This window comes from Ranitomeya imitator, chromosome 7 (assembly GCF_032444005.1).
Source record: "Ranitomeya imitator isolate aRanImi1 chromosome 7, aRanImi1.pri, whole genome shotgun sequence".
In the NCBI taxonomy this organism is placed as follows: domain Eukaryota; kingdom Metazoa; phylum Chordata; class Amphibia; order Anura; family Dendrobatidae; genus Ranitomeya; species Ranitomeya imitator.
The window spans coordinates 202,593,381-202,737,559 of record NC_091288.1 but is presented as its reverse complement, the minus strand read 5'-3'; the positions used below and the strand labels follow the sequence as shown (position 1 = coordinate 202,737,559).

Here is a 144,179-nt window from a genome sequence, read left to right as displayed (position 1 = left end):
CTTGTTACATTGGTCCCAGCTCTCTGCAGTTCATTCACTAGGTCCCCCCGCGTGGTTCTGGGATTTTTGCTCACCGTTCTTGTGATCATTCTGACCCCACGGGGTGGGATTTTGCGTGGAGCCCCAGATCGAGGGAGATTATCAGTGGTCTTGTATGTCTTCCATTTTCTAATTATTGCTCCCACTGTTGATTTCTTCACTCCAAGCTGGTTGGCTATTGCAGATTCAGTCTTCCCAGCCTGGTGCAGGGCTACAATTTTGTTTCTGGTGTCCTTTGACAGCTCTTTGGTCTTCACCATAGTGGAGTTTGGAGTCAGACTGTTTGAGGGTGTGCACAGGTGTCTTTTTATACTGATAACAAGTTTAAACAGGTGCCATTACTACAGGTAATGAGTGGAGGAAAGAGGAGACTCTTAAAGAAGAAGTTACAGGTCTGTGAGAGCCAGAAATCTTGATTGTTTGTTTCTGACCAAATACTTATTTTCCACCATAATATGCAAATAAAATGATAATAAAACAGACAATGTGATTTTCTGGATTTTTTTTTCTCAGTTTGTCTCCCATAGTTGAGGTCTACCTATGATGTAAATTACAGACGCCTCTCATCTTTTTAAGTGGTGGAACTTGCACTATTGCTGACTGACTAAATACTTTTTTGCCCCACTGTATACCACCCTCAGCACACATTTCACCACACATACACCAACCTCGCCACATAAAAGTCGAAACACAAAAGTCGCCACTCAAAACTCGCCACACGCAAAACTCGCCACATGCAAAAACTAGGCTCACGCAAAACTCGCCACAAGTGCAAAACTCACCTCATGGAAAACTCGCCACACGCAAAACTTGCACACGCGGAAAAATTGCCACATGCACAAAAGTTGCAACACATGCAAAAGTTGCCTCACACAAAACTTGCACATACTCAAAAGGCACCACACATAAAACTCGCCATGCGCAAAATTCGCCATGTGCAAAACTTGCTGCACACAACTTGCTACACTAACCTGTCACATGCAACTCGACACACAAAAAGTTGCTACACGCATGTTGCCACACAAAACTCATCTCACAAAAGTCGCTACATGCATGTCGCCACACGCAACTCAACACACACAACTTGACAAACGAAACTCGCCCTAAAACACACAAAAGTCTGGTATTATCTTTAAAAAAAAAAAATCTGATTAATAAGCAGACAAACTACAAGAGCAACAAATGTACCATATAGGAAATACGGCAGCTGTCAGTCACATGACCTGTCTATTATGTGTATGTGTGAGCTAATATATACTGCCAGGGGGAGGGCTTCCTGTTGGCTGGGGATTTATCAGGCTGCCAATTTAGCTTACAAATACTGAGGTAAAAATACTGAGCAAATAACGTGTGAAAGAGGTCTAATACAGGAGGAGATGACACACAGGTATATACTATATACAGGAGGAGATGACACACAGATATATACTATATACAGGAGAGATGACACAGGTATATACTATATAGAGGAGGAGATGACATACAGGTACATACTATATACAGGAGGAGATGACATACAGGTATAAACTATATACAGGAGGAGATGACACACAGGTATATACTATATACAGGAGCAGATGACCTACAAGTATGTACTATATACAGGAGGAGATGACATACAGGTATATGCTATATATAGAAGATGACATACAGGTATATACTATATACAGGATGAGATGACACAGATATATACTATATACAGGAGAAGATGACATACAGGTATATACTATATATAGAAGATGACAACATACAGGTATATACTATATATAGAAGATGACATACAGGTATATACTATATACAGGGGAGATGACACACAGCAGGTATATACTATATATAGGGGAGATGACACAGGTATATACTATATACAGGAGATGACATACAGGTGTATACTATATATAAGGGAGATGCAAACATGTATATACTGAGGTGAAAATGAGGGGTGTGAGGTGAAAATGAAAAGGTGTGAGTGCAAAATGAGAGGAGCGAGGGAAAATAGTGGAGTGATCGGAAAATGACAGATGTGAGGTCGAAATGACAAGTGTTAGTTAGGGGGAATGAGAGGAGTGAGGGAGAAAATGAGAGGTGTGAGGGAGAAAATGAGAGATGTGAGGGGGAAAATGAAAGATGTGATTGGGAAAATGAGAGGCGTGATGGGAAAATAAGAGAAGTGAGGTGCTATAACTAACCACAGATATTTACTATGCCCAGGCAACGCCGGGCTCTTCAGCTAGTAGATATATATATACCATGTAATCTACAAACGGACTTGTAGAGCCTATCACCAACTACTACATAGACAACAATATAAAGGATGATCAAAAGGCCATAATTAGATAATAAAACCACAATTTTTATTGAACAACATCATTAAAAACATATAACCAAGGTGTACATAAAAGAGAGACAGAGCAATCCATAAATCACAATCACCCATAAACACGCACAGCCACGGGTAATATTTGGCTTAAGATAAAAATCTCAACCGCCTCAAAATCAGATATATAATTGTTGTAATCAGATATATTAATATCTATTTGTACATTTCTCAGTTGACCTTGGGAAACAATTATTAATAAGAGTCAGTCACCTATATAATCATTCCCATATAAGAGCATTGCATATGAAACTATAATTAGCCAGGACTATATGTCCTAGGATAAATGCTTCCTATATGGTACACTCTATAATATATGTCCCAGGTGTAAGCACACTCGCCACACACAGTATTATGCTTGACCAAGAAGCCACATATTATTAGGCAAACATATCCATAATTACCTTGGTACAAGTGTGGAGAGTGTGCCTCTAGTACCCGTAGCCGCGCGTGCGCCCCGACGCGCGTTTCGGACTCCTTTTTCAAGGGGCCTGGCTAATTATAGTTTCATATGCAATGAAGGTGCATTCTACTCTAAGGGTACCGTCACACAGTGAAATTTTGATCGCTACGACGGCACGATTCGTGACGTTCGAGCGATATATCTGTGACGTTCGAGCGATATTGCAATGTCTGACACGCTCCTGCGATCAGGGACCCCGCTGAGAATCGTACGTCGTAGCAGATCGTTTGAAACTTTCTTTCGTCGTCTAGTGTCCCGCTGTGGCGGCATGATTGCATGGTGTAACATATATCGTATACGATGTGCGCATAGTAACCAACGGCTTCTACATCGCACATACGTCATGAAATTATCGCTCCAGCGTCGTAGATTGCAAAGTGTGACAGCAGTCTACGACGCTGGAGCGATATTGTTACGACGCTGCAGCGTCACGGATCGTACCGTCGTAGCGATGAAAATTGCACTGTGTGACGGTACCCTTAGATTAGCTTGATAACTCAATGAGGTGTACAGTGTAGTGTGAAAAATAATGCAATTGTGGAAATAACCCTTTTAATTGATAAGATACCTCAATTTCCCAAACATGTATACAAGGACTAAGGATTATAGTCCACAAAGGAAGTTACTTTAGGGTGCTGCAAGCATTCAATCTCTGTTACTTACATATAAACCTGGAAAACTCAGCAAGAGATCCAACAACAACCGTCCCTTTTTCTGATGAGGCGCATTCTGGGAGAACCATCAGTCAACCACAAAGAGAGATACACAATGTCCAAGGGAAATTGGTATTTTTGCATGGAGCCCTCCCACTCCTTTTCACATACACTGGGAAGAACAGTTGAAAGGCTGATAAGCTGATTATAATAGATCGCTCTTTATCAACTGAATTGAAGTGGCCACTTCACAGGTGATAAAAGCCCCGAGAAAAGGCATAAAGTCAACACTTGAATGTTTATCTGTCCACTCCTGTGACGCCTTCATTTTATCTCGTTCTTGCTACTCTTTAATGTTGATCTGATTGAGATAAAGCAAGATCACCGAGAAAATTTAGTTTGAATTTGGATTGATAAAGGCTAGGTTCCCATTGCGTTAATGGGACCGCGCTAACGGACAGCGTTGCACGGCGAAATTAACGCCGTGCAACGCGTCCGTTAGCGTGCCCATTAACAGCAATGGGGACGCGCATCACTAGCGTGTGCCATTTTCGGCATGCGCTAGCGATGTGCCGGTGTTTTGTGGCGCGTCGCAGACGCTGCTTGCAGCGTCCGAGGCGCGCCCGCGGTCCATTCCCCACTCTCGCAGATCGGAGATTTGCGAGAGCGGGGACGTTTAACGCGACCCCTTTACAACACATTGCGTTAGCGCAATCCGCTAGCGCTAGGCGCTAAACGGATTTCACTAACACAATCTGAACCTAGCCAAAGAGTTTTAATTGTGGCCGTACACAGAAGACGAATGTCAACTGAGCCCAATGATGGTTGCCTAACTGGATGATAACCTGATGTGGATGGAGATGTCCTGACCTTTCCCCGATGGCAGATGGAGGAAAGAAGGATCAGCATGTTGGATTACAACATGCCCAATCATTTCCTTTTCATCGGAGATAAGTCACCACTGGAGATGTGTGGCTATGGATTACTTCCTTTTCCCAAAGGAGAAGACATGAATTCTCTACCGATCCTAGTGTGCATGTGTATGGTGGCTATTGGGTGAAATAGCTGTTGGACAAATGAGCATTTGGTAAACCGATGTATAACGGTGTCCATATATCTTACTTGGTGCCAATATACCTTACACACATACAGTGGGGGGAAAAAGTATATAGTCAGCCACCAATTGTGCAAGTTCTCCCACTTAAAAAGATGAGAGAGGCCTGTAATTAACATCATAGGTAGACCACAATTATGAGAGTCAAAATGAGAAAACAAATCCAGAAAATCCCCTAGTCTGATTTGGCTAAATTTATTTTGCAAATTATGGTGGAAAATAAGTATTTGGTCATTAACAAAAGTTCATCTCAATATTTTGTTATATATCCTTTGGCTACTTTCACACTGGCGTTTTTTGCCAGACGTCGCAAAGCGTCGTTTATGGCAAAAAACGCATCCTGCAAAGTTGTTTGCAGGATGCGTTTTTGCCCCATAGATTAACATTAGCGACGCATTGCGACGCTTTGCCACACGTCGCTACCGTCGTGCGACGGTTGCGCCGTGTTGTGGCGGACAGCCAGGAGCAAAAAACGTTAAATGTAACGTTTTTTTGTTCCTGACGGACCGCTTTTTCCGACTGCGCATGCGCGGCCGGAACTCCGCCCCCACTTCCCCGCACCTTACAATGGGGCAGCGGATGCGCCGGAGAAATGCATCCGCTGCACCCGTTGTGCAGTGCATCAAATGCTAGCGTCGGAATCTCTGCCCGACGCATTGCGACGGGGAGATTCCGACGCTAGTGTGAAAGTAGCCTTTGTTGGCAATGACAGAGGTCAAACGTTTTCTGTAAGTCTTCACAAGGTTGGCACACGCTGTTGGTGGTATGTTGTCCCATTCCTCCATGCAGATCTCCACTAGAGCAGTGATGTTTTGGGCCGGTCGCTGGGAAACACGAACTTACAACTCCCTCCAAAGGTTTTCTATGGGGTTGAGATCTGGAGACTGGCTAGTCCACTCCAGGACCTTTGCATGCTTCTTACGAAGCCACTCCTTCGCTGCCCTGGCGGTGTGCTTGGGATCATTATCATGCTGAAAGACCGATTAACTTTTCATCTTCAATGGCATTGCTGATGGAAGGAGGTTTGTAATCAAAATCTCACGATACATGGTCCCATTCATTCTTTCATGTACAGGGATCAGTCGTCCTGGTCCCTTTGCAGAGAAACAGCCCCAAAGCATGATGTTGCCACCCCCATGATTCTCAGTAGGTATGGTGTTCTTTGGATGCAACTCAGCATTCTGTCTCCTCCAAACATGACGAGTTTTGTTTCTACCAAACAATTCTACTTTGGCTTCATCAGACCATATGACATTCTCCCAATATTCTTATAGATAATCCAAATGCTATCTAGCAAACTTCAGACGGGCCTGGACATGTACTGTCTTAAGCAGGGGGACACGTCTGGCACTGCAGGATCTGAGTCCCTGGTGGCGTAGTGTGTTACTGATGGTAGACTTTGTTACAGTGTTCCTAACTCTTTGCAGGTCATTCACTAGGTTCCCCCATGTGGTTCTGAGATTTTTGCTCACCGTTCTTGTGATTATTTTGACCCCACAGGGTGAGATTTTGCATGGAGCCCTAGATTGAGGGAGATTATCAGTGGTCTTGTATGTCTTCCATTTTGTTATTATTGCTCCCACAGTTGATTTCATCATACTAAGCTGCTTGCCTATTGCAGTTTCAGTCTTCCCAGCCTGGAGCAGGGCTACTATTTTGTTTCTGGTGTCCTTTGACAGCTCTCTGGTCTTCACCATTGTGGGGTTTGGAGTGTGACTGTTTGAGGTTGTGGACAGGTGTCTTTTATACTGATAACAAGTTCAAACAGGAGCCATTATTACAGGTAATGAGTGGATGACAGAGGAGCCTCTTAAAGAATAAGTTATAGGTCTGTGAGAGACAGAAATCTTGCATGTTTTTAGGTGACCAAATACTTATCTTCCACCAGAATTTTCCAAAATAAATCTTGCCAGATCAGAAAAGGTGATTTTCTGGATTTGTTTTCTCATTTTGACTCTCATAATTGTAGTCTACCTATTACAGGCCTCGCGCATCTTTTTAAGTGGGAGAACTTGCACAATTGGTGGCTGACTAAATACTTTTTTTTCCCCACTGTACTTGGTGCCCATACATCTTAGATACTTGGTGTCCATACACCTCACATACTTGGTGCCCATGCACCTTACATACTTGGTGCAAGCAACTTTGTAATATATCGTATTAGAGAAATCTTCTTCTTTCTCCTTCTAGAGTGGTCTTTTATTCTCAATTCACAGGTAAAATCTGTATTCAGTGAAGACAGATGTTCCGAATATGGAAATAGGAGATGAGAGTTGGTGCTTATAAGAGTCCATGAAGAGGGGAAGAGATAGAAGAATTCACAGGCATTCTGTGGCAAGTTCTGAAACGACAGTTAGATTTCTCCATAGAACTTTATGAGCACCAACTATAATCTATCTCAATAATGGAAGGTCTGTATTTACTGAAGACGCATTTTACCCCTTCATGACATCCACCGTAGATATACGGCGCATGTCGGAAGCGGGTGTATGGAGCGGGCTGACGCAGCAAGCCAGCCCCATACTCAGCAGGTGATGGCTGTGTATTACAAGCTGACAGTGGCATCATTACTTCTGCCCATCGGCGCGCCCGTGACGTGATCAGGTGTCACCGATGGTTTGCCATGACATCCGGGGGTCTGCTGATGATGCCGTGCTTCTCATTATGGAGCTCCTTTGAAACCCCTCAAAAAAGACTGTGATTTCTGCAATATGTAGTAATGCTGAGGCAATCGCATCTTCAAGTCCGTTAAGGGGGCTAACAAGATCAGTAAAAAGTAAAAAAAAAAAAACAAAACAAAAAAAAACCTAAAAGTTCAAATCATCCAAGTTTTCCAACATTGAAAATAAAGATATTACATTTTTTTAAAATCTACACATATGTGGTATCACCGCATCCAGAAAAGTCAGATTTATAAAAATATAAAAACAATTAACCCAATCTGTGAACACCACAAGCAGAAAAAATTCAAGAACGTCCAAATTACGCTTTTTGGTTGCCGCAGTTCCCCCAAAAATGCTGTAACAAGCGATGAAAAAGTGACATACAGTACAGAACAAAAGTTTGGACACACCTTCTCATTTAAAGATTTTTCTGTATTTTCATGACTATGAAAATAGTAAATTCACACTGAAGGCATCAAAACTATGAATTAACACATGTGGAATTATATACTTAACAAAAAAGTGTGAAACAACTGAAATTATGTCTTCTATTCTAGGTTCTTCAAAGTAGCCACCTTTTGCTTTGATGACTGCTTTGCACACTCTTGGCATTCTCTTGATGAGCTTCAAGAGGTAGTCACCAGGAATGGTTTTCACTTCACAGGTGTGCCCTGTCAGATTTAATAAGTGGGATTTCTTGCCTTATAAATGGGGTTGGGACCATCAGTTGTGTTGTGCAGGAGTCTGGTGGATACACAGCTGATAGTCCTACTGAATAGACTGTTAGAATTTGTATTATGGCAAGAAAAAAGCAGCTAAGTAAAGAAAAACGAGAGGCCATCATTACTTTAAGAAATGAAGGTCAGTCAGTCCGAAAAATTGGGAAAACTTTGAAAGTGTCCCCAAGTGCAGTGGCAAAAACCATCAAGCACTACAAAGAAACTGGCTCACATGAGGACCGCCCCAGGAAAGGAAGACCAAGAGTCACCTCTGCTTCTGAGGATAAGTTTATCCGAGTCACCAGCCTCAGAAATCGCAGGTTAACAGCAGCTCAGATTAGAGACCAGGTCAATGCCACACAGAGTTCTAGCAGCAGACACATCTATACAACAACTGTTAAGAGGCGACTTTGTGCAGCAGGCCTTCATGGTAAAATAGCTGCTTGGAAACCACTGCTAAGGACAGGCAACAAGCCGAAGAGACTTGTTTGGGATAAAGAACACAAGGAATGGACATTAGACCAGTGGAAATCTGTGCTTTGGTCTGATGAGTCCAAATTTGAGATCTTTGGTTCCAACCACTGTGTTTTTGTGCGACGCAGAAAAGGTGAACGGATGGACTCTACATGCCTGGTTCCCACCGTGAAGCATGGAGGAGGAGGTGTGATGGTGTGGGGGTGCTTTGCTGGTGACACTGTTGGGGATTTATTCAAAATTGAAGGCATACTGAACCAGCATGGCTACCACAGCATCTTGCAGCAACATGCTATGCCATCCGGTTTGTGTTTAGTTGGACCATCATTTATTTTTCAACAGGACAATGACCCCAAACACACCTCCCGGCTGTGTAAGGGCTATTTGACCAAGAAGGAGAGTGATGGGGTGCTACGCCAGATGACCTGGCCTCACAGTCACCAGACCTGAACCCAATCAGGATGGTTTGGAGTGAGCTGGACCGCAGAGTGAAGGCAAAAGGGCCAACAAGTGCTAAGCATCTCTGGGAACTCCTTCAAGATTGGTGGAAGACGATTCCCGGTGACTACCTCTTGAAGCTCATCAAGAGAATGCCAAGAGTGTGCAAAGCAGTCATCAAAGCAAAAGATGGCTACTTTGAAGAACCTAGAATATAAGACATATTTTCAGTTGGTTTACACTTTTTTGTTAAGTATATAATTCCACATGTGTTAATTCATAGATTTGATGCCTTCAGTGTGAATGTGCAATTTTCATAGTCATGAAAATACAGAAAAATCTTTAAAATGAGGTGTGTCCAAACTTTTGCTCTGTACTACAAGATGGTACTAAGAAAAACATCGTCTAGCTCTGCACAAAATAAGTTATCACACAGCTACAGCAGCATAAAAATAAAAATGTTACGGGTCTCGAAAAAATGGGGACAATTCCAACATTTTTTTTTTTTTTTTGCAGACTTCTGATATTTTTTAACCACTAAAATAATTAAAAACTGGACATGTTTGATATCGCTGTAATTGTATTGACCAGGAGAATCATATGGCATGGTCATCTTTATCAATAAATGTACACCGCAAAAAAAGCTATTTCCAAACAACAATGTATGTCAGAATTTTGGGTTTTTTTTTTCACAATTTCACCGCAGTTGGAATTTTTTCACTTTTTTCGAAAACACTACCTGGTAAAATGAATGGTGTTATTCAAAAGTACAACTCGTCCTGCAAAAAACAAGCCCTCATACGAGTATGTGAAAAGAAACAAATGGAAATGCAAAAACGGAAATTGGCTGCAGTGCGAAGGGGTCAACTGAGTTTTTTTTTTTTTTTTTTTTTTAGAATGAATGATCAGTGCAGAAGAACGATGCAGAAGATTACAGAAATGCAAAAAAGACTACAAAAACTGGACCAAAAATGGATCCCGAACAATGAAAAAAAAACAAACCACAGACCGCTTTTCACCTATGAGAAGAAAAAACCTGATGTGACGATATTGAGCACTTACTACAAGGTTTCTCTGATAATTTTATGGTATTAGCAATTTTACAGAGGTTTTTCTAACCAAAAGGGATTCTTTAAAGTAATCTGCCCCTTCAATAAAAGTTTCGGGCTTTACCAAATTGCTAAACATCATCACATAACAGAATCAATCTGTCTTTCTGTGATAGAAGTGAATATTTCATGGGCGAGCCGTTTGGCTACTTTACTGGTTAGTAACATGTAAATAATCCTAATTATCACAATTACGGGCATCGCCTCCTTTGGATGAAAGTCGCCTCTTCTGCACCTCAGTCTGACTGTGAAGCCACCCACTTGTTTATGGAATCCATGCCTGGAATTCTTCTGCAGGTTTCACCATTCCCAGAAAAGTCGGCTAGTTCAAGAACGCTTATGTTATACACATCCTGGAGTCGGAGACATGGTTTATTGAGTCACCAAACCAAGCAGGGAAATTTGCTGAAAGGTAAAGGAATGCAATGAAAAATGAGTTCAATGATAGAGGAGCGGGGAGGGCTTGTTCCGTAGGTCAGATTCTTCTCCAGCTTGTCGGAGTCATCCAGTGATGTAGAAGAATCACCCATTTATCTACAACGGTAATAAAGACCACCAGTGGGTTTGGAGAGTAAACATTCATGAAACCAAAGTACTCAGTCAGATAAACTCCAATATACTGACCTCCAGCACATGTTGGGTAAATCCAGCACTACTACCCCCTCCCAAAGCATGTCTCCATTTGGTGGTATCTACGCACGTGTTGTGCTCTCATCTTTGGTGTCCATCCACCAAATGGAGACATACTTTTTTGTAAGAGGCAGGTGCAACGTTGTGTACTAGAGCATTACCGTAGTGGACCTCCACATAGAGAACAATGCAATATCTTTAATTTCAGAAATCAGTTGCTTTCTACCCCCCATCTACTTTGCATAAAGGAATACTTGACTTAATGAGGGTCCTCTCAGGTTGATAAATGGATAAAAGTGCGAAGTGTATGTAAAAACGAACAAATTTACCACCTATTAAAAATTCTCTTAATTCTCAAGAACTAAAGGATTTTTTATTTTATAGTTTACAGATCATTGGCTAGATTACCGAGGATCCTGCAGTCTCAGCCTGACTGCTTACCAAGCAGGTGTCTCAAGCAGGCTCTACGCTATAAAGTCTTCACGCCCCTCTCTGAAGCTGGTCGGATCAGTCCAGCCTCAGTCCCCCTGATCTCCTCCCATGCTGCAGAGGTAACGTTGCCTCTGCTAGCAGCCTGGCAGACAGCACAGTTTGGTCCAGCGGCATGACCATGCTGTTGGTCTGAACTGTCAATCTTCAGGAACGTACCAACCCTTGCAATGTAGAAATCCGGGGACTGGGAGCAGTGCGCTCCTGAAGACACAACTTGGCCAATCCTTTAATGTAGCAGATCTTTCACCTAATCTGCCCTCAGACATTAGACTAACATCCGCCAAATCTGCCGATTATGGGACCATTTGTGTTACTTCTCTTTTCTGAAAGAAAAAAAAAAAAATCAGACATGTTGGATTACAACTAGAAATGAGCGAATATGTTCATCTTCCTCCTTATTCGGCAGCTATAGCGCTTACTGGAGATCTGCAGCGGGAACCTGGCTACCTGGGTCGCTCCGATAATCAGGTGTCCGGCGCCGCAGTTGCATGTGTCGCAGCTCTGTGATAGTCACAACACATGTATGGAGACAATGCCTGCTCTGACAATATGTGGGGAACTACAGCATCTACTGTCACAGTAACAAGAGGGGACTAAAGAGAGATATTTAGAGAGATGCAAACATAAAAATTAATAGGAGGTGACAAAAAAGCAAAAAAAAAAAAAAAAGATATTTAGAGAAATGTAGATCCAGAGCTAAATATGAGGAGCAAGAAATAAACAGAAGGAAAAGAAAGAAAAAGCAAAAAAGAGAAAAAGAACAAAATAAAAAAAAAAAAAAAAGAAAGAAAGAACAAAAAAGCAAGGTAGCAATCGCATGGTCCAATAAAGACCAGCACCTTTTTTTTTTAATGCATCCCTTTTTTTGGCGGTCTGGGGAGGACGACAGTAAGTAGAGGAATTAGCAGTTAGCTGGGAAATTCATGAACGACTAGTTGCTCCTGACCCAAAGGAAGAGAAGAGACCAAAATTGTAAAGGAGTGAATAAAAAGGCGGAAATTACATTAGGGAGTGGGGTTGTTTGTTTGCATTGATATGGTTAAATTAATTATTTTGATCACTCCAGAGATGGATTCATTTCTTTTTTTTTTAATTTGTTGTAATAACCCTCTTTAAGTGAGATAAGCCACTGCCAGAGATTCCTGGCAGAGGCTTATTCCCCTTTCCCTATTTAAAACACATGGCCGCCACAGACCATACTCATCCTTACATCTACTGTACAGAGCGATAACCACACACCACATGTACTAGACCTTTACTCTATTAACCATTCTGATTATAAGTCAGAGTTCGGGGGTGATTAATCATAATACAACTATAGAGGGGAGCTCTGTTTCACCTGAAAAATGACACATGTCCGCCTGCCTGCAGACACCACTAGGGGGAGCTCACTACATACGGATTTATAAAAGCGGCATTGAACTGGATGAGTGCTGCAGAACTCTGTCTGCAGTGGGCGCTCCCTACAAGCGGAGATCGCCATTGGTAGAGTGCAAGACTGATGTTATAGGAAAGATGTCCTCATTTAAAACACCCTGTCCAACTGGCTTATGATTATATTGACCCTGTGCTCGTTGGTGTGCCAGCATTAGTGACACACACTGTTTCTCCAGGATGGGATGTGAATAAACACAGTGTCCTATGTACAAGTACAGCAAATCAATAATACAGGTATATCCTCCTAATAGGTGACTGTCGTCCGACCGCGCTGTGCAGGACGGGGAATGACATTTGCGATGGCTGCGAGACGTTGCTCCAGAGCTGTCAGCAGTCGTCACTCCTTGCGCTTACACTGCACTCATACTAGGATCAGTTGCCGGAAAATAAGAGGGAGACGTCTAAATTTAGATCCCTCTGACTCACTTTCGACCACACAAACTGATTTTTGCATTAAATCTTACGGCCGAGAGATGTGTCAACGTCACACCTGTTCATGAGACGGACAGTCCGAGTGACCGCGAAGTTAATGCAATGCAAAAAAAAAAAAAGTAAAAAAGAACTGTCGGAGGAGGCGAGATGGACCATGCAGAGAGTGTGCCGCTGGGACTTTTTGGTCCTTAATTGGGAGCGGGAAAGATATATATCTTGGTACCGTGTGAGCCAGTAGATAGAAAAATATTTAGAATTGAGAGTCCTCAGTGGTTGATACCTTTTAATGGCTAACTGAAAAGATGGTAACAAATTGCAAGCTTTCGAGACTACACAGGTCTCTTCATCAGGAAAAGTCTTAGCCTGATGAAGAGACCTGTGTAGTCTTGAAAGCTTGCAATTTGTTACCATCTTTTCAGTTAGCCATTAAAAGGTATCAACCACTGAGGACTCTCAATTCTAAATATTTTTCTAATTGGGAGTGAGCGTTTGTAAAGTTAAAGAAATGAATGTTTACTGAGAAGACAGAAAGAAGAGGCCAGCTCGTGAAATCCGCTGGGGATCCCCGTATCATGTCTGCCCTCAGATCAGTACAGGTGGCCAGGTCTTGTTACGCACGCAGCCGTGCCGCGCTGAGAGATGTGTGCCGCCCTTTTACTAACGAGCCATTGGGCATAACGCTGGCAGTCAAGGGGCAGAGGTATACTCAATTTATTGCCACACATGGAGCAGATGCAAATACAAAGGAGCCACCGCAGGCCCCAATGTGAACGCCCTGGTAATTGATGCCCTTCTCCTTTTGTCTCGGAAGGGTCTCTGAGATTTTATCTAAAACTACGAATCGGGAATCGCTCCAAATTACCAATATATCACCCAGGGAGGTTAAAGGGAGTCTATCCCTTAATTACATCAATGTTTAATGAGCAAAGTGCTCGTAATTTTCTGCTTTTGTTGGGAGGATATTTTGGGCATCATCGCGGCCAGAAAGAGGATGAATATGTGGCTACCATGGGGCCCAGCAACGGCTGGTCTCAGCCCTTTTGACTTCTCTCTCAAAAGAACTTGGAATAAAAGAATTGGCCTGGAAAAGGGCATGTAATGGAAGAAAAAAGCCCACCAGACCCTTCTGTCCATACCATACGGGGGGCTGATTTCAATGCTTGCTACGTATGGCACTGATGTGTAGAAGCGCTTACGCATGGTACAAGGACTCTCAGGCTAAGAGTCCGATTCATTATTTGTATTTTTTTTATTTGTCTCTTATTTGTCTTATGATATGCTGCACCGTATTTTTAGCGCCAAAATCTTCAAGCAGGTTCATGAATTTTGCACAAAATCAAAAATGCTCTTTATTTTTGTCTTTAACTTATTTTTTTAGCCTTTGTAGAGAAAAATGTTCAATGATCCATTAAAATGATTTGTGCATTACATTAAAAAAAAATCCCTCCAAGGGGTGAGAGGACTGGAGTACATTTGGGCAAAAAAAACCTGTGACTTTTTAAAAAGTCTCAAATAATGAAACAGCTGCAAACATATGGGTTACAAAAACCATATCCACAGAGGTGAGCTGAAACAAAACAAAAACAAAAACAGGCAAAATAGATCAGAGAGGTTGTCCAGGTTTGGGGTGTAAGTCTGCGGATACTCCGTATGACTGAAGAATTGTGAATACTCACAGAGTACAGTGTGCGTGCTGTCAGGATTGTCCAGGAGCGGGATTTGCATGCATGCGGTCACATTTCGACCAGAGGTGGACAGCTGGACACGTCTAGTTGGAATGTGGCTGGAAGTATGCAAATCGCATACTTGTGTTCACGCGTCCGCCCGCTCCTGGAGAATCCTGACAGCACACACACTACGCTCTGTGACAATTCACAAGTCTTCAGTCACATTTTCCATGCATTAAATTTCAAGGTTTTATTTTTATTATTTATTACTGGAGGTAAAATGTTTCCTCCTTCTATCCCTAATTTGCACATCATAAGTGAAAACATATAAAAGTTAATAAAAATTCTTTGCTTATGATGATCTGGCATTACAATGACAAACGGCTGACTTTATTAAGTACTATGTAATGCCCGATTTCCCCTCTGGGGGTGCTGCATGGAAATTGAACACTTGCAGGAAGGTTTCTTCCACAGATTACCACTGATCAAAGGGGGTTCTAAGCTGCTAGACGCCCTTTGATCAGGACCGGACTGGCCATTGGGCAATTCTGGCAAATGCCAGAAGGGCCTTTCTGGTCATGGGCTGCCTTGTATGCTATGTTGTTAGCAGAATCAGTGTTCTCAAGACTCCCATACTGTTAACAATTGTGATGGAGCACAAAGTCACTGACTCCGTCACTTACCCCAGCGGGCCACAGGTATCATTAGAAATATTGCTCTTGTAAATCTTGCTTTCCTCCATCCACGATAATGTTAATAACATATCCCCATCTGTTGCTTGGAAATAGGACAACATGGGCCTGTGTGATTGCAAATGCCAGGGCTGAATTTCAGTCCCAGTCCGTACCTGCCTTTGATCTGCTTTTTTTCTAGGGGACCTTAACTAAAAATAGTAAAATGAAGACAATTCCGTTAATGGAGACTGCGGAAATAAAACTCCTGTCACCATATTAGTGGTGGTCTTATCTATCAGGCTCTACCATTAGACATTTAGAGCATAGCTATAGGAAAATTTTTGGTAGTGTAAAAAAATTTAAAGGGAATCTACCATCAGAAAATGACATATTGCTTAAAGGGGTTGTCCAGCAATTCAGCTGCTCAACATCTACAGAACAGATCTCTCCCTTCCGTTCTGCTGACAGGGTGTGATGACGATGTCAGTTAGGCAGTGGAGAACCAGCTGTCAATCAGCATGATGCCGGCAGTCACACCCCATCAACAGAGCAGAAGAGAAGTCTCTGCTCTGGGGAAGCTGCAGGAGATCGGTGCTGAACATCAAAGGCAGGTAGGTATTGACTTCTACTGACTGTTAGTTTTTGGGCTCATAGTAAAAAAAAAAAGTCCTGGATAGCCCCTTTAAACAAGGCTTTTGTGTTACATGTATTAACAAAATGGCAATTTTGTTTTCATAAAATCTTTGTTAGAAAAAAAAGAACAACATTAGAAGTTGTGCAATGTTTACACTGGCAATTAGGAGTATTTTAGCCTTATACTTCCTGTCCTTTCTGGAAGTTGTCAGCAGTCTCCATATCAGGGCCGGCTTCACCACCCAACGCACCCAGGTAGGTGATGGGCCCTGGAAAAACGGGGGCCCAATCAGTGGCGTACCGCCAATGGCGCCAGACTACGCGGATGCTATGGAGCCAGGGAGTTGGGGGGGGGGCTTCATCCTACATTCCACTATTTCCCATAGATTGTAAGTCCGCAAGGACAGGGTCCTCTCCCCTCTGTACCAGTCCGTCATTGTAAATTTGTTTACTGTAAACGATATCTACGATATGTACGTAACCCCTTATCATGTACAGCACCATGGAATTAATGGTGCTATATAAATAAATAATAATAATAATAAGTTCAGCATCATGGATGAAAATAATGCTGATGCTCCATCTCCCATTATTACCCCTCTGTGTCTGAGCTCTGCGATGTTTCAGTGCAGAGGGCGCAATTACATCACTACAGCGCGTCCTCTGTGCCGAGCAGAAAACCAGAGACAGCGGTGGAACGGGGAGAGATGACATTTTGTTTATTCATTTTTAAAGTATGGAGAAATACATGGGGCCCATAATACTGTATGGAACACTATATGGGGCCCACAATACTGTATGGAGCGCTATGCTGTGCCCATAATACTGTATAGAGCAATACATGGGGCCCATTATTTTGTACTAGATGGTAGCCCGATTCTAACGCATCGGGTATTCTAGAATATGTATGTATATAGCAGCCACATAGTATATAGCACAGGCCACATAGTATACAACACAGCCCACACAGTATATAACACAGCCCTGGGCTGTGTTACATACTGTGTGGGCTGTATTATATACTGTGTGGGCTGTGTTATATACTGCGTGGGATGTGTTATATACTGCGTGGGCTGTGTTATATACTACGTGGCTGTGTTATATATTGCGTGTCTGCTATATACTGCATGGCTCCTACTGTATATACTACGTGGCCTGTGTTATATATTATGTGGCTGCTATATACAGTGGGGCAAAAAAGTATTTAGTCAGTCAACAATAGTGCAAGTTCCACCACTTAAAAAAATGAGAGGCGTCTGTAATTTACATCATAGGTAGACCTTAACTATGGGAGACAAACTGAGAAAAAAAATCCAGAAAATCACATTGTCTGTTTTTTTTAACATTTTATTTGCATATTATGGTGGAAAATAAGTATTTGGTCAGAAACAAAATTTCATCTCAATACTTTGTAATATATCCTTTGTTGGCAATGACAGAGGTCAAACGTTTTCTGTAAGTCTTCACAAGGTTGCCACACACTGTTGTTGGTATGTTGGCCCATTCCTCCATGCAGATCTCCTCTAGAGCAGTGATGTTTTTGGCTTTTCGCTTGGCAACACGGACTTTCAACTCCCTCCAAAGGTTTTCTATAGGGTTGAGATCTGGAGACTGGCTAGGCCACTCCAGGACCTTGAAATGCTTCTTACGAAGCCACTCCTTCGTTGCCCTGGCGGTGTGCTTTGGATCATTGTCATGTTGAAAGACCCAGCCACGTTTCATCTTCAATGCCCTTGCTGATGGAAGGAGGTTTGCACTCAAAATCTCACGATACATGGCCCCATTCATTCTTTCATGTACCCGGATCAGTCGTCCTGGCCTCTTTGCAGAGAAACAGCCCCAAAGCATGATGTTTCCACCACCATGCTTTACAGTAGGTATGGTGTTTGATGGATGCAACTCAGTATTCTTTTTCCTCCAAACACGACAAGTTGTGTTTCTACCAAACAGTTCCAGTTTGGTTTCATCAGACCATAGGACATTCTCCCAAAACTCCTCTGGATCATCCAAATGCTCTCTAGCAAACTTCAGATGGGCCCGGACATGTACTGGCTTAAGCAGTGGGACACGTCTGGCACTGCAGGATCTGAGTCCATGGTGGCGTAGTGTGTTACTTATGGTAGGCCTTGTTACATTGGTCCCAGCTCTCTGCAGTTCATTCACTAGGTCCCCCCGCGTGGTTCTGGGATTTTTGCTCACCGTTCTTGTGATCATTCTAACCCCACGGGGTGGGATTTTGCGTGGAGCCCCAGATCGAGGGAGATTATCAGTGGTCTTGTATGTCTTCCATTTTCTAATTATTGCTCCCACTGTTGATTTCTTCACTCCAAGCTGGTTGGCTATTGCAGATTCAGTCTTCCCAGCCTGGTGCAGGGCTACAATTTTGTTTCTGGTGTCCTTTGACAGCTCTTTGGTCTTCACCATAGTGGAGTTTGGAGTCAGACTGTTTGAGGGTGTGCACAGGTGTCTTTTTATACTGATAACAAGTTTAAACAGGTGCAATTACTATGGGTAATGAGTGGAGGAAAGAGGAGACTCTTAAAGAAGAAGTTACAGGTCTGTGAGAGCCAGAAATCTTGATTGTTTGTTTCTGACCAAATACTTATTTTCCACCATAATATGCAAATAAAATGATAAAAAAAAACAGACAATGTGATTTTCTGTTTTTTTTTCTTCTCAGTTTGTCTCCCATAGTTGAGGTCTACCTATGATGTAAATTACAAACGCCTCTCATCTTTTTAAGTGGTGGAACTTGCACTGTTGCTGACTGACTAAATACTTTTTTGCCCCACTGTACATACATATTCTAGAATACCCGATGCGTTAATACAGGCCACACAGTATATAATACAGCCCACACAGTATATAACACAGCCCACGCAGTATATAACACTGCCCACGCAGTATATAACACTGCCCACGCAGTGTATAACACTGCCCACGCAGTGTATAACACTGCCCACGCAGTGTATAACACTGACCACATAGTATATAACACAACCCACGTAGTATATAGCACAGCCCATGTAGTATATAACACAGGCCACGTAGTATATAGCAGCCACACAGTATATAACACAGCCCACACAGTATATAACACTGCCCATGTAGTATATAACACTGCCCACGCAGTATATAACACTGCCCACGCAGTATATAACACTGCCCACGCAGTATATAACACTGCCCACATAATATATAGCACAGCCCACGCAGTATATAACAGCCCACATAGTATATAACACAGTCCATGCAGGATACAACACTGGCCACGTAGTATATAGCAGCCACGCAGTATATAACACAGCCCACATAGTATATAGCAGTGTAGGCACCATATCCCTGTTACAAAAAATAATTAAAATAAAAAATAGCTATATACTCACCCGCAGGCGTCCAGTGAAGCTGTCCCGAGACCGCTATGTCTTCTGGGTAATTTCGCAATGCATCTCTGGGAACGGAAGCTGGTGGCAGCCGCGCGCGCATCGGCAGACGACGGAAGGTGAGAATAGCATGTTTTTTGTTTTTTTATTATTTTTAACATTAGATCTTTTTACTATTGATGCTGCATAGGCAGCATCAATAGTAAAAAGTTGGTCATACACGGTTAATGGCAACGTTAACGGAGTGCGGTACCCACAGCATAACGCGGTCCATTAACGCTGCCATTAACCCTGTGTGAGCGCTGACTGGAGGGGAGTATGGAGCGGGCGCCGGGCACTGACTGGACGGAAGTAGGGAGGGCTAATTCTCGGCCGGACTCTGCCCGTCGCTGATTTATTGGATGTTTTCCTTTATTGGATGCTGCCCTTCTCTTGGTTGTTCCTTCCCGGGGAAAGGCCTGGCTATTCACTGCCTGCGTTGAGAAACACGTGATGGTGTCTCCGCAGCTCCTCTACATGCATTTGCATATTTGGGGGCAGTGTTCTGGATCACTGCATTGAGAAACACATGATGGTGTCTCCGCGGTGTTGGATGTTTTGGTCTCCACGAGATCAATCATCCGTACCTTTATAGACGTCGCTGATTGGTGGCGGCCGCCAGGACAGGCAGCTGGCGAGACCAATCAGCGACAATTTCCGTTACAGACAGACAATTATATATATAGATGGAAGACTATGTGGTGCCCATAATACAGTATGGAGGACTAGGTGTTGCCCATAATACTGTATTACTGTATGGAGGACTATTTGGTGCATATAATACTATATGGAGGACTATGTGGTGCCCATAATACAGTATGGAGGACTATGTGTTGCCCATAATACTGTTACTGTATGGAGGACTATGTGGTGCATATAATACTGTATGGAGCACTATGTGGCGCCCATAATACCGTATGGAGGACTAGGTGTTGCCCATAATACTGTATTACTGTATGGAGCACTATGTGGCGCCCATAATACCGTATGGAGGACTATGTAGTGCCCATACCAATGTATTTACTACTATATAGGAGGAAAAGGGTATACTGCTGAGGACAGTTTCTACGGATAATGTGTGCACAACTGTAAAGTGCTGAGGAATATGTTAGCGCTATATAAAAAATAAAGATTCTTATTATTACTGGTAGAGTATATGTATGAACATCCAGTTTACCTCTAATACCACAGGTACTGAAACCCTTAAACTTGTGGACCCTTTATCACCTGAATCCCCTCTGCTGGTATTGTAGAATTTACAATAGATATCACTCATGTAATGTAAGAAGTAAGTGAAATATTTGGCATTGTAATATACCTACGGTATATTTCTCTGCTGTATCTGTGTACCATAAATCCGGGTATGTGTTAAAATGGCCCAATGCGACTCTTTCTCCCGGGGCAAACGAAAACCTGGAGTTGGCCCTGCTCCGTAACATCACAGGCAAGATTACAATGACGACAAGTATCACCTCTATATACAACTGATTCCTCAGGATTCAACAATCACAATAAATAATGTCACAGCTGACCTTCCACTCTTCACAGTGACTTTTTAACAAGCACATTAGATGCTTCAATACAGCAGATAAAATACAGAAGATGGGGTCGGGGTCAGATTCATTGCTGCTAATGTACATGTGTTGTTTCCTGAAACAACGGGAAGTTAGGGTCTAAAAAAGCCCCCAGAGGACGGTGTGAGAATTGCAAGTTATATATTTTTAATACAAATCTTGATATGGAGAGAAATACATTATAAAAAATAAACATTTAACACAAACACCTGATTTAAACAATAGATCATTTTTTGGTGATCGTTTCCCTTTAATTTGCCGTAGACTGTAACCCTATTCTCCTATGCAGAACTCATTAGTCTTTGCTAATCAGACATACTTCCCTTCCTAACGCTTCTTTTAAATGCCTATAATCTCTTTGGTTCTCACCTGCAAATACCTTAACTACTCCAACCTGTCAGTCTTTACATGCACTAATTCCTTGTTTAATATGGAAATCCTTCTCCAATAGTGCAACAGAATGAGCAATTGCCCATTAACACCTCTTACAAAGGACTCCACATTACAGTATTCATGGCCCTGGCAGGAGGCGGCACTGGACACAATAAGTTTCGCCTCAATGAAGGATGGACTCATTTGCTGGGGAAATCATCCCACCATTTGTGTACTAGAAGTGTGTATTGAGAGGGGGGATAGCTCAGACACACATTTTCTGTATAACTGGGACTACTATATACTGGCCCGCTCATCCTCATCACAGCCATTAGGAAGAATCACTAGTCAAATGTTGTCAGCGAGGCCGTAGAAAATGGAATCAAACTGGACAACAATCGCATCTGTCATATAAAGGTGTCCGAGCACATCAGAGCAAAGGTTTGGGCTACTCTTCAGAAGGATCAGGAATGCTGAACTTCAATGCTCCATCCTTTTCTTCTTAGGAGGGGAGGTCCCCATTGTAAACATATGCACATTCGGCTGTATCGAGAGTGCATGTGTACAAAGTATAACCTTCCCAAAAAAGCTGGTATAGGGATGCGGTCACCTTAATGCTTAATGTCTGTTGTTGAATGGATCCATGGGACAGCAGCCATAAAAATCTACAGGCCCATTAGTGTCCACAATGCTAGTATGTAGGGGTCAATTCCAAACTTTATTTGATCATAATTAAAAATTCCACATGACTCATAGAAAAGTGGGGGGGGGGGGGGGGGGGGGGAGCGATAAATTTCAAACACAATCCAGCATTTTTTTTTGTCTGAGCTAGGATAAATGATAATTTCTAGATTGGTGGAGGTCCCACTGTTGGGACCCTCACTGGTCGACAGAACAGGGCAGAAAGGGGAGTCAGTGCGAATGTCCAAATACCGCCACATTCATTTTACATGGGGACTGCCGGAAAAAGCCGAATACAGCACTATGGCAGTCCCATAGAGAATGAAGAGAGCAGCGGTCAGGAATGCCGCTCGATTTCCTGTTCCAAAAAATAGTGTTTGTCCCAGCGGTCGGATCCCCACCGATCTAAAAATTATCACCTGTTGATAAGTGAGAACTTCTACCTACCGGAAGAAACCTTTAAAAAGGAAAAGAGATGAGAAAAATGATGGCCTCCGTAATAGGAGTGATTAGGGGCCACAGTTCCTACAGTACAGGCTATGTGAACAAGGCTTTGTTGTAGCCATGAGGAAGATGGGTAGCCTCATGAAGACAACCACTTTAAGGATGAAACCCGGTTAATTTTCGCATGTTCAACTTTTCTAATCCACATCTGTCAGTCGGCAATCTATTTCTCATCAAATGAATGATCAATGCAGATCAAGGAGAAAAACTACAAGGGGCAATATCACTGGTCTGACACCAATGTAAGTATTCTCTCAAAAGAAAAAGTAATGTTAATGCACTGATGTAGTCGACCAACGTACTTTTAATCCTTTTATCTTCACACTTGTTTTGTGCAAAACTGCTACTTTCAGAGATCCCGGATAGCCACATTTAGGAAAAAAGTATAATTTACTCTTCCAGACCCGTTGGGGCTTGATTACATTGCACGAACTGTGGTCAAAAATGACAGCTAATTAGCCACATGTTTGCCCAGTCGTTGAGTAACCTGTTTCGACACCAGCAGAGCTTCTGATGTGCACAGAGAAATCATTAACGGGATTGCCTGGCCTTGGGGTACAAGTCTGCAGTCATTTTATATGACTGCAGACTTGTGAATCCTCACAGCGAGGGCACGGCACACTGTCAGGATTATCTGGTATTGGGAGCAGGCGGTCATGTGACCACAAGTATGCAATTTGCATACTTCCAGTCACAATCCAACTAGACTTGCATTGAGCGAGAATGTGCACGTCTATTCGGCATGTGACAGCAAGAATGCAAATCGCACACTCACAGTCACTGTTCCCAGCATGGGCACTGGAGAATACTGACAGCACGCAGTGCACAAGCTGTGAGGATTCACAGGTCTGCAGTCACACAGTGACTGCTGACTTGTAGCCTAAGGCTGCTCAACCCCTTTAATAGATTGCTCTGTGGGAGTGGACTGCGAATGACCTCGGCAGAATATGATTACACAGAACAATGTCTTATTGAGAATGATGATTCCTAGGTAACCTTAAAAATCATTGCACCCGACAAATGAGCTTCGCTGGGTGATTGGATTGTCGGGTGATTGGCAGCCTGTTTACACTGCTCCATAATTGAGAGATATGCGTTCCTATCAAAGCTTGTTCCCAAAAATCAGGCAGTGGAAATGCACCTTTACAATGGTGTTTGCAAAAAAAATAAATAAATAAAAGATTTAAAGGTGTAAGTAACTGAAAGCAATTAAACAGCTGCGAGCATTTACGCCTTCGTAAAATAAATCAACAGACGGGGGTGTTATATTGTGTTCGGAGAAAGCATTTGGCCTTGTATATAGATTTATATAGCACTTTACTACTCTCCATTAGGAAATATATTTTTAGCTGTGGGATCAATAATGGAATTCACTCACAGACGTCTGTACAAAGTGAGATAGTGGCCATAAAATGGTAAGATCCTTGTAATTGAAAATCCAACGTTTTCTCCTCTCGTAGACTGGATACACTCGGTTACTGGAGTACGGTGCTCGTATAGACAGTCACTGAAAGTCAAGAGAGCGCCTGATAGTCATCAGGATTTGTGATAGAAGTTAAAAGCAAATTTTTCAAAATTTGGTTCCGATTACGATCGGTGGCGAATATTAGTGCTGACATCTGGGTAGAGACGAGCTGCTAATCCACCACATACATAGAGGTCAAGGTGGATTTCTTCTCATGCTCTGTACTACCGCCATGTAGTATGGGGTCGTAATATGGCACCCTTAGGCTTCTACGTGGCCATTCTGTACCTCCGTATGTCTCATGTGTCATCTAGTTTTTCATTTGGACTTTGTATGAATCCTACCAATGAGAAATCCAAAAACATGCTCCATCGGATCCCATAAGCTTGAGAAACAGGAGGCATCAACTGGTAATTTGGCACTGTACGGAGCACCATTTAGTGGCACATGGAGTCCACCTGGGGCCATATATTGTGTTTTTAGTTAAGATTTTTTCCAACTGTGAGCAAAGCTTAACTGGATCAAGCCTGTGCAAACTGACCTGTGCGGAGGTACGGGAGTGACGACAAGGCACAACACAATTTAGGTTTAGGCTGTGTTCACATCTGCATTGAAGTGTTCGTCGTAGAATATACAGAATTCACCGGACACAAAGTGTTTTTGCTTTTTTTTTGTCCAGTGAAATGTCGGATACCATAATAAAAACCTAAAATACGTTAGGTTACACATCTTCCAATGACAGTCAATGTGCACAGAACGATCTTTTACCAATCGTTCTGTGCACATGGGAAGAGCTGTCGTCCTGTCTATCCAAACTACTAAATGGCCACCGAGAAAAAAGCAATTGATATCAGAGAGGCCAAAAGGGCTACTCTGCCTTGGCGAGGGTATATACAATGGTTGCAATGTGATAGCACAATACTTTACATGATAAGTGCTCAATGTGGCAGCCTCGTAAAAGGTTTATGACCATAGAAGCCAGCTATCACCTATCCACTTATGAGGGTGGAAATAACAGGGGACTGCAAATTCTACCTCATGTGAAGCTCAGGGAGAATGCTGGTTTTCATTGAAGAAACCAAACCTAGTCAGACTTCTTTACAAGGCAGTTCTCCATTGAAAACAAATATTAAAGTAACTCGTAACCAGAGGTTTATCTGTAGATAGCACTGTTTGGGGGTTTTTACCCCTCATCAGCACAGAATACCAGCCAAACCTGCTGATATCGACAGGTTTGGATGACAGTCTAATGAGTTTGGGGTTACTGACAGATTACTGTAGGGGGAAATAAGAATCTGGCATGTCTGATTATGGACTGACGATCCTTTTTCTGCCTAGAGATAAGGTGCCGCCAGGGGAGTCTGGCAGCGGCTGTCTCGGAGAGAAGACAGAATCAGCAGAGAATCAGCAGAAAACACGGCGAGTGACCTGACGAACATGCATATTAATTGAAAATTGGCCTATTAACAATTGTTAATCGATCAGTCCATGGCCCAAAATACATTACAGACCAGATCCAACAATATTAGATTTTTTTTCAGCCAGATCTGACCAGGTAAAATCCAACGCGCCAACCATTGTTTTCAATGGTTACGAATGTTCATCGAATCAACCATCGATCGTTATGGTTGGAATTGACCATTTTGACCAACTTTAACCTAAGGTGTATGGGCTCGCTTAAGCATCTTATTCAGCCAACCAGTACCTTGCTCTGTACTGATGAGGGGCAAAAACTCAGGAACAGTGCTCTCTTCAGATTCGGATGGGTCTATGGTTTGGCTGATAAGAGCTACCTGGCATATCCCACATGAAGAATAGCCTTGCTATTCCTCTGCCCATGCTACATATGTTTTTGTCTTACACAGTAGGAGTCTTTTACCCACCAATATTATCCATATTGCAAAACCCTAATCTGCTATATCCTAAATGACGGCTGATGCAAAGTGACGTCAAATACCAGAGACCACAAGAACAGACTGAAGAGAATTAGGGAAAAAAAATGAAAAAAAAAAAAAAAAAAAAATCACAATGCAGCAGCGGAATAAAATAGAATGGAAAATTTGGAATTCCCGTCCCTCCGTAATGACTTCATTCTGGTGTTGTTTCCTCATCACTTGCTCTCTCTTCATCAGTAGTGTCGGAGACACACGCGCACACACATTACTTGCTGGGACCCCCCTCCTTTCACACCGGAGAGCCTCGGAAGGAGTGATACTTAGAAGTGGGAGGGGGAGGAATAGCCAAAGCAAAGTGTATTGCCTTGAAGTGGTAGAGGAGAGGAAGCACACTGCTCCAGTATGTAGCACATCTCAGCCTGCTCTCCACAGCACCAACCACCAGACGGATCCTCTCCTACCTTAAGGACATTCCTGAAACTTCAGCATTATTCTTCATTTTGCATCCTCTTTTTCTTTCCCCCCCCCCCCCCATTTTTTATTTACACCCCACCACCCAAAATCTTTTCTCCTCATTTGAAGGCTGCAATCTTACTGGGAGAAATTCAACTTGTAAAATCCAATAAGAACCTTGTATTTCCGTGACTTTTCTTAGAAATCGCTAATGGAAATGGTCGGTGCGATAACGTGCGGATACTAACCCCAGATCGGAACAGAAGATTTGGTATCCGGAATATTCCCGCTGTCTCAAAATTGTAAGTTCCTGACTAATCGCAATCCAATCTCTTATCTTGCACAATATTACCTAGACTGTAAGATCCAGGGAAAGAATCATCCGTGTTACATTCATATGTAGCCTTTTTGTTGCTTTTTTATTTTTATGTTTTCTTACTTTTTTTTGTTTAGTTTTTATATTAAGACCCAAGAGAAACTGCTGCTTTCCTCATTAAACTTGCAGAATTCTTATCATTCTTCTCAGACAAGTGTTGCTGGACTTTTTATCTCATAATTTACTTTAAATCACTTGGAATTGTATATATTATTTTTTTTTCATGGGCCGTGAGCCAAGTTCTTCCGTAATGAATGGTGTCTAGAGATGGGATCTTATCGTCACGCAATATCTACTGGGGAATCCAAAGAGGAGACCTGAGATTTGACAATAGTGCTGTTTGTCTATCTATCTATTATCTATCTATCTATCATCTATTATCTATCTATCATCTATTATCTATCTATCATCTATTATCTATCACCTATCTATTATCTATCTATCATCTATTATCTATCTATCATCTATTATCTATCATCTATCTATTATCTATCTATCATCTATTATCTATCATCTAACTATTATCTATCTATCATCTATCTATCTATTATCTATCTATCATCTATCTACTATCTTTTATTATCTATCAATCTATGTATCTATCTATCATCTATTATCCATCTATTATCTATCTATCATCTAACTATTATATATCATCTATCTATCTATCCATCTATCTATCATCTAACTATTATATATCATCTATCTATCTATCATCTATTATTTATTATCTATCAATCTATTTATCTATCTATCTATCCATCTATCTACTCTGCTTGGGCTCTAGCATTTGTATTAGAAAATGAAATGAGTGTTTGACATTAATTTTATTAATTATTATAATAATAATAATATAACTTCAGTTTTATTTCCTCCTATTAGGATGATCATATATAATTGATGGTGTATCTAAATTGGGGTTGATAAACATTGAAATATGTTAACTAAATCGTGAAGCAAAATTGAAATTATTTTGTAGTTTGTAGGAGACTGGAGAATTTTTCTAAGGGCGGAGGAAATTTTTTACAAGTTGAAAAGGTCAATTCCACATAGATATATAGATAGATTGATATATATCAGATAGATAGATTGATAATAGGTAGATGATAGATAGATAATAGAGAGATAGATAATACCGTAGATAGATAATACAGTAGATAGAGATAATAGATGGGTGATAGATAGATAGATTGATATAGGAGATAGATTGATAATAGATAGATAGATAGATAGATAGATAGATAGATAGATAGATAGATAGATAGATAGATTCTGGAGCTCTACTCTATAATCAGTCTTATGATCTCATTCATCTAGAATTGTATTTAAAAGGTCCCAAAGAGACAGAGAGATGTGGGATAAGATAAGATGATAGATGAATGTTTTGGTATGTGTAGAAGTAATTGTTTTTAGCTCGGCTAATTCAAAGCAAATATCAGCACCTGTAATAATAACCATACGCATGCAAAGATCTAATTGCCTTACATGTTCATGTGCAAAAAGTAGACAAAAAAAAATAAAGGAAAAAAAAAAACGACTGCATATTAATATTAATACCATCTACAGGCAATTACATCTTCTATACTGATTACATGGCAATGCTAATTTGGCTTGTTACAGTATGTGTGTACGCTGCTTGTCATTTTCCATTTACTTCACAGCAGCTGAAATACTACTGTGCAGACTCCAGCACCTGTCCGAAGTCTATTTTACAGGCCGTGATTTGTGCGTTTTACCTTGGACTGGCGCTGCCACTTTTCCTATCCCTTTATTAAGGATTATTATGTTATTTGTATTCTTGTATTTTACTACGCCTTCACTATACTAGTCCTAGTTGGACATTGATAAGTATACTAAGCATGTACCTGTGAAGAGACTTGCAATTCTTCCACTGACAGATTGACCAGATTCTAGTTACTGTCTGTCTGCCTATCTATCTAATCTATCTATTAATTATCTATCTATCTATCTATTTATCTATCACCCTCTGCCTCACATCCATCCAATTGCTCATATAAGAATTTTTTTTAATAAATATAAATTTTCAAGAGTTTTAGTAGCGTAATAAAACTGTTATACAATGTCAGATACAATCCCCTGTATGCTCATACTGACATATGCATCCATATAGATCCGTGCAGTATGGATTTGTGCTCATACGCGGCTAAAGGTCCTTTTTGTACCTTTTCGTGTCCCTGATTTTTTTGCTACTGCTTCAAGTGCTTCCTTAGCTGGTGGGAACACCTGTTCTAGTGTGCACATTTCCATTCCCCCTGTTGACCACTGCATTATTAACCTATTGTGATGCCGCTTACGTCTTCACGTGGCCACATAACCCCTGTGTGAACGCGTCTCCGGTGTTTCCCAGGCTGCTTTCTCTGTACATGTATGCCCAGTACATACCAGTTTGCACCACTGACATGGACTGAGCTGTAATTGACGGTGATTGTCTGAATCTATAGGTGGATCCTAGAGTTGTACTATAGGTTGTGCGGACAGAGGCTTTCCCATCATCTACACACAGAAATATAATAAGACAGGAGGTGCAGGGCTAAGAAAATGGAAAGTGTCCACCAGGGGGAGCTGCTTCCTAGCTGCAGCTTCTCCTCCTACTTTCGGAGCGGAGCATTATGCCTCATGTAGAAGGACAGGTCAGGTACATTTAGTGATTTTTTAATACTTTTTTTTTCTTTTGCCTCCTTGCTACTGTCATAATATTTCGGAAACGCTCCACATCAAAGGTCTTTTGGGGTGAGGACGACATTCACTCATTATTACAAAACCTGAAGACTCTGTAAATTATGGTGCAGTGGATATTTATACAATTCAGTATGAACCCAATTAATAAGGACGGATAAACTCCCTTGATTGACATTAACTGCTTTTTGCATGTGTAGAGAGTACAGTATTCGGGACAGAAGAGGATGCAAAACCTTTGATAGGAGTTTATCTGATCGCTTTGCAAATGAAAGCCGCAATTATCGATACGGAGTCCGATCCCGTTCAAGTATTTTCTGCCACCAGTAAGATGGAATGACTGAGTGTCCGGCTATACCTCACCAGTGTGTGTTGTGCCTCTTATGGCCACAAAAAAATTACCAAAAGTCATCAAAGGGGCTGTCTGGCACTGCTGACGTCTGCATTGAGAGGTGAGCGGCGCTCGTCACGTCGGCACATATCTGCTGGGATATGCAGAATCGTCGGGTCGTGCACCTATCGTAATGAATATGACAGACCTGCCGATCATGTACGTGTCCTGGAAAGTATGTGCAGACACAGCGCCACGGACGCCACTCACCTCCGGGTGCAAAAGTGATGCAAACGTTTTACCTGTTGCATGTAAGGGGGTGGGGGCCAAGATCCAGAGCACTAAAACACACTATAATATCAGAACTAAACCCCTGCATGTCTCTATGTCCAGTCATGTATGCATCTTAAAGGGAATCTGTCAGCAGTTTTTGCCATGTAAACTGAGAGCAGCATGATGTAGAGGCACAGACCCTGATTCCAGTGATGCGTCACTTGAAGGGCTGCTTTCTGTCATTTTGATACAATCACAGTTTTTTTTGCTGCAGAGCTCGGAATGCTGAGCTCTGAATTCAGGTAATTACCCCGCCCACATCACTGATTGTCAGATTTCTGTGTACACTGCGCACAGGCAGAGATCTGCCAATCAGTGGTGGGGGCGGGGCTGCATCAGCAGTGATAATCTTTTGCTGATAAAACAATGATTTTATTGATAAAGCAGCACACAGCTGGAATCAGAGGATATTGGAGCGTTAGAACTAGATCGCTCTAATGATGAGGTTAGAAAAATTGCTTTTGTTTAGCTTAGAAAACAGACAGCTCCGAGGCGCTCTCACTTATGTATAAGTACCGTACATGTGTGATTACTAAAAAGGGACTGGCACATCATTTATTCCTTCCAATTAATGGAAGAAAGTAAAATCGTCCAAGGACCAGGAGACAGCTAAAGGAAATGTGATTCCTGGAACTAAACAGGAAAGGATTCTTTACAGTTAGAGCAGTCAGACTGTGAAATGCCCGACCACAAGAGGCAGTAACGGCAGGCACTATATCAGTACTTAAAAAAGGGCTGGATGCTTTCTCACAACAAATGATTGGAGAAAGGTTAGACTTGACAGACCTGTGTCTTTTTTCAACCCATGTAAAAATGAAAAATCTAGGTGGGATTTAAATCCCAGTCTTCTGAATTGGTGTCCCATGTTGCTACTTTGAATAGTTTCTCTACTAAGGTTTTTCAGACTATTTCGCTTAAGTTTTCAAAAATCTGCTCCATTCTCATTCGTGATCTGTGGCGGTTTGAGGTTGGGATGCAATACCAGATACAACCCAAAGACAAGAGTGGCGCTGTTTCAGGATTAAAAACAATAAAATAAAAGCAAGTTCTTTTTTTATTAATCTCATATAACCTGTGGAAATTATAACAGAAAACCTTCAAAATCAATATGAGGTATTACTCTGAATATTCAGACCTCAAGTTGTCCTTTGGCATTTTGGAAGAGGGGGTTACTCTTTGCTAGAGGCGATTGATGAAGACCTAAACATTTTGGGCATAGGTCATATTCCAGCTTTTCAGTCAAGAACTTGGTGACCCACTCTTAAAGTTTAAAGGAAAGTTTCATGGCGGCCTACCTGAAGTTCCTGAAATGTTTGGATTGGGCTCTTTGAATGCAGATGTTTGAGGAGGGAAACCTGGACCCCATCTCATTAAGGAGCACATGCACCGGTGGGGTCAGGAGCACGACACTCTGCCCTGCAAGAACAGAATTAACAATTGATCTCAGAGAAAAAAATAAATTACTTACAACACTGACAGTCCTGAAAAATACACCTAAAGAGTACATGTAAAAAAAAAACTCTATATGAGGCACAAACCCGGGAGCGGTTAAGAACGCAACATTCACAAACGTTGTTATTGTTAAGGCTGCCTTCAGGCTAAATCCGGCATATTTGCCATAAAACGGATCCAGCGTAAATTGTGAAAAACTGATGCACCGGATCCGTTTTTTTTTTTTTTGAGAGAGAGAGAGAGAAATTTTAGCGCTGTTTTTGTGCATGGGGAGTATTAATTAGCCCTATTTTGAGCATTTTTTCCAAGAAATGCCTTAAGAACTGATGTGTTGCTTCTTTTCCTTGTGAAAAAACAGCAACATGTGCATTTTAGGATTGATTTCCCATTGAAATAAGTAGGATGCAGACTCAAAGAGTATTAGAAACTTTTTTCCACATGGATTTTGGAGCAGAATTGGCTCCAAAATGTAGTTATTTACACACTGACTGCACCACTATAGTGAGCGCAGCTCTGGGGTATAATACAGGAGGTAACTCAGGATCAGTAATGTAATGTATGTACACAGTGACTGCACCAGCAGAATAGTGAGTGCAGCTCTGGAGTATAATACAGGATATAACTCAGGATCAGTAATGTAATGTATGTACACAGTGACTGCACCAGCAGAATAGTGAGTGCAGCTCTGGAGTATAATACAGGAGGTAACTCAGCATCAGTAATGTAATGTATGCACACAGTGACTGCACCAGCAGAATAGTGAGTGCAGCTCTGGAGTATAATACAGGATGTAACTCAGGATCAGTAATGTAATGTATGTACACAGTGACTGCACCAGCAGAATAGTGAGTGCAGCTCTGGAGTATAATACAGGATGTAACTCAGGTTCAGTAATGTAATTTATGTACATAGTGACTGCACCAGCAGAATAGTGAGTGCAGCTCTGGAGCATAATACAGGGTGTAACTCAGGATCAGTAATGTAATGTATGTACACAGTGACTCCACCAGCAGAATAGTGAGTGCAGCTCTGGAGTATAATACAGGATGTAACTCAGGATCAGTAATGTAATGTATGTACATAGTGACTCCACCAGCAGAATAGTGAGTGCAGCTCTGGAGTATAATACAGGATGTAACTCAGGATCAGTAATGTAATGTATGTACATAGTGACTGCACCAGCAGTATAGTGAGTGCAGCTCTGGAGCATAATACAGGATGTAACTCAGGATCAGTAATGTAATGTATGTACACAGTGACTGCACCAGCAGAATAGTGAGTGCAGCTCTGGAGTATAATACAGGATGTAACTCAGGATCAGTATTGTAATTTATGTACATAGTGACTGCACCAGCAGTATAGTGAGTGCAGCTCTGGGGTATAATACAGGATGTAACTCAGGATCAGTATTGTAATTTATGTACACAGTGACTGCACCAGCAGAATACTGAGTGCAGCTCTGGGGTATAATACAGGATGTAACTCAGGATCAGTAATGTAATGTATGTACACAGTGACTGCACCAGCAGAATACTGAGTGCAGCTCTGGGGTATAATACAGGAAGTAACTCAGGATCAGTAATGTAATGTATGTACACAGTGACTGCACCAGCAGAATAGTGAGTGCAGCTCTGGAGTATAATACAGGATGTAACTCAGGATCAGTAATGTAATGTATGTACACAGTGACTGCACCAGCAGAATAGTGAGTGCAGCTCTGGGGTATAATACAGGATGTAACTCAGGATCAGTAATGTAATGTATGTACACAGTGACTGCACCAGCAGAATACTGAGTGCAGCTCTGGGGTATAATACAGGATGTAACTCAGGATCAGTAATGTAATGTATGTACACAGTGACTGCACCAGCAGAATAGTGAGGGCAGCTCTGGGGTATAATACAGGATGTAACTCAGGATCAGTATTTAATGCATTAAAGTATTTTCACGAGGTGAAAAGTGGGCAATCGTTGTTCTCGTTTTATTCCCGCTGTTTCCATGAGTATTCCATTTTTTTATTTTGTTTTATTTAAAATTTTCCATACAGTTCTTTTAAGGGCCTTTTTATTTAGTCAAAATTTAATGGCTCAAAATATTCTTTGTGGGCGTGTATTTAGGCAGCTCTGCATAAATCCCATTTTAGTACTTCCCCTTGGTAAAAGCCATAAAAATCATCACTAAATAAAGAGGAGCACATCTCTGAAACCGTATGGCGGGTTTAAAAAAAATATGTAAGAAAAAAATGGGAGTACTCAGAGGAGAAGCATCTTTCCATTTTTTTTTTTTTTTTTTGTACCTAATTACAGATTCTCTTTAAATGAGTTGTCCAGTCTTAGAAGTCTGACAAATCAGGACAGTGCACATTGTTGTGACTCCCATTTTCTCCATCCGGGTAGATGGTCATGTGACTGCATGGATAAGATTTCTGTACTTCTGGTCCCATGTAGACTAGTCTCATATGGCTTCTCTCAATAGAAAAGAATTAAGAGAAGTGAAGAAGTCTAGTCGGCAAGTGACCGCAATTATGCAAATCTGATACATGTGGTGAAGGGCATTACAGAAGGGAGTTGTGACAGTGTGCACATCACACACTGCCACTATTTGATGTCCTACAGTCACGTACAGTGACAGTAGACTACATCTCTACCCCTAGACCGGTAATCTGGTTTAATGTAGATTATTAGAAAAGAACTGTAATCTACTATTTAAATTTCAATTACACTTTTTGGATCTTGCACTCATTACTCTGCACACTGACTGCAATGAACAAACTAGCAGTCTAGCAATTGCCTGCACAGAGCAACCGTCTCCACCTGCACTTGTGGAAAGGCCATAAGTCAGCCCCATTCCTGGCATTTGCTGGAATTAGCCCACGTAGCACAGCTTTAATGGAAACTAGGACTTTAGTCTGGTGCTTTTCTATCAAAAACGGCAAAAAAAGGATTTTGGAGCTTTAATGCAGCAATTAAACTTAAGTTTACTGGGTCTGTATGTTCGCTTACATTTTTATGTGGTGGTCTCCATTAAAACAAATTTAAGGGTACGGGCCAGACAGATGTTTTTGTGACAAACCAGCAACCTACATACAACTGACACAATGTAGATGTACAGCGCTTAGGCTACTTTCACACTAGAGTCGGAATCTCCCCGTCACAATGCGTCGGGCAGAGATTCCGACGCTAGCATTTGACGCACTGCACAACGGGTGCTCCGGCGCATCCGCTGCCTCATTGTAAGGTGCGGGGAGGTGGGGGCGGAGTTCCGGCCGTGCATGCGCGGTCGGAAAAAGCGGTCCGTCAGGAGCAAAAAACGTTACACGTAACGTTTTTTGCTCCCGGCGGTCCGCCACAACACGGCGCAACCGTCGCACGACGGTTGCGACGTGTGGCAAAGCGTCGCAATGCGTCGCTAATGTTAATCTATGGGGCAAAAACGCATCCTGCAAACAACTTTGCAGGATGCGTTTTTTGCCATAAACGACGCATTGCGACGTCTGGCAAAAAACGCCAGTGAAAGTAGCCTAAGTTGTGGGCTTTAACACTGCCCCATTGCAAATGCACAAAACAGTGTTAAAGCTCCTGCAATTAGCAGGAGCAGGTCCGGTCGCCAGCTCAGCCGCAGACTCTGGGCAGAAAACAGAAGTGATTTATCACGGTTTCTGTCTTTTCTTTTGCCGGCTACTTAGCGCTTAGTGAGCACTATGTAGTGAGAAGAAGCATCAGCAGCGCTCACTTCTGTAGAACCTGGCAATCATGTTAGCAAGGTCTCTCCCTGGCATAACAGAGCCTAGCAGATCCAGATCACCTCTGTCTGTATCTTTCATCGCTGCTTTATAAATGTTTTTCCCTGTAACTGGGGCATCTATGTGCCCCCCCAAAAAGATATAATCCCCAGAGATCTTTTATGATCTCTTGAGGGACAAATTATCTAAGAAAACAAAATCTTTGTGTTTATAAAGCATGAAAAAAAAATGAACAAAAAAAATAAAAAGATTACATCACAAAAATGTAGGACAAAATCAAATTTTGATCATGTAAAATTTTATCACAAACATACAAAAAAAAACTACACATATCAGGTATCTAGTTCTACAGTAGGACAGTAAAAACATATATTAAAAAATTGCTTTCTTATCTATTTGCATGGCAAAAGAAATACAGCACTGCAAAGTTTTAGGTAAGTTTGGAAAAAATGTAAGACTTTTAAAAAAAAAAATAGAAGAGTTTGCCGTTAATGTTATCAATTAACAAGTGCAATTAAGGGAATTAACCTTCGTCCGGCTGAGTAGGTACAATTGTAACTATTCCGTTTTAAAATTGCAATAACTTTTTTTTTTTTTCGAAAAGCCGTAGAGGGCTGAAAGTTCGTGACATCTCTGCAAGTTTTGGTCCAGAATATATTGGCCAAATTTCAATAAAATATATATGAAGGTACAATTGTACCTCTGCAGCCTGTTAACGTTATAAAAATTTGTTATGCAGCCTGACGAAGGTTAATAAAATCTGAAATCAAATCAATATTCCATCAGTTCTTCTAGGTACCATCAGCTCAGAACACCTGCTGCCATTTTCCAATGTTTGCATGCATAGTTGTGACACTTGCCCTTGTTTCCATGTCAAAATTATGAGTTTGTAACTGCAATTCTTCCATAAAAACCACTGCTAGCCAGAATTCTCTAAACAGTAGACTGGTCAAGCTATGCCCCACTAGTGACTGACAGTTCTGAGCTGATGGCACTGCTGGACATCTTCCAATTTCGTACAATGTCTTTTATCTGCTGCAGTAAGTTGCTTTAGCCAACTAGTGTGTCTACAATCCTCTTTGCTGCCCATTTTTGGCTGCTTCTTCAAAAAATCTTGTACAGCACATCTTGAAACCCCAGTCTGCTGTAAAATCTTGGGAGTGACTTTGCTGATGCAGTATAACTACCTTGTGTCTTGTTGCTCTCTTTTGCCATGGTGGATAACCGGTAACTTGGAATTGTCTTCCACAACCTAATTTTTATAGCACAGCTTATCTGTTCCTCACCCAGTTTTAGGCCTCCTACATGTCACGCTCACGCCCTGACTGGTGGGCGTGAGCTCGGGGGGTTTGTGGCCCCACTGTGCCACAAACCAGACTACCCTGGAAGGGGCGTGACTATGACAGCTGCCTGGGTTTTCACTGGAGCCTCTGATGGTGAGGACAGGCTTGTGCAGCAGGCAGCTGCCAGGTGCTACTCCAGGGTGGTGTCTGGCTGTGGCTGCTGATCCCACTTGGGAGACAGGAACACCAGGATTGGTGCGGGCATCAGGCAGGACTGGCAGAAGAGCACGGCTGGAACACAGACGAGTAGGCTGGCACGGCTGAGACAGGGCTGGCAGAGACACGGCAGAGAACTCAGGGCTGGCAGAGACACAGCAGGAAACAGGAGTGGCTAGGACAGCAGGAACACAGGACTGGAAGGAACACAGGATTGGGAGGCACTGCAGAGAACACAGGACTGGAAGGCAGGGCAGGAACGGCAGGAGTGGCAGGAACACAGGATACACAGGACTGGTTGATGTGGTGTATGAATCAGGCTGCGCTCAGATGACACCTGAGTGCAGTCCTATTGTGAGTGTGATGAAGGAACAGGTAGGGACCTGTACACACAGAAGATGCAGGTACGGAAACAAGCCAGAAGGAAAGGAGAATGAAGGAACAGGTAGGGACCTGTTCACACAGGAGGACCAAGTAACAAGTAGAAGGTGGAACTAAGAAAAGAGAAGGAGAAGGCAGAGCCAAGAGCGGAGACGCTGGAGGCGGAGCCAAGAGCGGAGACGCTGGAGGCAGAGCCAAGAGCGGAGACGCTGGAGGCGGAGCCAAGAGCGGATACGCTGGAGGCGGAGCCAAGAGTGGAGACGCTGGAGGCGGAGCCAAGAGTGGAGACGCTGGAGGCGGAGCCAAGAGCGGAGATGCTGGAGGCGGAGCCAGATAGTACCGCAAAGAGCGGAGCCAGATAGAACCGCAAAGAGCGGAGCCACAGAGCAAAGCCAGAGAGTGCGAAGCAAAGTCTGAGTGCAGAGCCGCAAGAGTGCGGAGTGTAAACAAACAGAAAACACAAGGAAAGAAAGCAGGGAAGAAAGCCACAGACAAGGAGACCGAGAAAAGACAAAGTACAGACAAGGCAATAGAACAAGACACAGGGACAAAGACACAGGGACCAGGATATTCTGCCTCCTGGAGGGCGGACTACAAGAACAAGGCAAAAGCACAGAGAAAAGCTCAGAGGGAGTAACTCAGAGCAAGGCCAGGCAAACTCAGCAGCTAAACACTAACTGAGCTAACACATTGCACAGGCCCAGACCACAGGGTGGAGCTGCACTATATACAGGAGGCCTCTTGGTAATTGGTCAGGAACTGATTAGACAGATGCAGCTGATTCCTATAAGAACCAGAGAGTTCAGGCGCCGGCCCCCTATACACATAGCCATGAGGCATGCAGAGAGCAGAGACACAGAACATGGAGCTGGCATTAAAGAGAAAGCACATCATGGCCTGGAGCAGTGGGTAAGATTGTGTGAGAGATGTGAGGCCATGCTGTGATGCCAGCAGAGTTGTTACACTACATAGCTGTTTCTGCTTCAGTTATTGACTGTGTTTCATTGTACATATGAAAATAATGATCATTATCACCTATTGGGTATAACTGGCTACTCAGACATCTAACTATAATCCTGCAAGTTTCCTGACTGTGCAAGTGTACCTCGAGGAATTAATGCTGTTCTGAAGGCAAAGCGCGGTCACGCCAAATATTGATTTGAGTTACATTTCCTTTTTTGTTGTTTTATTTTTTTTCATTTACCTTGCATTTTGTTAATTAATTCAAATAAATTTACAATTTCTATTTTTGAATGGAAAAAAGTATGGCTACTAAAAATAGGAGAGGTAAAAATTAAGGGAAAAAAATGTTTTCTCATTAAAGCCCTTTTATGCCTAGTCACTATGGAGTTAAAGGCGTTGTCCAGGATTAGTGACATTTAATAGGGTTTTTTTTTCTTAAATTTTACAACATTTGAAATGGACAAAACATGGATACAAGAAGAATGGCATCTGCGTGCTGTCCATTTGAAATATGGATCCTATCATTAAAATTGATGAGTTTGGCTGGCAAATCGGACCAAATTTGGACATGTTTATGTTTTTTTACTAATCCACAAAAAAGGGGACAAGTTGAAAAGGCCCACAGACTTTACTTCCAATTTAGGAAGTTTTCCCACCTACAAAGAATGGAGAGGTCTATAATTTTTATCGTAGGCACACTTCACCTGTGAGACAGAATCTAAAAATAAAATCGAGAAAATCACATTGTATGATTTTTACATCATTAAATTGCATTTTATTGCATGAAATAATTATTTGATAACATACCATGAAGCAAGAATTCTGGCTCTCACAGAGCTGTTAAGTTTTTCTTTAGAAGCCTCCTACTCTGCACTCATTACCTGTATTAATTGCACCTCTTTGAACTCATTACCTGTATAAAAGACACCTGTCCTCACACTCAATCACACTCCAACCTCTCCACCATGGCCAGGACCAAAGAGCTGTCCAAGGAAATCAGTGACAAAATTGTAGACCTGCACAAGGCCGGGATGGGCTACAGGACAATAGGCAAGCAGATTGGTGAGAAGGCAACAATTATTAAAAAATGGAAGAAACACATTGGTACAATGACGATACACCAGGCCAGCTAGTTAAAAAAAAGCGTCACAGATACCAGGAAGTTAGAGGCAGTTCTCAGGTCTCGGCTGCAGGACTAGGTCCAGCAAATTGATTTGCATCAACTCTAATAAACAGATGGCGAGACAGATAAATAGACAGAAAGGTTGACAGATGGATGGATAGATAGACGGATCCATAGATAGATAGATGGTAGATAGATTGATAAATAGACAGAAAGCGTTTTGATCTGCATTATGTTGCGTATTTGGTGAGCAAAATACGCATTTTACAGTACCAGCATAGTCAATGATTTCTGAAATCTTTTGCGTATGCCTAATTTTTTTCCCCCGCTAGTACTGTGAGTCCTGCTTCATTTTTGCCAAGTGTACGCCGCTTGTCAATTCTTTCAGCGATTTTGCATGGTTTTTCACCCATATATTTGAATGCAAGTAAAAATGCCGCAAAAAACAAAACAAAAGACAGTCAAAAATGCAGTATTTTTCCTGCCAACACACTGATGCAGAAAAAAAAAATACTGCAAAAACGACATGTGTGCGCCCACCTTTAAAGTCATGAATCTTTATACTACTGGGTATAGGCGACGCTGTGTACACCCCCGATAATAAAACATGCACTAACACCCGCCTGGATGGTAGTGAGGTGTTAAATGGATGGTGATGTGGGTGGCTTTACCTACCGCTAACTAAACCGCCACCCTGGCACTAGCACTTGCGGAGTGTATCCCATGTCTCCCTCCCCCTCTCATCTCCAATCCCTTGGTCTTTTGAGAATTCCCCTTCTCAACTGTCTGTGCATCACTTCACGCTAAGCCCTCATCTCCTGCCCCTCCTTCTAATTACAGATGCAGAAGGCACATAATTCCCAATTGTACCCCTATAAACACAAGACGGAAGGGTCTGTGTCAGCTCCCGTGGAAGACTGATCCTTGGATTTCAAACCACAAAGAGGAGGAGGGAGTCGAGGCAGAGAGAGAAATATATATACTGTTCAGGACAATGGATCTCTGTGGAGGAGTTAGGATCCTGGAGATTCTAGGAGAGCACGCGAGCTGCTCTTTTGACCTTCCTGCCCTACAGCAGGTGCACAAGTATTTGTCCCTTTATGTTAGCAGAATGCCGTCATTGCCGGACAGAATTCCCATTGCTTGCCCCGTACCTGAATTTGTTGGGGCCTCCTTCAATAGTCTCTCATTCAGATAATAGTCTAAACGGCCTGACGGCACTTATTATATGAGCTGACAAGTGAAGACGCTTGGCAGACAAGACCCATGACGTTGCCAATGTCACCATAAGGCCTGCTTCTAGCTGCGTCACATTCACATGCAAATTCTATAAGTAATTACCTCAATTATAGGAGGTTTTTCACCTGTTCAATATTGGGGCCTTAAAGGGTTTGTCTGCTTTGGGCAATTAACTTTGGTTAGAAGAATACCCAAAAGAAGCTGATTAATACTGAAATCCTACGCAATCAGCTGCAAACTATGGGAGAAGCTGGTGTTCTGTTTTTCTGCAGTGCCTCCGCAGGACAAATTAAGTACAGGGTGGAGCGCGGTAATTTGCTGATTTGGGAATGAAATAAAAAAATTATGATCATTAGAAAAATTTATTTTATATTTTAATTATACTGAACAGTAGTGGAATTTTTAAATTACATGGTTTTAAATAGTGTTTCTGGCAAATGTCGACCTTCGCTATCCACACACTGCTGCATACGTTTTCTGAAGTTTTCATGAACTCTAACAAGCATGTCCACTGGTATTCTGCCAATTTCAGCTTCAATATTGTTCCTTAGGTCTTCCAAGGTGTTGGGACGGTTGATATACACCTTAAACTTCAGGTAACCCCAAAGGAAAAAATCGCATGGGGCTAAATCTGGTGAGCGTGCTGGCCAGTTCACATTTCCCCTCAAAGAGATAAGCCGTCCAGGAAACATTTGCCTCAAACAATTCATGGTAACCCTCGCTGTGTGTGCAGTGGCACCATCCTGTTGCAACCATGTATCCTCTAGTTCCATTGCCTCAAGAGCCGGCTGAAAATAATCCTGTATCATAGACAAGTACCGTTCGGAGTTCACAGTTATGGCACGACCATTATCCTGAAAAAAGTAAGGACCAATGATGCCTACTCGTGATATGGCGCACCACACAGTGACGCGGTCCGAATGCAGAGGTCTCTCGTGAACTTCTCTGGGGTTTGTTTCACTCCAGTAACGCATATTTTGTTTGTTTACACACCCACTGAGGTGAAAATGTGCCTCATCAGAAAAAAAACACAATTGCGTCACGGGGTATCGTTGCTAACATGTCTTCACAAGAGGTCCGCCGTGTCAAATAGTCCCATGCTGACAAATGTTGGACCACGCACATTTTATACGGGTGAAAATTCAGTTCATCATGAAGAATCCGGTGGAGAGAACGTCTTGAAATGCCAAGAGCAAATGATTGCTTCCGAGCAGAGCGTTTCGGAGATTGCAGTACTGCTGCTCTAACTCTCTCGATGTTTTGTGGTGTTGTAATCCTTCTCTCAGGTCCCCTTCGTACACATGACACATTCCCTGCTGTTCTGAATGCATTCACCCAATTTACAATTGATTGCCGTCCAGGAACACGTCTGCGTGGAGGAACAGCGAATTGTAAACGAAAAGCACGCTGCACTGCAATGATCGAGTGGGCATTTGAAAAATACGCTTCAACACAAAATGACCTCTCCTCACGTGTCCACTGCATGATGGCAACTGAAAGGCAGAGGAATACAAATCTCCCATCAACCACTGTAAGCCACACCCACTCTCCCCTCTCTTCGACCGACAGTGCCGCCACAGCATGCAGTGCAAAAAAGCAAATTACCGCGCTCCACCCTGTATTACATGAGGTGCACAGAAATCAGACATTACTGAAACAACCATAGGTTATGTCATAAATATGTAATAGCCGGGTACGGCTCCTCAGCGGGGTTCTCTGGCCACTATTCTGCAAGCCAAGATGATCAATGGTAGCCAAGTTATGGAAAAATCCAAACAATCAAGCTTCCTATTTCTGTCAATTCCTTAGACTTCAATAGAGAGTTCATTTTACACGTGTGCCTCCTCTAGGACCTTATTTATAATTGGAACAGGGCTCTCTCTTGCCCTTTTTCTGAAAGCCTGATTTTTTATTTACCGGCTTCCTCAATAGATCAAGGTCCAAAAGTTTGTACCCCTATATATTATTACACATTCTGGCATCATCTCATTAAACTGTTTCTTAGTTATAGTGTACGTCTTTTCTACAAACCTGGAAGACTTCCGATATAACATGGCATGTATGTTATGCAACAAATATAATAGCACTATGTAGCGCTGTATCATGAAGACATGAAATATCTGAAAATTCAATTGCATTATTGCTCTAGAAAATTAGAAAAATTGAGAATACTTAGTGCATAAATTGGCCAATTCATGTATACCCAGCAGCCACGATAAGGCGATTTTTTTTGCTGGGAACCTGCCTGTGTGAATCCTCTCTTGGGCTAAAGCCTACATTTTTATGGGAAGGTAGAATCCTGCTGTAATAACATTTTTCTAATATTTAGCCCAATAGAGGATTCACACAGGCAGACTCTTAGCTACGAAAATCGCCTTATCATGGCTGCCAGGTACACATGAGTTGGCCAATTTATGGGCTAAGAATTCTCAATTTTTCTAATGTTCTAGAGCAGTAAAAAAGAAGTCTAAAAACGTTATAAAAAGAAAGTTATTTTCTATATATTGTAAAAAGAAAAAGTGGAATATATAACTAAGAAACAATCATGTGAATCTATAGGCCCACCATTCTGGTGACTTCAGGTTCCCTTCCAATTTCCGACATGTGCAGACTTTTTACGGAAACTTTGTGTGGATTCAAACCACCAATTATACTGCTTAATGACTATTGTTGAAGAGGACCTGTCACCAGTTAAAAGTGGTCAGTCTTTAGTCTTATTTGCACCCCTGAGTATGACATTTTTATGGTCTTGGACAAAGGGGCGTTGTTCATTGGTTTCTCAGAGACTAGTCCAGGGGTCCCCAACTCCAGGCCTCGAGGGCCGCCAACAGTGCAGGTTTTCAGGATTTCTTTAGTATTGCATCGGTGGTAATGTGATCATCTGCACAGGAGATGATTCCAACCCCTGTGCAATACTAAGGAAATCCTGAAAACCTACACTGTTGGCAGCCCTCGAGGCCTGGAGTTGGGGACCACTGGACTAGTCCATGTGTGCCACACCCCCTTGATAAAGACTTAGCAGCAAATAAAAAGGCCCATATCTCTGGGACCGTTTGGTGGATTTACAAAAGAAACCAAAGAACGGCGCCAAACCTAGCCACTTACCTGGAGACAAGTCCCCTTCAAAGGTTTATTCTTGATTCTTCTTCAGGAGCGCCCTGCTCCCCTACCTCCTGGCTCCCTGCATGCTGGGGAGCAGTGCGCTTCTGAATGGTTGACAGTTCAGGCAAACAGATGCCGCTTTGCTTATGCAGTATCAGACGAGCGCAGGAACACTGAAGCAGGCCGGACGTAGCAAATCAGTCACCACCTTTGATCAGCACTTGCAAACTCTATAGCAAAGAGTTTCCAAGCCCTGTGCTCCTTGCCTAAGAGACCGGCCACACCTGATACGCTACAGCAGTGGCTGGTAAGCTAGGCAATAAGCAGTAAAAAAAAATCAAATTGCATTTGATCCATTCTTGAGAACAGGAAGGATTTTTTTGTTAACCAGCAAATTGCTAACTTGTTTGTTTTTACAAGAGCTTGGCAATTTTATACCCTTTTATGAAAGTGAGAAAAACCCCTTTAGGAGCCACTGTATGATGTTTTTATGGTGACTGTTTAAGGAACTTTTTTCTGACGCGCTGTTTATTTATGGTGGTACCTCAGAAAAAGATTGCAGTGCTCTAGTTTGTAGGGACTCAATGCCCAGACTGCTACTAACAGCTCTGGCCATCAGGCACTAATCAATGGTTTGGTTTAGTCTTTCACTGTGGGGATACAGATCTGGCATTCTGCATGAACAGCACAGAAAAACAACCAAAGAAAATCCAACACGGTAGCTTAACCTTTTAACGGGTTCCTGCTTTGGTCGGCATCTATCATGCTCATCTGTCCATACAAATAAATGTAACAAATGTGTATATGGATAATATACAGTTTTCAGATACTGTCCACACAAGAGCTTGCAATCTTTTTTTTTTTTTAAATAATTCTTCATAAGAAATGGAAATGAAGTGTCGTTCAAGGTCACCAATAGTTAGATGCATGGAGTAATGTTAGAGCCTCTAGTGTTTCTTTGGTTCACAGCCAGCGCTTTTAACCACTGAGCCAGCTTTTTTTCTCGCCATTGTAAATGATACCTGTTTATAAGAAGTTCCTGCAGTTCTGGTGTGTATCTGTCTGTGTGGGGCTTTTAGGAATGGATCTGGGGTCTATCTGTCTTTCGGGAGCTGTGATGAATAGACCTGGGGTGTATCTGTCTTTGAGGGGCTGTTTCCAGCAGTTCTGGGGTGTATCAGTCTGTAACTAGAAGTTTTGGCACAATGATCACATCATATTCCGTGTATATAACTATGTTTAGTTTTGCACTGGAAGTATTTTGACTGTTATTTTTTTAATCTCTGCTGGGCAACCTTTCAACTATGTGCTCTTAAAAGTAAGAGCGAGAGACGTCTGGCGCGTTTAACCCTCTCTCTGCAAAGGGATATGTTTCCTTACACGAATAATCCTGGCAATGCAAATGTGGAGTGCAACCCCCGAAGTGCTCCTCTGGCTTGAACCTACAAGTCTAAGTGGCAATAGATATCAGATATGCCTTGGCGGACGTGCAATGTTTGCAGGGTCTGCTGACAATCTAATGTCTAGTGTACCTTAAAGGGGTTGGAAAAAAAAATCAGTATCTGGTACTGAAGGATTCGCGTGAATGGGACTAAGCTGCAATATTAGGCACGGCCAAGGAACAAGAGTAAACGAGGGCCATCTTGACTAGAGTTTTTGACCATCAAGATCAGTGTTTCCAAAACTTCAGTCCTCACGTCACCCAACAGGTCATGTTTTCAGGGTTTGTCTAGTATTGCACAAGTGATGAAAGTATCATCAAGGCATGAGGAATTCTCTCACCTGTTCAATACCTTGGAAATCCTGAAAACATGACCTGTGGGGGAACATGAGGGCTGCAGCGTGGGAAACACTGGTCTGGAATGTATTGGGGAAAAGAAGAGACAGCATGTTAGATTTTAGCACACCCAATCCTAAATCCATAATGGCATTTCCTTAGGATCGTACATTATTTATATATGATACTTGCTCTACAGACTGTCCCCATTGGGGTTCACAATCTAAATTTCCCTATCTGTATGTCTTTGGAGTGCGGGAGGAAACCGGAGAACCTGGGGGAGAACCTACTCCATGCAGATGTTGTCCTTAGAGGGACTTGAATCCAAGACCCCAGAACTGCAGGCTACAGTGCTCATCACTGAGCTGCTGTTTTGCCCATTAAAATTAGAGCAGCAGAGTCCCAATTCTGAATACCCTGCCAATTAGATGTTTGACGGAGCCGTGACACTCATCCAACTGCACATTGCACACGTAGCAGAGGCCATGATTGATTTATCAGCAATGCCCCATTCACTATGGCCAAACCCAACAGCTGATCAGAGAGTGCCAAGAGTTAGACATCACTCATCTAATATCGATGGCCAATCTGGGGGCGCCAAGAGTCGGACCCTACAGATCTTAAAAATAAGACATCAATATTATGATCCCTTTACATGTACGGGACTTTTTGGTTATCTTCATAAAACCAGGTGTACAATGCTATTCCAATAGTCTTTTCATCTGTGAATGTGTGTAAGGATTTCACTTAAACAATTGTTGAGCTTTCAGCGATACTTGATATTTATGGGGGGATTCTTCTGGTTTTGGAGGGAAATGTCACATTAAAATATGAAGCCAGACTGACTCTTTCATGTCCAACGACTCTGAATAGTTCAGAGAAGCAGGTTGAAGTTAGCCTCCATTCACACATTCATGTGACAGTCCATGTGCTGTCCGTTTTTTTTCTATAGAGTTAAATTGATCCATACACTCATCCGTTTTATAAAAGGGTCCAGGAGACTCAGATTATGTCCTATTCTGATCCCATTTTGGCCATTAAGTTTATGTGGGGTTGGTATAAAACTGATGAAACACAAAAGACCGACTTTATGCACGTCAGCGTTCCTTCCAAGTTTCGCTGTTAAGAGTCAATAGATAAAAAAAAAAAAGTTCAAACTGGATGGTTACACTCACACGGATGTGTGAACACAAGTCTTATTTACACATCTTTGTATCATGGGCCAAGCATGGTCTCCTAACCAGAACCTGACATCCTCATATATGTCTATGACACATGGATGTATGATTGCGGCACTAGGGTTGGAGTCCACGACCTTATTCAGTTTTGTTTTAAGTAGATGTATAGATAAAAATACAAACATGATCTGATATACTAATAAACCTTTCATTTTCTTGCTGTAGGCTGCTGTGACTTCTTCTGAAGATGCTTCATCTGTTATTCGTTTTTTCCTCTTTTCCTGTGCTGCTTCATTCGGTGGCGGCACCTTTTTCTGGACAGCAGCAGCATCCAATCCCAGATCCCTGCTATGATGAGCATGGCCTTCCCCGTCGATGTGTGCCAGAGTTTGTTAACGCAGCTTTTGGAAAAGAAGTCCAAGCCTCCAGCACTTGTGGACGTCCGGCCACCCGCATGTGTGATGTTTCTGATCCGAAGAAGGCTCACCCGGCCACCCATCTAACTGACCTCAACTCAGCTGGGAACATGACATGCTGGAGGTCAGAGAGTTTCCCACGTCATTCACCACAAAATGTCAGCCTAACCCTTTCACTGGGAAAGAAGTTTGAAGTGACTTATGTCAGTCTCCAATTCTGTTCTCCTCGTCCCGAGTCTGTGGCTATTTTCAAGTCTATGGATTATGGTAAGACTTGGGTTCCTTACCAGTATTATTCGTCCCAGTGTCGTCGGCTTTATGGGAAACCAAGTCGTGCTAGTGTCACCAAGCAAAACGAGCAAGAGGCACTGTGCACAGACGGGCACACAGATCTTTATCCACTCACTGGGGGACTTATCGCATTTAGCACCTTAGATGGAAGACCCTCAGCTCAAGATTTTGACAACAGTCCTGTGCTCCAGGACTGGGTGACTGCTACTGATATCCGTGTGGTCTTCAGCCGTCCTCACCTCCAAGGGAACAGGGATTCGGAGTTATCAGAGGACGGTCCGGGTTTCTTCTACTCAGTTGGAGAGTTTCAAGTGGGAGGCAGGTGCAAGTGCAATGGACATGCCTCTCGCTGCGGCAAAGACAAAGAAGGACGGTTAACTTGTGACTGCAAGCACAATACAGAAGGCCCGGAATGTGATCGATGCAAGGCTTTCCATTATGATCGACCATGGCAGAGGGCCAATGCCCGTGAAGCCAACGAGTGCATGGGTAAGTGTCTGACAGAAATGCAAATACACATTCCTTTTTTTCACCAAATCCTTTTGTTTTTTTTTTCACTTCGCTCCCCCAAGATCTGTCTCGAATATTTGAGTTACGCAGATAGAAAACTTTAAAAAGGTCAACATTTTATAAGACACGAGAAGATAAATATTGCCATGAAGGGAATAATGGATTTATGAATCATGGTTTACAAAAACTGTAATTACAGATATCAAGACTACATTTCGTCCACTCGTTCATCACTTAGAAGCCAAGCCTTGGTCTTCGAAAAAGTAATTTAATTTGTTAACATGAGTTTACAAGCTACGATTTATAAATCCTCACCCCAAACATCTTTAATCTTTGGTTGCCCATACTTAAGCTCTTCTGGATTATTACCATATAGCCAGTGTCACTTTCCAATTATTTTGTGATAGTTTATTAGTGCACTCATTTATCCTCTATCATTGTTCACAAAAGAATGGCACAGAGGTCAGAAGTCATACGTGGCATCAGTCTGGTGTCAGCTGGTGACATCGACAAACACAACCGGGGCATCACAAAATTACTAAACCCTCAGCACCAGGGTTACGATTCTATCTCCTATCAGGAGAAATGATCGGCTTTTACTTACTTCACCTGCCAAATTGAGCTGTTGGCAAAGTGGCCCACAATAATTAGCTAGCTGACCTGGAGGCTCATAAATTAAAGGGGTTTTCTGTGATGAAACAACGGTCTTAACAGTAAGGTAGAAGTAACTTTACAGGACGAGCATTTGATATACTAGGCGTGACACTATTTTTTAGATTTGACAGTAGCGTGTGAGCTGGAAAAGGTGTAGGACAGCCGCTATTTTATGGCGCATCTCATCTTCGGCTCTGGATCTCATTCATCTTCTCTGTATTCTCTGGTCTGTTTCTCTTCTCTGTCTCTTCTGAGACTTTTTTCCCCCTTTCATCCATAAAGCATGTGACTCTTCCCAAGCCTTTGTCCTTTCACTGTATATCGCTCGCCGTCTGCATCTTTTCTCCTTGACTTTTCGCAGCATGTGTTTCATCACCAACCTTTCCTTATACCAGTCCATATTAATTTATTCCTTGCAGTCTCTCTTTTTTTTTTTTTTTTTTGCTTCTGCGTCCATTCATTTCTTTTTTGCATAAGTCGTTTTTCTTATTCTCTGCGATCCTTCACGGAAATTCAATATATCTCATCTCAACCCTCGCAACCCTCAACCTACTGTCTCCTTCCCCATAATCCTGTAGAATGTAAGCCCGCAAGGGCAGGGTCCTCGCCCCTCTGTATCAGTCCGTCATTGTTAGTTTGTTTACTGTATGTGATATTTGTAACTTGTATGTAACCCCTTCTTATGTACAGCACCATGGAATCAATGATGCTATATAAATAAATAATAATAATAATCTCATCTATATCGGGCAGATCGTTGCCACCTCTACTTTGCTGCCACCTCACACGCAATCCTTTTTATCATGTTACATCTTACACTTCTTCTTTTACAGCTTTTTATTATCTTTTCTCAGTCTTCTCCCTTCCCATTGCTTGTACCCCTCCTCCTGCCCTTTCACTCTCTGCAATTTTTTTTTTTTAACAATGACACCTCATCCGCTTTTCCTGAACAGATGCTCTAATTAGCAGCAATTAAAGGAATCCTCTCTAGTCTTAGCGGGAGGTCTTCTTGCAAGGAGTCTCTCCCCATGTCTCTACTCAGTGGAAAAAGGGACCATCTGTGTAGGCGGCATCAAAAAGTTGCCAGGAAAAAAAAAAAAAAAAAAAGTACCAGTGATACTGTGCCAATATCAGGAAACTCTACACCTGAGAAACTTGTGAGTCATACATACAGACCTCGAAGAGGCATTTTCTGACATTGTGGAGTGTAACGTTAATTGGTTTATTATCTGTTAATTGCAGAAATTCCCAAACTCTTGCCATTGGCAACCAATGAAAAACGCAAAGGAATCTTAATGACGCGGTAATTGTTGCCATCACTGATTGCAAACTTGCCCAGTAGAGAAACGAGAGTTGTTTTACATCAAGGAATTGGTACGGTGATCTCTACAATTATATGATTTACACCATTGCCGCTCGTTATTTCCATTGATCGATTGGACCTGTGTAGGGGATGTTCACACCATTTTATTTGCTGCGGAAAGTTGTGCGACTTTCACGTTCATCTAAAACGACTCCATTCAGATAAACGGAAGGGATTTTCAGTGGCAATTAAAATGACAGCGTGAGAATTCACCCCTAGGCTTTGTTTACACGCAGCGTTTTGGGGGTTTATTTTGCAGCTTTATTTAATGAAAAAACAGCTGCATTATACAGCACCCAAGCATGTTTTTATCTCCGTTTGAAGTTGAGAACTGCACTGTATTTTTTCAGTGTTTTTGCACCATTTTTCCCCCCTGAGTAGCAATGACAAAGAGCAAAAACATAGCAAAAAAACACTGCAAACAAGTTTTGCTGTGTTTTTTGCAGTGTTTTTAGTGAATAAGAGCTCATTCAGATGTCTGATTTTCTTGCGCGAGTTCTATCTGTAGCTTTCACAGATGGCACTTTGACCTGTGGTAGTCTATGGGGCTGTGCATATTTCTGCAGAAAGTCACAACAACATGTCCAATTTTGGTCCAATTTCACGGGACTGTCAGAAAGAAGAAAGTAAAGAATTTTTTTTATTTCTCGAAGTACGAGAAAACTAACGAAACTCGGACAACACTCTGATAAAAAATAATACACTGAGTAAACTGGACATCTAAATGAGCCCTAAAACTAACTTTAGTAAACATTTACTGTAGACAATGCACACATGTAATCCACACAAAAAAACGCAGCTAAAAATTACTGCAAAAAAAAAGTTGCGGAAATGCAGCAAAACTTGGGTTCTGAACACAGTGTATTAACTGCCAAGAGAGCAGGTTTTGGCTGCAGGCAAAAATACTGAGTGTGAACATAGCCTTACAGTCCAACTTTTGAGTGTTCCATTGTTCTGCCGGGCTGTAGAGCCAGTAATGAATCAAGACGATCTTACGAAATTGGAAAATTTGCCTTTAAACCACACGACTGTGGAAATCTAGGGGACATTTGCTTTGTGTTAGTAGGATTCCCTACATGACATAAATTTGGAGTATAAAGCTGGACGTACGTATAGACCCTCACACTATGGCCTTTTATTTGACATATACGTCAGACAACGTTCCTAATGTATCAGTACGGTAGAAGACTGCAACATAACCCACTGCATAGGCCAAAAGTACAGAAAAAAAAATATATATACACTACCAATGTTTTTTATTGTACACTTTACTTTGGAAAATCGCAGTCTACTGCAAAAATCTAAAGCTTTTCTCTGGATCATAACCTGGCCAATAAGACACTTTTTGGGCCTCTATCAGATGAATGGGGTCCATTAGATGCTTAGTGGGAACTCTAAGAAGAGAGTTATCATTCCCTATATGCCAGTTTTTTTGTTTTAAAAAACTCAAAAAAATTAGGGGTAAGGCGTTCTTGTACTAAAATAGTAAAACCATCTTTTTTTTCCCTTTTTCGTCAGTCCTGTCACATAAAAAAGGGTGCACTTGGCAAAGTACAGACAAGAAAAGAGATATAAAATCTAAAATATTTGTATTAAACTTGTACTTTTTGATAAGTTTATCGCATCTTACTCCAGCGGCCTTTTTGTTCAAAAGTTTGCAAATGCCAAGTGTTTTCCAATGACTCCTTGGCTAAAAGAGGGTGTTACCGGAAGTGGTAGGATATTACGGAGATGGACATGGCGTAAAAATCCTCAGAAATGTTGACAACTATGCACACCAGTCTTGAAAAATTCCCACCTAGATGTACAGCAGAAGTGTAATATAAATAGAGCGTAAAGTGGTGGTCTGATACCTGAAATGTCCGTTATAAATATCTATTTTACACTCTACACTTCTACTTAATCCCTTTTTTCTTACTTGACTTCCTATGATGTTTCGTTTGAGGGACATCACAGGATGCTGGGGCTGCACCCACTTCCCCGTAGTGTCTAACCCTCCTGTAAAAGGATGTCCTCAAGGGGTGTCGCTGCAATCACTTATCACAGCTTCTTTCAAAGCTAACCTCTGAAGGTGTCCTGAACACCTGATGCTGACAGAAGCTATGGGAGAAATGACCGATGTGATGGAACTCAGCTTCTGTCTCCGCCTCCGCAGTTTCTTACTGTGAAACAACAAATCATCAGGGGTCGTAATAGAAGAAGGGTGAGTGACATCAGCAGCACCTTACGAACCATCATCAGGGGACAGTGCTTGGGTCACTCACCCTGCTTCTATCTCCGCACCCTGAAGTCTCTTTCACAGTAAGAAGCTGCGGTGCCAGAGACAGAAACAGAGCGGAAGCTGTGGGGAAGTGATTGCAGCCCCAGCTTCCTGTGACATCCTGTTCGAGACTCCCCTCAAACTAAATATTACAATAAGTGAAGTAAAAAAGCACATTTACGGACAATCCCTTAAGTCCTTCGCATACTCTTATGTGTATAGGGACGACAACAGAAGACGTCTGGGGAAATAAGGATGGAGTAGTTGCAATTTCAAATTTTTTTTTTTTAGGTCGGCTTTCTCCTCTGTCCCAGTAGGAAACACATGAATGCTCGACCAAGCTGAGCACTCAGATATATGGAGAAGTCGGGAGAAATAGCGGGCTCCTGAACACCGTTCTGTTGACAGCTGTCTTGCCAGCTTTAATCATTTGGCATCACTGATCTTACAGATCTCAAGTCAAACTATCTGAATGCCTACTGCCATTTAATAAAATATGATTTTCAGATAGAAGACTAATCAGTAACTGCAAACATTAAGTACTATAGCTAAATATAGGAATTGTTGTAATCTGTCCACTTTCACCTTCAAGGTGACGATCTGCAGATTTTAGGGGAAAGCCTTCTTACATGAAAGGAATATGCCAACCGAGGTCCAATATCAAGGTCAGACAAAGGTCCGCGGCTACGGATTAATGTCTGCCATTACCATGTCCTTGAATGATCTCTTAAAAGCAATGGGCAACCCCAACAAGGTTAGGAAAACATTACCAATGAGGTTGCTGATAATTGCTTTAATTAACCCAGTGCCACTGTTGGAACGAGACTCCAGCTGTCTTGCACAAAACATTGTGTGTGTTCTCCGGGCTAGTGTGGATTAAGCGCCTAAAAATTGTTTGGGATGACTTGTGCCTCAGCAGCTGCTGAGGAACTACAACCACCAGCAGGGACTGCCTGCGAGAAGTGGAGTAGCACACGTTGCCCACATCTGATTTATATCATCGATTGCTGCTACTTTTTATAGGAAGCAAATGTGTTCAGAATATCTGCAGAGCATTTATGTTCATTTAAGTAGCAAACCGCAAAACACCTATTTTATGACATCTCCGAGACTTGTAGCGCCCCAGGAAAAAATAATAATATTGCTATGTTGAATAAGTCACATGGGACTGGGAGTTATATGTACATACTACGTAATGAGAATAACTATCTATCATGCCTAAGGCCGGTTTCACACGTCCTCTTGAATATCTGGACCAGTCACGGGCTGAGTGACCAGATCACAGCAGCCCCATAGGTATTTGTAAGATCAGATTGAGACGGGCATATTTCACGATCCATATGGGGACTGCAATGTCCGGACTGACAGCGGGTCTTCCTGCCTGAACTTACAGTTTTAGGTAAAATTTTACGTTCGGGACAGGAAACCCGCGGTCAGTCCGGGCATTGTAGTCTATGTGCGATATCTGTCCCTCTGCAGAATTTGGGTCAAGAGATTCACGTCCGGTCCAGACATTGTGGTCCATACTCAGACCGTGATTGTTGGATGTGTGAACCCAGCCATTAATGCTATCATAGCCCAGGTTTCCTTCACTTGGGTTATAAAATATGCAAATTATGTCTCCTCTTACTCTCTAAAGGGGCATTTTGCATAGTAATTTCCCACAGGAGCATGCATGGCTTATAAGTCTCCTCACTCTGACATGCCAAGGATGGCTTGTCACCCTCCATAAGAAGAAATGTTACCCCTTAGACTTCACTTGGGGCAAAGATTCAGTTATCTCTTAGTCCTGTGACTTTCTAGGGCAGTCATAGCTGTATATACCACAGAGTCGGACAATGGGGCTGCTGGGTATCTAGGTGGGTTTACTCTTAAACATTTCTGTCCAAAGTGAGCTCATGTTGATGACATAAGAAGTCGATTTGCGCTCGTTTGAAGGCCCTTTTACAAGGGCTGATGCCAGCTGTATGGGAAATTATTATTAATATAATAGTTCCATTACCATAGACATGTGCTGCCGACAACTATGATTTTGACAGGTGGGCTTACATGGTCAGATTTCGGCACATAAAGAGCAGTGATTGATGAAACGACTAGTCGGATAGAACTTAATTAAAGTCTCTTATTCATGATCCAATGCAAACTGTATGGGGGCTGAAGGATCATGAATATGATCGTTAAATCCCCATACAGTTGCTATATTGTCGGCAGCACATCTTCTATTTACAGACACTCTTGTAAAACTGGTTATCGGCCACTGTAAAGCCGCGGAGGTGTGGCTGGGCCGATCTCCTTTCTTACGGGATTGTGATAATTTTTTGAAGGATGATTAGGCACGTGGAATTAGACCATGGGTCAGGAAGAAGGAAACGCCAAGGGACAAGTTTGCTCCTGAAATGTCTTATGAAACTTTTTGAAAAGTCGTAAAAGTTTTGGGCAACTTATAGCACTGGAAAAGTTGGGGAACTTTTGGTGTTTTTACGCTACGCTTAGTGCATTTTGCTCCAGTCCACTCAATCAAAACTGGTGCATAAAATACTAGTCTTGGGAAATCGGTCTTGGTGGTAAAACCCAGCAACATTATGGGAGTCCAAGTTTCTTTTTAAGAAGTGGCGCTCTACGGACACCACACAACAGAGCACAGCGTTTATTTGCAACCCATCTCCTGGCTAGCAGCACACATATTCTGCAACCCCCCACCTACCCCCGATTTATCTGTCACTGTATGATAGGACTGTAGAGCAGTGACTGAAGGTTTTCTTAATTCATACTCTTTTTGTGGATCTGTTTTTAGGAGCCCATCTGCAAAAAGCAGATACGATTTTTATGTATTGCTCTCTGACACCTCTAAGCGCCGTACAGTCATTTGTCTTTCCTAATGTTTCCGCTGGGTTTTGATAGAGATAAAATATGAGCCATTTTCAAACCCCTTTTAAAAATTCCTAACGCTGCATGTGATTTATGCTCTCCTGTAGGAAAATGGTGACTTCTCTCTGAATATGTTAAATGCTTGTCATAAGGGCATTAATCCTACTGGGTTATTACAGTCAGTGCCATTAACTATGGAGCTAAATCAAAGCTCTCAGCCTGGAAACATCAATTATGATTTTTAACCCGTTCGTTTTTGCCTTGAGTCAATGGGTCGTTAACACCCCAAGAACATATTCTACTGGGAAAAATATATAACACGGCATCTGGAGACATTAATTTGTTTTCTTTTGCATATGAAATTAAATGATGACTTTTCTCTAAATCAATAGCACAAGCAAATATAAGAAACTTTGTAATATATATTATCATAGAAATTTGTTTTTTCCTCCCATTTATCAGCCACTTGTTCCACTTCCTTCTAAAAACATAGTGCTAAAATCCCTCTTAGTCAAAGTAAGTCAAACTGACAGGTAACTGAGAGATCAGATTACAGCTCTCTAATAAAATCGAGTGAGGAAATGGAGAGCATATAAAGACATACACATAGGGTGGCAGTAAGTAAGTGAATTAGCTCACCCAGAGCTGGATTCACAGTTAGTCTGCTCAGTACTGAGGAATAGTAGCCTCCTTGCTGTTGCTGATTCTGAATATCTGCTAAATAGAGAAATCAGGAATCACTCATATCTGGGTGTGCTGTGAATGGGAGACACCAAAGCAGTTGGTCTCCACCCACTAGCTCAGTGACAACTGAAAATTAGAAATAGATCCTTCAGAAGGGACAACTACTAAATAAGTGCATGATACAAGTCATATAATAACCTAGCATGCCGGTAGCTTGCATGCCTTCTCAGCAGCATCCTACTCACTGTATTCACGGCTCTGCTCCCCCCAGTGTCAAGACAATGTTGATCTGCCTCTTGCAGCATTCCCAGTGCTGCTACATTCTCCTGTTGCTGCTCTCTCCTGGTTCTCCTCCTAGCTTTCTGACCACTCCTTCAGTGTTTTGTTTGCTGGCTCCACTTCATCTCCTCTTCCTCTCGCTGTCGGGGTACCTCAGGGCTCAGTCCTTGGTCCCCTTCTCTTCTCTCTCTACACGGCCCCAATTGGATGGACCATCAGCAGATTTGGCTTTCAGTATCATCTTTATGCTGATGACACACAACTATACACATCATCCCCTGACCTTACCCCCGCTGTACTACAGAACGCCACTGACTGTCTGTCCGCAGTCTCCAACATCATGTCCGCTCTCTATCTGAAACTCAACCTCTCCAAAACTGAACTTCTTCTGCTCCCGCCTTCTACTAACCTCCCTAAATCTGAAATGTCCCTCTCCGTGGGTGGCACCATAATAACACCCCGGCAGCAGGCGCGCTATCTGTGTGTTATGTTTGAGCCCGATCTCTCCTTCACATCCCATATACAATCTCTTGCTGCTTACACCTAAAGAACATCTCTAGAATTCACCACAACAAAAACCCTCACTGTCGCCCTGATCCACTCCCGCCTGGACTACTGTAACGCTCTATTAATTGGCCTCCTCGTTACTCGACTTTCCCCTCTCCAGTCCATCCTTAATGCAGCAGCCAGGGTCGTCCATCTAGCTAATCGGTATTCAGACGCGTCCGCTCTTCGCCAGTCGTTACACTGGCTGCCCATTCATTACAGGATACAATTCAAAGTACTTGTTCTCACTTACAAAACTCTCCACAGTGCGGCACCCCCTTACATCTCCTCCCTCATTTCTGTCTATCGGCCTAGCCGATCGCTGCGCTCTGCAAACGACTTTCGACTAACCTCTGCACTAATCCGTACCTCCCACTCCCGACTCCAAGACTTCTCCCGCACTGCGTCAATCCTATGGAATGCTCTACCCCAAGATATTAGGACCATCCACAATTTGCATAGTTTTAGGTGCTCGCTCAAAACACATTAGTTCAGAGCGGCCTATCACGTTCCCTAATCAAAGTCATTTTATGTGTAAGTGTGTGTGTGTGTGTGTGTGTGTAACCCATTCACTACTTCCATCTATCCCCCACCCCCTGAAGATGGCTGGACCATCATTGTAAATCCATCATTGTAAATACACACCTGTACTTTGTATCTCCCCCGCCTCATTGTAGATTGTAAGCTCTCATGAGTAGGGGCGGCTTATTTTGCTTTAATTATTGTATTGTTAACGTTGTTACTTATGACTGTTGTGTTTGAAACTGTTAAACTGTAAATCGCTGCGGAATATGTTGGCGCTATATAAATGGCACGGGCTATAGAGAGGCACAGGCAGTCTCTACAGGAATTTAATATGCTGTGTCCGAAGGAGTTTTGCTTCCCTGGTCTATCCCCTGCCAGCATCTTGACTGAACTTAGGTTCTGTCCAGTTAGTCTCCAGTTTCCTCTATTGGTGCATTCTTGTTTTGACTCTTCTGTTACAGACCCGGCTTGCTTACCCTTTTGTCTGATCTCTCCGTTCCTGACCACCGCTTCATCTGTGCTGCACGCCCAGATCTCGGACTGTCTAATCAAGCCTCTATCTTTGTCATTTGACCCTTGCATTTCTGCCTTGACCCATTGATCAGCTGCTGCTGATCTGGGCACTGTCCTGGAGAGGCAGCTTGTGACTACCCAACTCACAGAAAAATCCCCAAAAGGCAATTTCCAAAATAACCATAAAATATAACCTTTATTTAATATATTAAAAACATACGTGTGCACTTGACAAAAACCATCACCAGTAAATACAAGCCTACTATAGGAAAGCTAAAATAAACAAACTTTATTGAGAAAATATAAAAACATGAAAAATCAAGAGCTCCATGAAGACAACACCATGACCTGCGTGAGTTTGGCTACGCGTTTCGACCGGAAAGGTCTTTGTCAAAGCAACTATCTGCCGTTATAATATTTAAGCTGGCTAGAAATGATATATGAAGTGAGCGAAGGGACACAGATTACCAAGCCAGTTTAGAACCCTAGATTTAGCTAGTTAGTTATACTGACATATTTATGTCCTTTCAAGTTATCCACATTTTACATTGTACGTGTGATATATTTCTCCCCCTGTCCTATTAGGGCGTTGTAGGGATAGCAGGGATAGCCGGCGTTGAGCGGAGGCGCCACGGCGTAGGCAAATAGGGTGCCAACCTCCGCAGGCAGGTAGGGGACACATAGAGAACGTAGGACTTGGCACTATTCCGGCCTTTCCTATAGTACGCTTGTATTTACTGGTGATGGTTTTTGTCAAGTGCACACGTATGTTTTTAATATATTAAATAAAGGTTATATTTTATGGTTATTTTGGAAATTGCCTTTTGGGGATTTTTCTGTGAGTTGAGTTTAAGCTACCCTAAGCGTTTATATTATAGACTGTGAGAGATCAGCTTGTGACTACCCCAACGGCCCAAGCCTATCCTCACCATCAGAGGCTGTATTGAAGACCACATAGCCACTTAGTCAAGCCCAGCCAGTGGCGCAGTGGGTCAACACTCACCGCCGCCACATTCCTCATTAACGCACTACAGCGGATTAGAGGGGAAACTGAAAACAATTTTAGTGGAAAGGCAATAGCTTGTAAAACGGCATAAAAACAAATTCTGCTCTGTGCATATCATTAGGTTATTTCTAATGAAAGTTTACTATAGAGAATAATTACAAGGGCTGTAAAAATAGTAAAAAGTGCTGCAGGGTTAGGTGTACATACAAATAGATTTGCAAGAAAAGTGTCTTCTTTCCAGAGTGTGAATGAGCGAAGAAGTGACCGGCCCCCCACTCACCCATTAGGTGGGAGTCCTAAAAAGAGAAAACGGGTTGTGAACTGCTGTTAGACCAGCAGGGTGCTCCATTCTTGGTTTATGGCACTGTCGCTGTACTTCGCTATGACAAGTAGTCCCACAGACAATGTTGTAGCTCTCTTTTATAAAGGAAAATTTCAGAGCCCTGTTCTTGAAACCAAGACCCTCAGTGATCAGCAACTTATTCTCTTTCCTGTGGAGCGGTAACATCTTGCTGATGTAGGACTACGCCTTTAAGATGGAAAGATTCTGTATGAAGCATCATATGTAGAAGGCTGAATGCAGACCCTGTGTCTCCGCACGATAGGCCTGTGGGATTACTCTTCAACCTGTGCTATATTACCCTCCATACCGCACCGTATTACCTTGCATGTAGCACCATGTTATCCTCCATACCACACTATTGTTCTCCATACAGCACTCTTACCTTCTATATTATGCCCCTCCATTCCAAGACACACTACCCACCATACCATTTTACCCTTCATGCCGTGCAGTATTGCTCTGCAAACAGCGCCATATCACCCACTTTATTAACCTCCATGTAGCACCATACTACCCTTCATATTGTGACATATTACCCTCCATAAGGTGACGTTTTACCTTCCATATTATGCCATATCACTTCCCATACAGTGCCATATTACTTTCCATATGGTGAATTATTACCCTCCATACAATGACTTAGTACCCTCCATACAGCACCATATAACCCTCGATATGGTGATTTATTACCCCCCATTCCAAGCCGTATTACCATCCATATTGCAACTTATTACCCTCCATAAAGCGCCATATCACCTCCCATACTGTACTGTATTACCCTCCATGTCGCGACTTATTACCATCCATACAGCACCATTGTATCCTTTATACCACGCCGTATTACCTTCCATACAGAGGCATATCACCTTCCTTACTGTGTTGTATTACCTTCCATATTGTAACTTATTACCTACCCTCCATACAGTGCCATTTTAACCTTCACACCAGGCCATATTACCTTCTATACAGCCTTATTTAATCTTTCATACCGCATCGTATTACCATCCACCAAGAATCATTTTACCCTTCATACCGCACCGTATTACCCTCCATACAACTTAATTTCACAATTCATACCACACCCTATTACCTTCCATAGAGTGCAATTTCACCGTTCATACTTCACCGTATTACGCAGTGCCATTTTACCCTTCATACTGCTCCGTGTTACCTTCCATACAGCATTATGTTACTCTTCATACGGCACCATTTTACCCTTCATACCACGCCATATTACCTTCTATGCAGTGTAATTTTATCCTTTGTACCACGCTGTATTACCTTCCATACATCGTTTTTCCCATCATACTGCGCCGTATTAACTTTCAAACAGCGCAATTATACCCTTCATACTGTGCAGTATTACCTTCCATACAGCGCCATTTTACCCTTCATATCGCGACATATTACCTTCCATAGAGTGCCATTTTATTGTTTATGCCATGCCATATTACCTTCCATACAATGTCAATTAACCCATCATACCATGCCATATTACCTTCCATAAAGGGCCATTTTATCCTTCATCCCGCGCTGTATTACCTTACATAAAACATAATTTTACCTTTCATACCGCGCCATATTTTTACGTACAGCACCATTTTATCCTTTATACTGTGTCATATTACCTTCCATACAATGCCATTTTACCATTCATACTGCGCCATATTACCTTCCAGAAAGCCCCATTTTATCCTTAATACCGCACCGTCTTACCTTCCATACAGCGCTGTATTACCTTCATATAGCACCCTTTTACTCTTCATACCCTGCTATTTTACCCTTCATACTGCGCCAAATTATCTTCCATAAAGTGCCATTTTCCCCTTTATACTGTGCTGCACTACCTTCCATACAGCGCCATCTCAGCCTTCATACCGCACTGTAGTACCTTCCATATAGCGCCCTTTTACCCTTCATATCGCGCCATTTTAAATTTCATACCGCACTGTATTACCTTCCATATAGCACCATTTTACCCTTCAAACCGTGCCGTATTACCTTCCATAGAGCGCCTTTTTACACTTCATACCGCACCATATTAGCTTCCATACAGCGCCATTTTATCCTTCATGCTGCTCCGCAGCACCTTCCATACAGTGCCATTTTATCCTTCATGCTGCGCCGCAGCACCTTCCATATAGTGCCATTTTATCCTTCATGCTGCGCCGCAGTACCTTCCATACGGCGCCATTTTATCCTTCATACTGCGCCGTAGCACCTTCCATACAGTGCCATTTTATCCTTCATGCTGCGCCGTAGCACCTTCCATACAGTGCCATTTTATCCTTCATGCTGCGCCGTAGCACCTTCCATACAGTGCCATTTTATCCTTCATGCTGCGCCGCAGCACCTTCCATACGGCGCCATTTTATCCTTCATACTGCGCCATAGTACCTTCCATACGGCGCCATTTTATCCTTCATACTGTGCCGTAGCACCTTCCATACAGCACCATTTTATCCATGCTGCGCCATAGTACCTTCCATACAGCGCCATTTTCCAGACTTACTTTTTTGTAGACGCAATGGCATGATTGCACTTGGTAACCAAGGTCCTAGGTACAGTAAGGCCCCACAGACGCCTTCATAAATGTGCAGGGTTATATGATAAGTCATTACTGGCTGGAAATGATGCACTGATGAAGCAATGATGAAGACCACCCAGCTTCAATCCTGTGAAGTAATACTAATAATGTCACTTTAGCCGCCCGCTTTATATTTTCTTCCTGTCACCCCCGGTTGTGCCGCGCTCTCGCAGTGGTGGACCTCATGACTGGACGGAGCGCCCCCTCTCCTTAATAAATTGCTCCTCTCTCAGGATGCTGTATTATTTCTCTGACATGTTAATGAATTTCACAGCATGTCTGGAAAAACTCGCACCTTTAGCTGAAGGTTTTCAGGAAGGTGGGGGAAGAGGGAAAGGGTGGGGGGCCTTGCAAGCTGAAGAAAATCTTGTTTTCATTATACCCTGCCCTAAAAAAAAAAAAAGTTAGCGAGGTGGAGATGGTCTGCAGAGTTTGGGCGGAGGGGGAGGTGTGGGCCCTCGCTGTTGGGTTTTATAAAGCACATGTGGCCTATGAAGCCATCAGGCCCCCAACAGCTGTAAAATGGTCTGAAATTAGAAATTACTTTCACAGGGCATGATAGATATAACAGCCTTGGCATACAATCTGGGCGAGCCACGTTGGGCCGGAGCGAGCCGCTGAGGTGCCACCCTGATCCTCAAAGGCCAGCCACCGACTCGGAACATTATTTTTTCCACGTCTTCCTATGTGCCCCCCTTCTTATTAATTCCACCGTGTCCTTAATGTCTAACATTGTGACCTCGGCAGCACCTGGCTCTGTGGGGTAGTGAGAACACCCAGCATCTGGAGTACAGATTGTTCCCGAAACCTGCAGCAGACTCCATATACAAACAGCCATTTACACCGGAGCAATACACAGACATGTATTATATGGCCCAATGAAAGCAAATCATTAGCAAGGAACATGCGTCTCTGCCTGGTACATATTATATCAGCGTTACCTGAACTGTGGATTTCCAATTATTGGAATATTACAACATCAATCAAGCCGGAGGTTGTAATTTTGCAATAGCTGGAGGATCAGACGATAGGAAACACTCTCCTATATTTTATCTGCTTTTTCAGTGTTTTACTTTGGTGATTTTTATTTGGGGAAACCGTAATCTGATTTTTTTTGTTGTTGTTGTTGAATTTTCTGGGGGAGTCTTTGCAAAAAAATTGCAAATTATCCCCTATTCCCTGGCTGATCGCTGCTGGGGCTTTCAAGGATCCTGAGAAGTGAGCTCAGTCTTGAAAGGAGGAGAGGTGAGCTTGGATCTCTGCTCCATTTTTTGTCTATGGGACATTCGGAGAAAGCCATGGCTATTTCCAGCCAGTCCCATTGACTTCCCCTAGAGATTGATGAAGACCAACCTCCATTAGGTCTGGCTTAGGAGCTGGAGTTTTGCTCCTGGTAGTGACCGGATAATGGGAAATCATTTTTAGGCATTTAATTGATGTATTTTAAAAATGTCATAATTTCAAGTATTTTTTATTTTTTTTTACAAGGGTTTTCTCAAAAGTTCAGGAAATTACTCTCTGATCGATGGGGGTGTCACTGATGGGACCCCAAAAGATCTGGAGCCTTGTCTCGAAGGGCGTGACAGTGCCCATGCTAGACCTCGGCTTCATTGAATGTAAATGGGACTGCTGGAAATCGGCGATCTTGGCATTTTATCAGCAGTCTCATTGACAATGAATGGAGTGGAGTTTGAGCATGCACAGCACACCTCACCTCTGTTCATGATCACTGTGTGCTCCAGTGGAAGGACCCCCAGCGATCAGTAATTTATCCCCTATCCTTTTGATGAGGAATAACTTACGATTTTGGAAATAAACCTTAAAACAGTAAATTATTGGGAACCTGAAGAATTATCATAGGTAGCTGCTGATAATAGGTTATGCTTAAAAATATAAATACATTGGGACCCATATCTGAGTTGAAAATGGGGCTCAAGCATCTCTCCATCCACTTTTGTAGGGTTCCCAAAAATTAAAAGTGTAAAAGTGATTAGCAATTTTTCACCATCCTACAGAAGTGAATGGAGAGAGCAGCACATGCGCAGCCATCTCTCTTCCCATCCCTGGCATACACAGAGTGCCCATGAAACCGGAGAACGCACACCAGGCTCACTTTGCAGAGGTTTGCAAAGAGCCGGCGGTGAAGCAGCTCTTGCAAATCATACTATCATTAATCAGGTCCCTGTGGGTGTGAGTAAGTCCTACAGAGACACAGATGCGCTTTGCATCCACCTTAACAGGAATCTGTCAGCAGGTTTTTGCTACATAATCTGAGAGCAGAATGATGTAAGGGCAGAGACACTTATTCCAGCGATCTGTCACTTACTGGGCTGTGTGCTGTTGTTTTAATGCAATCAGTGTTTTATTAGCAGGAAATTATCACTAGAAGACTAGGAGTCATGTGCCAGGCAGTCCAGCTAATCTGTGGAGCCACATATCAGGATTTGACTGGCGGAACGGAGATATAAAGCGTATTAGAAAATCGATCAGTTGGAAGGATTATATCTACACCGTGTGCAGAATTATTAGGCAAGTTGTATTTTAGAGGATTATTTTTATTATTGATCAACAACTATGTTCTCAATCAACCCAAAAGACTCAAATATCAAAGCTTAATATTTTTTGGAAGAAGGAGTGGTTTTTCTTTTAGATTTGGTTCTTAGGAGCATATCTGTTTGTGCAGGTAACTATTACTGTGCAGAATTATTAGGCAACTTAATAAAAACCAAATATATTCCCATCTCACTTGTTTATTTTCACCAGGTAAACCAATATAACTGCACAAAATTTAGAAATAAACATTTCTGGCATGCAAAAACAAAACCCCGAAAAATTAGTGACCAATATAGCCAGCATTCTTTATGATGACACTCAGCCGCCTCCATCCATAGATTCTGTCAGTTGCTTGATCTGTTTACGACCAACATTGTGTGCAGCAGCCACCACAGCCTCCAGACACTGCTCCGAGAGGTGGACTGTTTTCCCTCCCTGTAGATCTCACATTTTATGAGGGACCACAGGTTCTCTATGGGGTTCAGATCAGATCAGGCGAACAAGGGGCCATGTCATTATTTGTTCTTCTTTGAGACCTTTACTGGCCAGCCACACTGTGGAGTAGTTGGAGGCATGTGATGGAGCATTGTCCTGCATGGAAATCATGTTTTTCTTGAACGATGCCGACTTCTTCCTGCACCATTGCTTGAAGAAACTGTCTTCCAGAAACTAGCAGTAGGTCTGGGAGTTGAGCTTCACTCCATCCTCAACCCGAAAAGGTCCCACAAGTCCATCTTTGATGATCCCAGCCCATACCAGTCCCCATCTCCACCTTGCTGGCGTCTGAGTCGGAGTGGAGCTCTCTGCCCTTTACTGATCCAGCCTCTGTCCCATCCATCTGGCCCATCAAGAGTCACTGTCATTTCATCAGTCCATAAAACCTTTGAAAAGTCAGTCTTAAGATATTTCTTGGCCCAGTCTTGACGTTTTATCTTATGTTTCTTGTTCAGAGGTGGTCGTTTTTCAGCCTTCCTTACCTTGGCCGTGTCCCTGAGTATCGCACACCTTCTGCTTTTTGTTACTCCAGTAACATTGCAGCTCTGCAATATGGCAAAACTGGTGGCAAATGGCATCTTGGCAGCTTCACGCTTGATTTTCCTCAATTCATGGGCAGTTATTTTGCGCCTTTTTGCCCAACACGCTTCTTGCGACGCTGTTGGCTATTTGCCATGAAACGCTTGATTGTTCGGTGATCACGCTTCAAAAGTTTGGCAATTTCAAGACTGCTGCAACCCTCTGCAAGACATCTCACAATTTTGGACTTTTCAGAGCCGTCAAATCTCTCTTCTGACCCATTTTTCCAAAGGAAAGGAAGTTGCCTAATAATTATGCACACCTTATATAGGGGTTCTGATGTCATTAGCCAACACCCGTCCTCATTACAGAGATGCAAATCACCTGATTTACTTAATTGGTAGTTGGCTCTCAAGCCTGAACAGATTGGAGTAGGACAACATGTATAAAAAGTATCATGGGATCAAAAATACAACTTGCCTAATAATTCTGCACGCTGTGTAGTGGGAGATAATTTATCCTACATTTTATTTAAGGAAGGGGATGAGAATGGTAAAACTGGAAAGTGCACAATTATTTGCTGGGATTTCTGCACTGGGGCAGCAGGGTGGCACAGTGGTTAGCACAGCAGCCTTGCAGCACTGGGGTCCTGGGTTCATATCCCACCAAGGACAACATCTGCAAGGAGTTTGTATGTTCTCCCCGTGTTTGCGTGGGTTTCCTCCGGGTTCTCCGGTTTCCTCCCACATTCCAAAGACATACTGATAGGGAATCTAGATTGTGAGCCCCATCGGGGACAGTGATGATAATGTGTACAAAATGTAAAGCGCTGAGGAATAAGATAGCGCTATATAAGCAAAGCATAAGGGATGTTGTAAATCAACAAAACTATTGTTTGTGTGAATCATGTACACTAGTACAAAGAACATTAATAAATAGGGCCATAAATGAAGCAATATAATATATTTGCTGAACTAAGAAATTATTCATTGTTACTGAAGTTGTATCCTAAAATATCACCCTGTCCATATGGTGACCTGGTGGCTGCAGGCTGTAACAAAATAACAACAGCGACACCTGCTGGTTATATCGGGCCAGGAACACAAATACAGGGAGGGGTGCATGGATGGATGATAAATAAATAGACACATCAAAAGCTAGATATATATTTAGATGATAGAAAAATAGATTGTTGGGTAGGTAGAAGATAGATAAAATGTAAATAGATAAATCACTAGATAATGCGATAGTGGATTAAATACCGTAGATAATAATATAGTAGACAGATAAATAACGAGATAAATAGAAAGACAGATTTAGATAGATAATTAAATAGAGACAAAAATCAATGGACAATTAGATGATAAATAGACAAATATAAAGATAGATAATAGACAGAATCGATTGAGAGATAGATAGATAGATAGATAGATAGATAGATAGATAGATAGATAGATAGATAGATAGATAGAAAAAAAGAGTAAAAAGCAGCACCAGTAAGTATAGAGTGCAGGGCCTCATAGGCACATAGGTGGCTTAAGAAAGGTCCACACTTTTGTACCGAAATGTCACCACATGGGCTAATAAATAGAACATAGATTATATCTTTATATGGTGTGCTGCCTCAATTATTTGGGATAGATAGATAGATAGATAGATAGATAGATAGATAGATAGATAGATAGATAGATAGATAGATAGATAGATAGATAGATACACAGATAGAATTACAGATGGATACTGCACTTTTATTTGTCTGTAATGTTCTCAATTCTAATTTTCTCCCAATGACTTTATTTGGAGCACACACAATCCCAGAGGAAACTTTACTTGCAATAACATTGTGCAATGTGATTCAGCCCATAAATTTGCAGACACAGATCGCCCTCCGCACTGGAGGGGATACAGAGAAGGGCCCATGTTCCATATTTAGACCTTGGACAGAGATGCAGCTTGTTATCCTCCATCCGCATATAGACAGATAAAGGCTGTGTACACATGAATGGCAGCGCTCACAGCCACACACGCAGAAAGACATTTACACAGAGACAGGCGCACACAAACACAGGTGGACTGTGCCAAACACACACACGGACACACAGTCAGCGACAGGCTTGGCCATACACGCAGGGTGAGCTCTGACAGCTGTGTGTGAGTGATGGCCATACCTGCTGCCTGCACAAATATACTGCTGTGACAGATTTGTAGTGGACCTTTTGCAGCTAGGGAGAATTTAGAGACACATTTATGGCAGGAAAGGGGTTAACATGATCCTGTAAAAAAATCTTCAGGAGATAAAAAGCATTGCAGGTTTTTTGTAGTCCCTCTGCTACAAAGAAAACAGCTATGGCTACTAAATTTAACCAATGGCTACCTAAAGGTGGTCGCACACAAGATGAATGTTGGCTAAACTGGACGATACCAGAGGGACTGGCCACCTAGTATGTGTGTAGCGATGTCCTGACTTCTCCCCTACAACCCTGATGTTGGCTGGAAAGAAGGATCAGGCATGGGGAGTTTGGATGATGGATGAAGGACTGTGATCCCCTTTTTTAGGAATTAGTGAGGATAGTTGGAGAATACAACAGCCGTAGACTTATGTTGTGGGATCTCATGCGGACAGCAGATAGTTTGAAGATATGTATGGTAGTTCCTGTATAGACCATACATGTAAAACTATGGCCCGCGGGTCAAATCTGGCCCACAAGGTGATTAGTTTTGGCCCACGACGACGGCACCATCCCCCATTATACTGTATGGAGAACTATGTGGAGGCCATTATATTGTATGGAGAACTATGTGTGGTCTATTATTCTATGCAGGACTATGTGAGGCCCATTAAACTGTATGGAGGACCGTGTGGGGCCTAATATTCTATATGCAGGACTATGTGGGGCCCATTATACTGTATGGAGGACTATGTGAGGTCAATTATATTGTATGGAGGACCATGTGGGGTTTCTTATTCTGTATGGAGAACTATGTGGGGCCTATTATTCTATATGCAGGACTATGTGGGGCCCATTACACTGTATGGATGACTCTTGTGGGGCCCACTATACTGTATGAAGGACTATGTGGGGCTCATTATACTGTTTGGAGGACAAGGTGGTGCCCATTGTACTATATGGAGGACTATGTTGTGCCTATTACACTGTATGGAGGACAATGTGTGGCCCATTATACTGTATGGAGGACTATGTGTGGCCCATTATACTGTATGGAGGACTATGAGGGGCCCATTAGACTGTATGGAGGACAATGTGGGGCCCATTGTTCTATATGAAGGACTATGTGTGACCCATTATACTGTATGGAGGACAATGTGGGGCCCATTATACTGTATGGAGGACAATGTGGTGCCCATTGTACTATATGGAGGACTATGTGGTGCCCATTACACTGTATCTAGGACTATGTGTGGCCCTTATACTGTATGGAGGACTATGTGTGGCCCATTATACTGCATGGAGGACTATGAGGGGTCCATTATACTGTATGGAGGACAATGTGGGGCCATTGTACTATATGAAGGACTATGTGGGACCCATTATACTGTATGGAGGACTACGCGGGGCCCAGGTGCTGGAGGCTATGTGGGGATCATAGTTAGGGCATCATACCGTGTTGAGGTCACCATACTTTGCTGTGGGGGTACAGAAGGGTCATCACACCGTGCACATGTAGGTTACTGTGGAGGAATTCAATGTGGGGGTACCATACTGTGTTTGGGGGCCACTTTTATTGGCATCACACTTTATTATCTGTATTATTTATTAATTCAAGTTTTTTTTAAACCTCTGTTATTACATAATTAAATTAGGCTTTTACTGCTCTTACATAACATATTTTATTTCAGTCTATCACATCTGTGATTATGTGTTTATTTTTATTTTTTTACTGACATCTGTTAATTAAAATGTACTTTGTTCATAGGACAAGCCCTTTAAGTTTGCTTCCATATGAAAAAGGTTCATCGTTATATTTGACGATAAGGAAAAATTAGACCTTTTTTTGATAGATATCAAGGTTGGACATGACTTTGTCCAAGTTTTTTATTTCGACCCGCTGTGTGTTTGAGTTTGACACCCCTGCTTTAGACCTCTCTGTTTTGCCTATGTCAGTTCTGCCCCATGTTATTTGATTATGAAGTTAATAATTCTTTTTTGTCCTAAGTAGAGCAGTGTATTCTCCCCTAATCTGCTGATGATTCTGCTGGAAGCTGAAATCTACAATAGGGGTCCCATGGCTTTATCTCCACCCCACCTCCCCGAACCAATCGATCATTTACAGACCAATAGCAATGACTGTAGCAGTAATGGTCTATTAACACAGGATTCTGAGACTCTCCTTTTCAATAGCATCTGATGTAATGTTTAAGGTCTATGTAGGTGATAAGTATTTTAGGTTTGTATATCCTGATTGTAAAAAGGCTTATTTTGAGTATTCAATCAATATGCAGAATAGTTTCATATATCTGAGGTCAAACATTGAACAATAATAGTCTCCTTTCACCAATACACTTACTCTGTGCTGCAGAACCAAGCGCATCCACAAGGACAATGGCGGCACTATGCAGTTACTGGAGTGAACCAGTTGCGACCCTATCACTAAGTTGGGGCCCCTTCATTCAGATGAACAGTTAGACCCCACAAATTACATATTGGGCACCTAAGCTAAGCATAGCCTCCATGATCTACCCCACAAAGCCTCGAATATTGGACCAGGACCTATGTCATATGCGATAATATTGACTCTCGTTTTACTTTGAAACTTTTCAACTAAAAAAAAAAAAATCTCTGTTCCAAAAAGAAGTACTTTTTCTCTAACAATCCTTTCTCTTTTTTCATCTGTCCTCAGCTTGCTCCTGTAATCTGCACGCCCGAAGATGTCGCTTCAATATGGAACTATACAAGCTGTCAGGAAGGAAGAGTGGCGGCGTGTGCTTGAACTGCAGGCACAACACGGCGGGCAGGCACTGCCATTACTGCAAAGAGGGCTTCTACCGGGATGTCACCCGCCCCATAACTGACCGCAGAGCCTGTAAAGGTAAGATACGAGCCTACGTGGCTAAACAGTCTTCTACCGTTAATGCATATATTATCCTATATTTTCATCAGGCTGCAGGATAATCTGGACTGTCTCACTCAAAAGGTATCGGTTCTCTTTGTGGAGATCCAGGTTATGTAAAGAGTCTTCACAGTATGCAAATTAGCCTTTCTCCAGAAGGATTCCTGCTCTCGCAACTAAAAAGTAGCAAATGTTCAGAAGCAGCAGCATGGAAGACAATATTCAGCAGTACTGAGCAGTGTAGCTGTAAATCCAGCTCTGGGGGGTGGCGAGATAAAACACTTACTAGAAAACAGAGGTACGGATCTGAATATCTCTGTGCCTCTCTCACTCTGATCCCTCCTCTCTATTGTCGTCAATAGGAGGATTTAACCTGATCCCTCAGTGAGTGCACTATCCATCTTGTTTTGAGTTTTTCAGAGTAAATGAGGAGAAAGTGACTCATAGGAGGAGATAGCATACTTCTCTGATATGACAGATTACCTTTTTTCTATTTTCTTCTATTTATACGTTATGTTTCTTACTCTATATGGCATACTTGGGGTCACAAGACTGCCCGCTCCCGATGCCAGCACCAGAGAACCATAATAGTGGCACTGTGAGGGTTCACAAGTCTACAGTCACATATATTGCCTGCATACTCGAGCTCCAGGCCTGGACAATCCCTTTAAGGAGCCTAGAAACTCAACTAGCAATATCACCTAAACCGAAGACTCCCATTTCTTAACATACAGCCCCATTCCCTGATAAATTTATAAATCCAAGAGATTACAAAGAATGTGAAAAGTCATTGTCATGCAAGGTTTACTTGGTATATCAGAATTCCTAGACCTTGGAATGAACTTAGAGGGGCTGTCCATCTTTACGGACACTGATATATATATATATATATTTGTTATTATTATTTCACTTAAATGCATGTATTTTGGGTTAACAATCCTTTTTTTTTTTCAGTTTGGTGTCATCAAATATGCTCACTGATGGATTCTCAGTTAACCCATTTTGCAGCAATAGTCAGTGTAAGGCCACGTTCACACGTACAATAAATATTTGGTCACTATTTTACATCAGTATTTGCAAGCAAAAATCAGGAGTGGGACAACCAAAGGAAAAGTATAATAGAAAACTCGTCACCACTTATGTATTTTTCACCCACTCCTGGTTTGGGCTTTTAGAAATACTAATGATAAATCCTGAATGTGTGTGAACATAGCCTAACACTGAGGCTATAGAAGGCAAATGGTAAAACATTTTTTTAATAAGAACCCAATTACAAAAATTATTTTCAGCCAAAAAAAGTTTTAAAAAAATTGTCCCAAAAGTGGAAAATCTTTTTTTTGTTTTTTTGTTTTAATAGTACAACCAAAAATGAGGTTTATGAAAAATTCCACTGTATCTGCACTCACTACTGACACCTGGCACCGGGTGCGGTGCCAAAGCCAAGTGCAGTTAATGATGGAACAAGAGGCAATTATATTGTGATCACTGATCCCTGTGCCGCCCGCCTGCCCGCCAGGATATTGCACATGCCTCCTGTACACTCTCCTAATTGGCACCTGTGCATTGATTAAGCCTCCCCCTAGTGGGATCGTATATTTATTTTTTTTTCTTGCGCCTTCGTTCCATGTTGCCCCCCTAAATTCAGCCTGCGCACCTCTATTCTCTATATTCCTGAACTTTGCATTTTTCCTTGTAGCTTCCTAACACGTTTCTTTTTCCACAGTTAAAATAAAAAATAAAATAAAAAAAAAAGAAATCCTGGAAAGAATTTCCCTCTCGCTTTTTTCCTGTCCCATAACAAGGTGGCAATTAGTTTCTCCTAATAATGAGCCCTAACGTGCCCCCTCCCCCCTCCGCCTTTTCTTTTGCCAGTTTGCTATTGGATAAATGACTCTACCAGCTGTGAGTTTCCCCATTTGGGTTAAATTCCTCCCATTTTTCACACGGAAAATACAGCGCCGTCTTTTTAAACAGCTGCAGCTGAGGTAGCCGCTGCGAGGGGGTTTACAGACAGCTGTTTAGAGGGGCTCCTCCTTCCTAATACTTCTCTATACAATGCTCGCTGCAAAAAATAAAGCATTTACTTAACGCTAGCATTAAACTGAGTGAATGTAATTATTATTTATTATTATTAATTGTTATAGCGCCATTTATTCCATGGCGCTTTACATGTGAGGAGGGGTATACATAATAAAAACAAGTACAATAACGTTAAACAATACAAGTCATAACTGGTACAGGAGGAGAGAGGACCCTGCCCGCGAGGGCTCACAATCTACAAGGGATGGGTGAGGATACAGTAGGTGAGGGTAGAGCTGGTCGTGCAGCGGTTTGGTGCATCGGTGGTTACTGTAAGTTGTAGGCTTGTCGGAAGAAATAGGTCTATAGGTTCTTTTTGAAGGTTTCGATGGTAGGTGAGAGTTTGATGTGTTGTGGTAGACAGTTCTAAAGTAGGGGGAGAAATCTTGTATACGATTTTGGGAAGAGGAGATAAGAGGGGAGTAGAGAAAGAGATCTTGTGAGGATCAGAGGTTGCGTGCAGGTAAGTCACAGATGTATGGAGGAGACAGGTTGTGGATGGCTTTGTATATCATGGTTGGGGTTTTGTACTGGAGTCTCTGGGTAATGGGGAGCCAGTGAAGGGATTGACAGAGGGGAGAGGCCAGGGAATAGCAGGGGGACAGGTGGATTAGTCGGGCAGCAGAGTTTAGAATAGATTTGAAAGGTGTGAGAGTGTTAGGAGGGAGGCCACAAAACAGGAGGTTGCAGTAGTTGAAGCGGGAGATGATTAGGGCATAGATTAAGGGTTTTTGCAGATTCTTGATTAATGAATGTGCGGATCTGGGAAATATATTTGAGTTGGAGTCGGCAGGAAGTGTAAAGGGCTTGGATATGCGGTTTGAAGGAGAGTCCAGGGTTACCCCAAGGCAGTGAGCTAGAGGGACTGGGGAGAGTGGACAGCCATTGGCTTTAATGGATAGGTCTTGTTGGGGGGGGGTCAAGTGAAAATGGGGGAAAGATGATGAATTCTGTTTTATCCATATTATTTTTAGAAATCTAGCAGAGAAGGATGAAACAGCAGACAGACATTGTGGGATTGATGATAATTGAAAGAAAAGACCCCCTATATGTGCCTAAAGGGGTGTAATTTTTTAAAAAAAAATGTTTTAGATAAAACTTCTTCCATACTATAAAACTCAAAAGTAGGGACATTATTGGGTCATTCCTCGTATAGGCGGAAATAAGCGCTGTCCACTCAAAATCTGAAGAAGAAAAAATTTCAGGCAAAAAATTTTTCTCGGGATACTTCAGGAAGAGAAAAACTCAAAAAATAGATTCTCAAAGAGGTTTCTGCTTAAAAAAACTAGTCTTTTTTTGTGTGTGTGTAAAAGAAAAAACTTCACATAGAAAAAAGGCTGTATTCAAACTGAGTTTTTAGAACAGAAACGGTCCAAATTCTCCTCGAAAACTAAAAAATCTAAGGCCCTTGATTCATCACAGTGTTTACTCCAGCTTTCTGGTGCAAAATACTTTGAAGTGTCGAAAAAATTTGGTGCAACTCAAAGTTGCTCAGAAATTTTGCAACTTTTGCCGTTTTTGGCCAGCCAAAGTGGGAGAAGCATGGGTGGGCCACGGAGTGGCGAGGTCTGCTCGGCAAACTCTTAGTAGCGTTATGCCTCTTTAGTGGCATAACTTATGCCAGAAATGTGCTCCAGTCCCTGACTGGGGTAACATTTGTGGCAAGGCACATGCTGGCTGTAAAGTGGGCATCTTAATTGATCAGGTGCATCTTACTCCAGCGGTCCCGTTCATTAAGGGTAGCACAGAAACTCACCTGAAAAAGAACGGAAAAAATGCTAAAAAGATTGAACATATGCACTGAAATGTCTAAACGTCTTGCAGTGCACATGTCCAGTTTTTTTAGCTTCTTTTAACTACTTCAGTCTTCGAAAGCTGTGAAGCGGCTGTAAGAAGTGACAGTTCCTCAGGCGACATCCATTTGGAAGCCACTCAATATTTTATGCAAGCAATTAAAAAAAAAAGACCATTGTGGCAAAGCTGATGCATAAAGGACTAAAAAGACGCCAAATAAGTTGCTTCAGGAAGAATATCGCTGAGGTTGTAATGAAGCATCTTCCTGCAGCAAAAGCACAGTGGTGTCTAAAAGACAAGTGTGCACATATCCTACGACTCCGTTCCTATGATGAGTTTTTGTGGAGTTTTTTATGCTGAGTGTTTTTGAAAAAATGCGAGTGCAGAAAATCTGCAACATCAAAAGCTCATTGTGGGAACGAAGCTTAGCTACGTTCACATTTGCGTTGCGCGCCGCTGCGTCGGCGACGCAACGCACAACGCAAATAAAAACGCACCAAAATGCACGCAAAAATGCTGCGTTTTGCGACGCATGCATCCTTTTTTGCCGAAATTTGGACGCAAGAAAAATGCAACTTGTTGCATTTTCTGCGCCCGACGCTTGCGGCAAAAAAAACGCATGTGTCGCACAACGCAGCACAACGCATGTCCATGCGTCCCCCATGTTAAATATAGGGGCGCATGACGCATGCGTCGCCGCTGCATCCCCCGACGCAAACACGCAAAACGCTAATGTGAACGTAGAGACCGACATGTAAAACACCAGTCTTAATTAACTGGTTACCATGTTTTAAGTTTTTGAGGAAGATTTGAAGAGTTTGTGTTCCTAAAACGACTCAAAACCTCAGTGTAAATAGACCCTTGGGGTTTATTACAACATTTTTTTCAGGTGATCAAAAACAATGAGTTTTTCCAAACAGAAAAAAAAAACTCTTCAGGAAACACAGGCTTTTTATTTTATATCCTGAAATGTTTTTGTTAATATTTTCCGAAGTATTTTGTTTAAGTTTTTCTGTGGGGTTTTCTGATTTTATTTTGAGCGTTTTTAGCATTTTTTTTGGGTGCGATTTCCTATTAATATTTGAATCAATAAAATACTAATATTTTGTGGGTTTTGGGGAGTTGAAAATAGTTACAAAAGACTCCAATAGACACCCGGGCATCTTCTGGGCATTTTTTAAAAGCCTTCCGGTTGGCTTATATTGTAAAGTATGAAGCGTCATTTAAGCAGAAAAAGAAGAATGGTTGGGTCATTTTGTTCACGTTTTAAAAAGACGCTCAAAATCCTGAACATGTGCACAGCAAAAGCATTTTTCAAAAGAAATGAACATACTTTTCTGCCGAGTTTTTAGAGCAGAAATGCTCCAAAAACCACAAGGAGTTTTGGAGAATTGGAGAGTTTCTGCTTAAAAAAACGCAGCAAAATAACCCAGCGTGAACACACCCTTAGGGTATGTGTATACTAACTTTTTTGAGAAGGTCAAAAACAACAAGTTATTTTAGTGCAAATCCCTCCAGGAAGCACTTCTTCTTTTGGAAATTTTTAAAAGAGTTTTTCTTTACCATGAAATGGTTTTGGAGCGTTGGAAAAGTTCACCCCCCCCAAAAAAAAAGACCCTTTTTGCAATTTTTTTGATTGGACAGTGCCTCGTTTGGAGCAGATTTCCATCAGGAGCTACTTCAGAGGAGAGACATGCACTTTCTTTTTTTTTCCAATTTGCTATTTTTATCAAGACCCCAAGAAGGGAAAAAAAATACACAAAAAACGGAACATATGAACAGCAAAGTGGTTTCACGATAGAAATTAATAGAAAGAACTTTACAAACGTTTTAAGCGATTTATTCGTCTTGTTTTTTTTTTTTAGAGCAGACCTACTCCAAAAACTGCTTAAAAAATTCCATCTGCTCATTCCCTTAAGGAAGCACTCCTCCTCCTCCATTCAAAGATTTTATCCTGTTAATATATTGCAATCATCATATTATATAGCACAGTGTACTTACAATTGCTCATTTTGCCTTTCTACCCAGCTAATTCTCCTCTTTTATCTGCTCTATGTAGAAACAGAAAGTCTCTTTTCCCTTTTCCTGCATTTATCATCCCCTTCTTCAACTCCTGACCCACCTGCTCCCTCCTCCCCCCTGCCAGGGACTTTTGCAGTGACTCATGACTCATTCAGGGAAAATTGACCTCCTGTTTCTACGTAGAGCTTACAAGGATTCACTTGCCAGTTTTTAATCACGTGATGTCATAGACCCAAATCTCAGGAAATCTATGGATTTAAAAAAAAAAGTCTGAACACTCAGGGAGGAGTGGGAAAACAATAAGAGCAAAAACTGGTCAATTTTGGCCTAGTGATATGTCCTCCTAAAAGCCACAAGGAGCTTTCCCTCTGTTCTTGTCTCATTTAATCTCTCGGTCTCTGTGATTCTCAGGTGGACCGGACACTGGGCGAGGCAGCAGCCCCATAGCGCACAGCTGTTGTATATGTTTCCATGCACATCATTAGTCCCTTTAGGCTTCATGCAGATAATCCAAAGTTGGAAATTATTCTCTTCCAATGACCTTAATCAAATACTCTATGCCTGTGAATGGAAATATTCGGAGACCTGACTACTCTGTGTATCTTACGCTTGCATTACTACAGTTTAGGTAATCAGGAGCGTTCTGCTGAGCTTAGCCATCACTTAGCTCCTTTAGGACGCGGACAATTTTTACAATTTTGTTTTTTCCTACCCTTCTTCCACAAATCATAATTTTTTTACCCATCCGCGGACATAGCACTACGAGAACTTGTTTTTTTTGGGGTTTTTTTCAGGATGAGTTGTAGCTTATAATGACAATATTAATTTTACGATTTAATGTGCTGAAAAATGGGAGAAATAATTAAAGTAGTTTAAAATGGTAAAAAAAAAAACAGTTTTGGTATACAATTTTGAGGTCCATACGAAATTTTGCATTTTTTTTGCATTTTTTAGGAGACGAGCAGAGGGGGAAAGTGTCAGTTTGGGCATTTTTATTTTTTTGTCTTTACATTGACTTATGGGATAAATAATTTTATATTTTGATAGATCAGACTATGCCGCAATACCAAATATGCTTATTTATTGTATTTTTTATTGTTAAATAGGGGGGGGGGGGGGGGGAATATACATTTTTTTTATATATTTTTCCATTTTTTTTTTTGCTTTACACTGTATTTTTAGTCTCCATAGAGGCCATGAAACTACATTTGTTTGATCGAATGTACAATATACTGCAAGTACACAGGGAAATTCACTGTTATGACTGGGCTTCAGAAGGAGCACCAAGATAGCGGCAACAAGGGGTTGTCCAAGCATTGACTTCAAGGCTGCAGTTACTCTATGTGACTGCAGACTTGTGAATCCACACAGCATGCACAGCACTTGCTGTCAGGATTCCCAGGTGCCGACTCCAGGAGCGGGCAGGCGTCATGGCTGCATTTATGCGATTTGTCATGTGCCAACCAAACGTGTGCAGGCTGGACATGTCTAGTTGGAATGTGACCGGGAGTATGCAAATTACATACTTGCAGTCACATAATTGCCCGCTCCCAGTGCTGGCACTGGAGAATGCGGACAGCGCGCACTCTGCATGCTCTGAGGATTCACAAGTCTGCAGTCAAATGGAGTGACTGCAGATTGCATCCAAAGTATGGACAATCCCTTTAAGTAAGCTCCCTGATCCTATGGCAACCCATTGGCAACTTTGGGAGGTGTGGGGGTGGCATGGGCACTGAACGGTCACGGGACCGGGATTGTGCATGATCATACTTCTTTCAACTGATACAAATTGCCTGCTACATACAACTGCTCTCTGGCCTGAAAGGGGACGCTGCGCTATGACGTCCATATGCCCTAACAAGGCACACGGACTACGATTGTCTTCATGTGATAATTTCTGGACCATAAAGGCAGATGTTTTTCTTAAAGCCCAACTGCAAAGTGTCAGAGGTTAAATCCCACAGACAGAAAGTACAATGTTATTGCTATTGTCCAATTATCGGTCGCTGAGCTAAGCTCCTTTAATAACTGGGAAGACGCCCACTGGAACAAGAAACTGCAACCGCAGCTCTATTAACTCATTACAAAATTATAGCTTTGCAATAAAGGAGCTGGCTGACGTCTCATATGTGTTACCTTCTTGTGGGATGGATCCCACGAGTCCCTTCATTATGCTCTCTTCCTCTTCATATACCTGGGATATTAATGATGCAGAAGGGTGAAATTCCCTACAACTACATTTTACCACCCCCCACCTCATATAATGAGGATATAATTTCATCATTCAAGAATGAATACCCCCCCCACCATCCACTACCCGTCCAACGCCTGGGTATTGGAGTAGGTTGTCTTGTTAATATTCCCAGCATGTTTTATGGTTTATGGAAGCCTTGTAGTGGTTTCAACTCTATATTTAAGGACTTATCTAATGGAAACACACATCGGGGTTGTCATTAAAGGAACACAGAAAATATTTTAGCATTTCAACACCATTGAAAATTTCAAGGGAAATCACTTGTGGTAAAATCTATGAACTGTTAGAACATCTCTAACCATCTTTTTCTTCAATACAATTATGCCTGGAGGTAAAGCTAGGAAATGCAAAGATGGGACTGGGCCCAGGGTGGGAAGAACTCAAGCATTATTAAAGGGGTTCTCTGCACTTCTTATTATTTTCAAAAATAGATGGATCTTTAGTGCTATAGCTCGTTACTTACCGTAGGTTATCGGCCACCTGTGCAGGCTATCAGAAGTAGTCGGTCTCCTAGGCAAGGAGAGCTCTTGGGTAAAGCTCTGAAGCTGCCCTTTCCTGATGATGCACAGGCAAAGATGCCTGCGGTGCAACCATGTTGCTGATCTGAACAACTGTCAATTATCTGGAGTACTGCCTTCCCCAGCAAGCAAGAAACCAGGGAAGAGGTGTGCTCCTGAAAACAAAAAATGTGATGAACCCTTTAAGTGAGGGCCGATGCACCCAACAATTTTTGCCTAGGATAAAGCCATCTCTTCATAAATTATTTTTTTTTAGGAGATTTGATTATGAGTAGTCATTGGCTTTATTGTTTCTTCTCTTCCAGCCTGTGACTGTCATCCAGTTGGGGCAGCAGGAAAGACCTGCAACCAGACAACCGGACAATGCCCGTGTAAAGATGGTGTCACTGGTCTAACATGTAATCGATGCGCCAAGGGATATCAACAAAGCCGATCTCCTATTGCTCCATGCATCAGTAAGTAGCTTAAAGGAACAGTTCCTTTATTAAAGGGGTACTCCTATCTTGTAAAGTGATGGCATATTGCCATAAAATTGGTCTGACCTCTGGAACCTACACTGGTTCTGAGAATGAAGGGGCTGAAGTGTTGTGATGCCATTCCTAGCACTATACACTGGGCTACAAAGCGCCCCCAGAGCGGTTCCCTTCACATGCTAAATGTAAATGTTATTCTGCCTTATTTCCACTATGGATTTTGTACCTAAAGTTTAAAAAAAAACCCATAAAACAAGAAAATCCCATTCAGTTTAAAGATGTAATGCGTCAATAAATGTTGTGTGTAACCTACAGATTTTGGGTCTTTTTACTTCCTGCTTGTTGCGTGGATTCTTCCAGGGTGATATAAAAGCTGAACTCTTTACCTTCAGTCTCATCCCTCCTCTCTTATATGAAAATCTGAGCAAGAGGCTGCAGCCGCATCTCCCTCCTCCCCATCTTCTATGGAATTTACACTAGATAGATTTCTGAAGGTTGTTCACCATTGACTGACAACTTACAGCTAATAATTTCCTATAGCGGGCAATATTCTGAGTTTTTTTCTTTTACTACAACTAGGATTGCTGTTTGGGATAACTTTTAAGAAAATGACTTTGTTCCTCTAGGGTTTTACTCCTAATACCTGACTGTATGGACTCTGATATTTGCCGCATTTCATCTTCTCACATTGCATAAATAAATGTCATCTTTCCTTATTTTTTCTCACCTTTCAGAAATCCCGGCAGTGGTCCCTACTCCAGCCCTCACTAGCACAGAGGAGCCAGCTGGTAAGTCTTACAATCTGCAGGATAAAGAAGTTGGGGCGGTATTCTAGATAGTGACCCAAAAGTAAATCAAATTAGCGTTGTTGCCAGTTCATCTTGTTGGGAGGAAAATGGTGGATGCCAGACGTTTAAAGAGTGCATCAAAACACTGGGAATTTTTCCCTGCTTTTCGAGACAAGCTGTTCAGAGACAAGTTTTCCAGGCTCATCGCCAGAGAATATGCCAGGCCGCAGGGGGTGGGAGCATGCAAAGCAATGGGTTAACTCGTCCTGGCCCCTCTCCCAAATATAATAAAAACTAGAAATGAAGAAGGAAGGAAAGGACACTTAGTTCAAGGGGAGGGTGACTAAATGTCAGAAGAAGGAAAACAATAGTCATCTTACAGGGATTTTTGCAGAAGTTTTGCATTATTCCCTGCATCAGTCATGTGAGGACAGTTATGACAGTGATGTATTTACCAAGCTGCAGAAATCCAGGAGATTGAAGGGGAGAAAGTTCAGGGGCGGCAGAAAGGGATAATCTAAAGAAATAAGTCAGCGAGGACAATCGTAAAAAATAGTGGGAAAACAGAAACGATGCACAGATTAAAACACGATGGGCTGAATTTACCATAGTGGAGGATGAAGAAGGAAGGGAAATAGGGATGTAAGCACTTATAAAAAAAAAATGGGTCCAGAAACGGCACCACTCAGATTTATGGTATTGCAGCTCATTGCCATATATTTAAAGGGGTATTCCAATCTACAATAATGATCAATGTATAGGCTGTAATTTTTAGATCATAGTGGGACCCCCTATTATTCCCAAAATTGGGGTCTGATGTCCACTGTCTTCTTCTAGTTCTCCCCTGGACACAAGACTGCAGCCAGGAGGAATTGAGAATAGCAGCCAGTTGAGCATTTATCCTGCTTCTATTGCACTGACGATAGGTAATAATAATAATTTTTATTATTATTATTTATTATATAGGTGATAATTTTTGCAGACTGGAATACCCTTTTAAACTGAAACGGTCAGCAGATTTTTACTATGAGGGGCTGACTGCCTGATTTCCAGTGATGTGTTTCTTACTAGGATTTGTGTTGCTGTTTAATTAAAATCAATGTTTTATCAGCAGGATATTATCGCTACAGGACTAGGTGTCATGTGCCATGTAGTCCTCCTGCTCTGTGTAACCCCGCCCCCCACCACTGATTGGCAGCTTACTGACAATATACAGTGGACACAGAAAGCAGCCAATCAGTGATGTGGGCGGGGTTACACAGGTCTCAGCTTTCGGAGCTCTGCTAGATCTGCAGCAGGGGAAGCAGCGATTGGATCAAAATGACAGCAAGCAGCCCAGTAAGTGATACACCGCTGGAATCAGGATCTCTGCCTCTACATGATGCTGCTCTCAGATTACATAAAACCTGCTGATATAATATTATATATCAATTGCAGAGTATAAAACACACACTTTTAAATGGGAATTAGGGATACAAGAGATTATGTACCGCTCACAAATAATGTATGGATTTATACTGTGAATGTCAATGGCCAAGTAAATGACCTATTGTAGCATGGAGTGTCAAGTAAATAATTCTCCCCCAAAAAACAATATATTAAAATCTCCACAAGAAAAACAATCAATGTGCAATACCAGTATTGGTGGTGGAACAGGGACATTTGTCCTTGTGGGGTTCACTTATGTAGTGCTTTGCAGCTCAACTGGTCTAATAATGTGGACATCAATGATAAGTTGTAAGCTGGCATGGTGCACTACACGTATCTGTAGTGTGAATGGTGCTCTATACAGGCCGCATACGCGTGCATCTATAACACTAAGCAGCCGCTAAAAAATGGCAAAATAATCCCTTACTCACCTTCCCCGGGGTCCAGTGATGCCTCTCCAGTTTTTGTTGATTAGCTGCAGCGGCGTTTTGTTTCCGTTGCAATCCAGATTAGCTGCAGCGGCGTTTTGTTTCCGTTGCAATCCATCGCTGGGCTCAGCGGCTCATGCCACCTACATCAGCAGATATGCCATGCTGAGCTCAGTGATTGGCTGCAGAGCTTTCAATGGAACAACACCATTGCTGCCAATCAACAAAGACCTGAGCAGCATAGATCTTAACAGCTCATTTACATATTAAGAAAAACGTGGATTTCTCTGGAATAAGACATCAGATCGCAGATATCAAGGTGTCATTTTATTCAGCTTCCTATGACCTACGTTGCCCATGCAGACGCCTTAGGAGGGTTCATCTTACTGACGGATGCCCTTTAAAGGTGACCATACACTGAAGATAGAAGTAGGTTCAACATTTTTTCTTCTTGAACCCCCAATAAAAATGCACGCATGCACGCCTCTACAGAGCATGCGTGTGTTCCAAATAGAGAGAGGCGAATAATCTTGCTTTTAGACACTTCTGATAGCGGCTTTAGAACAAAAGGATTAGGCATATTGACATACAGCTGCCCCATCCTTCCTAGGCCAGTTTCAAACATCTGTTCTTGCATCGGAAAACCTGGATTGACCTCCGAATTTACTCTCCTGAGATAACTGCTTCATAGGCAGAGACCAAGAGGTACATGGACTGAAAAGGATCTGTGTATATGAGCAGCGTGAAAAGGGCCTTTTAGAATAACAATGGTATGTGACATCATAGTACGGACATTTTCTTTTTGAATTTTGCCCATGTTTTTATTGGCGCAGTACAAGTGGGTATACTGTGCAGCCAGTGCATAGGCAGATAGACGTCTGGTGCTGAAGGGTTAAGAAAAGCACTAGTGGGTCTGTGGGGTAGTCACGGCCCACGTGTGGTTGGATGCTGGAGTACCGTGTACCCATTGCTCTCTCATGATCGGTCTGAGGATCAGGGAGGGGAAGTGGCTGCTGGTCAGAAATCTTACACAGAACATTCTTGTGGTCGGGATAAGTTAACCCCATCACTACCAGGCCTTCTGCGAGCTTCCACTGTAATTATGTGTATGTATAGGGGTCTTTCCTCCATAATTTACTATATTCAGCAGATTTCTAGCAATACCGAAATATCCAGCTCTCAGATATCAGCATAGCAAAACTTCTTGAACGCTCACTCCTTTTTACTTAGCACAGAGACCGAAGACCACCATGACAGATACCACCAGTATGCAGCACTCCTCAGTACTCAGCTCTCCAGCATTCACTCCATGATCATTTATTGGGATCGTTTTCTTACTAATTTTTTTTTTTTTTTTTTACTAAATTTCCCTCTTCTAGTTGTAATAATTACATTTTTCATGAATAATAAAAAAAAGAGTGAATACTAAACCGAACGCTCAATATAGGGCTGCCTTGCAAGAATATGTTGACAATGTAAAACTGGTGGTGGTCCCACATCTGTGACCCCACTAATCTCTAAAAGGGGCAGAATTGGATGGATGACTGACCATCAGTCAGACCCCAACGATCGGTGACATGCTGTCAGTACCTTTAGTTACACAACCCCTTTAATAGATCATTCTCATAAACAACCTATAAAGCAGATGCGGCTGATGCAGCAATACGGCGGCAAGGTGAGGCATCAGCCCAGGATCACGGTTCCATCTACCTCCGAGAGGGGTCCGCTCCCCCTCCTCCGTCCTGCAGTCAGGGTGGAGGCCTGGTCGGCTCTGTTTGCGTTGACATTTTTGAGAAGTTCTCCCCTCATTTTCTGAAACAAAATCTCCCAGCGGAAATAATGATACTGTTAACCCCTTGGTCAACGCAGGAAAGTGAAGCTAGAACTAGCTATAAACTAAAAGTCAAAATCTCAGCAAGGGTGCAGTAACATACCAAAAAGAGGGGGAAGCAACCTGCGCCTTGGCACGGTCCTGACTGCAGGAGACTTTGCAGAAAATACCAAGACAAAAATGACATTTTCTTTTTCATCTAACACCAACACATTCCGTACCTATGTACAGAGATGGCCATCACCCACATCAGTCACTCTCCCCATTGGAGTTCACAATTTCAATTCAGAATTAATCTGTTAGTAAAGCATAAGATGAAACCCACAAAAACACGGGGAGAATGTGCAAACGCCAAGCAGAAGAGGTCCTTGCTCCGAATTGACTCCAGGTCTGCATAATAAATGTATCAGAAGATGATCTGCCGCAACAGTCATCACTCTGATCATAGAAGAAGACATTTATGTCCATTACATTGGTCCGACCCAATAACCTTTAATATAAGTTATACAAGTCCTAAATGAAAGAAAACTTGTGTGAAAGATGCGGCAGAATACGTCATCACGGTTGTTAATATGGGGAGTAAGATCTTCAATTGATGTAAATATTGTATTCTCTGAAGCCACAATTTGAGTTTAGGAAGTTCCCGGCATCTTGAAGGCGCTGGGACTGACGATCTTGCGGCTTTAACAAGATGGCGCAAAACAGAGCGTCAGAATGTCTTCAGGGGAATGTCGTGGCGGTGTACTGTGAAAAAGGGATAGCCAAGTCCGTAAACGTGGACATAATTCTCCATACTTCTTTCCAGAAAGGCAGTAGGATAGGACATTCCCGAAATATATGGAGAATAGAGCCCTCTGCCGGAAGACAGCGCCAACAGGTAGAAACTACAGTTGGCGTGTATCTTGGTAGGCACCCTATACCCAAACCTCTACCCCTGCCCCTATCGGCACAGTAAGTGTCAGCTCTTTCTATTGCTGCCCCCAGCTTTTGTACCACGAGACGATACCGGATCTCCCTTATCCACCAAATGGTCCTTGAAAGAACTACTGAAGACTTGCCACTATAGTGTCCTTGCATTGTTAGATGGCAACCAGTCCCAGTGCTGAGAAGTAATATTTAATTCTTATTTATTTAGTGTCCAAAAATCGAATCTGAATAATTGTAATGATGCACTTTTTTGGCTACTGCTCAAAAACTTCCTTTCCCAGTAATTTCATCCCTTGTGATAGCGGCAAATAAATGTTACACAATCAGAAAGGCTCCTTACTGGTTGTATCACATGAAATGTCGCCACTTTTAGAGTCAGTTTAGGGTTAGTCCGATACATGGCTACTGTACATAGGTGTCAGGCCGGCACTACGGAATTATCAAGGTTATCTAGATTATTTTTGGCCACACGGTAATTGGATTATGAGCTAAGAAGGAGGTTAGGTATATAACGGGGCTTGTCGTTTATAAGCTGATTTCCTCTCTATCTGAATGAACGCTATGATGCTGGGATCTGGGGAGATCCTGCCACGGACCAGGACCGAATCCAGATTACTGGACTTAACTTTTCCCTGCCAAAATCCTACGCTCACTGAAAAGTCTGTCGTACACGTTCTGCAGGAATATAGTATATTGCTAGTTTTCAATACATACTTTTTTTCTTTAATTAAAAATCTTATCAGTTCTCAGCAACGTTTTCTTCTATAGTTTACTGCTTGTTGCCTTTGTTGTTGGCCACTTCTGCAGTCTTATCAGCGATGGCCAGTTTCCTAGGCAAGTAGCGCAGCTTTGAAGCCGGCCAGGTTGCCAATAACACCAGCTTCTATGTAACTGCGCTCCGCCCCCCGACATAGAGCCGGTGTCGCCGCCTTGGTGGAGAGGTCTGAACATGACATTAAGCACATTTGTGATGCCACGTGACAAAGGAAGAATTATGTAATTCCTAAAAAGAATTCTCCGACCTTTATCCTTTTCAGATTTTGTCTTTTTTTTACCAGCTTTACATCCCCTTTAATAAATCTCTCTCAATGAATTAAATAATTAGTGTTTCTAATCGGCATTATACACCAGGTGATCCAGTTGCAGCTCTTTACATGACAAGCTGTACCTGCCTGTGCCCAGCGCTAGCATGGCATGTGACAGGAATCCTAATGTCACCCTGGCACGGGTCCCTGGCACACTGTATGCCCTCCACCCTACAACAGATGGCCTTTTCACCCTGGCTTAGACCCAAGGCTTTTTACAGTGTGTGAGGGGGGGTTCTGTTTTTTTTGTTTTTTTGTTTTTTTAGTTTTTGTTTTGCATTTCTATCACTCTCAAAGCAAATTAAATATTAAACAAGGTAATGGCACAAAAAACAATAAGCGTCGGCTCATATCAGCAAGTCGTGCAGGCGAGTACATGGACTGGACCGTTACATCTGGAGGACGCATACATTGATGGTTTTGGAGCCGCACGTGAAGGAATAGACCACCCCCGATACTCCGTGTATGTTGCTGGTCCGTAACCCTCCTGGATCTACTGACAGCTGCACGTCTGTACAAAATACTTCAAAGCCATATACCCTTCACTATGGACAAGGCTACGTACCGCCATATGCAGAGTAGTAATATGGTCCTAATATGCAGAATTTGGAAATATTTCTCCTACCTGTATTATAAACCTTATTGGAATAACCCTCGTCTGTGTTTTTTTAGATTGTGAACAGTACTGCAAGCCTCCGAAAGGGAATTATAAAATCAATCTGAAGAAATACTGCAAAAAAGATTTTGGTAAGAAACATTCTCGGTTCATATATACATGTACATTGTGGGCAAGATGGTGCTCAATATCAGAAAAGTTCGCTAAGGCGAAGGCATGCCGCTCATGTTCGGGACAATGGGATCTTACTGCCCGTAGTCCCCTGGTCTCTATCAAAAATCTGTATCAGTATTCAGCACCCAACTCATGGATGCGCATATTATCAGATGGAGCTTGTAATGACAAGCACTTTTGCCATTTACAGCTTATTAAAATTCGCAGCCGTTCATGAGAAATGAACATCTTTCTTTTCTTTTGTTTACAGCTCATTGCCTAGGAGACCGACCACCACTGCTATCTAGTTTGTACGCTCTACGCTACAGCTGGCCGGAATTAGGCGGTAACAGGGCGCTCCAGTAACACCAGACAGTGCTTAAAGTAGAGTTGAGCGAATATGTTCGGAATCGGTCGCCGAATCTGAATTTGCCATATCTGTGCCATATTAGTACTCTATTTGTGCCGAATTTATGTTTGATGATCAATTCCGAACACATTCGGTCATTTCTACTCACATTGGCTCCAATGACATTCGGCTGTGTTTGGCGAATATTGCGAATACAATATTCGCCGCCGATCGGAACCAAATTTTGAAAAATTCGTTCAACTCTAGTTGCAAGCTCAACAGAAAAGAGCTTGTAAGCACTGAGAATGTTGTACTGGCGAGCAGCAGTGGCCGGTCTCCAAACTAACAAGCTTTTAGTAAATGAAAACAAAAGCATTAATATGTCGAGATGACTGAAAATGTGAAGTAGCAGTATTTTTTTTTTTTTTTTGCATTTACAAGCCCTATCTGACAATACCTGTTTATTACAATGAGAAAAACCCTTTCAGGAATACTTCTCTCCGATGGGCACCACTAGAATAATGTCAATAGAGAAGTAAGCTATGCCATTGACAGCCTGTCCTTTAGATAGATCATCAATATCTGATCGGTGGGGATGCGACCCTCGGCACACCCACCTGTAAACTATACCCTATGCCAGGCGGAAGTGCTCAGTGGCATAGAACGGCTCCATCGACTGTATAGTGGCGGCGGCAGGGTACTGCACATTTGCCCCATATTGATTTAGATGACAGCACAACGCTGAGTGAATGTGCTAGAATGGGCCAGAGCTCCAGAGCAATTCAGGGGTAAGAATGGCTACAAAATCAGTGACTGATTACTAATCAAAGACCTCAATGCGAGTCCTTGGTACAGGGTGCCACTATATACAGCACTAGTCTCCAACAGTTTTCGTTAAGTGCTATATGTACTCAGGTCATATAAAGTTCAGAAAGTGAAAAAAAATGTGCAACCAGGATAAATAGATATACCATATTCTTATATAACCCACATTTTACCCCACTTTTTGTTTTATTTGTGCTCTTCCCATCACTGGCCTTTTGACAGCCGGGAGCATTGACATTCCAGGACTGTTCGGCCATAGAAGAGTTAAGAGAGGCACAAAGAGGGGAGATGCTCCCCGGGTTATAACAGGACTGTATCCTCATTAGGGTGAGAGAAGACTCTCTCTGGCCTTTTAATTCCTGGGACGGTCTGATTCCACCTCTCCCTATTTCACATACTCCCTTCCCTCTCCCTATTTCTTTTCATTCCTGTCCCTTTCTCTGTCTGCCAGGAATGTTAAAAAGGATATCGCACCCCCCCCCCCCTTTAAGAAAAAAAAAAAATATCCATGGGAGGGAACAATATGGTAATGAGATGCTAATAATCACCTGGCTGTTCAACCATTGGACGTAGACTGATGGCCCCTAATCAGTGTGACACGGTGACCATTCATCCTGGGCGCAGAGGGGAAGCAACACATTGATGTATGGCAGGGACTCTTGGCGTGCGGAGAATAGAGAAGGCGTTATGGCTCTGTGAGACGAGAAAGTCTGAACCAGGCCTCCCCAAGCTGTCCCTGTCAGAGAGACAAAGACCCCCCACTGATAAATAGAGCTTTTTTTTTTCTTTTTTGGAAAGTGGGGGGTAGTGGGCTCAAACATAACCTCAGAGCTTGGTACCTCATTTAGCGCAAACAAGAGATATTATGTGCCGGGATGATAAATCAAGGTTATTATCTATATGAATGAAGCCCCCCGTCCCGGAGTAATGGTCATCTACGTCATGCAATGGCAAAAGGTTCATGTTTTATTTTTAAATAAAACTTACTCCATAAACTTGTTCTATACATGTGCATGTGCTTCGATTTCTGCAAGCCATATTCACAGAAAATTCTGCAAGAAATTAGGGGAAAACACTGAAATATCTGTAAATGCCTACATTTTTGTTACACGTGTTAAAAGGATTGTTTTATCTGGGATATTTCTGGCATATCCGTGGGTCAACAACAGGGACTCACATCTATCCTGAGAAAAGGGCCAAGTCACTCTCGGCAGTCGCTGGATGGGTGGAAGGTGCATGCTCTCTATCTATTGTCCTCTCTTGTAGGACGTTAAAAGGTTCCCATAAACTGGCAAAATACATCTGGCAGATTGTTAGGCTCACCAGGTGAGGTGGATCCTCAAAGCACAAGGTCTGGATTGGCACATGGGCCACCAGGCATGCGGGAAACAGGTAGCAGAGGTACAGGAGACTGCAGACAGACAGGAGTTCCAGAAAAGGTAGCAGAGGTCCTGGAGGACCAGGAAGAGGTAGTAGAGGTCCTGGAAGATCGGAAACAGGTAGCAGAGGTTCTGGATGACCAGGAACAGTAGTGGAGGTCCTGGAAGCCGGATGAGGATAGGAAACCAGGAACAGGTAGCATAGATTCTGGAACACCAGGAACAGGAAACAGAAGTTCTGCAAGCCGCAGGTGGCCAGAGAATCGAGAAAAGGAAAAAAAAGAGTCTTAATACCAAGCCACAGGTGTGTGTCTTGGTAGGCCTTATATAGGCCTAGGTAGATGATCACTAATTAGCAAGCCGGAATACTTGCACAGCCGGACATGGTGCACAAGAGAGTTTAGCAAACCGGGGTGAAGGGAGCAGAGCTCGGACTTGGGACAGTTGTGTAACACAAATATTAGATAGGTGACAAAAAGGGTATTAAGAATGGCCACACATGCACTTTTATTGTTTGCACACAACAGACACCTTTCCACGGACAGCGAAGCTTTGATCGGGCTCTATTTTCAATACAGATCCAATCTAAAGGACATTTATGGCATATCCCAGATGAAAACCTGTCAAGCTTGTGTTACCCATACAATATATAATGAGAACTTTCTTTCAATCTTTTTCCGACAGTGGTGCAGGTGAATGTTTTGGAGATGGAGATGGTCGGTTCCTGGGCGAAGTTTACCGTCAACGTACTTTCAGTCTACAAATGTCGAGATGACCGAGTAAAACGTGGAGATAGTGTTCTCTGGATACACATAAAAGATCTCTCCTGCAAATGCCCTAAGATCTTGCTGAGCCGCCGATACTTAGTGATGGGTAGCGGCGAAGGTCAAGGAGATAGGCCGGGACTTACAGCTGACAAAAACAGCATGGTGATCCAGTGGAGAGACGCTTGGACCAGGCGCCTGCGGAAACTACAGCGCAAAGAAAAGAAAGGAAAATGTGTAAAACCGTGAGGATTGCTTTAGAAGAGAACTTTAATTCTGTATATATATACACAACTTCCAATGCTTGGAACCTCCCAACATGTTGGCCTCACCCGAGATTGAGAGTCTAGGTGAGAGCAAAAGTGCAGCATAGGCAAGATCCACCTATGCAGAAGGATTCACCCACCGATAGGGTTACAACATTAATAGTTCATCATTAGATCTGCAATGTCCAAAGCATGAGACAAAAGCGCCAATGTCGATCATGACCTGGCAGCCAACTCGCTACCCCCCGAGTATGTTAGACACTGATCTCAGTCTTCAGATCTCCATTATTGGGCTCAACTGCGTCTTAATGACAAAACGCAGAAAGATTTAGGAAGGACCATGATCGATCTCAAGCTGTGACCTGGTGTCACTCATTTCTGAGGCCTGTAAAGTGTTTGAACTCTAAAAACCAGATGGTTTTAACTTTATTTTTTTGTGATCTGCATTGTTTCCCCAAAGACCGACTCTTAGTTCTTTTATCATGATGGATCTTCAATGGGAAAAATATCTAAGCTCTAAAAATACATGTACTGATTTTTGTCCTCAAATCGTAAGAAATTTTGAAAAGGTTTAAATAAAATCATCTCGGGACATCACATCGCAAAATGCTTGTGTCTCTCAAAATGGGAGACAAACGCAATTTCTGAAAGAGCAAAAAATAAAAAAAAATTAAAGGCCGCTGCTAATTTATACTGGGCAAGAAAAAAAAATAGAAAACCTACAGTATTTGCCCCCCAAATTGTAGCACCTTTGAACTGATCTGATCGCTTGCGGATCTTTCTATGGAACTGTATGGATTGTATCTAGCAATGAAGACCTGCAGAGCTTTGTACAGTAACGTGGCCTCTGCCAAACAGCGCGACACGGTATATGTTGCCTTTTAACGAAAATATTAAAAACAAAAAAAACAAAAAAAAAAACTACGGACTCGAGGACTTCATTCTGAGTGTGTAAAAAGTGTTGTGATATGCAAAATTGTGTAACATACAAGCCGGTATATTATCTTCTATTATCATGCATTAGACAGGACCTGCTCGCAGTGACAATGTGTGTTCTGTAGCAATATATCTGCGATTTTAACTACCGTTAGAACGTTTATGTACTTGTTTATTTAGTGTGTATCATATGTATAGAATATTTGGTGAATGCAGATGTTTTATTCGTGCCCGTTGCTTCAGAATCCCAACATTAACTCATCTGTTGAATAAAAGTTCTTTATGGATTTTATGGAAACTGGTAAACAGGAAAAATGTGCCGCATCCAGTGGGCAATTAGATTAAAAATGGACGTAAACAGACAATTTGTTACTGTGGTGCGTATTTCTCCTGTGCAACCAGAATGGAAATAACTGGCTGTTGGTTATTTGAACAAAGATTTGAGAAAATTCTTATTTTCTTCCCCCTCTATTTTTCATAATTTGTGAGATGTGCAGTGAGTAAAGGTGGGCAGAGCACTGATTACATTTGATTAATATTTGATCTTAAAATTTATGGCAGATATATGCGGTAAATGTAGAATGTAGTCCCTTTTACATAATGGAGAAGTCATGAAATAAAAGGTTGTTCCCTTCTCAAGCATCTATGACATATCCACACCTTTCCAATCCCCATCTCAAGGAACCTGTGAACTGAGAGGTGGCGGCGAATGTTCATCTTTATTTACTACTACTGGAGGTCCAAAAATAACAGAGCAAACTTGTGCATTACCTGGTCCCCCAGGATGGTGAATGGGGGGGGACCCTATTCTTAATACAGACATAAGTTCAAGAGGTTGGACCTGCATCGATCAGACATTTATGGCATATCCCATTGACCTGCGACTATGTTGAGAATATCCAGCATGTGCTGCCAAAGGAGAGATAACTGCTTGCTTGGTAATTTTTGGACCTCCAGTTGTAGTGAACGAAAAGAGATGTGTATGCCATATATACCAGAAATAGGAATACCCCATCAATCAATCCTGCCACATATTAAATGGGTTGTACCAAGAATATAACTTATCCCCTATTGATAGGACAGGAGATAACTTATTTATTGTTGGCAGTCCCACTGATCGCGATAACTGAATAGAGATGCGCACCACTGTTCCCTTCATTCGATTCCAGACTGTCAGACATTTATGGCAGTTTTCGGGATCGGTGAGAAGTCCCAGTGGTTGGATCTCCAGCAATCAATAAGTTGTCCCTTATCCTATCAATAGGGGATAACTTTATCAAAACTAGAAAAAAAGTGGCAAACCTACTCTAAGTTACCAGCTATTACAATAAAAGTATCGATTACACCCAGGTACAAATAGGATTTGAGAGGATACCTTGTGTGGCGATCCATTAGCTTTCCCAAAATTAGGATACTAACAGGGTTTTAGACAATCTTCGCAAAGCCTCATTCACACATCAGTAAAAAAAAGTTTCTTTATCTTTTCCTATCCAGCAGTCTGTGAAAAACGCACGGTACTCAGATGGCCCATAGCCGTCCATTTGATTCGATGTTTCTCAGCGAAAAATCACAGACGGGTGAACGGCCCCCATTGCTATTATAGGTATACGTGATATCGCTGAAAAGCACGGTTGGAGCTTGTATGACAAAAACTAACATGGGACTGAGGCCTCACACCTTCAATTGGCTGGCATCTATGATTGTACACCAATATCTTTTCCTCTCTTTAATGGATTTTGAGAACTATATGGCATATTTCAAAATTTACTTTATAGCTTAAGTGTAAAAAGTGTCTAAAACCAATAATAAATTTGACGTGCACCATGTACTTCCCATTTCTACGTAATTTGAGAAAAAAATTGGGTGCATTTTCATCAATGTACACATTTTTTGGGGTAAGGAGGCTCTAGAGGGACTCAGAATTCCTCTAATTTGCACCTGCTGAAAACAGTACTGCAAAATAGTGCAAAGGGCAAAAGCCCCAGTTTTACAAATTATTGCTAAATGAGGGGGATTACTTGGTGGTAGAATGCAGCAACCTTACAAATATCAGCTGCAGTTTGGCGGTCCCCGACTCTGTATGAATGTCCTTACTGTCCACCCTCTTCTGTACAGTGCCTTGTGAGTCCTGATGCCCACCCAAACCTTTACCCCTTTCCACCCTTCCCAGAATATTTTATTTAGACATTCTGACTCTGATCAATGAAGCAATTACTGTATCTACTTACACCACATCCTAAATTCCTTTTTCTTTGTGGCGAAGGAGCAGGCTCCTGCCTTGTAAACACCTTTCCAACATGGAAACACATTCAATAAAAAAGAAAAAAAGATTTACCTGACTCTTTGTTTTTGTTCTTTCGCTTTATTTCCTACGTATCGAGTGTCAAGTAAATTTGTGCCATGGAAAGAATGCTTTTATGTGATCCTGAATTTTTTTTTTTTTGTGTGTGTTTGCAATGTGTTCCTTATGTGTCTGAAATAATTCTGGAAATGATCTTTGATTTTGATGTAATTGGCTCACAGATGGCTGTGTGATGTGTCAGCGTATCTGATATATTTAGACTGGTTACAGGGCGGCAGGGGTTTACCAGGGTGAAGGTAACACAGAAAATAAAGTAAAAGAAATTAGAAAATTGAAGAAAAGGAACAGAAAAGTTTAAAGTGGACGTCCAGATGCGAAAATACATAAACTGGAATTTACGTAAGCTAGGCAGGTTAAACATGTCCAAAAATTATGAACTGAGTATATCCGGACCACCATGAGGTGGTTGAGTTTGTGCTAGGAGACCACAGATTGGTAATGAAATCTCCGTCATTACTCGGACCGCGATTCTCGGACATGTGAAGTCGGACTGACATGGATCAATTATGCCAATTTCCCTTATTATCTGGTAGCCATTGCATCCTGGATGCCAGAGGCATCACTTCCGGTCGTGACAGCGTTTGGTCTCTCCATACGACTACAGCTGTGTGTGAGGGGGCTGGACGCATATGGCATTGACTGTGATAGAGAAGGGTTACAGCTTAGCCATTGAAAGCAGCAGTCAGCCATTTAGAAAAAAAGTTTTGAAATATAATTAAAAAATATAAAAAATAAGAAGAAGAATGAAAAGGCTAAAAAAAAGTCTTGCTATGTACAAGATAAATGTAAAAAAAATAAAATAAAATATATTACATCCAAAGAAACTGAATAAAAAAAGATCTCCTATATATTGATAAAGAAATATACAGTTGTGCTCAAAAGATTACATACCCAGGCAGAATTTTTGCTTTCTTGGCCTTTTTTCAGAGACTATGAATGATAACACCAAAACTTTTAATCCACTCATGGTTAGTGGTTGGGTGAAGTCATTTAATGTCAAAGTACTGTGTTTTCTCTTTTTTTAAATTATAATGACAATCCAAAACATCCAAATGGCCCGGATCAAAAGTTCACGTATCCTGGTGATTTTGGCCTAATAACATGCACTGAAGTTAACACAAATGGGTTTGAATGGCTACTAAAGGAAACATCCTAACCTGTGACCTGTTTGCTTGTAATCAGTCTGTGCATAAAAAGCTGAATGAGTTTCTGGGATCCAGACAGACGCTTGCATCTTTCATCCAGCCACTGACGTTTCTGGATTGTGAGTCATGGGAAAAGCAAAATAATTGTTAACGGATCTACGGGAAAAGGTTGATGAACTGTATTAAATAGGAAAGGGATACAAAAAGATATCCAAGAATTGATAATGCCAGTCAGCAGTGCTCAAACTGTGATTAACAAATGAAAAATCAGGGGCTCTGTACAAAAAAAACCACGGTCAGGTAAACCAACAAAAATGTCATCCACAACTGCCAGGAAAATTGTTCGTGATGCAAAGAAAACCCCACAAATAACATCAGCTGAAATAAAGAACTCTGTGAAAACTAGCGGTGTGGCTGTTTCAAGATGCACAATAAAGGAGGTACTAAAAATGGGCTGCATGGTCGAGTCGCCAGAAGAAAGCTATTACTGTGCAAATGCCACAAAGTATCTCACCTACAATACGCAAAACAGCACAGAGACAAGTCTCAAACTTCTGGAACAAGGTAATTGGGAGTGATGAGACCAAAATTAAACATTTTGGCCACAACCATAAACGTTACTATAGGAGAGAGGTCAACAAGGTCTATTATGAAAGGAACACCATTCCTACTGTAAAGCACAGAAGTGGATTGCTGATGATTTGGGGATATGTGAGCTACGAAGGCACAGGAAACTTGGTCAAAGTTGAAGGAAAGATGAATGCAGCACGTTATCAGAAAATACTGGAGGCAAATTTGCACTCATCAGCCCGGAAGCTGTGCATGGGACATTCTTGGATGTTCCAACATGACAACTATCCAAAATACAAGGCCAAGTCGACCTGTCATTGGCTAAAGCAGAACAAAGTGAAGGTTCTGGAGTGGCCATCTCAGTCTCTTGACCTCAATATCATTGAGCCACTCTGGGGAGATCTCAAGCGCACAGTTCATGCTAGACAGCCCAGGAATTTACAGGAACTGGAGGCTTTTTGCCAAGAAGAGTGGACAGCTTTACCATCTGAGAAAATAAAGAACCTCATCAACAACTACCACAAAAGACTTCAAGCTATCATTGATGTTAGAGGGGGCAATACACGGTATTAAGACATGGGGTATGTAAACTTTTGATCAGGGTTATTTGGATGTTTTGGGTTGTCATTATGACTTAAAAAGAGAAAACACAGTAGTTTGACAATAAATGGCTTCATCCAACCACTAACTATGAGTGGAGAAAAAGTTTTAATGTTATCATTCATATTCTCTGAAGAAAGGCCAAGAAAGCAAAAATTCTGCAGGAGTATGTAAACTTTTGAGCACAACTGTATATAGCCTCCACACAGCTGAAGATATCAGTTATGTTTTATAAAGGCCATTTATATACAAGTGAAAGGAACAAAATGATTACTTGCAATTGTACAACTACCCTTACTGGCTTGTGAGTGCTTGATAAAGAACTGTCCATCCTATAATATACAACTTCACATTGCTCTCTCTGCCTCCTGCTTGTAAGAGCTGGAAGGGAGAAACATATCACAAGCAGGAGGTAGGGGAACACTATGAAGCTTCATCACGTAGAACTACAAACTACACTAATATTCTGGAGTTTGAAGATGAATCACATAGGATATGAGACTTTGCAGTATGCATAACACTGGATACAATGAGATACCTATGCCTAAAAAATCTTTTTTGGAATGCAAGGATTAAAAATAAAATTATTTTGCTGTTAACATATTTCCTGTCAATCAATGGCTTGGTAATGATGATTGCTGCACTAACAATTAGGCTGAGTTCACATGCTGCAGTACTGAATTAAGCAGCACAGGCTGCCGGGGTGAAAGATAGCCAAAACCCTGCTGTATTTATCAAATAAATAACATACTGATTCAAAATTATTATTTGAGACGATTAAAAAAAACAGATCCAGTTTTACACCAATGCCATTTTTGGTTTCAGCACCTGGAGATAACCACAGGAGAGAAGTGCTCGTCCCAATGAAAAAACCCTGAGTTGAGTGTGCACGTGTATGGGGAAGTCAAAATAAAAAGCAGGTCAACCGTTATCTATGGGGTTAGGGTAGCTAAATATAATAATGGTCGGTGTGTCCCAACACGAAGATCTGATTTGTTGTACTTGACAAGATGCAAGCTGCATAAAATGTACATTTACGTACTGGTCACAGGTAATCCTATTATATAATGTCACAGTGAATTTCCCCTACAGCCATAAAGCCAAATTTACTGTAGAGTAGACCTGGCTCATATTTTCTCTGTTTGTCAGCATTAATAAATCTATCCTGAGCTGAAAGCAATCATTGTTGCTGCTAGATTCAATTCCAGCTTCACTACAGTTACCAATGCTGGCAATAAGCAGGGCACAATATAAGACAAGTTCTCATAGTGCCCAAATGCATGGGGTTTCACAATGTGCACCATTGTCGCAAAATCTCAGCTCCCAATGTTCTGAAAAACAGCTGTTAGATGCACAAATCATGAATTTAATTACCCCATTAATCTTAGATTCAGAAGCAAAACATTTTTCTTAAGGCAGAACGTTGTTTTCCTTTCTTAAAGTAGCACTTCAGCAAAATAATAATGCTAAATAATGCTAACTCAACAGCTATATTTTATACAACAATACTTACTGATTGGCCATACTATCTGTGAATGCTGGATGCAGAACTGTGTATTCTTTGAGGTCCAGATTCATACTGCTTTCCCTGCCTTCTGCTTGTAAGCGCTGATAAGGAGAAACTGATCACAAGTAGGAGGCAGGGGAAACACTGAATCTTCATCACTTACAACTACACCAAAACTCTGGAGTGTGGAGATAAATCAAATAGGGGACTCTATACAGAATACATGACATAGGTTACAAGGAGATGCTTATCCTGTCCACAGGTAACCAGAAGCTAAACATTATTCACCAAACACAGGCTGATTGACAAAAAGTGAAAAATATGAACATTTTAGAAACCCCCATGCTCTAAAAAAGAAAATAGCAAAGCTCTTCTCTAGTCAGTCCTACACTTGAGCATTAGTATTCGCTGTGTGCTATCACAAATAAATCTAAAAGGACAATCTAGATGGCTAGGATATCGTGCTAAGAATAAAATATGGATTCACATAGTATAACACACCTGGAAATAATGCAACCCATCTTTCGGAGTGTCCTTTCGGGAACATTAAGCACAATTTACTAAAGCAATACATTATTAGTCGGCTCAGAGAATGGCCACCTACGCTAAATTCAGCCGCCCTGGCCGCATTAAATACCGAAGCTGACATTTACTTCGTATTATATGTGGCAGGATTATTTGTGAACACAAGAAGATGGATGTCCTTGAATAAAATTATGTTATGGGGAATATATTAAACATGTGTATTATTCAGACTCTCATGGCGAGCTGTACAGGCTATTCACATGACAGATGTTAGCTGGATTTATTTTCATGTGTAGAAAGACTTCTCGCATTGATTCCCTCACGCTGTTAAAATGTGGAAAGGGCTCGGAATGGCGGTAGAAACGTGCATGACAGACAAACACCTGGAAGAATACGAGTAGAGTGAGATGCTGAAGGGGAGTGAGGACAGATTCGCGGAGGGGGATGAGATGATAATTCATCGCGTTATCATCAGCTGCACACCTGGGTGTTGTAAAAGCTAATGGATGAGCTGGGGGGAAAAGGCAAAATCATAAAAAGCCATATAAATGTCTCGTCACACCGATGTACTTCATACAATGGATTTCCAATGCAGTTGGGATGAGAGGCAAATTTATAACGTCTGTATAAATGCTTGTGCGGTGTGCAGTAAAGCACACACCTGCTGTAAAATAATGCAGCATGGTGGCTCCGTGGTAAGCCCCATCGCAGACCTGGGATCCTGAGGACTAAATCTGCATGGTAATCTACTCTGGGTGCTGTAGTATTGTTCCATGTGAAAAATATATCAGAGAAACTCCTTATAAAATGATGCATTGGAAGACAATTGACAGCTCAGGAGCTGTAATGGCCCTCAGGTGGTCCCTGGATCCTCAATTCCCGCTGGTCATACCTATATTTCTCTTAATTGAGGTACTATGTTTCTGGTTTGCAAAAGTGAATTATTGCCATTTTTCCGGGACAATCGTAGCAACATGGCCAGAAAAGGTGCAAGGTTGAAAGGGTTTTTCACACCATCGTTTTTCAAGAGCGGATCAATGCCCTACCAGAGCCGGCACTGGAGGTGAGTATAAGGGGGAAACATGGATTTGGATTGAGAAGGGGCTGGTCGAGTAGTGGACAGCCCCTTTAAATATGTAAGTGGGGTGTCCACACATACTTAGTCATTCTCCTCTTAATAGAGAATGGGATATATGAAAAACAGGTTGTCAATGAGCTGGGAATGGCGGTATATATATGGCTACCTCCCCCCGACACATGGAAGACACTAATGTAATGTGAGGCTACAGATGTGGCCCCCATTTTGCTGCACATGTCCACCACTGCACCAAGTACTTTTTGTACTTTTTTTTTTTAAGTTTTTTTCTTTATTCCTTGGCACTATTGAAAGCACAAACACAAGGTGATCCCAGTGTGAATGCCTGAGGTTTTACACATGTGTTTCTTCTGTCCCTCCCAGCACAAATGTGCACACCCAAATTCCGTTCTCAGGAAACGCCCCCTCAAAACTGAATGTGTAGACCTGGAAACAAAACTGAAAAGAGACCTAAAGCCAAAAACTGAACATAACTCCCAAGTGCCAGTCACTTAAATGAACTGTGACAACTTTCCTGCACAGAATATCACCACATCCTTCGCTTTTTTTTTAATTATTTCACCATTTAAATTTAAAGAAAATGTGTTGTAAATATGTCAGAATTTCTCTGTTCATCCATGTCTGGTGGGCGGGGACTTCCTGTGTGATGTAAGAGCTGCGCTGAGCCAATGAGATGCCCTCCATTAGGTTCCGCCCCCTCTCACAGCAGGTAGGCTCATACTCTGAGGCAGAGAGGCTGCAGCTGCATCTCCCTCCTCCCCATCTGATTTCTTTTTTTTTTTTAAAAGGAACAAATCAGCATGAACATATAAGGGGAATTAGTCACTATGAAAATACTGTCCAAACTACTGCCATCATGTTATAGAGCAAAGTCGATTTCTATATGGTTTTGTGGGAAAAGATTTAGCATGTCAATCTGCTAAACTACTGCTCTTCGATGCCATTCGTTTGAACAGCTAACATCTAACACTCTTGCACCCCTCCAGTCCGTCCTTAACTCTGCTGCCTGACTAATTAATGTCTCTCCTCACTACACTCCTGCTTCCCCTCTTTGCAAATCCCTTCACTGGCTCCCAATTTCCCAGCGTATCCAGTTTAAATGACTAACACTGACCTACAAAGCCATCCATAACATTTCTCCTCCGTATATTTCCGAACTAATCTCCCAATATATTCCCTCACGCAATCTCCGGTCCTCCCAAGACCTCCTACTCTCCACCACAATTATTCGCTCCTCATCCAATAGCCTCCAAGATTTCTCCCGAATATCCCCATCCTCTGGAAATCTGTGCCCCAACACGTCCGGTTATCCAACACATTTGGACCCTTCAGACGGAACCTGAAAACCCATCTCTTCAAAGAAGCTTACAACTTGTAATGACCACATGGCCACCTCAACACCATCGGAGCTACTGCAACCCCCGACATACTGTCTCCTTCCCCATAATCCTTGGGGCGGAGACGCGTGCCAGGAGTGTCCAGTCGGATTGCGGTGGGTAATCATTTATTATGCGCTTTGTTCTCCTTGCACTCTTCTCTGTGGCGCTGTGCCTGTGTTCTATCATGTAGCTACCGATCATTAGACTCTCGCAGGCGGCAGCGCCCAGCACTTATACTGGAGTCTATTAGACGATGTGTGTGAGCCGATTACCCTGTGCGGCTAATATTTAGGTCACACCGTCCGTATACCCCACCAGTTTATATTAACTATCTGACCTCCTGTCACACGTCTCCTGCCATGTTTGTGCAGCACTACTTTTAGACCCTTATCTGTATTTTATCGCTTTACACCTGTTGTTATTTTAATAATAAAGTTTATTGATGGTTTCTACAATCTGACTAAACATCATCTTTTTTCGGAGATATATATATTCCCCATAATCCTGTAGAATGTAAGCCCGCAAGGGAAGGGTCCTCTTCCCTCTGTGCCAATCTGCCATTGTTAGTTTGATTACTGTAAGTGACATATTTATTTTGTTGTAACCCCTTCTCATGTACAGCACCATGGAATCAATGGTGCTATATACATAATAATATTATTATTATTATTATTATTATTATCAGCAATATCATGTTGACAGGTTCCCTTTAAGAAAAAAATGGAGGCAGAAAGAACTAAATTGGTAATAATAATATATAAAACCGGTTACTTCACAGTCCTGGGTAAAGTTTGGAATTTCTACATGTTTTTGGCTGATTCGCCAATTGCAACTTTTTCAGAATTTAAAAAGTCACTAAATTTTGGGGGCAAATGTGCCCCAGTCCCTCTTCTGGAGTAATTTATTGTACGCCCTAAATTTTTTAAAAAATGTGTCAACATTTTAGGGTAACATTAAACTTTACAAGGTAAAAAGTTGCAATTAAGTTTAAAGACAAAAATATTGAGCACAATATATTTTGCGCTAAATTCATGGATCACTTGAACCATTTTAAAGAATGTGGTGCAGGAAAAACAAACAAATATCAAAAGACAAAAAAGAGAAGTGAATTAAACTGTCTGAGTCAGTGGCAGGAGCGGACGGCGATCGCTCTGAGCCAGCACTGGGTAGAACAGGCAGGTAGCGGCCTCTGTCAGTAACTACCTGCCTGTTAGTTTTTAGGCCTATAGTAAATGAAAAAAATAGTCCCAGACAACTCCTTTAACCCCTTAGTGACAGAGCCAATTTGGTACTTAATGACCGAGCCAATTTTTGCAATTCTGACCACTGTCACTTTATGATGTTATAACTCTGGAACGCTTCAATGGATCCCGCTGATTCGGAGATTGTTTTTTCGTGACATATTGTACTTCATGTTAGTAGTTAGTTAGAGAATCAGGATATTTCCATACATATTGATGTGGGGTTCAGCATTCATCTTATATGTCTGGCAGCCGTAAAGGGGGTTTCCACTTTTAGGAAAGTGTATCTGAAATACTGTAAAATACTAAAATAACAAACAGGGAAGATTCTCACCCTTCCCAGGTCCAGGGCTGCTCGGATATCGGTGTTTAGGCTGCAGAAGTGACAGCGTGCAACATCACTGTTGTCAATCACTAAGCTCAGCGGCCTGCACTGTCTACCTCGGCAAAGCTGCTGAGCTCAGTGATTGGCTGCAGCGATGACGTGACGCTGACATCGCGCATCATCACTGTTCTCAATCACAAAGCTCAGCAGCTCACACCATCTATCTAGGCACAGCTCCTGAGCTCAGTGATTGGCTGCAGCGGTGATGCAAGCTGTCAACATGACCAAAATACCAAGACTCGAGCAGTTGCAGGAAGCCGATGCTGGACCTTGGAAGAGTCAGCACATGAACTGTTGGTTTAACCCCTTCAAGACCCAGCCTATTTTGACCTTAAAGACCTTGCAGTTTTTTGCAATTCTGACCAGTGTCCCTTTATGAGGTAATAACTCAGGAACGCTTCAACGGATCCTAGCGGTTCTGAGATTGTTTTTTCGTGACATATTGGGCTTCATGTTAGTGGTAAATTTAGGTCAATAAATTCTGCATTTATTTGTGATAAACACGGAAATTTGGTGAAAATTTTGAAAATTTCGCAATTTTCACATTTTGAATTTTTATTCTGTTAAACCAGAGAGATATGTGACACAAAATAGTTAATAAATAACATTTCCCACATGTTTACTTTACATCAGCACAATTTTGGAAACAAAATTTTTTTTTGTTAGGAAGTTATAAGGGTTAAAATTCGACCAGCGATTTGTCATTTTTACAACGAAATTTACAAAACCATTTTTTTTAGGGACCACCTCACATTTGAAGTCAGTTTGAGGGGTCTATTTGGCTGAAAATACCCAAAAGTGACACCATTCTAAAAACTGCACCCCTCAAGGTACTCAAAACCACATTCAAGAAGTTTATTAACCCTTCAGGTGCTTCACAGCAGCAGAAGCAACATGGAAGGAAAAAATGAACATTTAACTTTTTAGTCACAAAAATTATCTTTTAGCAACAATTTTTTTATTTTCCCAATGGTAAAAGGAGAAACTGAACCACGAAAGTTGTTGTCCAATTTGTCCTGAGTACGCTGATACCTCATATGTGGGGGTAAACCACTGTTTTGGCGCACGGCAGGGCTTGGAAGGGAAGGAGCGCCATTTGACTTTTTGAATCAAAAATTGGCTCCACTCTTTAGCGGACACCATGTCACGTTTGGAGAGCCCCCGTGTGCCTAAAAATTGGAGCTCCCCCACAAGTGACCCCATTTTGGAAACTAGACGCCCCAAGGAACTTATCTAGATGCATAGTGAGCACTTTGAACCCCCAGGTGCTTCACAAATTGATCCGTAAAAATGAAAAAGTACTTTTTTTTCACAAAAAAATTCTTTTAGCCTCAATTTTTTCATTTTCACATGGGCAACAGGATAAAATGGATCCTAAAATGTGTTGGGCAATTTCTCCTGAGTACACCAATACCTCACATGTGGAGGTAAACCACTGTTTGGGCACATGGTAAGGCTCGGAAGGGAAGGAGCGCCATTTGACTTTTTGAATGAAAAATTATTTCCATCGTTAGCGGACACCATGTCGCGTTTGGATAGCTCCTGTGTGCCTAAACATTGGCGCTCCCCCACAAGTGACCCCATTTTGGAAACTAGACCCCCCAAGGAACTAATTTAGATGCCTAGTGAGCACTTTAAACCCTCAGGTGCTTCACAAATTGATCTGTAAAAATGAAAAAGTAATTTTTTTTCACAAAAAAATTATTTTCGCCTCAATTTTTTCATTTTCACATGGGCAGTAGGATAAAATGGATCATAAAATTTGTTGGGCAATTTCTCCCGAGTACGCCGATACCTCATATGTGGGGGTAAACCACTGTTTGGGCACTCGGCAGGGCTCGGAAGAGAAGGCGCGCCATTTGACTTTTTGAATGGAAAATTAGCTCCAATTGTTAGCGGACACCATGTCGTGTTTGGAGAGCCCCTGTGTGCCTAAACATTGGAGCTCCCGCACAAGTGACCCCATTTTGGAAACTAGACCCCCCAGGGAACTTATCTAGATGCATATTGAGCACTTTAAACCCCCAGGTGCTTCACAGAAGTTTATAACGCAGAGCCATGAAAATAAAAAATAATTTTTCTTTCCTCAAAAATGATTTTTTAGCCTGGAATTTCCTATTTTGCCAAGGATAATAGGAGAAATTGGACCCCAAATATTGTTGTCCAGTTTGTCCTGAGTACGCTGATACCCCATATGTGGGGGTAAACCACTGTTTGGGCGCACGGCAGGGCTCGGAAGGGATGGCACGCCATTTGGCTTTTTAAATGGAAAATTAGCTCCAATCATTAGCGGACACCATGTCACGTTTGGAGAGCCCCTGTGTGCCTAAACATTGGAGATCCCCCAGAAATGACACCATTTTAGAAACTAGACCCCCAAAGGAACTAATCTAGATGTGTGGTGAGGACTTTGAACCCCCAAGTGCTTCACAGAAGTTTATAACGCAGAGCCATGAAAAAAAAAAAAAAAATTATTTTCTCAAAAATGATCTTTTAGCCTGCAATTTTTTATTTTCCCAAGGGTAACAGGAGAAATTTGACCCCAAAAGTTGTTGTCCAGTTTCTCCTGAGTACGCTGATACCCCATATGTGGGGGTAAATCACTGTTTGGGCACATGCCGGGGCTCGGAAGTGAAGTAGTGACGTTTTGAAATGCAGACTTTGATGGAATGCTCTGTGGGCGTCACGTTGCGTTTGCAGAGCCCCTGATGTGGCTTAACAGTAGAAACCCCCCACAAGTGACCCCATTTTGGAAACTAGACCCCCAAAGGAACTTATCTAGATGTGTGGTGAGCACTTTGAACCCCCAAGTGCTTCATAGAAGTTTATAATGCAGAGCCGTGAAAATAATAAATACGTTTTCTTTCCTCAAAAATAATTATTTAGCCCAGAATTTTTTAATTTTCCCAAGGGTAACAGGAGAAATTTGACCCCAATATTTGTTGTCCAGTTTCTCCTGAGTACGGTGATACCCCATATGTGGGGGTAAACTACTGTTTGGGCACATGCCGGGGCTTGGAATTGAAGTAGTGACGTTTTGAAATGCAGACTTTGATGGAATGCTCTGCGGGCGTCACGTTGCGTTTGCAGAGCCCCTGATGTGCCTAAACAGTAGAAACCCCCCACAAGTGACCCCATTTTGGAAACTAGACCCTGAAAGGAACTTATCTAGATGTGTGGTGAGCACTTTGAACCCCCAAGTGCTTCATAGAAGTTTATAATGCAGAGCCGTGAAAATAATAAATACGTTTTCTTTCCTCAAAAATAATTATTTAGCCCAGAATTTTTTATTTTCCCAAGGGTTACAGGAGAAATTGGACCCCAAAAGTTGTTGTCCAGTTTCTCCTGAGTACGCTGATACCCCATATGTGGGGGTAAACCACTGTTTGGGCACACGTCGGGGTTCAGAAGGGAAGTAGTGACTTTTGAAATGCAGACTTTGATGGAATGGTCTGCGGGTGTCACGTTGCGTTTGCAGAGCCCCTGGTGTGCCTAAACAGTAGAAACCCCCCACAAGTGACCCCATTTTAGAAACTAGACCCCCCAAGGAACTTATCTAGATATGTGGTGAGCACTGTGAACCCCCAAGTGCTTCACAGACGTTTACAACGCAGAGCCGTGAAAATAAAAAATCATTTTTCTTTCCTCAAAAATTATGTTTTAGCAAGCATTTTTTTAGATTCACAAGGGTAACAGGAGAAATTGGACCCCAGTAATTGTTGCGCAGTTTGTCCTGAGTATGCTGGTACCCCATATGTGGGGGTAAACCACTGTTTGGGCACACGTCAGGGCTCGGAAGTGAGGGAGCACCATTTGACTTTTTGAATACGAGATTGGCTGGAATCAATGGTGGCGCCATGTTGCGTTTGGAGACCCCTGATGTGCCTAAACAGTGGTAACCCCCCAATTCTACCTCCAACACTAACCCCAACACACCCCTAACCCTAATCCCAACTGTAGCCATAAACCTAATCACAACCCTAGCCCCAACACACCCCTAACCACAACACTAACCCCAACACACCCCTAACCCTAACCACAACCCTAATTCCAACCCTAACCCTAAGGCTATGTGCCTACGTTGCGGATTCGTGTGAGATATTTCCGCACCATTTTTGAAAAATCTGCGGGTAAAAGGCACTGTGTTTTACCTGCGGATTTTCCGCGGATTTCCAGTGTTTTTTGTGCGGATTTCACCTGCGGATTCCTATTGAGGAACAGGTGTAAAACGCTGCGGAATCCGCACAAAGAATTGACATGCTGCGGAAAATACAACGCAGCGTTCCCGCGCGGTATTTTCCGCACCATGGGCACAGCGGATTTGGTTTTTCATATGTTTACATGGTACTGTAAACCTGATAGAGCACTGCTGCGGATCCGCAGCCAAATCCGCACCGTGTGCACATAGCTTAATTCTAAAGGTATGTGCACACGCTGCGGAAAACGCTGCGGATCCGCAGCAGTTTCCCATGAGTTTACAGTTCAATGTAAACCTACGGGAAACAAAAATCGCTGTACACATGCTGCGGAAAAACTGCACGGAAACGCAGCGGTTTACATTCCGCAGCATGTCACTTCTTTGTGCGGATTCCGCAGCGGTTTTACAACTGCTCCAATAGAAAATCGCAATTGTAAAACCGCAGTGAAATGCGCAGAAAAAAACGCGGTAAATCCGCCATAAATCCGCAGCGGTTTAGCACTGCGGATTTATCAAATCCGCAGCGGAAAAATCCGCAGAGGACCAGAATACGTGTGCACATTCCTAACCCTAACCCTACCCCTAACCCTACCCCTAACCCTACCCCTACCCCTAACCCTAACCCTAGCCCTAACCCTACCCCTACCCCTAACCCTACCCCTAACCCTAACCCTAGCCCTACCCCTAACCCTACCCCTAACCCTAACCCTATTCTAACATTAGTGGAAAAAAAAAAATTTCTTTATTTTTTTATTGTCCCTACCTATGGGGGTGACAAAGGGGGGGGGTCATTTATTATTTTTTTTATTTTGATCACTGAGATAGATTATATCTCAGTGATCAAAATGCACTTTGGAACGAATCTGCCGGCCGGCAGATTCGGCGGGCGCACTGCGCATGCGCCCGCCATTTTGGAAGATGGCGGCGCCCGGGAGAAGACGGACGGGACCACGGCTGGATCGGTAAGTATGATAGGGTGGGGGGGGGACCACGGGGGGGGGGGGATCGGAGCACGGGGGGGGGAATCGGAGCGCGGGAGGGGTGGAACGGAGCGCGGGGGGCGTGGAACGGAGCACGGGGGGGCTGGAATGGAGCACGGGGGGGTGGAACGGAGCACGGGGGGGGTGGATCGGAGTGCAGGGGGGGTGATTGGAGCACGGGGGGAGCGGACACGAGCACGGGGGGGGAGCGGAGCACTGGACGGAGGGGAGCCGGAGCAGTGTACCGGCCAGATCGGGGGGGTGGGGGGGCGATCGGAGGGGTGGGGTGGGGGCACACTAGTATTTCCAGCCATGGCCGATGATATTGCAGCATCGGCCATGGCTGGATTGTAATATTTCACCCGTTATAATGGGTGAAATATTACAAATCGCTCTGATTGGCAGTTTCACTTTCAACAGCCAATCAGAGCGATCGTAGCCACGAGGGGGTGAAGCCACCCCCCCTGGGCTAAACTACCACTCCCCCTGTCCCTGCAGATCGGGTGAAATGGGAGTTAACCCTTTCACCCGGTCTGCAGGGACGCGATCTTTCCATGACGCCGCATAGGCGTCATGGGTCGGATTGGCACCGACTTTCATGACGCCTACGTGGCGTCAAAGGTCGGGAAGGGGTTAAGCATTTTAAAGTGTATCTCAAATTGCAAACCCCCCTTAAAGGGTTTTTCTACTACTCTGTGATGTTACACTCAACTTATTGCAGGCACCAGAGCGATTCTGAAGTGGGATAGCTTTGTACAATGCATTGCACAGTGAATGTTAATGGTACCACAAGCCCAGCTATCCCCCAGAAGTGAATGGGAGATGGATCGCTGCACCTGCCAAGTTAAATTGGCATTTTTACATTGGTGGGGCAGGCAGCGTGTCAACACCTCCCTTACCGGTCAGGGATAACATGCAAAAAAAAAATTATATATATATATATATATATATATATATATATATATATATATATATATATATATATATATATATATGGTATATATATATACACATACACACAGTACAGACCAAAAGTCTGGACACATCTTCTCATTTAAAGGTTATTTTGTATTTTCATGACTATGAAAATTGTAAAGTCACACTGAAGGCATCAAAAATATGAACTAACACATGTGGAATTATATACTTAACAAAAAAATGTGAAACAACTGAAAATATGTCTTATATTCTAGGTTCTTCAAAGCAGCCACCTTTTGCTTTGATGACTGCTTTGCACACTCTTGGCATTCTCTTGATGAGCTTCAAGAGGTAGTCACTGGGAATGGTTTTCACTTCACAGGTGTGCCCTGTCAGGTTTAATAAGTGGGATTTATTGCCTTATAAATGGGGTTGGGACCATCAGTTGTGTTGTGCAGAAGTCTGGTGGATACACAGCTGATAGTCCTACTGAATAGACTGTTAGAATTTGTATTATGGCAAGTAAAAAGCAGCTAAGTAAAGAAAAACGAGTGGCCATCATTACTTTAAGAAATCAAGGTCAGTCAGTCCGAAAAATTGGGAAAACTTTGAAAGTGACCCCAAGTGCAGATGCAAAAACCATCAAGTGCTACAAAGAAACTGTGAGGACCATCCCAGGAAAGGAAGACCAAGAGTCACCTCTGCTTCTGAGGATAAGTTTATCCGAGTCACCAGCCTCAGAAATCGCAGGTTAACAGCAGCTCAGATTAGAGGCCAGGTCAATGCCACACAGAGTTCTAGCAGCAGACACATCTCTACAACAACTGTTAAGAGGAGACTTTGTGCAGCAGGCCTTCATGGTAAAATAGCTGCTAGAAAACCACTGCTAAGGACAGGCAACAAGCAGAAGAGACTTGTTTGGGCTAAAAACACAAGGAATGGACATTAGACCAGTGGAAATCTGTGCTTTGGTCTGATGAGTCCAAATTTGAGATCTTTGGTTCCAACCACAGTGTCTTTGTGTGACGCAGAAAAGGTGAACGGATGGACTCTACATGCCTGGTTCCCACCGTGAAGCATGGAGGAGGAGGTGTGATGGTGTGGGGGTGCTTTGCTGGTGACACTGTTGGGGATTTATTCAAAATTGAAGGCATACTGAACCAGCATGGCTACCACAGCATTTTACAGCGGCATTGTCACGCCGTTCTGTCTGTATCTGGTTTTCGGCGTGACAATGCATGTTTGCTTTAACCCTTTACTCTTTTCCCCCTAAATTGAGCTGGGATATTGTTGGCTGTTACCTGGATGGAGCCTTCTCAGTTCCCTGCTCTGCTGCGCAGCCGTACATGGGTAGGTAGGTCTATTCTATTGCTTAACTTCCTCATGTGCGGTCCCTGGTTGCCACTGTGGAAGCTGTCCGTGGGTTGCAAGGTCATTTGCAGCTGGTGCATGACTTTCCACGTGTCAGGGCGTGCAGTATCAGCCAGGTGCCCTGAGCCACAGTTCCTGCACTGATTGTGCTGTAATGGTTTCTGTGTGTGCTAAAGGCGTGCGAGGGCACACCTCCTCTGCTTTTATCATGGTTAGGGTGTGTACTTGAAATGCTGTCCCCAGCCAATTGCTGAGGGGCAGCTTATATATAATGTTCCCCTGCCCTATGGGCGGGGCCTGAGCTATTCACAAAGCTCCTGAACTTTGCTATGTGTGTTTGTGTTCCTGCACCTCTCCTGTCTATGTTTTGGTACCAAAGTCCTTGCCTTGATTCCTGTTTTGTCCTGTTCTGGCGCCTGTCCTGGAGGTGGTATATCCTGGCCGGAATCCTTGATTCTGTACTTGTCCTGTACCTGAACCTGTCTGCACTGCCTACTGTCATTGTTTCCTGGAATCCCACTGCATCTGGAGCCTCACACCCAGTGACTTTGAGTCTCTTGAAACCGGTGTTTCTGCTGAGCATCTACTACTCTGTGCTCTGCCTACCATGCAGTGTTAACCCCATCTGGCTCACGTCCAGTATTGCGGTGCTTGCACCATCACACTTGAGTTCCTTCCTAGGTCCGATGCCCGGAGCCTGACGACCGCAGTCTGGAACCTGATGAAGGCTGCCTGGAGCTTGGAGCCTGATGACTGGTGGTGCCTGTAAGTCGTGTCGGATGTCCAGAACCGAACGACTCCTGTCTGATGTCTGCCGTTGACCCTGGGTCCAGATGTCCTGATGTCCTGTCTGTACCCTGATATCCTGCCTGTGTCCTGATGACCTCATGGACCCTAATGTCCTGACGTTCTCGTGTGTCCTGATGTCTTACCTGCATCCTGATGACCTCGTGTTCCCTGATGTCCTGATGTCCTTCCTGTGTTCGATGTCCTGATGTAACTGATGACCAGGGCTGCCACGCCAGTGTCCCAGCTGATGACCTGGGCTGCCACACCAGTGTCCCAGACGTCTATCCAGTATTCCTGTGTCCTGATGCCCTGCCTGTGTCCTGATGTCTTTCCTGAGTCCAGATGTCATGTCTGTATTCTGATGTCTTGCCTGCGCCCTGATGTCCTTCCTGGGTCCTGATGTCCCGCCTATGTGTGCCTCGGTGATCCGTTGGTGCCTTGGGGTCCACTGGGTGGTACCCTTCTGGGGGTGTGGAATCGGAAGCCGGACATCGTCATGTTTTGTTTATGTACTGTGTGACTTTACTTTAGTAAACTTTACTTTCTCTATACCTGAAGTTGTGTGGTGTAATCAAGTCCTACGTGTCTCTTTCCTTGTCCACATGCTCAGCTGCCACAGAACCCCGGTCTCTGCCCTCCTAGTTCGGGTAGGCCCGGGTCCCCCTCTGTGGTTTAAAGGGTCCGGATTCTGTCCACGGGGGACGCGCGCCCCATGCCCTCGTGGTCGGTCAGCGTGGGGGCGTTTTTGGGCTGGGCCACACCTGCGGCTGCAGCTGATCGTGACAGGAATACTATTCCATCCGGTTTGTGTTTAGTTGGACCATCATTTATTTTTCAACATGACAATGACCCCAAACACACCTCCAGGCTGTGTAAGGGCTATTTGACCAAGAAGGAGAGTGATGGGTTGCTACGCCAGATGACCTGGCCTCCACAGACACCAGACCTGAACCCAATCAAGATGGTTTGGGGTGAGCTGGACCACAGAGTGAAGGCAAAAGGGCCAACAAGTGCTAAGCATCTCTGGGAACTCCTTCAAAATTGTTGGAAGACCATTTCTGGTGACTACTTCTTGAAGCTCATCAACTCATCAAGAGAATACCAAGAGTGAAAGCAAAAGGTGGCTACTTTGAAGAACCTAGAATATAAGGCATAGTTTCAGTTGTTGCACACTTTTTTGTTAAGTATAAATGAAAATACAGAAAAATCTTTAAAATGAGGTGTGTCCAAACTTTTGGTCTGTATATATATATATAGATAGATAGATAGATAGATAGATAGATAGATAGATATGTGTATATATATATATATATATATATATATATATATATATGTGTATGTATATATATATATATATATATATATATATATATATATATATATGTATGTATATATATATATATATATATATATATATATATATATATATATATACACATACACATATATATACATATATATCTATATCTATATACACACACACACATACAGAAGCCCTAGGGTCAGAGATTTGTGTCTGATCAGCGGCATAGTTAGGGGGGTAATACCAGAGTGTAATATTTACTATTTCCCCATATGTGCGACCACAAGCTGAAAGCTTTAGATAATTGCCCAATTGCATGCAAACACATAAGTCCAGACAGCAAATAAAGTAGAAAAAGCCAGCAAAGCCTTTAGTGTGTGGTGGGTTAATGTCCGCTCGCTCTTTTCCTGTGTTGGCTAGTATGGTGGGGGACAGGTGCACAGGGGCGGTCTGTTTTCCTGCCTTTCATTCCAAGAGGAAGAATTGAGCCTTGTGGCTGAGGCAAGATTCCTCCCGTTCTTCTCATTGCTGCCAGTAACCCAACGCCAGTTAAAAGAGCCGTCCTCTCCCCCCGTAACCCACCTCAGGCTGCCTGGACTCACACCTGCACTTCTGACAGTTCCCTGGAAACAGGAGACCCGCACTTCATTTTATATTTCAATTAGACCAAGCGGTGATTAACAGAAAACATTGCTCCCACTCCAAAATCTCTACCACAGCCGCACCGATCAGGGACACTTACACCCCAACCTGCTGCTGCAAAGCATCAGGCATCACTTAGGCTACGTTCACATTTGCGTTGTTGTGTGCTGCGTCGGCGACGCAAAGCACAACGCACGCAAAACGCTGCGTTTTGTGACGCATGCGTTCATTTTTATAGCGCAAAAAAATGCAACAAGCAGCGTCCTCTGCGCCCTGACGCTTGCGCGCAAAAAATGCATGCGTCACAAAACGCAACAAAACGCATGTCCATGCGCCCCCCCCCCCATGTTAAATATAGGGGCGCATGCATCGCCGCGATTGCGCCCGACGCACCGCAAATGTGAACGTAGCCTTACCTCACCCCCCTGCCAAACACAACCAGCACCACCGACCAAGTCTATACAATCAGGGGATATCACCTAGTCTGGGATGCCATCACTATTCCTATCTCCTCCAAATACACATACATCAGGACACAGCCCAGTCCTTCTCCTAATACACAGGGATCAGGACACGGCCCCGTCCTCCTCCTAATACACAGCCATCAGGACACGGCCCCGTCCTCCTCCTAATACACAGCCATCAGGACACGGCACCGTCCTCCTCCTAATACACAGCCATCAGGACACGGCTCCATCCTCCTCCTAATACACAGCTATCAGGACACGGCCCCGTCCTCCTCCTAATACACAGGGATCAGGACACGGCCCCATCCTCCTCCTAATACACAGGGATCAGGACATGGCCCCGTCCTCCTCCTAATACACAGGGATCAGGACACGGCCCCGTCCTCCTATTAATACACAGCCATCAGTACATGGCCCTGTCCTCCTCCTAATACACAGGGATCAGGACACGGCCCCGTCCTCCTATTAATACACAGCCATCAGTACATGGCCCTGTCCTCCTCCTAATACACAGCCATCAGGACACGGCCCCGTCCTCCTCCTAATACACAGCCATCAGGACACGGCCCCGTCCTCCTCCTAATACACAGCCATCAGAACATAGACCTCTTCTCAGAGCTGCTGAGCTAATCAATTGGCTACAGCGCTGTTGCTGTGATGACAGCCCTGCAGCCAATAATAGACGCTGGGAGCAGTGGTGGAGACTCAGAGCTAGACCTAGGAAGGGTGAGTAAAGCTCCGTTTGTTTTTTTTCTTTTAAAGAAACTGCAGTCGGGGGAGAGAAGTTTTCCGAAACCAGAAAACCCCTTTAAGCTACATAATACAGTTGTTAATACATAGGTGCATATATCCAGGTATCATCGTTGTCGTTAGAACCTATGTAATATGCAGTGATCACTACAGGCACTTATTTAGGCAGTACAGCACTACAGAGCGGTACTTTAGTGCTCTGTTTCCTTTTATATGTGTCAGACTAGTCACCGATGCTATTGGTCGGCCTCTGCACATCGCTCAGGCTGCTGTTGCATGTCCTGTTTTCGCTGGCTAGCCTTACATCAACCCCCAATGTAACTATTTTGGAAGAAGATCATATATTTTGCTATAAAGTAGCAAGAATGTGCAAATAAAGTGTAGAGGAAGGAAGAAGTGAAAAGTTCATATTTTGGCTGTGTGCTAGGAAGAAAAATAAACAAGCAAGCGGCCGATAGATCCTTATGAAACGGGGAAGCAAAAACACAAAGTGACGGATAGCAGGGAACAGCATTGATCAGCACATTAGGTTTTGCTGAGTACTAGGACCCGTGCGTTCAGCTCCATAGGAATGCACATGTCGTCTAGATTGTGCGCTCCCCCTATCAAAGAAGTATCGCTTCTCAAAGGAAAGATCATGCTATATTCACACTGCACATGGGCCGCGAAAGCCTCTATGAATTCACAATCCCCCATCTATCTAGTGTATGTCTGGCCAACTGGCTGGTGTATGTCAGTTTGCCTTTTCTGAGTTGCATAAAATAGCGTATTTTTACAAGCTTTTTTATTTTATTTATTTTCTTTTTTAGAATTAATATATACCTTATTGCAATTTTGTTTCTGTTTTTTTCTTTACAAATGGGGCCTTTTGCCAGATCAAAAGTGGTCAGTTTTTGCTTTACCTTATTTTGTTAGGTATTCAATTTTTTGGTGGGGCACTTCACCAAAGGGGTGTGGCATATAGGGTAATAATGCAGGACAGGCTATAGACACGCCCCTAGAGAATCCTGTTAGCCACGCCCACTTATAAAAAAAAAGGACTATAAAATTAGCCCTAAAAAAAAAAAAAGGCCCATATCTCTGGAACACTATGGTTGGTTAAAACAAAACAAAGCACAGCAAAAAAAAAAAAAACACTAAAAATACAACTATTCTAAAATCTACTGTGTGTGGCACATTTAAAGGGGTTGCTTATTACTAAGTATGTTATTTAACAACTAGACCCTTTACCAGAACCCTTTACTTAACGAGATTCTATCAATTATCCCCCGAACTTTAACAATTATATTTTTCTGCCATTGGACGCTCAGGTTCCCTCCATCTCTAAAATTTCTTTAAAATATTGAGGACATAAGTATTGTAATAAAGTTGCTTAGTTTGGGTTGCCAGGCTGCTGACATCTTCCAGGTTGCTTGCAGGAAAGACTGTGGTGGCGCAGGGAGTCTTTGGCTCCTTGTTCCACCGTGGGATCCAAATGTATCAGCATCATGTTTGTGTTCGTCTGAATATCTGGTGCAACTTGGCTAATAGTCTATCACATCTGTTACTGTCTCTGATCTTCGGCGCCAATTTTAAAATTGAAAAACAATGTATGTATTTTTTTAACTTCTGAAATCTTGCGCCCCTAAGAATTTTGCTCTCAGGGTAACAACAATCAAGACATTTGTAAGGTAGGAAAAGAGAGATGGAAGAGGAGAATAATGAGACAAGCAGAGGGTGTGAGGGTGAGAAAATGGAGATTAAAGGCACAAGGAATTTTTATTTAGAATCAGAGGAGCGGTGGCGGCGCTGAAATATTAATTTTAAGAAGGACGAGTCAATTTAACAAAACATGGGCAACGTTACCATCTTCTTTGGCGTTGATGGCCCAAAGAAAATGGACTTTTTTTTATCGTTTATCTTGTAAATAGTTTTATGTGAATTATTAGTATTTTGCGGTTTATTGAGGACGACGTCTTCATTTTACAGTCCAGCAGAGGACAAGACAGTTCCTGCTCATTCCTTATCATGTGTTAGGCTGTGAGCAGACATTATGAGTTTATTGCACTCGTTTGGGGACTGTTGTAGAAAAGAAAGCCCTCGCCAGACACGGGAGAGGAAAGTTTTTGGTGCTGTTTGAAATGTCTGTATAATATTTACAGAAGCGAGAGATGAATGAACTGACTCCGGGGACTGAAAGGCTGGAAGGACCTGAAGGAGGAGCAGTATTCTAAACGGTCCGTCCAGGGTCACTAACTATTCTGGCTCATGCAAAGACTTTACACAGAGGTAAAAGGAGATTGCAAACAAAAAAAAAAAATGCAGAATAGTATTTTTTTAACCCCTTTCCAATCAGGGCAATTTTTCATTTTTTCTAATCCGCTTTTCTTCTTTCCTACTCTTTTCCCAAGAGCCAAGTCTTTTTACTTTTACATCAATGTAGCTGTATTTCGGCATCTACTGAAAATACAAGGATCAGGCATCGTTCTTCAGCATCAACGATGTAATCTCGTAGCTGCCTTTAGGCAAAGCATTACCCGATAACCCTTGCTATAAACCTAGTACCTTTTTGCTACGAATGGTTGGCGCAGAGGGAGGAGGAAGATCAAGTCTTTTTTTCTTTCATTTCCTTTGTCATGGGTTGGTGCTTGTCAGCTATTTTCAGGTCACTTAGGCTAATGAAAATCTTCTACCCCATAACTCTGCAGGTACTTAACTGATTCAGTGCCCTATACTGCCCGCTTTAATACCTGAATGATGCAAATTGAGGACATTTTTACTGTACCTTGTTAATGCATGCATCCTATGATAAGCATAAGGGCAGATTGACTGGCGTCAATGATGCACTCGAGCGCCACACAACTGCAGCATTCCAAAAAAGGTGAAGAAAATATACTATACAATCATATTTATGGTTCTGCATTGACTTGGTCATCGCAGGACCTGGCCCAGCGGCCACTTCAGGGATCTCTGGCCGTCAGATGGGATCCCTGCTACCTACCGGCTCTTCTTTTGATTAGTCGGCCTCGCACAATGTCACGCTGCAATGATGAAGGCATATCAGGCCGGCTAATCAAGAGGCTTGGGACAGACCACATCCTTGTACACTCCACTTTTTTCACACTTCGGTGCAAGAAGTCAAGTTCTTGGTGCGTTCAATAAAAAATATTGCACTTTATTTCTAGGGAAAAATAGCTTAATAATGCAAAGTCCGAGTGATATGTATAAATGACATAACAGGAATATAGGGGTGCAGTAGGATGAAAGAGAAATCTTTAGGTGCCATATTACAACTTTGCACACATTGGAGGCTGAAATAAGTACATACAATGATCAGTCATAACATTAAAATCATCTGCCTAATATTGTGTAGTTCTCCCTTATGCCACCAAATCAGCTTGACTCATTACGGCCTGAGCTCCACAAGAAGATGTCGCCCTGTGGTATATGGCGCTAAGTTGGCCTTGGATTACTTTATTCACTGCAGACTACAAGACGTGGCATATAGGGAAAAAAATCTCACAGGATTTGCCGTATACTGAGAACATCCCAAAAGACCTGACGTATACCAGGAATACCATACAAGACCTTCTGTATATTGGCAATCCCATTCAAGACCTGCCGTATACCGGGAACACCCCACAAGACCTGCCGTATACTGGGAACATCCTACAAGACCTGCCGTATACCGGGAACACCTCACAAGACCTGCCATATACCAGGAACATCCTACGAGACCTGCCGTATACCAGGAACATCCTACGAGACCTGCTGTATACCAGGAACACCCCACAAGACCTGACGTATACCGGGAACATCCCACAAGGCCTGCCGTATACCAGGAACACCCCACAAGACCTGCCGTATACCAGGAACACCCCACAAGACCTGCCATATACTGGGAACACCCCACAAGACCTGCCGTATACCGGGAACACCCCACAAGACCTGCAATATACCAGGAACATCCTACGAGACCTGCCGTATACCAGGAACACCCCACAAGACCTGCCATATACTGGGAACACCCCACAAGACCTGCCGTATACCAGGAACACCCCACAAGACCTGCCGTATACCAGGAACACCCCACAAGACCTGCCATATACTGGGAACACTCCACAAGACCTGCCGTATACCAGGAACACCCCACAAGACCTGCCATATACCAGGAACACCCCACAAGACCTGCCGTATACCAGGAACACCCCACAAGACCTGCCATATACTGGGAACACCCCACAAGACCTGCCGTATACCGGGAACACCCCACAAGACCTGCCATATACCAGGAACATCCTACGAGACCTGCCGTATACCAGGAACACCCCACAAGACCTGCCATATACTGGGAACACCCCACAAGACCTGCCGTATACCAGGAACACCCCACAAGACCTGCCGTATACCAGGAACACCCCACAAGACCTGCCATATACTGGGAACACTCCACAAGACCTGCCGTATACCAGGAACACCCCACAAGACCTGCCATATACCAGGAACACCCCACAAGACCTGCCATATACCAGGAACACCCCACAAGACCTGCCGTATACCGGGAACACCCCACAAGACCTGCCATATACCAGGAACATCCTACGAGACCTGCCGTATACCAGGAACACCCCACAAGACCTACCGTATACCGGGAACATCCCACAAGGCCTGCCGTATATCAGGAACACCCCACAAGACCTGCCATATACTGGGAACACCCCACAAGACCTGCCGTATATAGGGAACACCCCACAAGACCTGCTGTATACAAGGAACACATTACAAGCCAAGAATCAACAATGCAACTGAAAACCCCTTCGAGAAGCAGATGAAAGGGTCAATTCCGGAGACTATCTGAGACTTGTATTTTTTGCTTTGTCCTTTATAAAACTGATAAAGTGACTTGGCTACTAACATCTACTCAATGGCTATTAAAATCTACTGTATTCTGCCAGACGATACCTCGGATTTGCACCCGGGAAATGGGAAAGGGGATTGGTGCTACAGAGAGAGCGCACATCTGCGGAGAGGAAGTGGGTGCTTGTGTAACGCATACACACACATACCTGCGGAGAGACACCTGCAGACACATATACGCCACATGTCTGTCAATGCCAGGTAATATCAAGGAAATCCTCCTGTCTCTCCGCCGGGTGCTGATATTCATGAGAAAGTTCCCTAGATGTCTAGCTGTCTACCCGTCCTTCCTTGTCACTCTGTCCCCTTCCTCTGCCACCCACTTAGAACACCTGTGCAAGGAACATCCAAGTATGAGATCATTTTAGGACCATGGTTTTATGAAAGAATCCTTGAAGTAACCCTTTGGTAACCCCTTCCCGCTATGGCCAATTTATATTTTTGATTTTCATTTTTCAAGATTTTTTTTTTTTGCAAGACGAGTTGTAGTCTTGAGTGACATCGTTCGTTTTACCATATAATATATTGAAAAATGGGAAAAATATTCCAAGTTGGATGAAATGGTGAAAATCACTCAGTTTTTTTTTTATTTTTACGATGCTCCATAAGTGATAAAAGTGACTTGAAAACTTGATTCTGTAGTTTAATATGATAATGGTGATACCAAACTTGTATAGGTTTTTTTTATTATAATTGAAGAGTTAATTCTGGCATTTAGGTTTTTCTACAATGTTTTCGATATGAGTTAAATAATTACATGTGATGATACCAAATATGTTTATTTTCTTTTGGGAAAAGGAAGGGGTTTTTTTTACTACTTTTACTTTTTTTTTCCAGTACACCTAGGGGACTTGAACCTGCCGCTGTTTGATTGTGTGTACTATATACTGCAATATGAAAGAATATTGTAAAAATCATGGTCTGCTATAAAGACCAGCCGGTGACGCACTAAGATGGTGGTGATGAGGGTCTCCATCATGCCCCCAACTGCCATGATAACACATCAACACCCCACAATTACGTTGCATGGAGGCCGATAGGTGCACAAAAGGACAATCCCCTGGGACAGAACTTCTTAAAAGCTTCACTAAAAGATTGACAGCAGCATTTAAGTGGTTAAACAGGAGCAAGCAGGGCTAGGTCTGATTCTGATCACTGCTGGTAGAGACAGGTACTGGCGGTATAACACAGCCGGCAAATCGCTGAGTGCGGTGCAGGCTCACATAATGGGACCGCTCCATACACCCTCATCTGACATAGGATGTGATAGTAAGGCCTATGGCAGGAAGAGGTTAAAGGGATTGTCAAATACTCAACGGGCCCAATTCATGAAAATTCAATACTAGCATAAAACATCAAAACATTTTTGTACAACACAAAGCTGCGCAAAAAAAGTGTGACTTTTGGTGTTTTCACGACAGTTCTGGCTAGTGCCGCCAAAGTGGGCAGAGCTGGGTCAGGACGGGGTGTGGTGAAGCCCGCCTAATAAATTCATCCAAAGTTGGGGCATAGCTTATGACAGAATTGTTACTCCGGTCCTTAACTAGAGTATCGTCTCTGGCAATGCAAATGCAAGTGATAAGATGCGCCTCCAAATAAATTAAGTGCACGTTAGGCATGCCAAACACATTAGGCTAATGTCGTCTGAACCGATGGGTTCGGACAATGGCCTAATGAGTATCACGGCCCTGGATGACTGGTGGTCGAGAGAGATGTTGATTGTGCACGTCCAATTTTGGACTGTTGATCACATTGTTCTCTCTGAGATAAGCCACTGGCCAGGGGGTCAGTCGGTGGCTTTATCACAGAGAACACAACAGCGCTCAGCCCAACGAGTGCTACTGTGTATGAGTGTCGGCTGAGATGGCTGTCAGTCAAACAATCGACTGAAGCCCTGTTTGGCCAACAGTCATCTAATGTGTATGGCTGACAGTCATCTAATGTGTATGGCCAGCCTTATTCTTGATTGCCCATCAGTTTGAAACGCCAGTCTTAATTAATTGGATCCTATGAGTTATTAGGGCTCTCTCTGTTCAAGACCATTGTCTATTAGCAACAAAGTGCATTACTCACTTTGGAGGACTTGTGTAATGCTCTGTAGCCCCCTGTGGGGGTGCTGTGGGGAAATAGAGCTCTTGCTGTTGGGTTCAGCTGCAGATTAGAGCTGATTAGTTTAGATCCTGTTTCCAGAAAATGATTACAAAAACAAAGATCCACAGAAAAGTGACCAGTGTACACTTTTGGTACCCAGTCGGAGGCAGAATCCAGTACATACCTCTAAAATCCCAGTAACACAAAACATTATAGAAAGGTTTCCGCATCTCCTTCGTAAAAAGGATATTTACACATCTCAATTTCAGTTCATATCACCTAAATGAAGGCTTAGAATTTCCCCTCGGAGGCTGCCCTTGTACCCGGACCATGCCGCTGGTGTACGTCACTGACATGCGTGTATCACAACTCTCATGCTGTCCTTTCAGACTTGTTAGTCATCAGAGGTGGCAATAAGGAATAAAGTGCTCGATTCACAAATGCATTAGGACGAACACTTTGACTGACACATAAATAAAGATTTTTATGATGCATAAATATTTGGGAGGACACAGCAGGAAAACATAAGCCCCCAGCAGGGTACACGAAACAGCACAAACACACACACACAGGAGGACAAACACACACAGCAGGACACACACCTTTCACTCAGCAAGCTGTGATTAGCATGACAAAGTACTCATGGAGAGCAGCTCCCAGTGAGGACAGATTGGTCACACAGGATTAAAACGCTCATCTCTGTGTGCCCATGCCAGAGGAACCTTTGGGCCAGAAACCCTTCACCTTCCAGTGTAAGCATGGAGCCAAAAACTATTTATCTGCTGGGACCTTTATGTGCCAGGGAATGCACAAGAAACTATTCATAAACCTGCACAATTGTATCCTTAAAGTGATTCCAAAAGCAAAACTTTATTTTTGTAAAAAAAAAAATAGCCCTATAATTATATTTAGTTAATAATTATCCAACAAACCCTCCTTCATTCTGCTTCCTTCTTTTTGCCATCAGAGCTTGCAAATGTTGTATCATCTGTAAGAACTTACAACCAGAAGAGGGAGCTATTGGCTATACAGATCGGTTTACTATATTTTTTGGACCAGATGTGATTGGTGTCATTATGCTGCCTAGATATCACGGGAACCAAGGCAAATCTGCCATAACGTTGCACTCTACAGTGTTCATCTGAGATATATAGAAATTTGCAATCCTAAGCCTCCACTGGATGAACTCAAAACTACCGTATATACAGTGTCATCTGTCGCCCACAGACACCTCATTGTGGTATAGTGCAGCAGACTGAACTAAGAAAGGTATGCTGGCAAACGGGACAAAACAACACTCTTGACTTTTGTCGGGTGAACGAGGGTCTGTGAATACATTTTTTTGTGTATGCCAAGAACTTTATGGGTAACCTGTCAGGAGCTTTAGGGTCACCAATCACATGACATGGTTAGGTAGGGTAGTTCAAGACAAGATTGATCAAACCTTCCTCACTGCAAATGTATATTCCATCTCTGAGAAAATCAACTTTATGTAAATAAGGCTACAAATGTCCTGCCCTCAGTGCACTTCCCGTGATTCATCCCGCCCTCAGCGCACTTGCCAGGATTGGTCCTGCCCCCTGTGCACTTGCCAGGATTCATCTCGCCCTCAGTGCACTTCCTGAGATTCATCCCGCCCTCAGCGCACTAGCGAAGATTTGTCCCGTCCCCTGTGCGCTTGCCAGGATTCATCCCTCCCTCAGTGCACTTGCCAGGATTCATCCCACCTTCAGTGCACTTGCCAGGATTTATTCCACCCTCCGTGCACTTGCCAGGATTCATCCTGCGTTCAGGGCACTTGCCAGGATTTATCCCGCCTTCAGTGCACTTGCCAGGATTCATCTTGCCCTCAGTGCACTTCCCAGGAAAAGTCTTGCCGTCAGTGCAATTGTCAGGATCAGTCTTGAACCTCAGTGCACTTGCTAGGAATGGTCAAGCCTCCAGTGTACTAGCCAGGATTTGTCCTGCCCTCAGTGCACTTGCCAGGATTCATCCCGCCCTCAGTGCACTTGCCAGGATCCATCCTACCCTCAGTGCACTTGCCAAGATTCATCCCGCCCTCAGTACACTTGCCAGGATTTATCCCACCCTCCGGGCACTAGCCAGGATTCATCCCACCCTCAGTGCACTTACCAGGATTCATCCCACCCTCAGTGCACTTGCCAGGATTCATCTTGCCCTCAGTGCAATTGTCAGGATCAGTCTTGCCCTCAGTGAGCTTGCTAGGAATGGTCACACCTCCAGTGCACTTACCAGGATTCATCCCACCCTCAGTGCACTTGCCAGGATTCATCCCACCCTCAGTGAACTTGCCAGGATTCATCCCACCCTCAGAGCACTTGCAGCCACATTTAAATAAAGATTCAAAGTTGATTTTTCTCAGCGATGTTAGATCCATTTGTGTCAAGGAAGATTCATTTTAACATGTCTTTCTCTAAGTTACCCTCTAAGTGACTCCTGACAGGTTCCCTTTGACGAATGAAGACTGCAAAATGCCAACGAAATTTACGGTTCTGTCTTTCCAGAACGGCTGCACATGAGCCTTTCTTCAGGAACACATTGGAGGTTTTTCGACTATAAATATTCCAGAAGTAACCATAGAGGATGTCTGCAAGGCGGAGGAAGGCCGGGATTTAGGCGATTAGTGCAATTCTAAATAAGACCTATGACATTTACCAAGGTTACCTTCTTGTATGCCAACCGTGCCAATCATCCTGTCTATATGTGTATAATGGGCGCATATAAATTCCAAAGTTGAACAAAACTTGATGTGTGCACAAGGAAATGAAGGTGAATACTTGATTGGTTACTATGGGATTCTGCACATTTGCCTCTTAGTAAATAACCCCCCCCCATTGTCCAAATGTCTACGATACCAGTCTACAGTAAAATATTAATCCTGGCTTGTATCAATGGTAATAATGGCTAAAAGGTTAGGACCACCCTTGATTGGGTATATCTTAATATGACATTATCCCGGAGACCCCATGTTTCATTTTCTAACTTCTTTCTTTGGGCGATAATAGGAGATACCGTCCAGCTCGCTGCCACCCCACGTCTTTTGTGCCAGTCTAACACAATGGCATCCCCTGTGTGATGCAGGGGTGCTGCCAAGCAGTATTACTCCCCTGTGCCACACACCGGGGGGGCTGGCACTGACCCCCCAACACCCTCTCCGTCTATTCAGTGGCGTATTAACATATCAATGTGACTGTCACCCAGCTCTATCAGCAAATGTCAGCGGGAGATGAAAAGATACAGGGATACGAGGGGGGCGCTGGGAATAAATGGTTGGGAGAGGGAAAAGTAACAAATGTGAAGTGAAAAAAAAAAAAAGAAATGTAAAGAGCTGAAAATAAAGAAAAAAAAAAACCTGGGAACGGAAAAATGTGACCATAGAGATAAAATAAAAGGGCTTACATACACTTATTAAGATGAGCGAAAAGAGCAAAAGGCTGAATGGAGGGCGTAGATCTTGCTGAAGAAGAGTTTGCAGAAAAGTTACAAAATCGTTTGGTTTATTTAGTATCCGTGTTCGTCCATCCATGAAAGTAACATAGTAATGATTTCTAGTGTTACCCTAAGGCTTTGTTCACATGCAGCTTTTTTATGCCAATAAAAAGTGGCATTGTACAGTACCAGCAAAACCTTTTTTTCCTGAAATCTTCGGAATGTCCATTCTTTCAGTAACTTTTTTTTTCACTCACAGAAAGCAATGAGAAAATGAAAAAAATAAATAAATAAATAAAAACCTGCAAAAAAAAAAAAACGCTTGTAGCGTTTTTGCGGCATTTTTGCTGAATAAAACTAACTTTATTAAACATGTACTGAAGACAAAGCACACGTGTAATCTGCACCCCCAAAAAAGTGGCAAAAATGGACGTTTTGTGTTTACAGCCAAGAGAGCAGAGTTTTGGCTGCAGAAAAAAATAAAGCAGTAAAAATGTTGCAAGTGAACATTGCTTAATACTGCACATGAGTAGAATACCGCTCTATCACACTTTATACATAGAGCACTACAACTCCCAACAAGCCCTAACCACTGAACAAGACATAATGCTACCCTATTATACTCTATGTATGGAAGACTACAACTCCCAGCATGCCCCGACCCACTGAGCAAAACATAATGCAATGCTATTATACTCTATGCATAGAAGACTACAACTCCCAACATGCCATAACCACTGAACAAGGCATAATGCAATGTTATTATACGCATAGAACACTACAACTCTCAGCATGAAGTAGCCACTGAAAAAGCAAATTACAATTATGTAATAGTCTAGTACACTACACCTCCCATCATGTCCGACTACTGCACATGACCACAGGACAATTATATTATTATACTCTACATAATACAACTCCCAACAGGACAAAATGCAAATCTATTATCCTACGAAGACAGAACACTACAACTCCTAACATGCTCCAACCACTGAACAGGACACACTACAATTCTATCATTCTCCATACATAGGACACTACAACTTCCAACATGACCGACCAGTAGACATGATCATAGTACAATCCTATCATACTCTATAAAAAGTACACTACAACTCCCAGCGTGGCCGCAGTGTAATTCTGTGCATGGTGAGAGTGGTGATCCCATTTCTAGTTCTTGTAGACGCTGGAGCTGGTATGATGGGTCCTGATAAAATGCAGGGAGCGTGTGTACCCCCCATCCCATGGTATAAAACACTCATCTATTCCTAATACAGACGATGGGAGTAACAATCCAAACACGTCGCTATAATCCGACTCGTCTGTAAGAAATTAGCCACAAGTAAGAAAATAAACAGCGGCTGGATGAATTCCACCATTGTGTCACTACACGGCCTTCCCGTGTTATTTCAGTTGTGGATGAGGACAGGCTCATTGCCTTGACATAAGGGGAGAGTCACCTTCATGCCGCAGAGCGATCGCAGCGATCTTGTACCGTATGTGCAGCTTATTTATACAGAGCCGCCATTATACGTGTGATATAGGGGGGACAATGGAAGTGGTTTCATTCTGCAGCTTGAAGAGGAAATCGTCGTTCCCGGCCCCGCAGAGCTTACACCCCAGACCAAAAAAACTCAGCGGAGACTCGGCCATACAACATGTATGGGATGAGTGAAAAAATCCCACATAAAATGTAAATGTGGGTGATAGGACGCAATCTGTGATGTAACCTATGGTAGTAGTCCTAAAAGCATAACCCAGAGTTTTACCATAATATAGGGCTCTATTTGGGTTGATGGCGTCTCACCCACCCCTACCCAGTACTCAAAATAGTATCAGTAATCATAATGCCCCCCATATGTACAATACCTGGGGGCCCGAGGGCTACATGCGTCCCTCATGTAGCTGATATGTGGCCCCCAGAAGACCTGCCTTTCCCAAGATGACGATCTCATATGATCTTTCTTATATGATAATCACAAAACCAGGAAACATATTTAACCAAACAGGGAAATAAAAGCACTAGATAGTGCAGAAATACCCCAAACCAGAGCAAAAAAACAACTCCATATAGAATGCTGAAAAAGGAGTACAAAGGGAGCATATAGGTTTAAAATTAGTAATATTTTATTATATTAGCGTTACAAGAAAATATATAAAGTGCCTACAGTATACAGAAATCAATATACAATAAAGTGCATAAGGATGATAAGAGTGGATATCCCCCGGTGTGAGCTGCCCGAGTGACCAACATGCATAATTGCAAGATAAAGGGCTGCCGAAAATCAGTTTGTATGTTGGCTCGTGGGTAAAAGTATCCCACAGCACAAAGTCAAAATGTAAAGAGCAGCGCTTACCAATGTGGGGCAGCGGGCACTGGGTAGGATCCGATAACCAAGACCCCCGACGCGCATTTCGCCTCTTCCGGTGATCTTGCTTTCTCAAGGGGAAACTTGGCGGGTTTGAGTATGCATATGTGTGTGTGCATGTGAGAATTTATGTGTGTATCTATAATATAACGCTGGGAACGTCACTCTGTCCAAAGCCTTTATAGACTGCGCAAGCGCCGGCGCAGTCTGGCCCTCACAGAGTGACGCTCCCAGGAGATCGCGGTATGCGTAAGCACTGAACGCATACCGCGATCTCCACCGGAGAGTCAGGGACCGCCAGGAGGGTAAGTATATTCACCTTTCCCCGTTCCAGCGCTGCGTGCGGCTCCGTCTCCCGGGTCCTCTGCTGTGACAGTTCAGAGGGCGCGATGACGCGCTTAATGCGCGCCAGCGCCGCCCTCTGACTTACCAGTCACAGGAAGAGGAGCTGGAGTGTGTCTTCAAGAAAATGGTGCCGGAAAGCGCGGACTGCGCAGGCGCCGATTCCTGCTGCCGGAATCGGCGCCTGCGCAGTCCGCACTTTCCGGCGCCATTTTCTTGAAGAGACACTGCCGGCGCCATTTTCTTGAAAACACACTGCAGGTATGTCTTCAAGAAAATGGCGCCTGAAAGCACGGACTGCGCAGGCCTCGATTCCGGCAACAGGAGGACGAAGAAAATGGGCGGAAAGGAATGGCGTAAGTAACAAATTGCTGTGGCATGATGCTGTGACACTTCATGCCACAGCAATTTGTTATTTACGCCACCTGATTCCTTTCCGCCGCCATTTTCTTGGTCCTGCTGCCGGAATCGGCGCCTGCGCAGTCCGCGCTTTCCGGTGCCATTTTCTTGAAGACACACTGCCGGCGCCATTTTCTTGAAGACACACTGCAGGTGTGTCTTCAAGAAAATGGCGCCGGAAAGCGCGGACTGCGCAGGCGCCGATTCCGCCAGCAGGAGGACCAAGAAAATGGCGGCGGAAAGGAATCAGGTGGCGCAAGTAACAAATTGCTGTGGCATGAGGCTGTGGCACTTCATGCCACAGCTATTTGTTACTTACGCCACCTGATACGGGGCATATACTATGGAGCATCTTATGGAGCAGCGTATGGGGCATATGGATGGGAGCAGCAAATTAAATAACGGTGCCGCAGGATGGGAGCAGCACATGACAGAACGGGGGCGCAGGATGGGAGCAGCACATGACAGAACGGGGGTGCAGGATGGCAGCAGCACATGACAGAACGGGGGCGCAGGATGGGAGCAGCACATGACAGAACGGGGGCGCAGGATGGCAGCAGCACATGACAGAACGGGGGCGCAGGATGGGAGCAGCACATGACAGGATGGGAGCAGCAAATGACAGAACAGGGGCGCAGGATGGGAGCAGCACATGACAGAACGGGGGCGCAGGATGGGAGCAGCACATGACAGAACGGGGGCGCAGGATGGGAGCAGCACATGACAGGATGGGAGCAGCAAATGACAGAATGGAGGCGCAGGATGGGAGCAGCACATGACAGAACGGGGGCGCAGGATGGGAGCAGCACATGACAGAACGGGGGGGCGCAGGATGGGAGCAGCACATGACAGAACGGGGGCGCAGGATGGGAGCAGCACATGACAGAACGGGGGGGCGCAGGATGGGAGCAGCACATGACAGAACGGGGCGCAGGATGGGAGCAGCACATGACAGAACGGGGGCGCAGGATGGGAGCAGCACATGACAGAATGGGAGCAGCAAATGACAGAATGGAGGCGCAGGATGGGAGCAGCACATGACAGAACGGGGGCGCAGGATGGGAGCAGCACATGACAGAACGGGGGGGCGCAGGATGGGAGCAGCACATGACAGAACGGGGCGCAGGATGGGAGCAGCACATGACAGAACGGGGGCGCAGGATGGGAGCAGCACATGACAGAATGGGAGCAGCAAATGACAGAATGGAGGCGCAGGATGGGAGCAGCACATGACAGAACGGGGGCGCAGGATGGGAGCAGCACATGACAGAACGGGGGCGCAGGATGGGAGCAACACATGACAGGATGGGGATGCAGGATGGAGCAGCACATGACAGGATGGGGGCGCAGGATGGGTGCAGCACATGGCAGGATGGGGGCGCAGGATGGAGCAGCACATGACAGGATGGGGGCGCAGGATGGAGCAGCACATGACAGAACAGGGACGCAGGATGGAGCAGCTCATGACAGGATGGAGACCATATACCAATATAAATGCTCGTCACCCGGGCGTAGAACGGGTTCAATAGCTAGTATGTATATATATGTGTGAGAATGTATGTGTGTATTGTTATGTTTGTGTATGTAAGTGTATGTTTATTTTTACGTGTCTGTGTATGTATGCTTATGTGTGTGTACATGTATGTGCATCTGTATCTCTTTCTACGTGTGTGTATGCTTATATGTGTACATGTGTCTGCATGTGTTTCTATGTGTGTATATACGTGTATGCTTGTGTATATGTGCATCTATGCTTATGTGTGTGTACATGTGTGTCTGTTTCTGTTTGTATGTGCATGTGTCTGTATGTGTGTTTCTGTGTATGTGTGTATGTGTCTGCATGTGTGTATGTTTTTATGTGTGTATGTTTATGTGAACGTGTCTGCATGTGTGTATGTTGTTGCATGTGTGTATGTGTCTGCATGTGCGTGTTTCTGCATGCGTGTATGTTTAATAGTAATAATATTAGCAAATACCTCCAATCAGAAATGCAGTATAGTTCTCCTGCTTCACTATGTTGCTTACCCCATGTGCAGGGCATTGCAGTAGCTTAGGTCTCCATGGTTACGACCACTAACAGAAAGCTGTCACTATTTAAGTGGTCTTAATCATGGATACCAAACCTACTGCAATGCTCTGCACCTGGGGTAAGTGACAAAGCCAATCAGGAGAACTATACTACATTTCTAATTGGAGGTATATGCTAATGTTATTATTATTATTCCACCTACTACATATTGGGAAAGGATTTTGGAGATAGGAATACTTCTTTAAGGGGTTAAATAAGAATAGCTGTTTGTAGGTGTAGTCCTTTTAGTGCTACCAGTGCAGTTCTGACCATGCAGACAGGAGGTGGCAGGCCTGGGACCATCTATATGTGCCTACAGAGTTGGTAGCTTATCCTCTTGTATCTGCGGCTCCCCTGCTGTCACGTGCCACCTACATCTTCCTCTCCGGACACATCCAATAGGTTTCTATGAGGCGTAGTTTACGCCGACTCTGCTTTTTAGCAACAGACATTTGGATGCAGATTTCCAGACATGGTCCTGGTGCGCTAGTGGTTAAATATAAACAACTTGTCACATTGCTGGATTCAGTCTAGGAGAATGGGTGTTCTTCTCCCCCTCTCCGAAATGCCAGTGCTCGTCCCATCTCTGGCCTTACTTGCTGTCTCCTTATATAGTATTAAATGTTATAGGCAGCCACATTCCTGGCACACGCAGGCAGCCTCACCCCTTCCTTCTCTCTGATCTTCATGACTTCTTTCAGTCTCCAGAGCTTGTACCTCTCATCAAAGACTCATTCACCCTCTCGGCATCAGTCATTCCCACAGCCCCTAAGAAACATTGTTTTCTCAGGATTCCCTCCCTCCCTCTGCCAATCGCTGCCCTAATCTGCCCTCCGCTAATCCCCCGCCACAATATGCCAGTTGCTGTACGCTGCCCTCCCATCTACGGATCACTTTTCATTGACAAGAAGGCTTCTCTAAACTGTCCCCAGTGAACTCTTAAAAGGTCACAACTTTTAAATTTTCCTGTGGAAACGCAGGTGAAACAATGGGAATATTGAGGACCTTCAGGGAGTATACATTTCAGAGGGCGCAAGAGGAATTAAAGAGGACTGGTTCGCACTCCTAACCTGCCTGCTGTAGTGAATACTTGGATTTCTTATTAAATAAGGACGCTCCGGCATCTTTTCTTAGAAATGCGTTTCATTAGTTGCTCTATTATTCCTCCTGGAAATATATGGACAAAATAAATGACTGCTGGGTGTGACCATTTCCTCTGCCAAGCTCCATGAGCCATACTCATCATCACCTATCCAAATCCATCAGATCGCTAGGACCCCCTCCGACCACTCGAATGGGACGCTGAAATGCCTTACCTGACTATTTATGGCATTCCTACAGAAAACAAATGCAAAGGTGGTGAACATGCATTTCAGGGGCCCTTTCTCAGGATCGGGAATAACCCTATAAAAATAATATTAAAGGGTATGTCCACCTGTGTCTATTTTATTGATTCAATGTATCTAATGATCCTCATACACATTAGATGAGAGTCGGGCAAATCCGACAAATATGACAGGCGTGGCTGATTATCAGCATGATGTGTATGGGGACCTGCCGACAGATGATGCTGGAGGAGAGAAAGATCTGGCTGCTGGCGCGTCAACAACTGAACCGCATATTGTCAGGGTAGACACGTCTCTTCTCTCCCCAATGATGACCCCGGACACTAATCTGTAAGGGAAGTTGGGAGGTATAGCTGCCTTCCAGCCGACAGTAATCTCAAGTGTACGGCCAGCCTTTAAAAAGGAAAACAAATATAGACCAGCAAAAAACTTGATTAAAAGCCTTCTACTGTTTTCTGTATTGCAGCTCCAATGCAGAACTATGTGTTTCCAATGGTTACAGACTATAAACAAAACCCTGTGTAGCGTGCTCTTGCAGTCATTAAAAAAAGAGGCCCTGGGATAAAACGTAGGTTTGGGTTATGGTCATATGTTGTGGCATTTTTACTTTATGTATTTTACCATCACCGTATTCCTACATCCAGGACACATTAAGAGGCCTTCATTGAACGATATATTAGAAAGAGTGTTTGGCAATTATAAAAGCCCCGATGCCAGCTATAATACAGCCATGTTTGACTGCAGGCCTAAATGTACAAGGAAAGTGTTGGGTATACCTGGTGGGAAGCCAGAAAGTTCAGTGCTTGGTGTAATATTACTATGTCTAATAGCAAATATAGAAGGGCACGTGCCAGTACAATATTGCCTGGTCTGATGCCAAGTCTAGAGGTTCTGGTCCCAGACACAACAATGTCATGTTAGATGCAAGTTATGAAGGAGTGTATACAGGTATCAGAACACTAAGGGCGGCTGGTTTCTTAATAGTATATTGTATGGACGCATGAAAATATAGTCGGGGTATAAATAGTGCAGTACACCAAAGGCATAAAGTGACAAAAGCGGGATCCCCAACAAAAATAAAAATGGGTCTCACTTAATATGCCAGATTTTGAGACTCGGGATAGAAGGATCTTGTTGTATTGCCATCCCTTGTAAAGTTGTATTCATGACCGTTGAGCCAATTCCCTACCGCGACACTTATAAATAATACCGTACGGTATGAAGAAGGGGGTCATCCATTGGCTGTCACCATCCAGTACCAAAAAAGACAGGAACAACCAGGGCTGCACCTCCTTTCTCCAGGGACGTGTAGCAGATATGGACACTTTTTGCTACTTGCTCGCTATGTTAGACAGATTATCAGGTACAACAGAAAGGTTGGGATTTTGAGATTTCTGAAACTTTTTTTTTTCCCTTGGGATCGATAGGTTCTAGAACTGGAAAATGTAAAAAAAAAAACATAATAATGGTTCTAGAACTGGAAAATTACATTTTGGGGCCACAAAAGTGTCAGTGAAAATTTATGGGTTCTAGAACTGAATTTGTTTTGGTGGTGGGAGGTGGAGATATTTCTAGATTTCCACTCTGTGTGTGTAGGGGTGTTTGTTTAAGACCTCAGCTTTTTTATGGGGTGGGTCTCTTAAATCTGCCTCTGAATTTTGGAACAGTGGGGGAGAGATTTCCAGCAGAAACATTGATATTTGCTGGGTTCTTGAACAGACAAGTGCTTTTTTGGGTTCTATAGTGGAACATTTTTGTGAGGGGCTACGGGCGTGCCGATCTTGAATTGCCATTGACTGTGTGTGTATAGAAGGGGTGATTGTACTAGAATTGATTTTTTTGAGAGCCCGGAGGGAATCACTTAGAACTGTTTTGAGAGGAGCGATTTCTAGCACTAATGCTGGGATTTTGGGGGGTTCTAGAACTGACACAGTTTTCGAAAGTTCACAGCCATTTTTTGGTTGCAGAAAAGACACCCACGTCTTGCAGCGTCCACTGCTGTTTTTGGGTTATAGAACTGACACCAAAGTTTTGGATTTTGGAGGGACACCAACGTTTTGGGTTTGGAACGTTTACAGCCATGCTTTCAGTTATAGAAATGACACCAATGTTTTGGGTTTTGGAGCGTCCACTGCCATTCTCTGGGTTGTAGAACTGACAGTAAGATTTTGACCTTCAAATACAAACCGTATATAGACTTTGTATTGTTACCATGGTTTTCACTTTAATGCAACTTTTAGGCCTAGATTAAAATACATTAAATATTTGCAAATTCAGCCCAAAAAACATACGCTAGCTACATCCAGTATTATGTAGTCTCAAGTGGAAAGAAGAGTCTTAGTTAATACAGTTTCCAAAGATTATAGCAAATATGGCTAATTCAGCAAAGAAACGAGGGATTAAATGATTGCCCTTCGAGAACACACAGTGAGTACAAGCATCAGCGGCTAAAACCAAAGCCACACACTTGTGTGGTTAACACCAAACATGTAACCACTCCACCATACCTTCAATTACGCGGGGGTTCCTGAGGGACGGTTCGGATGAATATGGCACCGGCATGTGGTTCCCTGAAATAATAGGAGTGCAATTAAATTACAAATATTAATAAAACACTGGAGAAAAAAAAAACAACTACTAGAAATATCATATTAATGTGACCAGCTTATAGAAAAGTAAAATCATAGGTAAATTAATGTGATTCAAGGACAGTCGGCTGTAACAACAGTATTTCCTAGGAACACAGAAACGTGATATTATATTTGTACTATGAACATTGAGCTGTTCCTTCAGTCATTCTTGCATGTCTAAGTTCGGGTTTCTAATCTTGAAATAAAAAAATAGCTTTTTGGTAGCTTTCTTGCAGCCTACCTAAATCTACTGGAATAAGGGGCAGAATAGAAAAAAAAAAAAACAAGATTGAAAGAGATATACTGTAGCTATACAACTTGGATAAAATAGCCAGACAGGGAGTTAAAAGCGGTTTGTGGGTCTGAAGATGAAAGCTGCTTCCCATGAAAGTCCTGCGATTACTGCAGCATCAGCAGAGAGACAAGTAGTGTGTAGAAGTCAACTAGAAGAAGAGAGGAGAAGGTGGTAAGTGTTCAAGGCAAAGGCTCTGTAAAGGTGATTGCACATTAGGATCTAAAGTTATTACGGTAGTACTCTTTAATATTTAAAGGGGAAATCCGACGCCACTCACTTCCGATATATGCCGACTCACAGACTGGAGAAGGAGAAATAAAGTTCTCCATTTTCTCTCCACCTGTGATCCGATTCTTGCATGCGAGAGAATCGGATCACAGTAAAATGACACTCGGGTCACGTTCGCAGAAGAGTTTGAGCCGTGGCTCATTTGCATGTCTCTCGCATGACAGAATCATCGGATGCTACTCGCTAGTGTGAGCGAACCCTAATCAAAAGTGTAAAAATTATGTCCAGAATGGAAAGTTAAGAAAGTTTCTAACTCACTTTTTAAGTTATCTGATATCTTTGTTTTGTCTGAAAATAGACCCAGCATGCCCATTGGTACCATGTTTTTCCCCTAATAGTCTGCCTTTTTTGTTTTGATTCTGTACTTTGCATTCATGTTCCCAGAGTATGGATTGTGTCTTGGGAGAAGGTGGCATCTTAACCCCTTCCCGACCTTTGACGCATACGCTGCGTCATGAAAGTCGGTGCCATTCCGACCCATGATGCAGCATATGCGTCATGGAAAGATTGCGTCCCTGCAGATCGGGTGAAAGGGTTAACTCCCATTTCACCCGATCTGCAGGGACAGGGGGAGTGGTAGTTTAGCCCAGGGGGGGTGGCTTCACCCCCTCGTGGCTACGATCGCTCTGATTGGCTGTTCAAAGTGAAACTGCCAATCAGAGCGATTTGTAATATTTCACCTAAAAAAATGGTGAAATATTACAATCCAGCCATGGCCGATGCTGCAATATCATCGGCCATGGCTGGACACACTAATGTGCACCCACCCCACCCCTCCGATCGCCCCCCCCCAGCCCCCCGATCTGTGGTCTACTCCCCTCGGTCCTGTGCTCCGCTCCCCCGTCCTCCTGCCCGCTCCCCCCGTGCTCCAATCACACCCCCCGTGCTCCAATCACACCCCCCGTGCTCCAATCAAACCCCCCGTGCTCCGATCCCCCCCCGCACAGCGATCCCCCCCCACACAGCGATCCCCCCCACCGTGCTCCGATCCACCCGCCCGCACAGCGATCCCCCACTCCGTGCTCCAATCCACCCCCCCGTGTTCCGATCCACCCCCCCGTGCCCTGATCTCCCCCCCTTATACTTACCTGGCCTCCCGGGGACCGTCCGTCTTCTTTCCTGGGCGCCGCCATCTTCCAAAATGGCGGGCGCATGTGCAGTGCGCCCGCCGAATCTGCCGGCCGGCAGATTCGTTCCAGAGTGAATTTTGATCACTGAGATATAACCTATCTCAGTGATCAAAATAAAAAAAAAAAGTAAATGAACCCCCCCCCCCCTTTGTCACCCCCATAGGTAGGGACAATAAATTTTTTTTTTTTTTTTCCACTAAGGTTGGGGTAAGAACTAGGGTTAGGGTTAGGGGTAGGGGTAGGGTTAGGGTTAGGGGTAGGGTTAGGGGTAGGGTTAGGGGTAGGGTTAGGGGTAGGGTTAGGGTTTCGGTATGTGCACATGTATTCTGGTCCTCTGCGGATTTTTCCGCTGCGGATTTGATAAATCCGCAGTGCTAAACCGCTGCGGATTTATGGCGGATTTACCATGTGTTTTCTGCGCATTTCAATGCGGTTTTACAACAGCGATTTTCTATTTGAGCAGTTGTAAAACCGCTGCGGAATCCGCAGAAAGAAGTGACATGCTGCGGAATGTAAACCGCTGCGTTTCCGTGCAGTTTTTCTGCAGCATGTGTACAGCGATTTTTGTTTCCCATAGGTTTGCATTGAACTGTAAACTCATGGGAAACTGCTGCGGATCCGCAGCGTTTTCCGCAGCATGTGCACATACCTTTAGAATTAGGCTATGTGCACACGGTGCGGATTGGCCACTGCGGATCCGCAGCAGAGTTCCATCAGGTTTACAGTACCATGTAAACATATGGAAAGCCAAATCCGCTGTGCCCATGGTGCGGAAAATACCGCGCGGGAACGCTGCGTTGTATTTTCCGCAGCATGTCCATTCTTTGTGCGGATTCCGCAGCGTTTTACACCTGTTCCTCAATAGGAATCCGCAGGTGAAATCCGGACAAAAAACACTGGAAATCCGCGGTAAATCCGAAGGTAAAACGCAGTGCCTTTTACCCGCGGATTTTTCAAAAATGGTGCTGAAAAATCTCATACGAATCCGCAACGTTGGCACATAGCCTTAGGGCTAGGGTTGGGTTGGAATTAGGGTTGTGGTTAGGGTTAGGGGTGTGTTGGGGTTACGGGTGTGTTGGGGTTAGGGTTGTGATTAGGGTTACGGCTACAGTTGGGATAAGGTTTAGGGGTGTGTTGGAGTTAGAATTGAGGGGTTTCCACTGTTTAGGCACATCAGGGGGTCTCCAAACGCAACATGATTCCAGCCAATCTTGTATTCAAAAAGTCAAATGGTGCTCCCTCACTTCCGAGCCCCGACGTGTGCCCAAACAGTGGTTTACCCCCACATATGGGGTACCAGCATACTCAGGACAAACTGCGCAACAATTACTGGGGTCCAATTTCTCCTGTTACCCTTGAGAAAATAAAAAATTGCTTGCTAAAACATCATTTTTGAGGAAAGAAAAATGATTTTTTATTTTCACGGCTCTGCGTTGTAAACATCTGTGAAGCACTTGGGGGTTCAAAGTGCTCACCACATATCTAGATAAGTTCCTTGGGGGGTCTAGTTTCCAAAATGGGGTCACTTGTGGGGGGTTTCTACTGTTTAGGCACACCAGGGGCTCTGCAAACGCAACATGACGTCCGCAGACCATTCCATCAAAGTCTGCATTTCAAAAGTCACTACTTCCCTTCTGAGCCCCGACGTGTGCCCAAACAGTGGTTTACCCCCACACATGGGGTATCAGCGTACTCAGGAGAAACTGGACAACAACATTTGTGGTCCAATTTCTCCTGTAACCCTTGGGAAAATAAAAAATTCTAGGCTAAAAAATTATTTTTGAGGAAAGAAAACGTATTTATTATTTTCACTGCTCTGTGTTATGAACTTCTGTGAAGCACTTGGGGGTTCAAAGTGCTCACCTCACATCTAGATAAGTTCCTTTCGGGGTCTAGTTTCCAAAATGGGGTCACTTGTGGGGGGTTTCTACTGTTTAGCCACATCAGGGGCTCTGCAAACGCAACGTGACGCCCGAAGAGCATTCCATCAAAGTCTGCATTTCAAAACGTCACTACTTCACTTCCGAGCCCCAGCATGTGCCTAAACAGTGGTTTACCCCAACATATTGGGTATCAGCTCAGGAGAAACTGGACAACAACTTTTGGGGTCAAATTTTTCCTAATACCCTTGGGAAAATAAAAAATTGTGGGCTAAAAATAATTTTTGAGAAAATAATTTTTTTTTTTTTATTTTCATGGCTCTGCGTTATAAACTTCTGTGAAGCACTTGAGGGTTCAAAGTGCTAACCACACATCTAGATTAGTTCCTTTGGGGGTCTAGTTTCCAAAATGGGGTCACTTGTGGGGGAGCTCCAATTTTTAGGCACACGGGGGCTCTCCAAACTTGACATGGTGTCCGCTAAAGAGTGCAGCCAATTTTTCATTCAAAAAGTCAAATGGCGCTCCTTCCATTCCAAGCCCTGCCGTGTGCCCAAACAGTGGTTTACCCCCACATATGAGGTATCAGCATACTCAGGACAAATTGGACAACAACTTTCGTGGTTCAGTTTCTCCTTTTACCATTGGGAAAATACAAAAATTGTTGCTGAAAAATCATTTTTGTGACTAAAAAGTTAAATGTTCATTTTTTCCTTCCATGTTGCTTCTGCTGCTGTGAAGCACCTGAAGGGTTAATAAACTTCTGGAATGTGGTTTTGTGCACCTTGAGGAGTGCAGTTTTTAGAATGGTGTCACTTTTGGGCATTTTCAGCCATATAGACCCCTCAAACTGACTTCAAATGTGAGGTGGTCCCTAAAAAAAATGGTTTTGTAAATTTCGTTGTAAAAATGAGAAATCGCTGGTCAAATTTTAACCCTTATAACTTCCTAGCAAAAAAAAATTTTGTTTCCAAAATTGTGCTGATGTAAAGTAGACGTGTGGGAAATGTTATTTATTAACTATTTTGTGTCACATACCTCTCTGGTTTAACAAAATAAAAATTCAAAATGTGAAAATTGCGAAATTTTCAAAATTGTCGCCAAATTTCCGTTTTTGTCACAAATAAACACAGAATTTATTGACCTAAATTTACCACTAACATGAAGCCCAATATGTCACGAAAAAACAATCTCAGAACCGCTAGGATCCATTGAAGCGTTCCTGAGTTATTACCTCATAAAGGGACACTGGTCAGAATTGCAAAAAACGGCAAGGTCTTTAAGGTCAAAATAGGCTGGGTCATGAAGGGGTTAAGGGGAATCAGTCAGCATGTTTTGTTATGTAATATGACAGCAGCATGATGTAGGGGCGGATACCTTGATTCCAGCAATGTATCTTTTACTAAGCTGTGTGTTCCTGTTTATATACAATTAGTGTTTTATCAGCAGGAGATTATCACAACAGGACTAGATGTCTCGTGCCTCCTGGTCCAACCACACCTCTGCCACTGATTAGCAGCTTTCTGTCAATATACAGTGTACACAAAAATCTGCCAATCAGCGATGCGGGCAGGGTTATATAGAGTTCAGCATTCCAGCAGGCAAACAAATGACACATCGCTAGTCAGGGTGTCAGCCCCTACATCACGCTGCTCTCATCTACTATATAATTGTCTAAGGGTCACTTCCGTCTGTCCTTCTGACTGTCGCGGATATTCATTGGTCGCGGCCTCTGTCTGTCATGGAAATCCAAGTCGCTGATTGGTCGCGACAAAACAGCCACGACCAATCAGCGACGGGCACAGTTCGGCGGCAAAATGGCCGCTCCTTCCTCCCCGCAGTCAGTGCCCGCTCCATAATCCACTCCAGTCAGCGCTCACACAGGGTTAATGGCAGCGCTAACGGACCGCGTTATGCCGCGGTGTTACGCACTCCGTTAACGCTGCTATTAACCCTGTGTGTCCCCAACTTTTTACTATTGATGCTGCCAATGCACAACAGGCCTTTCCCGCTCCTCGCGACGCTCCTGTGACCGCTCCATGCATTGCGATCTCGCGAGATGATGACACAGCGGTCTCGCGAGACCGCTACATCATCATCTCGCGAGACCGCAATGCACTCTTGAGACCGGAGCGTGCGAGGAGCGTCGGTAACCGCTTCGCCATGACCTGGGTACGTGGGCTGTGCAATATACTACGTGGGCTGTGCAATATACTACGTGGGCTGTGCAATATACTACGTGGGCTGTGCAATGGGCTGTGCAATATACTAAGTGGGCTGTGCAATATACTACGTGGGCTGTGCAATATACTACGTTGGCTGTGCAATATACTACGTGGGCTGTGCAATATACTACGTGGCTGTGGTATACACTATGTGGCCGGCCGCGAACAATCAGCGACAGGCGCAGTCCGGCCGGCCGAATCCTGTGTATTCAATGTATTATTCTAAAATCTTCATAAATAAACTACATACATATTCTAGAATACCTGATGCGTTAGAATCGGGCTACCATCTAGTCTTACATATAGCCTAAGATACCAAAATGAGCAAATACCCTCCGGTAAGTAAATAAATAGCAATAGTGTATGAAAATAACACAGGGTACTTAGTTAACATTGTTTTGATAAAAAAAAATATATAAAAAATCCTTACCACAATGACACGGTGACCCTACCCGGGAGTCGGGATTGTCACTTTTCACATTTATGTGATTTCACAAATGGTAAGTTTTAGTACTAGAGGTTAGGACCGTCCTGAGTAGGGTCACCTTGACATGATGGCATTTAAGTTTTTATATTAAAACAATGTTAACTACGTACTGAGAAGATCCCCAGTGATCGACAACTGCCTACAAAAAAAAAAGTCAGATACCCGTATAACTCAGACGAAGATCGCAACGTAATGCTCAGGCTGGCCGCGGCTCTCTGCACCCGGGCACGACAGATGCACAGAAATACATGCTGTCACGCTCAGGTCGGGAGAGTCACCGGTCAGTCTCAGCATTGCGTTACGATCCTCGAGTTGTTTGGCTATCTGACTCTTCCCTAAGAATAAGTTTTGTCTAAAGTGCAAAGTGCTCCTCACGGTCAACAAAACAGAACAGACCAATAAAATGATCCTCTATCAAGTTTAAAAAGAAAATTGTACAAAACTTTTTGGATATTTTAAACATAAATTGATTTCAAAAGGAAATTTCTTCCCTGTCACACTGAGCCACATCATTAGAAAACCATTAATTCCTTGTGAAAGCCAAACTTAGCATTATTATTATTAATCCTTCCACTTCCATATACCAGCAGAAACGTTTTTGTTGGGTATTAATTTTTTTCTCTTTATTTTCTCATATCTAAACCTGGGAGCATTTTATAGTAATAGTAAATCGAATTGAGATGATTTTCTGCACTTTAGACAAATTCTCTTTAAGAGCCACCATGCATCTTCGACAGACGGCATTGTTCATATTAAGATTTCATAAGTACGGTACTTAATTTCTGCTTCCTAAAAAGGCAAATAAACATCTGATAATGTCCAAGAGCTGCGTTTATAAACTGAAATGTTCTGGCTAAAGAAAAGCAGAGAACAGAAGCACAAAACAAATAAGTGAACCCTGACAAGAAAACAAAAACTTCCCTTTAATAACTTATGAGTTTATGTTTATACCGCTTTTAGTGTATATGTCCACGGTGTATAAATCTGCTCAATGGAAGTCTATGTATACAACTGGCGTAAGTGCCAAGAGTCTTTCCCGTCATAGACCCTGTATGTACACACCCAACGAGATGTGAATATACCATTAAGGGTGGCCATATTACGTGTCCATACTTTAGTGTCTGTTTCTGCTCAGTAGATCCATTAAGAGTTCGATTCTTGTGGTTGTAATGTGAACACTAGGTTTCTGGATCCTAATGTGGTGCAAAAAAACCTGTAATTAAGAGACAAAAATAAAATTGGAAAAAAAAAGTGTGAAAGATTTATAATTTAAACAGAGAATAGAGTCTAAGAAATTGTGAGGCCCCCACATTCGCGATGACCAGCGCCAACAAGGATTATGCGTGTTGGATCATGTGATTACTCTTGATCCCTGTTCATAGGATCTCTGGGGGCCCCAATGGTCAGGGCCCAACGATAAGGGTATAACTTTTTCACTTGGGAATGATCAGGTGCAATGATAGCTGAAAACTTTTTATCTTGAGAAAGCATCTTTGCCTTAAAGGTTACCTCCAAATGGAGTGGTCGTTTGCTCAACCTTTTGGTGCCCATTTTTGTGTCAGTGTCCATCGGATGATTCACTAGGTTGAACCAGCTTGTTCTTTGACAAATTCTTTTATTTAAAAAAAGCCATGACCTGATGGCCTTCTGTAGTTTCCTATGGAGCCTCCTCCAGGTTTTTCTCACATACAGGCACATGACTCATTTCCTTCCTTCCAACACCTTGCTTGGCTCTCTATGATCTGGTTTCCAGACTTAACACTCTACTGGAAGAGCAAGGACAAGCCATGGCTGAAAAGACACGCTCTTTCTGTAAACCTTAAGGACCTGTAATTTGTTTGTGCTCTTCACTACCTTGTACATTAACCCTCCCACCCTGTCTCCATTTATAGGACTCTTCATCATGACATCCTCTGGTTGACTTTGCTCTTCTGGCTCCCATCCTAATGAAACATATTAGCTTTGATTTGACATTAAGTATCGTGATGCCTTTGACTTTCCAATTTGTTCCCCTTCACTTTTGGGGCTTTAACCCCTTCACCCCCGGAGCTTTTTCCGCTTTTTCATTTTCGTTTTTTGCTCCCCTCCTTCCCAGAGCCATAACTTTTTTGTTTTTCCGTCAATATGGCCATGTGAGGGCTTATTTTTTGCGGGACGAGATGTACTTTTGAACGACATCATTGATTTTACCATGCCATGTAACAGAAAACGGGAAAAAAATTCCAAGTGTGATGAAATTGCAAAAAGTGTGCAATCTCACACTTGTTTTTTGTTTGGCTTTTTTGCTAGGTTCACTAAATGCTAAAACTAACCTGCCATTATGATTCTCCAGGTCATTACGAGTTCATAGACACCAAACATGTCTAGGTTATTTTTTATCTAAGTGGTGAAAAAAAATTCCAAATTTTGCTAAAAAAAAAAATAAATAAAAAATGCGCGATTTTCCGATACCCGTAGCGTCTCCAATTTTCGTCATCTGGGGTCAGGTGAGGGCTTATATTTTGCGTGCCGAGCTGGCGTTTTTAATGATACCATTTTGGTGTAGATACGTTCTTTTGATCACCCGTTATTGCATTTTAATGCAATGTCGCGGCGACCAAAAAAACGTAATTTTGGCGTTTTGATTTTTTTTCTCGCTACATCATTTAGCGGTCAGGTTAATCCTTTGTTTTTATTGATAGATCGGGCGATTCTGAACGCGGCGATACCAAATATGTGTATGTTTGATTTTTTTTTAATTGTTTTATTTTGATTGGGGCGAAAGGGGGGTGATTTGAACTTTTATATATTTTTTATTTTTTTTATATTTTTAATCACTTTTTTTTTTTTAATTTTGGCATGCTTCAATAGCCTCCGTGGGAGGCTAGAAGCATGCATAACTCGATCGGCTCTGCTACATAGAGGTGAAGTACAGATCACCTCTATGTAGCAGAAATGCAGGGTTGCTATGAACGCCGACCACAGGGTGGCGCTCAAAGCAATCGGCCATCAACAACCATAGAGGTCTCAAGGAGACCTCTGGTTGTTATGGCGATGCACTGCTGACCCCCGATCATGTGACGGGGGTCCGCAGTGCGAGCACTCCCGGCCGCGCGGCCGGGAGCGCTAGTTAAATGCCGCTGTCAGCGCTTGACGGCGGCATTTAACTAGTTAATGGGCGCGGGCGGATCGCGATTCCGCTCGCGCTCATTGCGCGCACATGTCAGCTGTACAAAACAGCTGACATGTCGCGGCTTTGAGGTGGGCTCACCGCCGGAGCCCACCTCAAAGCAGGGGATCTGCCAGCTGACGTACTATTCCGTCAGCTGGCAGAAAGGGGTTAACCTTCCGATTTTCCTTAGGAGAGAAACACCGCAACCAGTGACATCCATCAGGTTTTCATCTTTTACTTTGGGTTTCAATTCCCATGTTTACTTTTCACTTCTATATAAGATATGCACAAGCGCTCCCGCTATCCTAATAGGATGAGACACGTTGAGACTGGGTCAGACTGCGGAATCAGTGGATTCTGCAGTCATTAGAAAATAGAGAAGTCTGTGATGTTCCGAGGTCTGTACTACAGGGTGGGCCATGTATATGGATACACCTAAATAAAATGGGAATGGTTGGTGATATCAGCTTCCTGTTTGTGGCACATTAGTATATGGGAGGGGGAAAACTTTTCAAGATGGGTGGTGACCATGGCGGCCACTTTGAAGTTGGCCATTTTGGATCCAACTATATTTTTACCAATGGGAAGAGGGTCATGTGACACAATGGTGTGCTTGGTTTTAATATAACTTTATTCTTTCAATAGTCATTTACAAGTTTCTCTTTGTTTACAGCCATTGACATGCTGCAGAGGTTATTACATGAGGAGCGGATAAAAATTGCGTTGATGTCTGGTGAACGCAGTACCCGGGTCATTGCAGCAGATTTCAATGCCAGACACCCTATGCAAGAAAACGGTCACCATTGCCATGTTATTTAGGTGTATCCACCTATTCCAATTTATGTTTTGCCCATTCTGCAAATTCAGCGTGCCGATCTGGGTCATCCTCGTTGAGATGCAGCAGCAGCTGGATTTTGTAAGGGTGCTATTTGTGAGTAGCTAATATCCACCGAAGAGATGTTCACCTGATGCCAGATCGGCGCGCTAAATTTGCAGAACGGGCAAAACTAAATTTGGACCAGGACCCTCAGTTTACACAGAACATCATGTTCAGTGATGGGGCAAACTTTTTTGGGTGGGCCATTTATATGGATAGACCTAAATAACATGGGAATGGTGACAGCTTTCTTGCGTAGGGTGTCATGCATTGTAATCTGCTGCAATGACCCGGGTACTGCGTTCAACAAACCTCAACACGATTTCTATCAGCTCCTCACGTGTTATCCTCTGTGACATGTCAATGGCTGTAAACAAAGAGAAACTTGTAAATAACTCATGAAAGAATAAAGTTACGTTACAACCAAGAACACCATTGTTCTTCTTGTGAAATTCTCAATAGGTTTGATGTGTCACATGACGACCTTCCCATTGGAAAAAATAAAGTTGGGTCCAAAATGGCCGACTTCAAAATGACCGCCATGGTCACCACCTATCTTGAAAAGTTTTCCCCCTCCCATATACTAATGTGCCACAAACGGGAAGTTGATATCACCAACCATTCCCATTTTATTTAGGTATATCCACATACAAGCACGTCAAAGAAAAAAAATTGCCGCTTCCAGCCGATGTGACGTCATTTACTACGGGTGCATCCGTGGACAAAAAGGAATACAAAGCGATTGTACGCGTTTCAGAGGTATCGTCCTACATCATCAGGGACTCACTGATCGCTACTCCTGATGAAGATAATCTGTTTGGCTTAAATCCTTCATTATGGCCTTTATTTTTTTTTTAACCCACAGGAGACTGTTACTCCTAGATTCCCATTTTTTGGTCTACACGGTGGGATTTCCCGACCTGAGAGTACGGCAGCAGCTGCCACATCTTGATTCCAAAGGTGTGAGTTTTAACAACCCCAAAAGGTGAACCAACAACGGATCAGACCCTGTTAAGCTTGGTATCCACCCACTTTTTGCAGATAAATATGAGTATTGCCCCC

The 144,179-nt window shown here is 42.9% G+C and overlaps 1 protein-coding gene across 1 annotated transcript; it reads left to right on the top strand.

Moving 5' to 3' along the window:
- The first annotated feature begins 26,248 nt into the window (after nt 1-26,248).
- On the top strand, nt 26,249-93,299 carry NTN3 (netrin 3). Its single transcript, XM_069734425.1, has 7 exons — nt 26,249-26,679; nt 46,796-47,766; nt 69,843-70,031; nt 79,025-79,174; nt 79,927-79,980; nt 86,352-86,426; nt 89,686-93,299. Exons 2-7 carry the CDS (start codon nt 46,818-46,820, stop codon nt 90,012-90,014), a joined length of 1,746 nt encoding a protein of 581 aa, XP_069590526.1. The 5' UTR covers nt 26,249-26,679; nt 46,796-46,817; the 3' UTR covers nt 90,015-93,299.
- Nucleotides 93,300-144,179: the final 50,880 nt, after the last annotated feature.

Excerpts from the sequence above, each read along its gene's own strand:
- NTN3 (XM_069734425.1), top strand. The coding sequence starts at position 46,818 with ATGCTTCATCTGTTATTCGTTTTTTCCTCTTTTCCTGTGCTGCTTCAT. Across the intron at positions 47,767-69,842 it reads TGAAGCCAACGAGTGCATGG|CTTGCTCCTGTAATCTGCAC; the intron begins GTAAGTGTCTGA and ends ATCTGTCCTCAG. Across the intron at positions 79,981-86,351 it reads TAGCACAGAGGAGCCAGCTG|ATTGTGAACAGTACTGCAAG; the intron begins GTAAGTCTTACA and ends GTGTTTTTTTAG.